At 37.3% G+C, this 128,672-nt stretch overlaps 17 protein-coding genes and 1 non-coding gene across 26 annotated transcripts; 3 read left to right on the top strand and 15 right to left on the bottom strand.

Moving 5' to 3' along the window:
* Positions 1–26,408: 26,408 nt before the first annotated feature.
* Positions 26,409–28,529, bottom strand: Phb1 (prohibitin 1). Its single transcript, XM_033343853.2, has 4 exons — positions 28,450–28,529; positions 27,948–28,046; positions 27,403–27,824; positions 26,409–27,327 (listed from the first exon to the last, which is right to left on the bottom strand). The coding sequence occupies exons 2-4, from the start codon at positions 28,042–28,044 to the stop codon at positions 27,019–27,021; spliced, it is 828 nt and encodes a 275-aa protein (XP_033199744.1). The 5' UTR covers positions 28,045–28,046; positions 28,450–28,529; the 3' UTR covers positions 26,409–27,018.
* A 686-nt stretch (positions 28,530–29,215) lies between these two features.
* Positions 29,216–29,289, bottom strand: TRNAN-GUU (transfer RNA asparagine (anticodon GUU)). The gene has a single exon. It is a non-coding gene; the product is annotated as a tRNA-Asn (tRNA).
* Positions 29,290–29,969: 680 nt separating this feature from the next.
* Positions 29,970–36,036, bottom strand: Vhdl (larval-specific very high density lipoprotein). The gene is made up of 16 exons (XM_033343872.2): positions 35,963–36,036; positions 35,819–35,857; positions 35,389–35,684; positions 35,160–35,300; positions 34,917–35,093; positions 34,689–34,831; positions 34,218–34,595; positions 33,809–34,137; positions 33,085–33,710; positions 32,107–32,999; positions 31,905–32,034; positions 31,588–31,824; positions 31,167–31,520; positions 30,816–31,098; positions 30,446–30,743; positions 29,970–30,319 (listed from the first exon to the last, which is right to left on the bottom strand). Exons 1-16 carry the CDS (start codon positions 36,018–36,020, stop codon positions 30,130–30,132), a joined length of 4,572 nt encoding a protein of 1,523 aa, XP_033199763.2. The 5' UTR covers positions 36,021–36,036; the 3' UTR covers positions 29,970–30,129.
* Positions 36,037–37,720: 1,684 nt separating this feature from the next.
* On the bottom strand, positions 37,721–39,107 carry LOC117162026 (inosine triphosphate pyrophosphatase). Of its 2 annotated transcripts, none has more exons than XM_076622785.1 (2): positions 38,987–39,107; positions 37,721–38,415 (listed from the first exon to the last, which is right to left on the bottom strand). In XM_076622785.1, exons 1-2 carry the CDS (start codon positions 39,022–39,024, stop codon positions 37,842–37,844), a joined length of 612 nt encoding a protein of 203 aa, XP_076478900.1. In that variant the 5' UTR covers positions 39,025–39,107; the 3' UTR covers positions 37,721–37,841. The 2 variants fall into 2 exon arrangements, with proteins under 2 accessions (XP_076478900.1, XP_033199731.1); XM_033343840.2 differs by lacking the exon at positions 38,987–39,107 and adding an exon at positions 38,661–38,722.
* A 62-nt stretch (positions 39,108–39,169) lies between these two features.
* On the top strand, positions 39,170–40,676 carry Rpn8 (regulatory particle non-ATPase 8). Its single transcript, XM_033343838.2, has 4 exons — positions 39,170–39,344; positions 39,577–39,669; positions 39,745–39,923; positions 39,998–40,676. Exons 1-4 carry the CDS (start codon positions 39,170–39,172, stop codon positions 40,511–40,513), a joined length of 963 nt encoding a protein of 320 aa, XP_033199729.1. The 3' UTR covers positions 40,514–40,676.
* A 457-nt stretch (positions 40,677–41,133) lies between these two features.
* On the bottom strand, positions 41,134–50,072 carry atk (artichoke). Of its 4 annotated transcripts, none has more exons than XM_076622781.1 (12): positions 49,943–50,072; positions 48,888–49,798; positions 47,310–47,522; positions 46,072–47,242; positions 45,301–46,007; positions 44,430–44,754; positions 44,070–44,336; positions 43,522–43,675; positions 43,230–43,442; positions 42,438–43,164; positions 42,043–42,368; positions 41,134–41,968 (listed from the first exon to the last, which is right to left on the bottom strand). In XM_076622781.1, the coding sequence occupies exons 3-12, from the start codon at positions 47,471–47,473 to the stop codon at positions 41,472–41,474; spliced, it is 4,551 nt and encodes a 1,516-aa protein (XP_076478896.1). In that variant the 5' UTR covers positions 47,474–47,522; positions 48,888–49,798; positions 49,943–50,072; the 3' UTR covers positions 41,134–41,471. The 4 variants fall into 4 exon arrangements, with proteins under 4 accessions (XP_076478896.1, XP_076478895.1, XP_076478897.1 ...); XM_076622780.1 differs by having other exon boundaries at positions 47,310–47,519; XM_076622782.1 differs by having other exon boundaries at positions 49,727–49,798.
* A 200-nt stretch (positions 50,073–50,272) lies between these two features.
* Tdh (L-threonine dehydrogenase) lies at positions 50,273–52,560 on the top strand. Of its 2 annotated transcripts, none has more exons than XM_033343833.2 (5): positions 50,273–50,429; positions 50,759–51,022; positions 51,317–51,484; positions 51,951–52,217; positions 52,289–52,560. In XM_033343833.2, exons 1-5 carry the CDS (start codon positions 50,273–50,275, stop codon positions 52,447–52,449), a joined length of 1,017 nt encoding a protein of 338 aa, XP_033199724.2. In that variant the 3' UTR covers positions 52,450–52,560. The 2 variants fall into 2 exon arrangements, with proteins under 2 accessions (XP_033199724.2, XP_033199723.2); XM_033343832.2 differs by having other exon boundaries at positions 51,317–51,577.
* LOC117162021 (DNA primase large subunit) lies at positions 52,487–54,970 on the bottom strand. The gene is made up of 8 exons (XM_033343831.2): positions 54,855–54,970; positions 54,553–54,734; positions 54,089–54,426; positions 53,778–54,005; positions 53,567–53,701; positions 53,133–53,511; positions 52,906–53,067; positions 52,487–52,829 (listed from the first exon to the last, which is right to left on the bottom strand). Exons 2-8 carry the CDS (start codon positions 54,704–54,706, stop codon positions 52,558–52,560), a joined length of 1,668 nt encoding a protein of 555 aa, XP_033199722.2. The 5' UTR covers positions 54,707–54,734; positions 54,855–54,970; the 3' UTR covers positions 52,487–52,557.
* Positions 54,971–55,041: 71 nt separating this feature from the next.
* On the bottom strand, positions 55,042–56,959 carry LOC117162023 (acyl-coenzyme A diphosphatase NUDT19). 2 transcript variants are annotated; one of them, XM_033343837.2, is made up of 5 exons: positions 56,727–56,959; positions 56,151–56,487; positions 55,804–56,039; positions 55,553–55,711; positions 55,042–55,474 (listed from the first exon to the last, which is right to left on the bottom strand). In XM_033343837.2, the coding sequence occupies exons 1-5, from the start codon at positions 56,805–56,807 to the stop codon at positions 55,196–55,198; spliced, it is 1,092 nt and encodes a 363-aa protein (XP_033199728.1). In that variant the 5' UTR covers positions 56,808–56,959; the 3' UTR covers positions 55,042–55,195. The 2 variants fall into 2 exon arrangements, with proteins under 2 accessions (XP_033199728.1, XP_033199725.1); XM_033343834.2 differs by having other exon boundaries at positions 55,044–55,474; positions 56,151–56,493.
* A 117-nt stretch (positions 56,960–57,076) lies between these two features.
* Sdhaf3 (Succinate dehydrogenase assembly factor 3) lies at positions 57,077–57,926 on the bottom strand. Its single transcript, XM_033343841.2, has 2 exons — positions 57,744–57,926; positions 57,077–57,567 (listed from the first exon to the last, which is right to left on the bottom strand). The coding sequence occupies exons 1-2, from the start codon at positions 57,918–57,920 to the stop codon at positions 57,388–57,390; spliced, it is 357 nt and encodes a 118-aa protein (XP_033199732.1). The 5' UTR covers positions 57,921–57,926; the 3' UTR covers positions 57,077–57,387.
* A 6,228-nt stretch (positions 57,927–64,154) lies between these two features.
* LOC117162025 (cysteine dioxygenase type 1) lies at positions 64,155–67,351 on the bottom strand. Its single transcript, XM_033343839.2, has 5 exons — positions 66,913–67,351; positions 64,964–65,105; positions 64,789–64,885; positions 64,530–64,699; positions 64,155–64,372 (listed from the first exon to the last, which is right to left on the bottom strand). The coding sequence occupies exons 1-5, from the start codon at positions 67,125–67,127 to the stop codon at positions 64,337–64,339; spliced, it is 660 nt and encodes a 219-aa protein (XP_033199730.1). The 5' UTR covers positions 67,128–67,351; the 3' UTR covers positions 64,155–64,336.
* A 215-nt stretch (positions 67,352–67,566) lies between these two features.
* Positions 67,567–74,126, bottom strand: LOC117162019 (uncharacterized). The gene is made up of 5 exons (XM_033343830.2): positions 72,967–74,126; positions 69,770–72,894; positions 69,103–69,669; positions 68,524–68,751; positions 67,567–68,377 (listed from the first exon to the last, which is right to left on the bottom strand). The coding sequence occupies exons 1-5, from the start codon at positions 73,273–73,275 to the stop codon at positions 68,230–68,232; spliced, it is 4,377 nt and encodes a 1,458-aa protein (XP_033199721.2). The 5' UTR covers positions 73,276–74,126; the 3' UTR covers positions 67,567–68,229.
* A 325-nt stretch (positions 74,127–74,451) lies between these two features.
* LOC143303357 (uncharacterized) lies at positions 74,452–78,558 on the bottom strand. Its single transcript, XM_076622784.1, has 6 exons — positions 77,934–78,558; positions 77,641–77,815; positions 76,640–77,358; positions 75,787–76,231; positions 75,248–75,505; positions 74,452–75,182 (listed from the first exon to the last, which is right to left on the bottom strand). The coding sequence occupies exons 1-6, from the start codon at positions 78,206–78,208 to the stop codon at positions 74,979–74,981; spliced, it is 2,076 nt and encodes a 691-aa protein (XP_076478899.1). The 5' UTR covers positions 78,209–78,558; the 3' UTR covers positions 74,452–74,978.
* Positions 78,559–78,575: 17 nt separating this feature from the next.
* LOC117162050 (DC-STAMP domain-containing protein 2-like) lies at positions 78,576–83,643 on the bottom strand. The gene is made up of 12 exons (XM_076622897.1): positions 82,642–83,643; positions 82,290–82,565; positions 82,051–82,201; positions 81,792–81,951; positions 81,457–81,720; positions 81,167–81,380; positions 80,699–81,014; positions 80,289–80,620; positions 79,836–80,160; positions 79,176–79,776; positions 79,005–79,105; positions 78,576–78,905 (listed from the first exon to the last, which is right to left on the bottom strand). Exons 1-12 carry the CDS (start codon positions 82,791–82,793, stop codon positions 78,582–78,584), a joined length of 3,216 nt encoding a protein of 1,071 aa, XP_076479012.1. The 5' UTR covers positions 82,794–83,643; the 3' UTR covers positions 78,576–78,581.
* A 497-nt stretch (positions 83,644–84,140) lies between these two features.
* didum (dilute class unconventional myosin) lies at positions 84,141–102,009 on the top strand. 3 transcript variants are annotated; one of them, XM_076622779.1, is made up of 22 exons: positions 84,141–84,281; positions 91,804–92,228; positions 92,707–93,007; positions 93,083–93,400; positions 93,736–94,224; positions 94,302–94,508; positions 94,690–94,812; positions 94,898–95,196; positions 95,631–96,249; positions 96,346–96,537; positions 96,603–96,965; positions 97,055–97,354; positions 97,452–97,557; positions 98,031–98,217; positions 98,549–98,747; positions 98,823–98,916; positions 99,045–99,101; positions 99,477–99,647; positions 99,728–100,403; positions 100,469–100,751; positions 100,841–101,008; positions 101,289–102,009. In XM_076622779.1, the coding sequence occupies exons 1-21, from the start codon at positions 84,255–84,257 to the stop codon at positions 100,958–100,960; spliced, it is 5,556 nt and encodes a 1,851-aa protein (XP_076478894.1). In that variant the 5' UTR covers positions 84,141–84,254; the 3' UTR covers positions 100,961–101,008; positions 101,289–102,009. The 3 variants fall into 3 exon arrangements, with proteins under 3 accessions (XP_076478894.1, XP_033199768.1, XP_033199770.1); XM_033343877.2 differs by having other exon boundaries at positions 100,841–102,009; XM_033343879.2 differs by lacking the exon at positions 99,045–99,101 and having other exon boundaries at positions 100,841–102,009.
* A 69-nt stretch (positions 102,010–102,078) lies between these two features.
* On the bottom strand, positions 102,079–105,457 carry CCT5 (chaperonin containing TCP1 subunit 5). Its single transcript, XM_033343882.2, has 7 exons — positions 105,222–105,457; positions 104,321–104,745; positions 104,056–104,248; positions 103,466–103,735; positions 103,057–103,242; positions 102,493–102,811; positions 102,079–102,418 (listed from the first exon to the last, which is right to left on the bottom strand). The coding sequence occupies exons 1-7, from the start codon at positions 105,327–105,329 to the stop codon at positions 102,285–102,287; spliced, it is 1,635 nt and encodes a 544-aa protein (XP_033199773.1). The 5' UTR covers positions 105,330–105,457; the 3' UTR covers positions 102,079–102,284.
* Positions 105,458–105,886: 429 nt separating this feature from the next.
* spab (space blanket) lies at positions 105,887–110,386 on the bottom strand. Its single transcript, XM_033343885.2, has 6 exons — positions 110,246–110,386; positions 109,552–109,749; positions 108,909–109,035; positions 108,681–108,830; positions 108,405–108,493; positions 105,887–108,318 (listed from the first exon to the last, which is right to left on the bottom strand). The coding sequence occupies exons 2-6, from the start codon at positions 109,711–109,713 to the stop codon at positions 108,175–108,177; spliced, it is 672 nt and encodes a 223-aa protein (XP_033199776.1). The 5' UTR covers positions 109,714–109,749; positions 110,246–110,386; the 3' UTR covers positions 105,887–108,174.
* Positions 110,387–111,981: 1,595 nt separating this feature from the next.
* Positions 111,982–128,147, bottom strand: flz (transmembrane serine protease filzig). The gene is made up of 8 exons (XM_033343881.2): positions 127,546–128,147; positions 120,814–120,901; positions 115,301–117,813; positions 114,330–114,783; positions 114,011–114,197; positions 113,390–113,655; positions 113,155–113,309; positions 111,982–112,637 (listed from the first exon to the last, which is right to left on the bottom strand). The coding sequence occupies exons 1-8, from the start codon at positions 127,546–127,548 to the stop codon at positions 112,476–112,478; spliced, it is 3,828 nt and encodes a 1,275-aa protein (XP_033199772.2). The 5' UTR covers positions 127,549–128,147; the 3' UTR covers positions 111,982–112,475.
* Between the last annotated feature and the right edge of the window lie 525 nt (positions 128,148–128,672).

The raw sequence follows: 128,672 nt of genomic DNA, 5'->3' as shown, positions 1-128,672 counted from the left end.
CCCTTCTGTGATTCCAGTTACCGAGGCTCGATTTTGGATGCTCTCACAGGAGCAAACAGCCAGCGATCAGACTTAAGAACGATCAATGTAAGTGGAATACTTTCTTCGAAAATGTTCGATGATGATTTCGACAGCCTCGCAGCACCGTCAGTAACACTGAAGCGTCCTTAAACCGAGAACGATCCACTCGAGCGTCTAAACACTTAAATCGTTTTTTGCCACTCGGAGCGTTCCTAATTTAATCGGAGGCGTGTCCGGAGATCTGATCGTGGTATTTATGTCCACGCACCATTGTCCGCGCGTCATCGCCATTACGGATATCGCCTATAACGTTCACCTCACGTTCATGTCCGTCTGGGTGTCAGAATCCTCGACGAAATTAGATCCGCTCCGTTTCACGTGTTTTCGTCCTCCTTCCCAGCCGCGGTTAATTATGCCACGTTATCGCGCCAAACCTGTTCACCTGATACGTAATCCTGCTTTCGTCTAATATTATCAGTCGCACGCTAGATCCTACAAAGTCGCGATTGAAACTCTTCGCGGAGCTCAAAGTCGCATGGAATAGATTAACGAGCCCAGTAGACTTCGATATGGTCTATCTGTTTGCATATCGTTCGCGAACATGTTCGTGAAATACAGTTTTCCGAGTTCGTTAACAGCAATATAGACATACGCGTAAATTGAGAAATTTTCTGAAAGAAGAATCCGTAAGAGAAAACGATAAAACGAGTGGTTTTTAATTTTAATATAAATACTATCGTTCGAATGGATAATCGAAGACTACAGAAAAAAACGTGATAAGTACGTATCACTTTGCGACTGAAGGAGAAATATTTTGACAGAAACTAGCCAGAAATGAAAAGAAGAAGAAATGGAAAAAATACGATCGACGTTTAATCAACGTTTCGTAGAAACAAACAAAGATACAACAGTGGAGACATAATATTTCCAAAATTACATTTCGCGCTTCCCTTAACTCCTTTGCTTTTCGTTCTCAACTTCCTAATCTTTTTTCTCGATCCCCTTTCCACCTCCTCTACGACCGCGTTTCCATCCCTTGTCTTCTCGACGATGCCGCGCACCGATCGTTTCGTGGCTCGAATTGTGCTGCCTCGCCTCGCAGTCTGACAGCCGGCACGTCATTACACGATGACTCGACGATCGTGAGATACGTCGAGAAACAGAGACCATGCGCGAAGAAAGAGAAAGATCGACCGGGAAAGGAAGGAGGAGAGCGGATGATAGGTATGGCATGCACGAAGTTCGGTTCCTTCGAGACTGCAGAGGAGAAGGAACTCGAAAAACGCACGTCGTAAGCGTGATACCTGAGGAGCGTTCAGGAAGAGCGCCCTTTACAGCGTTCGTGTGTCAATAAGATTATCGCGCAATTAATGCACGATCACGAGACGAAGGGACACAATTAATGTCCCTTGCAGCGAAGTACGCTCTTTTTCTTCGACTTTCTTTCGTGTCGTTCGATGACATCGATGTTTTGACGTCTTATTAACCAGCCCTTTTAAAACGTTCCTGATCATCGCGTAAACGTATTTTACTACTGTAGAACGGTAGGACAGCGAGAGTAGAAAAATCGTCAACTAAGACGTTAGAAACGCAGATCGAATTAAAGGGAAGCCGACCATTTCACCGACCCAACTTGAGATATCCTCTGGTATTCTTAAATTACATAGATTTTACAGCGAAATTGCTAATATTTGGAAACTTCGTATCTTCGTCATCATATAAAATATCAAGTCAAATGATATTTCCATGGGTACTCAAGTTTTTCGAATTTTAATTTTATGTTAATTTATCAAGCGTGTCCCCAGCTTTGTCTTTGTTTTCCAATAAAGGTAATTATTTTACGAACCGATATGAAACACGCGCTAATGCAATTTCTTTACATAAAAATGAAAAAGGATAGTTAGACGTGTAATTCGAAGCGTCCAAAGAATTTTATTTCGTTTACGAGAGGCAGTGTACAAGTGATCTTGCGAAGTCATCGGCTACCTGGCTGAAACTTCGCACGGAGCCAGCCACGAGGTGCGAAGCAGGTAAGCCAATCAAAACATCTTATTAGGAAAACAAAATGAGAAGAGGCAAAGGATAAGAAATATCCACGACGTAACCTCCTGTTATTCGAAAGGATTTTCTATGAATAAATCATCGAATATATTGAAAAAAAAGCTTCAATTGCGAAAGTGCTGTTCGAGTAACAGGCAGAAGGGAAACTTTGTGATTTCGTGTTTTCCCCCAGACATTTTCCAATGATAATTACGAGTCGGAGTAATCAACGATCAACGCTTCTCAAAGTTCTTTCTCCACGTTGAGGAGCAGACGTGGCTGACATGGAAACTTGGCGAATGATAGCGAAAACTGCTGAGACCTGTTAATCGACGAAACTTTGAGGAACTGCAGAAACTGCGACGAAGAGCATCAGAAGATAAGACAGCTGGACATTTTCGTGAATTAATTACATCGCTGATGAGAACCCGATGCCCTCTAGGTATTAATCATTGACGCTTCGTCTTATCGCCTGTTTCTTCAGACGCGTGCGCTTTTAAATAAAAAAGACGAGAGAAGAAAAGAAGAAAAGGCGAATATAGTCGTTGTAAAATCTTCTTTAGAAAGTTTCACCGATATAAGTTCCTGCTTGGGCGTGTCGTAATTTACAGCCAACGTTATCGATACCCGTGACTTGTACGTTAATTCCTGGACGTAGGAACTGGGAAAAATTTCGCGAAAGATACGAGTTAAATCCTTGAAAGTTCGGGAAAGTTTGCCAACTGCCCTCGGGACGATCGAAGCGAGAGGAATCATACGAAAAACCAGCAGCGTGGAATGTTGAAAAATAACGAAAATGGAGTCGCGTGGGAAACGGGACGAGGAACAGAGCTGAAAGATCCTGAAACGATCCGGGAAGAGAACATCTGTGAAAGAAGCTGGAAGAGGAAGAAGGAAGAAGAGTGGTGGCAGAGGCCGTGTTACTCGATGAAACTGGAGGCAGTTTGCTACATCCAGCAGGTTCGTATTTTCTCTCTTCTTGCGAACGTTACTAATTAATTACTGTGATTAATCAGAAAAGTTCGTAATTAGAAAGTTTCTTGGCGAAATTAAAATGGCGGGGAGTGACGGAGCGAATAGTCTCGAGCTGCTTGCTGCTCTGCCCTCCGGGCTGCCGTGGTCCAAGACCAACATCGCGAGAGTTTCCAATAAACTCATTAATTAAGGTGGATCGCCTCGCAGCGTTCGCAAGGAAAAGGGCGAGGATGTGGAACATGATAAAAAGGATCGGGGATCGGTTCGCAATGGATGTCTCGAGCTTGTTCGCGTTCGCCAACGACTCTGTTTATTTTTAACAACTTTGCTCTAGACTCGAGTACTCTACGAACTTTCTTCCATGTTATCATTATTCTTATTAAAAGCATCGAGACTAAGAACGATGTTCCGTTCTGCAAACACCTTTGTAATTACCTATTTTTTCATCGTATATTAATAATAATATAAATAATAGCAACAATACTAATTACACCAGTAACATCCTTTGGTAGAGTTAATTAGATACAAATACCAAGAAAGCAGAATTAAATTACTATATGCATTTAACGCGGAATTAGTATCGAGCCATAGCTCAAAGGACGTATCCTACGACTTTCGTTTGATTTTTTAAGCAAAATGATAAACTGCCAAGAAAATGTAGCAGATGACAGAAGGAATAATTGGAGTAATATTACAATAATTTTGAGGAACGAGCAGTGACGAAATAGGGACGGAAAGGGTAACTAATGATCGATCTAGCTTGGCAGAAAAATTCTTTCGAAGCTTCAGAATTTTGTTAAAAACGACTCGAGCTCGAACATATATCGTCGCAACGACCGCATATTCTTTGTTCGTTTATTTATTTACTCACGTGTGAAAGGATGTCGTGGTTAAACAGAAGCGTTCTCGTGACACGCGAGAGTCTCCACCTCGGTCATTGCTTTTGCACCGGCAGAGAATTCGGTGGTTAAACGTAGTCACGCGATTTTCAGCCCTTGGCGACGTTCGAACCGCTTAGATGAACCGGATGTTAATTCAAAAGTTTCTTCAATAAATTAGAAAGAAAAAGGAAAAATCAATTAACAATTGCAACGAGTGTAAAAGAGATACCGAAGAGCAAAACGGTTAACTCGTCCTAATTAGTCGTTCTATAGCGTTTCGAAATTCACCTTTTATTTTCTCCATGATCCGCGTTAAAATCTCTGCGCTCTGTTCACCATCGACTTTATCAAAAATGTTTGAATAGACGAATTTGAAAGTTAGCGTAGGCGGATACAAAGAGTGGAAATGCAAATGCAGCTTGTCACCGTGCAACAGGCCAGTTGGCTGCCTCTGATAGCTCGTATCGTTCTGACCAGCCAAGTCGGCTCCCATTCTTTTCCTTCTGTCGCGTCATTTTCCCAGGATTTTCAGCCGTTGCACGTTACAACGCGCGTTCCATTAAATAATATCATAAACGACATGGAAACAGGACTCTTTCGATTAAAAAAAATGTACGCGTCTACCATCGATCCAGTAACATCGATATTAGAAAACGATCAACATAGATAGACTTCTAATGTTATTTTCCTGTAGTTTTCAGATTAATAAAATAAAAAATAGAGAAGATAGAAGTAAGTGAGAATTTTAGTGAAACGTAGTTTATCATACGTTATCTTCATCACGAGTCGAAGAAGATCAAGTGGAGCGTGCAAGATTGATCTTTCGATTAGCTTTTGCATTGACAGATCGGTTTCGTGGAGGCTGTTGGATCATTTTTTAAGTTGATCCTGGCGACCATGCGGGAGGGTGCAATGAAATCACGTCGCACCCCTAGAGGGACATACGAACGGAGTTGTCTCTCAATCCACCCTTCATCGCTGCCACCCTTCTGACCGCAGATTGAAATTCTTAGGCTCTCCACCGACCGCGACTAGGGTCCAAACGAACTCGTTTACCCTTCGAGATTTCGTTATTTAGCATCGCGAATCCACCAGCCGTGGCTGGACGCTAATACCATTTGACTTGGTTTGTACTCACCCCGTTACAAGGCTAATTAAATTTTTCGCATGCAATCACGGACAAATAAAGTATATACAGAGTCCTCCACTTCGATTCTCTAATAATAATAGCGAGGGAACCTGTTGTATCGTTCAGCGTGTTGTATGAATTTTCAGATAGATCAATGGACGAAGAGCACAGAGAAAAAAGTCCATTTTTCGCAAGTCCATTTTTCTTAATTTCTTGATTTCGAACAACCAAAGATAAGATTCGCAAATACAAGTTTCTCGAAAGAAGGGTAAATATTATTTTCTTATGGATGCTCGTCTATTTGAAACGACGATAAAGTAACCATAGAAGACTATGCAAGCAACTCGCTATGACAAGTTGCCTAATGAAAACAACTTAATCGGAAACCGGATTTTCAGACACGATGAAACTTACAGGCGGCTGCGTCGGCTAACTTTAGCAGATGAAAGGTGTAGATTAAGAAAGTCGTATTTTTACGACGAAAATACCTTGGCTGATGTTCTTTGACGAAGCAAGGAAGATCGAAAAACGAAAGAAAGAGTGACATTTTCGAAGGCAACAATGTCGCGCGAGCGGAAAAGAGATTCGGTCACTTTCCTTCCATTTTGCTTCTCCCGATTGCATCGTTACTTTTGTTCGCTGTACACGTTGTTGCGCGAATGATTTGCGGGGCCACCGGCGCGTTTTAATTTTGGGATATTGGTAGCATTAAGCCCGTGAATACGCCTGATAGTCGGTCTCTGGTACGCGCTCCTCTCATCCACAGGGTGTGTACGAAATATGCTTTCACGGAAGCCACGCAAGTTCGCGGAAAACCCGAATGAACGTCAGATTAAAACTGTCGCGGAAAGCGTTTGCTGCTCTACACCTTTCTCATCGCGGGAAGCATTTGTAGCCGCTTTGTGTTCACGGGTTTGTGAAACGCGAATGAATTCACATTGCCATTGTGTTTTCCATTAAAGCAGTCTGGCCAAGAAATGGAATCAAGACGACTTCTGCAAATAGAAAGTACAATAAGACGCTTGATATTAATATTCTAGAAAATGAGAAGGAAATTTTACGCACGTTCGTTCGACGGACGTTACAGGTTTTCTAGACACCCCGTGTATAGATTATAGTAGGTCGTAGTTCGGGAACGTATCTGCCCCTTGTGCGACGAGATTTCATTCGGGGCTTGGGCTGAGATCTTTTAATTTGAGGCCAAATTCCTCTCGAGGATGAAATGCGGGGAGCCGCCGAAGTGGTCGTATTGCAAGAAGGGTGGCACGTCTGATGGTTGTTTGCTACCCAACCCCGTGCACCGTTCGAATTCTAAAACACCCCTGTTTATGGGAGCTTTCTTCGTCGATACCGCTGGTTTTGATCTCGTTCAAGCTTTTCCTCTTCCAGGCGACCATTTTCGTCGTTCTCGACCGACAGTGGACGACACAAATCGCTATAACGCAAGTAATATTAGTTTGCACAACTGATACTTTTTTAATCTTTAGGAGAGTGACAAAAGCACATATTTTAAATCAAACGAAGAGGCGATTCTAATGCGAAATTGGCTAAATACGTATTCAATTTTAAAATTATCTTTCTGCAAAAAGCAAATAATGTAGTTTGTCGTGTTTTTTTTACCTATGATCTGCAATTCGGATTCTGAATATTTTTATTTATATTACGTCGATTTTCAGCTCGCTGTATCTGTATATATTTCTGTTACGCCAATTAAAAGCAACGCTTCAACTACAGATTCACGGGTGTTACGTGTTAAAATACAGAAATTACAAATATCGGGGTAGAAACTACCGAGAGACCAGTGCGAGCGTCGGTGTCCTTAAAATAAGTATCGATAAACGTCGCGGTAAAATAGAAAGTAAAATCCTTGCGACCGCATTCCTGGAGGCCTGGTGCGAGCAGAGGAAAGAAAAATATGAGAAGAGGTCCTCATAGGTGGCCCCGTGGCCTCACACTTTGCCAGCATCGCCTACGACTTCGCTTACACTCCTGCAGGTGCGTTAAGACTCGTAATATATTGCGCCAAGCCAGCCGCTTTTTGGCATAATGAAATAACGAACACTTTGTATTCTTCCATTTCGTTTCTCGTCCCGATCTTAACGACGCAAAGTTAATAAGACTCTGACCAACTTTCGACCAACGCAACTTGTACGATGGAATTCGGGAATTCTAATGAAAAGCACAGTTTAAAGACGAAAACTGGTAGTCGAGTGAGAAGATATTACAGCTATAGAAGGGTTAAAATGTGATGCAAAGACAATATAAGCGTGGGCTACTTCTTACAGTATTCAAATAGGGTTACTCGAGTCGGTAGGATATTTGGGTTAAGCAACAAGCAATTTATAATTCGTCAAATTCACTTATGGACAATTGTTGTGCGATCTACCTTTCGAAAATATATTCGAATCGACAATCATAGCTTTTTCTCAGGATACTACTTCTACTCGTCAAAAGCTAAGAAGCTATTTGCATAGACGCTATCACTTTGAAATTATCGTTCACCATCGAAGAGAATCCGCGATTTTTTCTCACAATTTTCTTACGCAACACTGAAAGATACGAAAATGCACATAACGTAGAGAATATGCAAAATATATAAAATATTCAAATAATAATCGCACGCGAAGTTGAAAGTCGAATTTTAAGACGAGCCGACTCAAACAACTTTAGCATACGTTGGTCTGGAAAGAAAAGACACGCGAAATATTGCACGTGTCATTGTCGAATAAAGTTTCGACACCGACTACTGGTTTCAAACAAAGATCCTTCGCTGCGAATTTGTAGACAGAGGCGGCTCGCTAAAAAAAGGTGACTGCTCATTCTCGAACGGTTGAATGCATATTATGTTCGTACGTCGTGCTTTTCGCGCGATTTTCTTCCCATCTATCCGCGAGCTCTACCTTCTCTTTTTATTTCCGCTACTACAAGACCAATTCGTTGAGTAAACTTTTCTTTCGTCGCAGAAGTGAATGTGCTTTCGTGTAATCAACGAGGTGAAATTTATCGAGCAACATCACAAGATAATTCACGCCCCACATTCCAGCCCCGCGGGATAAAAAAGAAGAGGATGGGAGGTCCTCTTAATTATGTTCCTGGTTAAACGACCGGTTGGTTACGCCCCGTTCGAGATATTCGGACTCACATGCCGATTTACCAGAAACATTTAGCAACTTTGACACTGCTCTTAACAAACGTAACCATTTCGATTCTAGTTCTAAGTAAAACCTCGATTATGCGAACAAACCGTAACGCACCGCTTTTGGGGTAATTGAATTTCTCGGATAATCGAATAATTTTACTTTCGTATAAAACGAGATCATTTACCTTGAAATACTTAAAAAACAGTTACCGCAATACGCGAATACTTCTTAAACGTTTCAATATAATTTTCTGACGATTATTCAAGTTCAGCTAATTTTTTGTAAATCTTCCAAACTTTATGAACAACGCGTGTAATAGCGACGTACGAGTGGCCAAAGCGGACAAATTTTGCGGAATTTCATAACTCGAGGTCTCGTGCTCGAATGTTTGCTCCAGATGGGAGGAGGCACTGATGTTTTCAAGATCTAATATAACGCGTATGCATTAATTTTCTCGTCACGTTAAGCAGAGAATGCATAAGTAAAGAGCTTATGGAGCTCGCCCACACGCCGCCCACCGAAACCCATGTAAAAGTCAAGCACTCTACACACGTTATGGGTGTTAAGTGGTTCGTCAATTGATACCGAATAACAGATGCTACTTGTGTTCTTTTCTGAAAATACTGCCAGACAAACCCTTCGAGATATTTAATATTGTAACGATATTACAATGACGCCGGTATATACATAACTCTTTTTTCTTTTTGAAATGCACGATCGTATCGAAAAATATACGTATAAAGAGGAACGAATCGAATCAGAAGCACGGTATCAACACGCAGCACGCTTTATCTCCCTGTCGTTGAAGAACCTATTTGGTGGACAGCCGAAGCAATAACGTAAATCCTAATGGAAATGCAAAGATTAATTAAGAATCCCATTCTGCTGTGTCCCCATGTGGGCGTCCCTAGGGAAGATCATCGGTTCGTCATTTTCTCTGTCTCCCTCTGTTTCCCCCTTGCCCCTGTCAAGCATTTAGGGTGAATTCACCTACTCTTTTTGTCGATGTCGAGCCGCGAATGACTACCAGCCAGCGATAATGAAAACCATTAGCTCTCCCTATAACGAGTCGTTCGAATACGATCTGTATTCTCTTAATTTTTCTCATTGAAAAAAAAAAACAAGCGTTTCTCTTCTGCGATAGCAAGACGAGTGAGCGGGACAAAGATTTCCTTCGTGAGGAATTCACGAAATAAAAAAGCCTTTCTTCGTCGCATTTATCGCGGTCGCGTTAATCATGCCGTTAATTAAGCGGAGGAAACAATGTGTGCGACACGAGTGGCGTATCGTCGTAAATTACGACGTAACCAATTGCATCGTAATAATAAACGTAAGCAACGAGCGTCAAAGTGCAAGGAGCCTTGCAGCCCCGAAAATCTCGACAGAGAAAGGGTGTCGTACCGTCGAGATATCGCGATTCTCCACGTAATGAACGAGGGGGAGCTGAACGTGCGTGTATGCGTACACACGAGAACATCCTGCGACACGCGCTCCGCGTCAAAGGAAGCTGGAGAGCAGCCGGTCACCGACACAATGCGTGTCTCCTGGGACACGCTTATCTGAAATTACAACGTTACATACCTGCCCCTGGCTCCTAGACCCGCTAGAAACCCGCAAGCTTCTAGAACGATTACTCGGGATGCGTGAATCCGTTCAACGAAAAAGCCTTTGTGACGGGGACACGCGCTCTCCTACCGTTTAATCTTCTTCTGAATGTAAAACGCGCTGAAACGAAAATGAAACATATTTATTTAAGAAGATTTTTAAGGGAAGAAGGAACGTGTACCGTAGAAAATCGATCTTTAGACGACAGGAAAATTCTAGGAAATTATAGCGAGGAATTTAAATTACAATAAGAGATAGGTGGCGAACGCGATGATCGAAAATTTTTCTACTAAGAAACATTTGGAAAGGTGATCAAATACATCGTGGAACATCGATCTTTCGATGATACGAAAATTCTAGCGAATTACCGAGATTGTAGCGTCAGAATGCACGAATCTGTCACTTAAGTTTCCTATTAATCGACTAATTTTAATCTTCTCTCAGATGCGAGACAAACGAATTTTTTTAGTAGAAAATCTTGCAAAAGTAACGTCGGGAAGGAATTATAAAATGTGGATTTTCGGAAGTGATGAAAATTCTGATGGATTATCAAAGTTCCAGGAAATTCACGATATGATAATGAATGGCGAACGTGACGAATAAATTTTAGCAAAAATTTAGGTGACGCGCGGTGAGAGTCGGGATAGATTTTTTAGCATAGTTCACCACCGTCTCTGGTGGTGAAATAAAACGATTAAATACGTCGCACAGTGGCTCGGTTCACTTAAATCGCGTTCGTTTCCCGCGCGTGTTTCGCACCGTGAAACTCATTAAACGATCTCTCTGGCCGCCATGTTTGCATATTCAAGCGGTCCCGCTGAATGGTGTCGTCTCGCGTCCTTTTTATGCGCTTTTCCACATAATTTGTCAGCGGATGCGCAACGACTGTGTCCCTACCGTAGCAGTCGCGAATCGTCCGTGGAAAAATGTTAGGAAAATCAAAAGAACCACGCTTTTCAAAGTTTCTTCGTCGTTCGCCGGTGTAATCTCCGCGTTCCTGACCATTTTTCAAGCTCCCCCGGATGTTCCTCGTCTTTTCCAACCAGCTCCCTTGAATACCATCTTTAAGACACTTGCCTTCCTCATTAAATGCTCCGACACTCGTCGGCCGCGAGCAGAACCACGTTTTCACAGTGCGACTGGACCGTTTTGCAACGACGGGAGGATATCCCTTAACCAGAAGTCTAGGTCCTTGAGAGATTTCTTCGCGTTAACGACTCGTTCGCGAAGGAGACGCGGCTGCAAGCAGCTTCAGGCCGGGAAAGAAAAAAAAAATAAAAGCCTGAACTCATCCTCGTGGCGAACGCGTTAATATCGAGCCTTGTTAACGCGATAATTAACCCGTGACCGGTGACGCGGCACCAAGTGTCACCGAGTAATTAAATCGCAGCAATTTACAAGATGTAGCGTGGAATTGCCGTTCCGGCTGCCTTTTTCTCTCTTTCTGTTGCTCGAGCGAAGCGCGATGTAACGAAAAGTGGCTGCGGGAAGGAGACGAAAGTACCGGTAATAAGCGGTGGATCGATAAGAAGCGACGTAACACTCTCGCAGAAACGAGTAGCACAGGCCACTATTCTTCTTCGCGCGTTCTAATTGGGAATTAATCAATTTCCGATTGCAAAGTATGTTTGATAGGCTAATTGAATCGGCTGTCGGTCGCACCCGCTGAGTTATTAACGCCGTTTAACCGTCGACCAAAGTGAAACGCTGGCAGGAAAGAGACAGCTAAGAAATTCTGAGGTAACAACTTTCTAGATACCGACTGACCCTTTTTCTCAGCTCGAAAGGAACCGAATTCTTCGTTCTCTGTCCCTCTGTCGCTGGCGCGCACTCACCAACGAGAAACCATTATGCAAATGAAGAAGCACCTTTTCGAGAAAAGAATGCACGCGAAAGATGGAACGAGAGAAGAGAAACCGAGAGGGTTCGTCGAGGTTTATTTATATTCAGGCTGATTTCCAATTATCGAAGATACGAAGGAACGAGAGCACTGCCGGCAGCGTACGAACGAGAGGGACACGGGGAAGGTGCGTGATCAGGATTCATCTTTGCTGCTCGCATGTCCTGTCGCAGTTTGCTCTCTTGCCTTCTGTTCCTCTTTCGCGCTTGGATCAGTAGCTTCGGCTCGTCTTCTGGCTTTCTTCGTCGTCGCTTTGCCTTCCACTCTTCTCGTGCTAACGTCCGCCGGCTCCCCCACGAATATTTCGTAAAAAGGACGCGGCCGAACACGAGAAAAAACGGAAACGGTCGACGATGAACTCTTTCTCCGTCACGCGCGGATGAAAATTATCCTGCCTTTCAGTGACCGTTGATTTTTACCCGGCCATTAAAACGTTCGATAAGTCGGTCCTTTTTCCTTTTTTTCAACCATCTCCAGCCTTTTTTCCCTGCCGTCCAAGGTTTTACGCCGTATGCCCGATCGAGTCCACTCGAACGAATTCGATCGTGTTTCCACCCCGCGTTTTGACGATCGAAGAATGAAGCGAATCCGAGGTTTCGCTTCGCCAAGGAAAATAATTTTACTCAATTTCGTCTTCTCCGAATATTGGTCCTTCGAATAAGAGGGCAGCGCTCCCTGACAATTCTCCGAAGTAAACTGAAACGTTGGCGCCTCTTAACTTCGTTTTGACCAATTGTTACGGCGAGTAGCAAAGACTTACCCCGTCATCCCTTGGTGGATAAACGAGGCGCGTATCCTCGTAAAAGTAACGCCCCTCCCTGGAATACACACATACACACACGCGCGCGCGCGCGCGCGCGGAAATACCTACAACAACCTGCTGGTCGTTCGAGTGAAAAGACCGCGTCGAGAGCCGCGGCGTTATTATCATACCTTCCCTTTTAATAGGAAACTTCGCGGACGGTTGGAAGGCTCGCTGAAGGGTGAAAGGGGTAAGCGATGCTCCCGGGGAAAGAAGCGAACCGCACAGCCATGCTGGAGAGAGATAAAAAATACAAGACAACCGAACGAGCCCGATTCGAAGAAGCGAGATAGATTTCCGAGTAACGGATGGAGAAAGATAAGGAAAGATGAAGGAAGATAGAGAGGAACGAGGACTCTCTCGCGATTAATGAGCGGTGTTTGTTGTTAATTGCTGCCGCCATTAGGTTGGCATCTCCTCGCGAGTTCCCACCACCCCTAGCCTTCCTCTTCCTCTCTACGTCCCTGTTTCTCCTTTCTTTTTTCTATCTTCCCATCTTCTTCTCCTCGCCCTGTCACCCAGAGATAGTACATGGGAGCACGGTTATATAATAAATAGATATATACATATACACACATATACACGCGCAGATGCGATACTCTCTGTCCGTGCGTGTTCACGAATACCTCTGTACCGTCGTGGATCGGTACATAATGCCATCTACCTATATACATTTTTCCTTCTGTTTATATAGACTGCAAAGAGAGACAGACACATAGAAGCGTGCACACCTAAAACTCGCGGAGCTAAACCTACCACCGAGTCACCCTCCAGCGGCTCCTCGAAAGCGGAGCGCGCATGTTAATGATCGCCCGCCACGGCCTTTATCTTTTCCACCTCATTTGCGCGCCACGAGTGGGACCAGGGAGTTTGCGACTCGCTAGAAATGAGAGAGAGAGAGAGAGAGAGAGAGAGAGAGAAGCAGGGAAAGGGGAAAGAAACGACGACGACTTCATCCCCCAACCACGCCGTTAAAATATTTGCTCGCACGAAGATCCGCGTGGCTGTGCCGAGAAAAGGTGTACGTGTATCGCGCGAGAAGTTCAGCTGGAGATGAGACTCGTCCCCTCCGCCGCCAACCTCCCATTTTTTTTGACTTCATCCCCTTTTTTCCGCCCGGCCACCAACCACCGGCGTTAGACTGAAGAGGGACTTGAACGAGAATCTTCTTACAGGTACGATTCGCGCTCGTGTGGGTGAGTGCGAGAGGGTTGCGCGGTACACGGCTAGCTTTCTTCTGTTTCCTCTCTCTTTCTCGCCTGTCTCTTTCTACGACCTATTCTTCCTTGTCCCGTGCGTTCCCTTCTTTCGTACCTTTCATCGGACGCCACGCGGTTTTCCACTTCTTGCTTGGACGATGGCGCGATTTACGGAGAAATTAAGACGCGAGACCGACTAACGCGTGCTCGGGTTGCTTCCACGACTTTTACACCCGCCTTATTCCAACGCCGTGTTCTCCACAAATTTAGTTATTATTTCACTTTGCAGCCTTATGTTAGAGAAGAAGCGTGACATCTCCCGTAATTTCAAACGATACATTTTATTAGTTACGTAGTTTTTGATCTGAAAGGGGTATCGATGGTATTCCTAAGTAGAAAATTGAGCAGACAAAGAGTGGGTGCAGGATAAAAGCATTATTAAGAACGACGGCGGCAACAGCTCGTAGCAACTTTCTCCTTCAACAACTAATGTGATAATTACTCAAGCGGAAGTAATAAAATTAATCTCGGTACCGCCTCGCCGCGTTTCCACCCTCTCTTTTCCCTCCCGGCAACCCCGCGACTCCTTTTAACCCGCCGTTGAATTTTGGTGGCGCAGGATGGCTCTGCCCTCTTATAAATCAAAGCCAGTTTAGCTTTTAATAATTCGACGGAGGGGATGGCAGACCGGATAATATACGCCCCAACTTCTTCCTTTATTCTCGGCCAAGAAGAGTATCCCGTTAATATCTGCGGTGACAGTAATTCGTTTCGCGTTTTCGCGGGAAAAGCAAGAAAGAATATAGCAAAACAAGGAGCTACTTGTGCCATCGAACTTTCGACATCTTCAACTTTACGCAGAATAACGAAACTTCGTTGTATATTACGAGACACTGGCAGTTTCTTTCATGTAATAACGCAAGAATGACAAAATATCATAATCCCGCAGGGAAACATATCGATAACTAGGAAACAATTCGTATAATTCTACGGTTCGACGCACGTCTACGCTCTTCGACTGCAGTAACGAGGAAGAAAGATGTCTTTATACTTTACAACGTGCCATGATTACAACGTAGTAGTATAGGAATTATAACCACAGGTGTCTAGTTATTTATTATTGTCTTACGGTATTTTCTACTAATCCGTTCTTTGTATTTCCCGAACAGTGAGTTACTCGGGAGTCATACTAATCATCCAGATGAGTTAAAAAGCAGAGAAAAGTGCCGACGTTATACACGCTATTTATTCCATTTTCTAAGTATTTACGCACCTCCTAGAGAATGTTGCGAAAACAAGCGATCCGTCGTGAAAAATTGAACGTTACTCGTTTATCTAGCTAATGGAATTTACTTTGTTCATGTGACGCTGGATTAACGATCCGATCGGTCGAATTCTATCAGATTTTGAACGATAAGAATTTTGATTTGAACGTAGAACGACAGCAACGATTTCGCGACTTCTTGGAAGAGATCGTGAGCTAAGTTTGTCCCCCGCGAGCGAAGAAAAGTCTGCGGGAACACTGGGTAGGTTGCTCTGGTGGGTTCTGGCCATCGAGTAAGTATCAGTAAATAATCGCGGCGGACGTTACATTACTCGGCGGAATTTATGATTCGGGCCCGTCCGGTCACGTTTGCCGGAGGGCTCCTCCTCGAAGACGCTCCGAAGGAGCAAAAAGAAACTCCAACGAGAAAGAAAAAGATGGCCGGTAGAGAGAGGTATCCCGAAACGGGACAAGGAGGAAAAAAGGTTAAGGTGATGATAAAATCCTGGAAGGAGGTGCAACGAGTAAGAGACAGCCCCTGAAACACAGGCCAATTTGCCACGCTGCGTTTGCCAGGCTAAATATTACGCGAGTTTACACAGGTCGTGTATCTGGGACACGAAATCGATTCCTGTTGAGTGAGAGTCGTTGCTATTAGCTTATTTCTATTACATACATGTGTATAATAAAAGTCTGTCTGCGATTTAGCATTCAAAATACTCCGATCTCTTGAAACTTCCTAAAATTGTAGAGCATCTAGATGGAAGAGGAATTAATAACGAAAAGCATATCGAACTTTCGTTTCGTAATCGCAATACGGATTCGATAGAATTCAGCGATGTAAAAATGAAACTAAAAATGAAATTCTGTTTCTAATACAAATTAACGATGTTTCGTAATGTACGACAAACTTGACTATTCTATACGAAAATATCACGAGGAAAGAATGAGATTAGAAAGCGTAAGAAAAATGCATTAACGAGAAACGAAAGAAGAATTTAGAGAGGAAGGGAAAAAGAATTGAACAACTAAAGTCTCATGCACGACCGCCCTTTTAAACACCTCGCAAGCCAATTTGCCACGGCGTGTCCACGAGGTGATAAACGCTAGGCGGATTCGAGTGTAAACTCTAGCTTGTATCACGATTCAGCAGCACGAACGAGTCTTTAACGAGTATCATCCGGTTGAATGAAATTGGAAAAAACGAGATCGCAGAACCGGTTGCCCTAAGATTTCGAAGCTTCTGGAAAAAAAGAATGAACTGGCAGGAAACAGTGACACGCGATTCGGGGAGAGGAACGTTGCAATTCGTAACAATGTATTCTTTCGTTTCTCCGAAAAAATTAGCCAAGACAATCGCATAATGCTACAGCAAACTTCTTTGCCCCGTTTTCTCTTACCCCACGCGAGTTCTCCGTACTGCGATTTAAATACACAGTATATTATTTATTAATAGTATTATTTAGTAATTACTTTATTATTGTTACTTGTTATTAGTAAATTATATAACAATATGTAAACGCAATACTTTTGTTTTAAATAAAGCTTTAACCGCGCTTGGATATTTCAAGACATCATATACTTGATCAAACTCTGCTTCTTGCCAATTTCCTAATTTTCCCAATGACATAAATAGCGATGAACAAGTGATTAAGTTACATCCAAAGAACGGTATTTCCAACCTCATCGTTTTTCCTTATTTTTTAATTTATGGAGTTTACCAGCATGGTTTTCAAACGACTCGTACGGTAATGAAAGATCGAAAAAAAATATCATTATGTGAGAGAATTTTTGTCGAGGCATGTCTCGAATTAGGCGGTAACGCGTGAATAAAAATACACTGACGAGCGGCGATTGGCAAAGCGGTCGCGAACTAACCACCTATGGGGGGATTAATTTAATACCTGAGTAAAATCAATCAACGAGAATTGATGTTGGTTGGAAGAGTGGGTGCCGAACGACCTGCAGTCGGCTGACCAAACTGTACGAGCTGAGGGGGAGAGAAGAACGGAAAGAAGGCAGTATTTGCTTTGCGACGTAGCGGGGCCCGTAATCAGTGTAAATCAGGGGACACGTAAATCACACCCTCTGCGGTAAGAGCCTCTCTAACGGGTGGTGTAACGTATGGTAGGAAATAAGTGATCGTACACGAACGGCAATTTGGAGATGCTTCTGTAATACTTGTCCGTGTTATCGTACTTGGACACGAGCCATGTTCATACATTTATTCTTTTCCTTCGTTCTCGAATAATTTTTGCTTACCACTGGATCTACGAATGACGATAGCGATCTACAATTGGCAATTTTAAAACGTCGTTAAATTGAAGGTAAAAGAAACGAGTAACTACTTATATTTGATATACAAGACCGAGACTGTTGTTTCTCTGCGACTATGAAATCAATCGGTTTAAAGCTTCCATGGTAAGGGCGGCGATTAAGAGAAGTATAATAAACAACGACGTATACTCGTATTTTTGGGTACACGGGTACGTGATTCACGTCGGCGGCTTGTGTGGTCGTCGGTACCGCCCCCGATTGCTTCCCAACCCCCATGTAAGAGGAAGAGAAGCGAAACGAGAGGTTCGTACCACCTGTTAATCATAACCGATTAAATTATTAATATTCGGATAATTACACCGCCTACGATGGACCATTAATATATTTTCGTTAGCCGTGCATCGATCGAGATTGTTATAATTCCAGGACGAATATCTAATTTAGAGTCAGAGGGAACGTTTCGAACGAAATTTCGGTGTCGTTCGATCTAAAAGTTCTCGATTCAGGCTTACTGGAATATTGGATGCACTCGCTCAGGTACTCGTATTTTCCCTCACATCGACGCATACGTGCGCATAAAGCACGTGTGCCTTCGTGACTACACGGTCGAGCACGCTCGAGAATCGGTCGGTAGAGAGAGATCCGTCGATTGCAAATCCGTAAATCATTGGCAGGAAGAGGCGTTTACGCGCAAACGAATTAATTGAAAAGGCACCTCGTCGTCCTCTTTCTACCTTTCTCCCTTTCCCTCCCTATTCGGCTCTTTTACCTTCTTCTGCTTTCACCCTTCGCTCCACTCGATCTTCTCCATTTCTATCGTATTCTTCTCCTCCCTCTCTGTTTATCTTCCCTCCGTGTATTTACAGGCCGATACACAGGGATCGAGGAACAGCAGCGTTACTTGCCTTTCGCCGAAACAACGTACAATCGTCCGTTCATTATGATTGTAGCGTAACTACGGTACTTTCCGATCAAATTACCATTTCGATTGTATTTCATCATTTTGACTGTGTCCGTCCAAGTGCATTTAAAATAGCGACAGAGTAAGAGAGAGAAACGAGATGCGCCATAATTGCTCACACGGGATCCCTGGTTGATCCTGCACGATGAAATTCGAATCGGCGAACGATCCTTTCTCCAGTGTTGATCCCTCTTCGCCGGCCTTCTTTACGATACTGCTTCGTCTTTCTCCTTTCCTCGCGAAACCCACAGTATCGGACTATCTATCTTCTTCAGGTTCCAGTCCGGTCAGATACACAATATCTCGATACCTTATCGCCCACATGATTTCTGGTTCGTCTACGTTCAAGAAACACACGCGCGCATCTTCTCTTGTATCTTGACGTATTTGCTTCTTCTTCCTCGCACTTCTACGATGGACCAAATACGACCACTCACCTTCTCTCTTGCTTCTCGCTTACCATCTCAATAACGCGAATGGCCCCGGCGCCTCGAAATCCCGCCGAGATAACCTTTATTGTAATTACAATAAGGCATTATGCGCGCCCAAGATCCAAACGGGTCGGAGGTCACACACTGGCTTGCCTTTTTCGAGGCTCCTCTTACAATCATCTCTGTATCTGTGACACGTTTTCTTTTTCTTTTTTGAACGTCATTTTAGACATACCAGATTCAATCACGCGGGAAATTCTTTTACAAAAATAAAACACAACGATGCGATATTCTTGCGATACCTTTTTTAATTCGAAGATCGACGTATTATTAGAGTTGCATTTTCAGATGTCATGGAAATGCAGGTTAAAATCTAAAAATTAAAAGAAAGGCGAGGTCCATTCTGTCGAGTGCGCCGGATGTGAAACCGACACGAAATCATGCAGCATCGGACGTGCGAATTCCCAATTTCCTTGTCGGCAACCGTGCCGCGACCAAAAGGAAAGGAAAAAATGTGGAGGAGAGAAATTTACATCCCAGGATTTCGTTTCACGTGTGATATGAAACTAAAAGGACCGGCACGCCACTGGAATTATTACGAACAATCATCATTATGTCCGAAGAGAGCGGAGTAATCTTCTGCTCCATCTGTTATAAGCCACGTGTGGTGACAGAAAAGGGGTGAAACGCAGCAAATTCTCAGATAAATCTTTCGCGTGTTCCAGAGAAAGCACCTCCGCCATTTCGATTCAAATTTCTTTATCCAAATCTCAATTCAATTCTGATCACTTTCTCTGGTAGATTCAGATGAGAACGAAAACAAAAATACTCCCGTGAAGCCTGACAGCGAAAAATTAATAATTTAATAGCAAGAAATTTGCACGTTTCGAAGAAGAGAATTACATCGAACGTGTCGAAACCTTCGCGTTCTTCGAATTCAAATTTCTGTGTTTAAACCTACATTTCATTTCCGTCATTTCCATACGAAATTCTAAGAGTAAGAGCAACTTGTAGGAATGATAAAAATTATAGGAGCGAGAACAAGAAAACACATTTGTCGCTCCTAATTTATAGGAATCGATGACTTAACGTCAAAAGACGTTTGAGAGAAATGAATACGTCGAATGTAGCAAAATCGTGGCAGAGCGAATCCTGGTGATATTATCGAGAAGGAGTGGCCGCTCGTATGCGCGTATCGCGTTTCATGGCACGGCCATCTTTATATATGCAGACGGGCCACGCGTGGAAGGTCTGCGGTAGGCGACATGTTCACTGGACATGACTTATTGCCTACAAGCGCCACTGTAAATCTCGGCGTTACAACGTCTGCTTCTGCCACCGAGAGGCGCAAGGGCGGCAATCGCACACCGAGACACATGGAGATCTTTTCAGAGATCTTTGGGGTCGTGTGCTCTTTTTTTCCACCCGCGTTCAACTTGAAATTAAGCTGACTGCACTCGTTTCAATTAGATACCAACTTCTCTAAATTCGCTTCTTTCCTCGATATTTCCGGCTGTTCGAGTCGTTTAATACCAATGAAACGTTTTGAGACGTTTTTAACAGGCGTCCTTTCTTCCTCTTCCGCCGGATAAGAAGTTTGAAGTTGCCATTTAAAGAACAGGACAACGTCTGTGAGAAAAAGGATCGTGTTTTCTCGACTGACTAACGTCACGAATTTGACGAAAGTTCGGTTGAAATTACGTGGAAAATTACAGGTCCAACTTCCGGTGCTAGCGGAAACGATCGAATACATAGCCCCATTCTCAGCGAACGAACTGCAATCAACGACGATTGACAACTGAAATCAATAATTTAGATTAATGAAATACAAGATTACGCTTATTCTTGTTACGAAATTTTACACCGGAAAATTTCAGTTTTTCCGATCTAATTTGAAGCATCTAACACGTCGAACGCTCCAAGAGCTAATGATAAGGTTGGGCTAATCGTCGTCTGACTATGGGTCTCTTCGCAGCAGAATCCTAATTGAATTAGAAGATCCGGGATTTTCGAGGCGGGACCAGAAGCAGGTTATCCCGCCATTTACGAGCAACCCTTCATTTCGAACAGTGAGAGCGTCGGAGAAGACCGAGAAGCACCCTTGGCGAGTCTGTTTGCTTGGCAAACGATAAAATAATGAATCTTTGCTCTACGTTTCCACTATCCGATTCACAAAATCAAAATTTTCGTTGGCTTGAGAATATAATTCGATAAATAAATTAGGTGAGAAAGATCGCGTAAATTCCAGGCAAAATTGCCCGAAAATTAAAGGAAAATACAAGGAAGACGCCTTCGTTTATCGTCGCATTATTCCACTATATATACCGATCTTTTTTCTTGCTAATGAAGATTTATGACATTATTTTCGTTCGTGCTTTTATTTGCTGAGTCGGTTAATCTTACATCGTTAAGCGCCACAAAAACTGCGGCAAAATAGCATCATTATTTTTTATCGGCGAAAAACTTGGTCAAAGTTGTACGTCCCATCCTACGATAGAAACATAGACCTGACGTAATCTTGAAAAGAAACGAAATCAACGCAATGTTATCTATCGATCGTTCGCTCGATACACTTTTGATTACGTATACCTAATCAAAGTAGAAACATTGTAAAAGTGCTGTATGTGGAAAAGTACGAAAACGGAGAACGACAAAGTTAAGGTCGATGCAGCGAAGAAATTCTCGAATCGTTAATTCCGACGTACCTCGGGCGTACATCAAATTGACATTCACCTTCACAGAAACCGTCAATTTCACGACGATTTGCACCCGCGGGAATTCGTCCTCACGTGCAACGAGTGACCGTTCACGAAAAAGCTCGAGTAAAAATGAGGGTCGGTTTCAGGAGAGAGGATAGAGGAAGAAGAAGAAGAAGGAGAAGAAGAAGACAGGTCTCGATGGTCGCTGCACGTCGCGTGACGGAAGATCCCATGATCACAGGCACACGCACGCGCGTATTTGCATCTTATCCGCGTCTACGTATGTTCACGATGAAAACCGACAATTTTCGCAAAGACTAATGTCTTTCGCAACACGACAAACACACGTGAAAAATCTGAATAATCTACGTAATAGAGATCTTTAAGACCAATCTATCTTTATCTGGATAAAGTGAGCTGAATTTCAGGGTATACATTGACAAATTATACATGTTAATGTTACGCGATAAATGATCCAAGCCGAAGACACGCCTGCGTATTCATATATCTTGTAATTAGCATAAAAATAGTGAGCGTGTCTATCATCAAACTAATGTTTGTCTCACGTGGATGGTTGGCTGTGACGATTTTCGTGAATCGAGCCGACAGTGCATATACACAGGTATGGTAACAGCATCTGAGGATGTAGCAATTACGTCTGGACTCCTTGCCACAGATGGACGGGACCGCAACCACGGAACGCCCCTTGCGTTACACACATGTTACAAGTTCCCTTCTGTCCCTCTTCCCTTTCCTCCTTACCTCTCTCCCCTCTTCTTGCTGCTCATTCCTTCCTGACCGAATTAATGTTCGTACGGTCAGCACGAAAGACGCTCCTGTGGGAACCGCGAGACATGTCTTTGTCGACGTCCATCCCGGTCGACGAACGCTATCCTGGTCAACGATTACGAGAGCCAAGGAGATGAAGGAGAGCAAACATCGTACACGAGGATGAGGATTAACTTGAAGAACGTACTAAGGTTAATGAAGACGAGCAAGATATAGCAGAGTATCAGCTGAAGGGTTGAGCGCTTGAAACTTGTTGGTGAACTGCGGATGTGTATGCATTTATGGGAAATTTAACTGCGAATCCTCCAATTTTCTACGGCTCGATCTCTCTCTCTGTTTTCGTCCCAGCATGAAAAAGAATATTAAATGTTCTAAGGAGATGTTTAGCATAAAAGCGAAGAATTCGAATTTGTCAAAAATGATTCAAAAAATGAATAAAAAAAAAGGAGATTAAAAGTACAAGAATGCACAGAATGTAAATACATACACAATAAGCAAAAATATGAAAGATACCAAATTAAATAAAGATTCGCAATGTAAAATTATTAAATAGTATTGCGTGATAATTCGCTATGAATATAACTTGGAAAGTGAAATTTTTTAAATGATGGAAATTTCGAGAAAGTAGATAGTATCGCCGAACGAAGAATAAGAAAGTGAAGCTTCAAGAATACGATGTTTCCTATTTCTTTACAAAATATTCACGTTACGATGTTCACGCAAACATTCATTACTTCAAGTTACGCTTAAGAGGTGACAAATAACATTGTCACCAGCAGCTTTGTATACTACGTAGAGTGACAGCGAGTGAAGAAAGGAAAGAAGCAAATGAAAACAAAGAAAAAAAAAAGAGAAAAAATATCGAATGGTAACCGGAATCACAAAATTGCTTTACGCTAGTGATTGATAAATTTTGTCGATTACAAATTTTCGAAACGAACGCGAGTTATACACGTTCGAACCTTTTGTATGTTGATGCTACTTCGTTACGTTAAAATTGAAGAATTCGTTCCAGTTTCACCGCCAATCGTGTGCGATGTGATCGCTGGATAACGGTGACCCTGAAGACAGCAGGTAACCCCATAGCCATGAACTTTCTTTTCTCGTGTGCCGTTGACAATGGGGAGTCACGACCGTCTCGTGGATTTCTGCACGCGATGACCTGCGTACTTCCTGAGGACACTTGAAGAGGAAGTGTCCTAACGGGAGCATAGACCCGCTTTCTGTTCCAAGACTTCACCCTTTGTTCCATGAACCATCGTCGTCCACGGTAGGCTAGCCGAAATCAGACTAGAAACACGCGACGAAGGAAACTAGCGTAAAAATAAACCGTGCAATCGTAGAAACGATCGGTCAAATCACCGGTTATCAAAGATAGTTGGCCAACTAATCCACACGGTATTAACCGTAAGTTGGTTGCCTCTCGTCAGGGCATTCGAGCTCTAATACACCCTAGGGGTCGTGAAAGGGATGAGGCGGCAGTCACGTGTATTCTGCCCGGCATGGCCGCGAGATTACAGGCCGGCTCGAGGCTGCCTGCGATGTAAATCAATCTGCCGCACAACTTCCCCGAGGGTCTGGTCTAAACTGTTCTCTCTACGGCGAAAAGTGAATGGCAATCGTACGAGGTGTCGGATGTTCGAAACTATGTTTTCTTATTGCTCTCGCGCGTCAGCCAAGTACGTTTTCGAACCTAGAGAAGAAACAGCAAGAAGAAAACAGGTCAAAGATGAATGGCGGGACTACCGTTCGCCGTGCATCAACTAGAAGAGGATCAGCGACAAAATCGTGCCGGCTGCATTTATTGAAAATTACTCCTCGCGTGCCAGCTCTTCACGAAGATGAGAAAGAGGAGGGTAAAGAGATGCAATCGACTAGCCGCCCCAAAGTCACGATTATGCTAACCGAAAGGCGCTTGGTTTAATAAGTTTAGGAACGCTTTAAAGTGCAATATCATCATATCCCGACTGTTCGGTTCTGAACCTTAACTCCAGACGATAAACGAGTCTCTTAGTATTCGCTAGATCGTTAAATACGTGAAACTACATTTTCATGTAAGTGGATAACAGTAGAATCGTTAGTCCTCCGTGCAGAAAATAATAACAGTACCCTGTGCTAGTAAATTTGCCATCCACAAAAGCAAATGGTGGAGAAGAACGAAAACAATCGAAGCTCGGTTATTTAACGTTGCGAGCTATTCAATTTCCTGGACTTTAATTCGGACGATGGTCAATGCGTTTCGTTATATGCCCTCAAGTCCCGTACTCTTCAAGGAAGAAAGGGGAATGCAATCATAAACCACCGAGGGTGGTTTTCGTTTCCATGTTTCCTTAATTAACATTTATACAGTGGTAGCAGCGTTTGTTACGTTAGTCTCTTCAAAGGGATGACTTTGCTCTGGCGTGAGCGAGCATTACACGAATTTTCATTATATTCCTAATTACTATGCCCGCAGTTGCTTCTCCTAATTCTAGGAAAGAGTACCAAACAATTGATGATAGTTGTGATTAATAAGAAGAAGAAACTAGGCATTTACGATGCAGCCGGGAACGTGTTAAATATAAGAAATTATAGAAACTATCGCTTTAACTTCTGGATATTTACGAAATTCTGCAAGCTACGAGTTCGCAAAAGGAGATTATCGCTTTAGGCGATCGTGTCTCCGAGGAAGGCCATCGGCATATGCGGCTCGCGTGCATCGATGCAACCGTAGGTTCGCAGTAACAGGTGCAGATGCAGAGGAAGCAATCGTTAGCTCGACAGCCCGCGGTGCATGTGCGCCTATTATGATTTCTTTCGTAATTAGTTTCCCTTCTCTCGTTCTCCGTGTTTCTCGTTCGAGTATTCATATGCGCCTATTTATTCATTTCGTTGCACATATGCATTGCTCGGAAAACATGTGCCATCCTTTATCGTTCACATTTGGAATATCGATGATAATAACGATGGCCTTGATCTTGCATTGCAAGTTCCATCACAATTCCTTGTGGCGTAATGTTGCGGGATACAGTTTAAAAATGCAAATTACTTCGTACATCGTAATCATGCACATAGAACGAAAATTTGGACATTCCTCCCCGTTTCTGTTTATTTATGACTATGAAATAATTTACAGGTTCGTACCAGTACCATCGATAGGCCAATTGCTTACGTTTACAATCATTATTATCGCTTCAATCGCGCGAGAATTTATCAAAAGTCCGGATAAATTTAAAAGTTCGTTGAAATATGTTTCGTAATGGAAATACCCCAGCTGAATTATCGTATTGTATTTATTTATTGGAAAATACCTGACCAATTTCTGGATCCATAAATGTTCATTGAAACAGGTTAACATTTAAGTTATGGGATGGATTCAAGACTCCAACGTACATATCCGAGAAAGCGTCTTGCCGAGGGATTTCACCGAGGGTTGGCTGTTTGCGCCTCTCGACAAATAAGGGGAAGTCGTTATCCTCTGGATGGGAGGAGTAATTAACTGCTTCTACCTCCTTTCTGTCCGCCCCACCTCTCAGTATCCTTCCTTTCCGGCTTCGGCTTCTACTCGAAGGAGCAGACTTAAGGAGACTCGCTTAGGCTTTCACGCGGTCGTGTCTTCATTATTCACGCTAATCTGCTTTTGCTTCGTACTCCTACCGCCACGATCTTGCCTTGTACCTTTTCAAGACTGAGACCTCTCGGTTAGTTTACAATTTATTGAAAATTATAGATACAATCAAATTTTATAATGCATAAATCATTTTCATTCATTATGCCTACTTCGAAACTTTCTACAAATTACATCTGATTATAATACATAAAATATAACATGAAATAAAGGAAGAAATTATGCATTTCAATATTTACATTTACGAAACTGCTGTTTAATTTTACGAAGAAGAAATTGAAATTGTTAACGTGTATTTCCAATTTTCTTCGCAACCCGTGATAGAAACCCCACGGTGATCGCCAAATTGTGATGAATTGTTTTCTTTCTTAACTGGCAATGCCGACAAACGTTGGGCCAGAGGACCCCGACTGCGATAATCTTTCACCAATCTTCAGTCTTGATTGATCGTCATAATTCATTGGTGATCCGGACGAATAAATGACTGCGATGAAATTTCGAAGTCTTTTCCCTAGCTAGCATTTTTCGCGATAAAAAAGTACGATTTTAAAATATCGGTACTTAAAATTCTTAAAAAATTAAAGTTTTGAAAAAGTTGCACATTGAATAAAGTACGAATAAAGTGACTGTCTGAAAATATATACTCTGAAAAATAAAATTTAAATTGGTATAGATCTTTTACAGAATATTTACTAATTTACAACTATGTATTAACAAATACACCATGTATATAAGCATTGCGCGATAGATGTGTTCAATTCTCCCAGATCATAGCATACAGTTCACTAAAAGTTATACATTTCCTGTAAAAATTGTTTTTATTACTTGACACTGAAATAAATACAACTCTATCATTGCTTACTAATTACTGTGAATGCACAGTTTGAGGTACAGAGCCTATTATTGGTAAGCCAATAACCCTGAAATAAAATAATCTTGTGGATGCAAAAAAATTTAAATTCAAAAGCATTACACACATTTTAAATTTTATATTAGGGTATTGAAAATCCACAAGGAAAATGATCTCCTCTTCTGAAAAGCAAACTGACCCATAGCTAACAACAACAGATGCTTTCAGTTTGTCAAGTAATTATTACATAACTGAAAGGGAAACATGTATAGAATTACAAACTTAAGAATGTAGACTAAAATTTTACAAAAATTGCTTCATTTATGTCTAGGAACATGTATGCACATTAAAAGTTCCCTGTTACTAGTACGCCATTAATGCATCAGACTCGTACATTATAATATAAATGCACAACTTATGTATATAACTTTTATTTGAGTTCATATCTTTACTGTGGTAAGTTTAATAAAACATTTTGACCTGGTGGCAAATAAGCTACTTGACGAGATCTAGACAGATTATGGGCTATATCTTCTGCAGCTTCGATTCTTCTAAGTTCAACTAAACCATCGCCTGCTTCACCAAGGGATTTTGCAATTAAGCTGGCAGCTTGAGCATCACCCTCTGCACTAATGATAGCAGCTTTCTTGTGTTGTTCCGCTTTTTCTACTAAGAAACGGGCCTTCTCTGCGTCTTGCTGTGCTACTTGTTTCATTTCTACAGCCTGAGTAAATTCTTTTCCAAACGTTAAGTGTGTCTGAAATAAAGTAGGTTATGAGATTAAACAGAGTATACACATATTGAAAAACATAAATGATCATAACATGCTTACAATAGAAATATCGTCTAAAATTAATCCAAACTGAGAAGCTCTTTCTGTTAAATCTTCCCTAACTTTTTGAGAGACGCTCTCCCTCTGCGTGATTAATTCTCCTGCATCAAATTGAGCAACTACTGCTTTTAAGACTTCATTGGTAATAGAGGGCAATACTCTTTCAGCATAATCTATACCAAGAACAGTATAGATTTTTGGCAAGGAGTCTGGTACAGGTCTGTAGAGAATACGAAGTGTGATGTTTACATTTTGTAGATCTTTACTTCCAGTAATTACAGGAATATTTCTTGGCATTGATCGAATATCAAATATGATAGGTCTCTGAACCCAAGGAATAATGAAATGAGTTCCTTCCCCTACAACCTGTTTCTTTATTCCAGTAAATCTATCAAAAATAACAGCCCTGTGACCACCATCGACTGAAACAAACAATACACAAGTATTATAAAACTTGTAACTTTGTAAAACTAAAAAAAAAATTGTAAAATTTATTGAACTTATATTCGATAAACACATTGTTGCATAATAAAAGGAAAACCAACCATTGTACAAGGCATTATTAACAACAAGCCCAGTCGCAGTTAAACCTAACCCAAGCTGTCCTATACGATTCCAAAACATAGCCATTTTTGATAACATCTCTGAAACAAGAATAAGAATTCAATTGCAGAAAACAAATGGAGTGTTCTGATGCAACACTGATCGATATAGATACAGTTGTGGTTAAACAACTTTAACTACTTAACCTATAACGTAACAAGATCAAAATACGAATTCGCTCTAACAACATAACCAGGGACAATAATTTTCACAAAATTGTAAAGTTTAAACATATCAAAGAGTCACAAACGTATAACGTGAATAAAATATTTAAGAGTATCGTACAAGACCAACCACATGCGGTTTCAATCGATTCTATAAATAAGTAATAATGTGTGCAACTAACAATAGACAATGGTGTTATATTAACAAATAACTAATGTTTTTCATATTAACATAATTAATTATTATGTAATAAATGTTATCTTTCAAAAACGAACTTACATTTTTCCTCGCGTTGCGTATAGGTTGTCGGCGAAAGGAAGATGGAGTCCAACCACAATTTCAAATCGACAGTAGCGCCAGTAGGATTTCGGAGGTAAATTTAAATTATGTACTCCTATTAATGGTACATGATACAGTCGTAATATATAATAACAGATAATCGCTTTATTTAAATAAATATATAGTGTATCAAATCATATATTGTATCATTCAAATCTAATTTCCCATTTGCTTTCTATTATATTGCAGTATATTGGAATAATTTATACGTTTCTAAAACTTAAAGCTAACATCTAAATCTTGCTCATTTATTATAAAAATACGAAACAAATTATAGATATATTCAATATTTGTATATTTCTATTACTTCTGTATTGTGTTATAGTAAAAGCCGTACAATTCACATTAACACTATATGCCTACAAGCACAGACGAGCTACAGAAGTCATCTGTGCAATAAGATATGACATGTTTTACATTTCTACTTTTAACAGAAAACTTACTGCTAACGTTATTATTAATAATGAATATGTTCTATTTCATTCCAAAATTTACGATACATGGTACGATCTTTATCTCGGAACCTCTCCAAAACCAGTGTTTCACTTTTGTGATCCATAACTTTAATAACTAAATACTAGATAATGTTGTTTCTACAGTACACTTGTGATACAAATGTATAAATTTTTTTTGCCAGTGAACACGTGCCGGAAAATATAAAAATCGTGTATTATTTCTATTTTTGTAAAATTTGCAAAAAATAAATCGCCCCCGGGTGGGCTCGAACCACCAACCTTTCGGTTAACAGCCGAACGCGCTAGCCGATTGCGCCACGGAGGCCACGTGACAACTACTTTCTTAATACTGCAGATGCTGATGTGAAGAGGATGTTGGTATGTGAGGTTTAATGATAAGATTGTTCGTTGTTGAAACTGTCGAATATATTTAGAATAATAAATTAATGTACAGCCGTATACGTAAGTCGTTAGTACAAAGTATAAATCGCAGAATAATTACTCGTTAATGCTCGTCGCGTAACTTGGTAGATACTCGTTAGATACTCGGAGATACTTTGTAGATACTGTACAATACTCTGTCGCTCGCGATCGCGCCCATTTATTTATACTGGTCGGGGAAGAGTCGGAAAATTCAAATTCGTCTTCATTGATCAGTTACATTGTTTTGCCCGGAGTTTGTTTATCATTACATTTCTGCGTCAAGGTTGAGCCAATGTCCTGAGGCAAAGCAACAATGCTATTTTTCTTGCTATTTCTAGACAACTGTAAATATAAAATATGAAAGAAATAAAACTTTATTTATTCAATTTCAAATTGTACAATTTTATAAAAAATTACTAAAAAAGTGACACTTCTGCAATATTTATAAAATGAATTTAGACATAATAATGAATTTTTTTTTCTTTTACTAACATAATATATTTCATTGTAATTACATCACGACGATAAAGTTGAATGATTTGACGATTACCACTGTAAAGGTAAAGAATAACTAACCGAAGATTGCCCGGGATAAATCTTTATTCGTCTACTTTTTGTATCTACATGATCATTTTATATTAAGTTCTCTTGTCGGACAATGTACACCTACTGCTTTAGATAATTTCCGCTGAATACGTTTCATAAAATGGGAAATATGATTAAATGATTTCATTTGATCTCTTTAAAGATGCGAGACACTGTATATCTGTGGAATTTTCGTTTCGTGCGTGCTATCCATATGACCGCACATCCCAGTTACTTGACCTTGAAGTGAGGTGCCCACAAAAATTGTCACGCTGTCTGGTAGATAGTAAATTTGGAACGGTAGTAATTGAGATTCGATCGTCACAATTTCATAACCTTTGGTCAACCTGTCCGAAAAAGCACGAATATTATAATTATACTCCAGTACCGTGTTATTCTGCAGAAATCATCCTGTGAGATTAAAATTTAAGTAAATGAGAATTTGTTGGAAAATTAATACTGAGGGAATTCACCTAATAACGTAGGAGTCAGAGTTCTTAGGTATCATAACACCTTTTTCTATATTCGTTTTGTCTATAACTTCATTATCTATGGTGACTGTCATGCCTCCATTGACAGGCATGATTTCCAATTCATGTTCACCTACATAAACCTTCAGAGCCAATACATTGTCTTGCACTGATTTCACGAAGATACTGTACATTTGGTCTATATGATCACCAGACAGCAGAGTCCATTTGTCTCGTACGATGTACGGAATGATACCATTATCTAGAGTGACAAGAACTCGAGGACGAACTGTGCAGAACTCTATGAATAGTATAAAGATATTGATGACTATCGTATTAATGATTACTTGTTATAGGTAGCAAAATAACTTACTGAGTCCGCCTTTAACGTAATTATTTAACATTAAGAAAGAGAATTGTGCGTTATCCATCCATGGATTCCAAAGTGGATCACCAAATGGTAAATGGACCAATTCGTAACTGTACGTCGGTCCAGCGACGGCTGTGTTAAGGAGAGATGTCGAATATGGGAATTCTAAGACAATCTTCGCGTTTCCGGGTTCCACATGATTCCAAGTATATTTCATATGCGAGAAGTAAGCAGCACGTAAAATATCTTGTGCCATATTTACGATCGATGTCAAATATAGAGGTACCTGTAATACGAATAAAGGTCAAGTATATAATTAAACTACTACAATAGTACTAAATTGTAAATATTTACCTTCCTTAGCGTCATATTTACGGTGTACTTTCTCAGGGTTGAATGACGCAACGCTTCTTCAATACATTCTCTAGTCTTAGGAACAATCGACCCCTTGGAGTAAAACAAAGAATTTTGACTTTGTTTAGAGCACACACTATGCATGCTGTCGTGGACGATATGATCTTTTTGGTCTTCTGACATTTCACCTTTCACGACTATTGTGACGTCCATGTCATCGCGTACACACTTATCATCTTTCGTTTGCCCCATGGTGATCGTCACTTTTGAATTAATTTCCTTTTCTTCATTAACTTTCCACGCACCTACTTTCCAGCCAATCATCGGATAATCTTTTTGTGCCTCGATACATATCTAAGAAAACACGTCAAATGTCTTTTTAACGAAAACGTTTCACGTATAGATCTTAAACCTTACAAACCTTCAGGTTTTTCTCTTCTGGCGTAATACGAGTGATCATAACTTTCATACTGTTGTTGAAGTGCCCCTGAGAAAATATAATGTTAACATTCATATCCCACTGTCTTACAGATTCATCAGTGGAGGCTGCTTTGACGTTCATATTTCCCCGAATATCGATTCTCTTGCTACTAATCAAAACCATTTTTTCATGATTGTGATCCAAATCTTGAAAACTAACTTTTCCGGTTAAGTCGATCTAAATAAACAGTAAAAAAATTAGAATTAAGAGAAGGAAGATTCACGTATTGCATAAGTAAAGTCACTTTTTTAACTTACCATCGAAGTAGGATAAGCGATACTTGGTTCACTTTTATACACAATTACGCAACTTCCTTCTTGCTTCGCAATTATATTGTTCATTATGTTATGATGAACTGCCATAACAGGTTTCATCCATGAACAGCCACTACGCAAAGAAAATAAGTTTTGATGTTACTCCTTCTCCTTGTCCGCTGTCATCCCTTAACTTTATACTTACATGGTGTTTTTATATTTGTCTGAGTACACTTCAAGCCAGTGATTAACAGGCGAGACAGGAACAGTATCGTTGTCACAATGAAGTATCATCGAAAATCGAGTACCAGTGTCCTTCGAGTCAAAGTTGCTCTCGTAAGTTTTCAAACTAGCACCAGTGGTGATAACTTCGTGATGACGGCAAGTGGAACACAATTTCTTCAACAGATCGTGCTGATCTCCTGTAAGGGTGACATAGTTCTTTCCGTGAAAGGATATTCCAACGACCGAGAATTCCGAAACAGGCAATCTTGCCAATGAAACTTTAAAACTCTTCGTGTCCTGATTGTAACCGATGGCTATATCACAAGGCAAAGTAACGTCTACAGACGACGTTTTACGAATAGAGTGCCAGGAATCAACGACAGGATTGTAAATCGACATCACGTATTCACCGTGCATCCATTGTTGATATTTGACTTTTGATTTCAAGATTAAATGATTTTTATTCTCGGAATATTCAACGCTTCCTCTGAGAGAGCTCAGAGATGGTACTTTGGAAGCCAAAACGGCTGGTACACCAAGATCGGTGACCATGTGCATTTCGGAATGACTATGGTACAGCACAGTCTGCCAGTTAATAACATTTAGGTACTCGGTAATGAGCTTGTTCCATTCCTTCAATTTATCAAGAAGTTTCAACGAATTACTCTCATCAGAGTGGAGTATGAAAACAACATTGTCGTTCATTGTTAGAATCACGTTAACGTTTATATCTTTAATTGCCGGTATATCTTTGACTGCTCGATTCAATATATTCTTCACATTGTCATTTTTAATTGCCTCTACGACTTTGTGGAGCACATTATGATTGATATGCTTTAAGATTTTGCTCATGCCATCTATGTTCCAGTGAACCTAAGACATAGAAAAAAAGTTGAATGATACTAAAGAGAACTTAAATAATATTTTTCATATATACGATAACATCGAATGGACTCACTCCCAATGTGGTAACAGGTTTATGAGCAACAGTTTCGACGTGTTCCACTGAACCAACGTACGGTAAACCAGTTAAATTGTCGAGAACTAAGGAAGCCATCACGCTCTCGCCGAATCCGTACTTTTCATCTACGTAGTCAACGTGGATTTTGCTTGAAAGTGGTTGATTCAGGTTCCTTATGCGAATAAACTTCAATATTTTCTTAGCCATTTCTCGAATTTTCATCAGGCAAGGGTCTACCGAGTTGGCAAGTCCTTTAACGGTATCCACATAATAATTATACAGATGTTCGTCTTTTTCGTAAACCATTAACCAGTATATGTTCATAACACGCCCTAAGTTAGGCTCTTGATTAACTTGGTGCATCAGTACATTAAAAGCAGCGATTCTCACTGCCGAGGGAAGGCTAACGTCACTAAGGACTGGCCAGAGTACGTCGTGAATATAATTTCTATGCACGTTTATGTTTTTTAGGGTCCAAATAGCTTGCACTCGAATGTTGTGTGGCTTTTCGGAAACAACCTCTTCGCCTTTGATGATAGGCTCCAGATGTTTCAAAACATGTTTCGATCGAACGTTCTTCATAGCCATCATGTATACCATCTTCATGTGAAACATCGGCTCATCTGCAACATTTGTTATCAATCATATTGAAGAATGCGAGGGCTTAAGAACTAAGAAATTAATTAAAAAATAGGAAGAAAAAGTGATAGAAATTCCATACTTCTAACATGATCCATGAAATGCTTCAAGTATCTCTCCATAAGAGGATCAACAACTTCGGTCTGTTCTTTCTTGAAGGTCTTATGAATCAGTGTGGCAAAGCAGAATATGCCAGCTTCCCTTACGCTCGGAGAAACGAATTCGCCTAAGTTAAGGAGTTCTTCCATCTGTAAAAGCAGTTCCTTCGATGGAACTTTTACGTGCATCGGAAGATTGGCAAGCATCGTGACGGCAACCCAATTCGGTACACTCTTTGTACGGACTACATTTCGCGTGAAAAGGCACGCAGCAGGAGTTCCTACGTGTGGTACTATTGTAAGGAAAATATTTCTGAAAAGGCATGAAAAAATTGGTGTGAAGATATATTACATAGTTATTTTTCAATCACCGATAAATATCGGTTTACTCACCTCACTGCTTCCACTTTGGCATCTTTGATATCCTCAATTTCGCTAAACACTTTGTTCAAGGATGCAACGTTCATGTACTTCATAACGTGTAAAATTCTGTTGATCGTTTGGTCGTGCTTCCAATCTATTTGTTTCTTATCGACGTGAGTTTCCTTCAGGTAACCAGCAACCTCGTCCAACATTTTCTTCACTTTAACCACAAGTTCATCGAGTTTAACAACATGCCGGTGACCAGTTACGTCTATATCAGCTTCAGGAACGTATGGAGTTTTAGGTTCATCGTAGATGACCTTCTCGATAGGCGAAACAATTAAGTGTTTGGAGCCCATTAATTGAATGTCAGATACGGGAACGACCTTTTCGAGGAACAAAGTTTGGCTGCAAAAACAGATATCGTTCTTAAATAAAATTTTTGGCGAAGTGTTTATACGTATTTGGAATTATAATAATATGTTATCACTCTCAAATTACTTGGTCAAAAGATAATGAGCTTCTGATGCAGCCAGCCATGGGAAGTAGTTAATCACTGCATGTCCAATCAATTTTTTAATAAGGATTTCATTATCCTGATTATCTATTACGAAAACGCGTCTGCTGGAAGTGCTCATGTCGTTCTATGTAACAATATAGAAATGAAAATTATGAAATTAAAATTTTAGTACAGAAAAAATGATAGAAAAGATCTACTGTTCTCAATACCCTTTCATGTACTTGACATTTGTGGCATTGAACATGATTAAACTCGTGGTATTTGAAGTGAGAACAGTTCATGGATTCGTAGAACTTTGTAACTACGAACTCTTTGCCAGATGTTGCTTGCATTTCGTCCATTGGCTGTACGTTATATGCCACTTCGCAATTGCCATGAATGGTAACCTAGTGGTAACAACCAAAGAGAACATTAACCAAAACCCAAGGATGTTCCCATCAGTCGTTACCTACCTCCTGAGATATAAAACTATGTGCTTTTATTGGGCTTTGAACATGCATCTGATCCAAGTCCAATTGAAGCATAGAGACGATACCCTTCTTCACGTTCTTCGACCATCCTGGCTCATCTTCTACGAATTTCACGCCTTCAAGCTATGATAATACAAATATGTTTCATTTCCTTCGTTATTGGAATGCTTGTCGCATTTCTAAATTACTTCTTTATCTTCTCGTAACTTACGTGCCCATTTTCCTCATAGATAACGAGGAAAGGATTCAACAGCGCTTTAGCGGCGTCGATCGGTAACAGCTGGCTTACAGACTCGTAACGTTTCATCGGTCCATTGTACAACCCATGTTTCATATCACTCAAAGTAACGTAAAAGGTATTCTTTGAGTTTGGATTGGTGACATCGTGGTGCACCTGAAGGAGGCATTCGATATTAAAGTCGGATGCGAATGGAGCCGGGTCGATGATTCCAGCTTTCACGTCAGCACGGTATTTGTAAGTCACAATTTTTCCATGGGGGAAAGGTGCTGCAATAGTGTTTGATAAGATTATATTTATAACTGTGTCTTGAAATTGTCATGCGATTCGTAATTTCAAGTCCAAAACTTCTCTGCATGAAGAGTTCGGCCGACTTGGTTCACTTTATTTCCATTTAACGTACCTTGAACGGCAAACGCCGTAGCTAAGATCGCCAATAATGCTGCAAAATAAGAAATTTGTGTAATATTTCAAGTTATTCATAACGTTCGAAGATATATGAGAACAAAACATGTAAACCCCTCTTTGCTCTTTCCTTATTACTTACCGATTAGAGTATCCATTATAGTATGACCCATGCAACAAGACTGGTATTGCCGCTGCATCGCTTTCTCCTTTTATAAGGCGAAAAATCTGCAAATCCCGGTGGAATAAGAAAATGCGAATACAATGATAACCCCTCCCGAAAGGGTGTTATGAACTGGCTGTGCCGGTGTAATCAATGCACAAGATAACCCGTTCGGACATCGTCATCAGTTACTTTTGCTACGTGAATAATTTTTTAAAATATCACCTAAATTAGCTAGAACCTGGTCCGTAGTTTTTACGTTAATTGAGCATTTCATAGAAATTTGTCTTTTTAATCTCCTTCTATCCTTTCACGAAACAAATACATATAAACAATATCAAATAAAACCTTATCAGCTATTTTGTCGGAAAGTATCGCGGATATGGATTGAAAACTTGTTCTTAATTAAATGGGACTGAAAGATTAATTAATATTTTTGGGTTAGTATCAGGGGATAAACGAGTCCCTTTATTCTCTCTTCTTCTTTTTCCCTAGTATCGAAATAAGATTTAAGTGAGAAATTCTTTTTATTTTACATAATTAGAGAATTGCGGTGAAGAATATTTTTCTCAAAAAAAGAAACATCGACAAAGCATCAGAATAAATGTATTCTGGATTAAGAGATATTTTCCATGGCATTGCTAGAGTTCCAAATATTTATTAAGTCATTGAACAGTTGATAAAATTAATGCAACAAGCGATGCGCAGGCGGCACGCATTCTTACATACGCTCTGAACTTTTTTTATTCCTTGAAGTTTCTCTTGGAAGAGGCATTCTCTGTTATGATTCTTTAATTGTACAAAATAAAAAAGAATATTATTACATCGATAACAACTATTCCATTGAAAGAAAAAATAAGGGGAGCAGCCTTTGTTCTAGAAGCCTTAAAAAATCTGTGATATATTAGATAATTAGTTCCCCTGACCCATTTAATTAAAAGAAAAGAATTGCTTTTATATTCGTAGAAAACTTTGATTAATCGTTGGCTATTTATTTATAGTTTCACAATATAATCAGTGATAAATAACATAATTTGATGTGCTAATTTTAATACGATGACAGACAATTTCCTTGATAGAAAATTTTCCTTAAGATTGTTTTTGTTCTTTTAAGTCACAGTATTGCAAATATTTTCGATTAATGAATATAATTGGCTTTATCAATAACGTTCAGAAGAGCAACAAATAAAATCCGATTGCGTGTTTACCGTCGTGCGTGACAATCAATAACAATATAAAAGTATATAAAGATTACATTATTCCATATATAGCAATAACGAAAAAAGAAGTAATGTTACTGCGAAATAAATACGTCCACTTTTTTGTATGTATTATATATTCACAAAATTTTAAAAATTCAAAAATTTAAATTTTCATTGATAAATAAACGTGGTACAATGTTAAAAAATATTGCATCATTTTACAACACATCGATAAATGTATGGTCAATATTTACGTTACGTGAAATATCGTTTGCTAAAATCAATTTTTAAATTCTTTTCCTACTTTTTATTGTTCGTATAAACAATTCTTCGGTAACAACTTATGACGAAGTCCATCAGCTATCGCCACACCAGTCAAACTGTATTTTAAACGCTAAATCTGCTTTGATAAAATAAGAATAATTTACGTAGTAAATTAACATTGGATTAAAATGACGAATGCATACTTTGATGATATACAATCATTCATGCGAGAAAATACATATTTATATAGGAAATAGTAAACAATACGCCATGAAAAACAATTAAAATATATTTCTCAATGCTAATAGCTTGCAAATACATATTTTTAATACCTATAGGAAACATAAAATTAAATGAATATTATACTTTCAGGAACAATAATTTTTTTCGATTTAATGTTGAGCCTCTTTCATAAAATGTTCCTTTAGTTTCTTTAGCGCTTCGCTACGGTGTGAAATTTGATTCTTCACTTCTTTTGGTAATTCTGCATAGGTTTTATCACTGCCCAAAGGCTGGAAACATGCATCCCAACCAAAATCTCGTGGTCCTCGAGGACTCACGATGGTTCCATCGGTTCTACCCTGAAACAATAAAACCGGATCTTCCGGTTCTCCGGCGCAATAGGCAAAAGTGCAAAGCGCTTCCGCAGTTTTGTCTTCCCAACCATGGAGCATTTGGTACAATCCTTCTGGTCCTAATTTATCTAAGAACCATTTGATATAAGGTCCAGGCAATCCTTTCATTGCTTTGAAGCATAAACATGTGTCTTCAATAATAACAGGACCTTTTATTATATCTGCTGCTGTTCGACATTTGGAAACGCAAATCTCTTCTATCTCTCCTTGATATTCCGGAAGGTCCACCTTCATATTTTTAACTTCTCGTGGAAAATTCTTTCCCAGAATAGTCACAAATTCCTCCAGTTTCTTTTCATTTCCGGTTACGAAGGTTATTGGTTTCGACATTCTGTAAAAGAATATGAAATCTAAAATTTCCCGCCTATTCTGATTTCTACAGTTGGTAAACATGTCGGCAAGAATACACATTATGAAAGCAAAAACGTAAGACGCATTGGCCTTCCTTCTCGAATAAATAAGATTAAATCATTATTAAAAGATATACATATATTATATGTAGATGCATATTTCATGACTCAACATTACGTTTGTCACATTTCTTTAGGTAATTACTACATATCTGATAAGAACTACCTTGCAGTACTTCAGAATCGAACAAAACACGTGTGGAAGAGTATGTTTTCGCAACAGTGCTGCTAACTATAATTTCTTATTGTACTTACAATAAATGCAAAAGCATTTTTATAATTATTTAGAAAATAAATTTCATGAAAATTTCATTCGCTTTGTCTCACCTCGTGAGGGATATAAATTGGAAAAAAATGTATAAAAGTTACATATATACAAAATCTTTAAATTGACCTTAAGCTGATTTTAAATTAGGATATAATTGGTTATTGTAATATAATTATTATTAATTATTATTTAATATATTATTATTTTTTGCTTGTTGGAAATACCTAGGATATAGTATCTTATAGAGATATAGTTGATACATTTTCCTGAAAGTGGCGCTTATATTGTCAGATATTGTTTACTTTCACGTACTTAGAAGGGTCTTTTGTGAATGGTCAGTGAATGACTTGGATGTTGTTTCTGTTGTGGCTACGTTCATTGGTTAAAGTCAAAGGAATTGCTCAAAAATGCCGAGTCAAGAGGTTGTAACTACAAAAGTAGTCGTGCACCCTTTAGTTTTATTAAGTGTGGTGGATCATTTTAATCGTATGGGAAAAATTGGCAATCAGAAGAGAGTTGTTGGTGTTCTTTTGGGATGTTGGAGGGCTAAAGGCGTTCTAGACGTGTCAAACAGTTTTGCAGGTTAGGTTGATGCTACTATCATTCACTATTTGCTTTTGAGAGTTTTACCAACTTTTTAAATAAAATGACATATTTTTTACTAATTTATCGTTCTTTTGATACCTTTATAGATAAGATGAAGTTATTTTTATCATAAAAATTTCTAATTTTAATAGCCTATATAGACATGCACACATTTCAAATTTTAGTTAAATGAATTAAGAATATCAAATATTATTATCTTTGTTTACAGTTCCTTTTGATGAAGATGATAAGGACAAAAGTGTGTGGTTCCTTGATCATGATTATCTTGAAAACATGTATGGAATGTTTAAAAAGGTCAACGGTATGTATCTATTGGAAACATAAGCACATGAGCTGATAAACAATCAGAATTTTATATTTCATTAATCCATTTTAGCCCGTGAAAAGGTAGTAGGATGGTATCATACTGGGCCCAAATTACATCAAAATGATGTTGCGATTAACGAATTAATCAGAAGATATTGCCCTAATTCTGTTTTGGTCATTATAGACGCTAAACCCAAAGATCTTGGTCTTCCAACAGAGGCGTATCAAGCTGTTGAAGAAGTTCACGATGTATGTTTCATAACATAATTGCTATGTAAATGTTAATTTATATTGTAATTAATATAACTGTAAATTGGTTACAGGATGGTTCCCCGACATCTAAGACCTTTGAACACATTCCTAGTGAAATCGGTGCAGAGGAAGCAGAAGAAGTAGGTGTAGAACATTTACTAAGAGATATTAAGGACACCACAGTTGGTACCCTTAGTCAAAGAATTACAAATCAACTACTAGGTTTAAAAGGTCTTCATGAACAAATTAGAGAAATTAGAGATTATTTGCTACAAGTTGGTAATGGAAAATTACCTATTAATCATCAGATTGTTTATCAACTACAAGATATTTTTAATTTACTGCCCGATATGACACAAAGTAGCTTCGTTGATTCATTATACGTGAAAACAAATGATCAAATGTTGGTTGTGTATCTTGCTGCTCTCGTTAGATCCATAGTGGCTTTACACAATTTGATCAATAATAAACTAACCAATCGCGATGCTGAGAAAAAAGAAACAGATAAGAAAGAAGCGAAAAAGGATGAGAAGAAAGAAGAAGAAAAAAAGGACGAAAAAGATAAAGCAAAAAATAAAAGTCAGTGAATGAAGTGAAACTAAGACTAATTTGTGTGATTGAGACTGTTAACATTGCAGAAGTTCACAAACGTTGCAGAGTTTGTTTATACATGTACAAATGTATTTTGTGCTTACAAACGATTGGTATTTCAAATTAACACCAAAATAAATCGAATGTTCGAATGTTAAAGTGGTCTATCATAGTATGATATATACATTAAATAAAAGATACGATAGTAGAACTGCAGTTACACATTTCCACCATTTATAGTAAATACGAATTATAGCAAGTATGTTGTACAATTAATAAGAATTCTGTATGAAACTACGTTTACAAGACATAATGCAATGAATGTTTTCACTGATAATTCTTTTCTTTCATACTAGGAATGAGCAACTGCTTCAAACTACTTATAACTTTTATATAATGTATCAATATCGGTAAAAAAAATTTCGTAATTTTTTCATAAACCAATACCATTCAATTGTCGTTCACGGCACGTTTGAATGTATCAACGTTTTCTATATCATCTGAAGGTAGCAGATAAGATTCTTATAACACACGATTCGTAGATATTATAAACATATTTTCTAGAGAAGTTAAGCTTTCTTAACTATCATACTGCGTTATTAATAAAAATCAATCATTCGGATTTATAATTTTATTTGTGTTTCATTACTACACAAAAACTCTGTGAACGCCATTACGATATGCACAATAAATCAATTGTGCATTTCTTTATATTATAAAATTTCATATCTGACCATAGGCATGAAGCACAAAATTGTGAACCTTTTATGGACATGTTATCTGTTTTTCATAATTAAAACACTTTAACATTGTCCCGTAACACTTGGATTCTTTTTATCTTGTTTTTACCGTTCAGGCCGACCGATATTTTACACGTAATTAAGAGCACTTCAAATATTAATTATTTAATAAATTAATTGTGCTGGAGATATCTATATTTAATCTTCCATGTTTTTATATGAAAATGTACAAAATAAGAGAGAGATATATTTGACCCAATAAAGTCGATCGAGTCACACTAGTCTTTTCACCTCCACTGTATACTACACCAACAAAAGGTTCTAAATTAGTGTCGTTATAATGTTGAAAGTACCAGTTAAAGGAATTGTCTTCAAGAATCTCAGCATTTTCATTGGAAGATCCATCTATGCCAAACAATTTCTCCTCGGCATTCTCCAAATTTCGTTGAACAGCTTCTGCCACGGATTTTTGTTTCTCTGGTTCACCAGAGAGGCCAATACGCGGTGATGGAACTTTCGTTATCGTTGGCCTGCCTAGTGGACGCAGATTTGGAACCAACGAAGGTACTTGACCTCCTGGTATCAGGAACGCTGAAAGAGCCGATGCCTCTGTTTCTCGAGAAACTTGAGACGTGGAAGAAAAATTTTTCCGATTTTCCGAAAGGGTTGAACGGGAACTTGATCGTTCTGTTACGATAGTACTCGAGTCATCTGTAATTAATATTAAAGAAATATTTACTTGAAATTACGTGTAAAAAAAATTACGATACAAGTTATAATTTTACCACTCGGCTCGTTTGAAATGTTTGTTACAGGACTGGACGTTTTTTGAAATCCGTTTACTTCAGTATCCCAGTAGGAATCTTTTTCTCCTTGTAATATCTCTGTTGATATTTCCTTTGTCGTTTCCAAGGCAGCTCTCGGAGTAGTCCAGACAATTCTACTCGCTACTTCTATTTGTGGCCTTTCTTCGCTTTTACTTGCTTTTTTAATCATCTCTAGAGTTTCTCCACTATAAATTTCGGTAGATGTAGAAGTTTCATTTGTTTCTTGCAATGACTCGTCTGCCGCGGGGCTCAAATCAGACGTCTTCGTTGAATTTGTAACAGCACTGAAAAAATGAACAATAAGATACGTATAACAATTCTCGTCTTATTTAACAACTTATTGACTCGTTTACCTGATGTTTTTCGTGTCAGTTACTTGCCAACGAGAATCTTGTTCATTAGCTGACACCGTGGACAACTCTTCCCTTTCTTTGGACCCTGCTTTAGGCTTGCTCGTTTTTGGATAAGCCCTTTCGACTTTCACCACCGTTCCATTTCCACTTTTCCATCGTTTTCGCCCTTCTTGAGTAATGTTTGAGTTTTGAACCCTTGAAGTTTCATTTTTAATCTGTTTTTCATAAGTTAGCCTGGGATCAACGATAGGTACAAATCCACCTTGTCCACGTGGTAACGGTACGAAACCACCTCTATGGATTTCCGGTTCTGTAGGTGGGAACATCCTGTAACGACCTCTTCCAGGTCTTCCCGAAGAATTCTTTCTTTCGAACTTCTTCCTCGAATTACCCCAAAGATTGAAATTGAGACTAGGCAAAGGAACCCCGAAAAAGGTAAAACCAGAGCTACTGGGAGAGGGAGGCATCGAAGTACCCTTTTTTATGGGAATCGTATTGTTCGTCGAAGGTTGAATCATCTCCGTTGTTTGAGTGGCTTTCACAGCTTCTGGTGCTATTGTAGTCAGAAACTGAGTCGACGTGAAAGTTACATTTGTCGTATTACTTTTGCCGTCTTGGTAATCCGGATAGTCGTAGAAGTAATCAGTATCCTGAGTATTGGGAGGATTTTGTGTTGACGAGTCTTTCAGATTCATACGAAGTGGTACCATCTCCGTTGCTCCAAATACTGATAAAGTATTTATTAAGCATCTGATTGATAAACGAAAGTGATAATTTGCGAATATTACTCACTAGAAGAGGAGACAGGATACGGTGCAACGTCGATCATTTCCGCCTCGCAGCCGGGGTGGATCGGATCAATCTGTCTTTCGCGTTGACAATCCTGACGTGATAATCTAATTTCCTTGAATAAAGATCCGTCCGCGCATCTTGGACCTTCGGAGGAAGCTTGCTGCAGCCATCCCCTTAACCATAACATTCCACAGGAACACGAGAGTGGATTTCCTTTAATACGAGTAAAATTATTTTTACGAAACACTAGTATAGAATACCAAGTAGTAAAGAAAAGAAGAAATTTGATTACCATCGATATCTAAGACAGCGATGTTTGATCGCAATCTTTTGAACGCTGCTTCCGAAACGGAAGCCATTCGATTGCTTCTTAAACTGAGAACTCGAAGTCTCGGCATTTCATCGAAAGGCGAACCTTGGATGGTACAAATACGATTGTTGTCCATCTGCAATTAACATGGACAACATATGTAAAACGATCCGCTATCTTCTTAAATAACGATACAGCTACATTTGCAGAATAATTGCTCTACTAGCATAACGAGTGGCCTCGCACCACGCTTCGTGGCGAAGTTTCACTCTCGACGAGAAAGTATTCCCCGTTATTACTAAAGACTATCCCCACCACAGGCATATTTTTTCGTACTCGGTTTGCGTTTAATACGATCATTACGAAAATCGACTTTTATCACAACCATTCCATTCATTTTCACTCTCGAATACTTCATTTGAAAGAAAGAGATATTTCGTTCACAAGTCATTAATTCTTTTTAATTAGCACATTTATTAGCAAATAATCTACGAAGCAATTATTTTCATCCTCAATTTTGTTTTACTTACTTTCAGCTCGACCAACCACTCCATCGATGCTAAACTGTTGCTCGATACCCTAGACAATCGATTATTGCTCAAATCTAAAACTTCCAGGGAACGCAAGCTCTCTAAACCAACGTAGTCCAACGAAGGTAAATGATTGTTGCTTAGATTAAGGAAGAGAAGGTGAGGCACGTTAATGAATGCGTTACTTGCAATTTCCTGGATCCGATTTTCCTGAAGTTCCGCGCTTTGCAGCAGTGGCAACTCGGTGAAAGCTCCGCTTGGAATTATCTACGTACGTATGTCCAGATAATTATAGAGACAGTAACCAATAGTTATAGTTTCTCGATTAAAATCAAAGAAACAACAAATATTTTCTGCTACCTGTAATCGATTTTTCCCAAGTCGTATCGCCTGCAATTCGGGCAGAGCTCTGATAGCGTTCCGTTCGATAATTCTCAGATCATTATTTTCCAGATCGATTAACGTTAACCGTGGCAAACCATCAAAGGCGCCTTCACGCAACTCGCGGATACGATTCCTGACAAGTTTGAGCTCGAGCAAGGCCGATAGACTGCTCAATGTTTCCGGCGACAGGATGTTCAGCTTGTTGAAGCTCAAGTCGAGTACCTGAAGAGCTGTTAAGCCGTGTAACGATCCGGGTAACTCGGTCAAAGTATTGTGCGACGCGTATAGTTCACGAAGGTCTCTGCAATTAACGTCGTTTCCTCCCTTTGATATGGAGTCATTAACAGGAACAGTCGTTTCCGACTTTGACAAATCGGTCTGCCTAAACGTATCTCGGCAGACTTAAGATCAGTTTGCAATAAAATGTTGAAATGAAAAATAGTAATTTTGATTGAAAAAAGGATAGAGGAAAACGTTTAGCGTTCAGAAACTAATACGCCAATAAGTTAAATGACTAAATTTCTAAAAAAAATTACCGTTTAAGGGACCGATCTTTTCGTTCGCATTTAAGCGATTAGAGCTCACTTGTTAAAGCAACAGAAACTGGTAGAAAATAAACGACACGCCAGGATGGTGCCATCTCGCAAATAGAAGGGGACATTCAACACGGGCATGAAGAACTTTCTAGGTACCAATTTGCTAGTGACGCAACCATATAACTACGAGTGAAACTGCTTTTCTACTCGCTTGTTGACGTGCAAAAAATGGCGCATCTTTACGTAGTTTTGTACGCATTATGGTACGAGTGTACTATATGATTATACACAAGAATATTTCATTTTGTTACCTGGTACTTGAAAAAGTTGCATGAGGTATTTGCGCAAGGTTGTTCCTGCTGAGATCCAATCTCTGTAATCGAATATTTTCCTGGAAGATATCTGGCCTTAGAACTTCCAAACGACTGCCCCGTAAATTTAAATCCATCAGCGATCTCAATGGTCTAAAACTTCGTCCATGTAGAGTGACTAATCGATTATATTTTAAGTCCAATTGCTCCAATCTCGACAATCCTTCGAATGCACCGTCTTCTAAGATTCGAAGAGAATTGTAGCCGAAATTTAACTTTCTCAAGTTCGGCAGGTCGGTCAAAGTTCCTGGTGGTATTCTTTCGATTCCGTTTGCGCTGAGATCCAAGGACCTGAGAACTGGCAGATCGAGGTCTTGAGAAGACACAGCTGGTAGAACGATGATCCGATTCATAGGCATGTGAAGGTGTTCTATGTTTCTCGGTAAACCCGGAACTATCTCGAGCATTCGATTCCAACCGATGTCCAGTTCGTAAAGATTAGCTAAATGATGAAACGTGAGGGGATGAAGAACCGAGAGCGCGTTTCCAGAAATGTTGATGTGCTCTAAAGCCGGTGTACCCATGAACGAGTCAGGCTCTATAAGGCCTACAGCGTTTCCGCTCATATCCAAACGTCTCAAACTTGGCAAATTTGCTAATAAACGAGGCTCTATATGACGAAAGTAGTTTTCTGAAAGATCTAGACCCTGAAATTGTAATAGAGCACGATTAAGCTAGAACATAGAGAACGTTTCATCGTCGACCACTTACTTTCAATGATGGCAAGTTCCAGAACGGCGCTTCCAATAAGTTTGACAAAGAATTATTTTTCAATCTAAGTTCCCTAAGAGCGGGCATCGCGGTGAAGGTTTCTCTCTGCAGAAAGGCCACTCTATTGTGATCAAGGTGAAGTCTTTCCAGTGTGAGATGCCCCCTGAGTGCCCCAAATGGTATCTCCTCGATTTGATTGTGACTAACATCGAGAAACTTCAATCTAGGCAAAGCCTCCATTATCGATCTCAGTTCAGTCACGTGACTTAGATCGTTGTTGATCATCCACATCTCCTCCAAGATGTTTCCGGGCCTGCGCGGGAAGAACTCGGGATGTATGCGATGTATTAGATTGTGATTGAGATCTACGGTCTTCAATGCTGGCATTCTTTGAAATGCTCCAGCGAACACCTCGGTAATATAATTCCTTGATAAGTACAAGCGAGAGAGAACAGATAAGTCTGTGAAGGCTCCTTCGCCAAGACGATTTATGCGATTTCTGTCCAGTCGTATCACCGAAAGCGAAGGTAGATCCATACAGGCACGGCCGATCATGCCAGCGTCCACGATCGAGTTTCCAACCAACGAGACCTCTTTCAATTCTGGTAAATCTATCAATGCTCGAGGATGAACCCAATGAACTCCACAGTCTGTGATGTTTATCAACTCGAGACGCGATAGGCTACGAAACAGGCCAGCTTCTAAACGTATCAGACGTGGACTACCAAAAACGTGGAACTGTTCCAAATTGGTCAAGTCTCGAAAATTTCTTGGAGCCAATTCTAGTAAAGCCGGAGAGTTGATCTGGAGATATCTGAGCTTTGGCAGTCCAGAGAATTTAGGCAGCTTTTTCATCGCTTTACTCTGCAAGGTTACTGCCTCGAGACCCTGCAGATTTTCCAAGCTATCTACTGGCAAGGAACGCAAATCTGGTTCCACGACAAATAGCTCTAAGAGAGAGTCGTGAAGTCCCTCTAGCCACCCTGACGACACTCTTTCAAGGCGATTATTTCGGAGCATTAAACGAAGAACACGTAGAGTAGCAAAAACTTTGCCTGGTAGACTAGGCAGATTGTTGTTCTCCAGGATCAATTCGTCTACCGGTCGATCTAAATAATGACTCACTGCCTTTAGACCCTCGAGAACTTTTGGTAGCTCACTATGGCTGCACCTATTGACATATAAGGAATAAATTTCATCCGACTGGTCTTTTCCCATATTTGAAGTACGACACTTGCCATATTTGAATCTCCATGTCACGAGTAGAACATCTGCAAGGTAGAATCCTCTCCTGAGTAGGACATCCGTACTCTGAACCTAACTGAGCACTGACACTGATACAGAACAGTGTCAGGAACCAGCCAGTTATAAAGAGGTTTCCACCCCACGGTAGTTTAACCATAGCGCATTTGGATCTTGGTCTACGACCTTAAATACCAGTCCCACATCTTCTGAAAAAATGATTTAATCTCTAACGCGCAACCAACAATTTTTCCTTCTTTTTAAATTGTAAAAGCGTAACACGCGTTCGTTTCTTTGTAAAACTGGTCGTGATCATCGAGTGTTAAACCGCCCTTGGATGTCACGGTATTTTCTATGCGTAAACCAAAGGACGCACGGTAGATATATGTGTATACGTACTGTCTACACGTCACGGTCGTAGACGACAAAATTAATGCTTCGTACCGTAAGCAAAGCTAAAGACCGCTAGGACAATCTTTCCCCGCAATAATTACCATCGCCACAAAATTACACGACATAGCTATATTATATCTCTCGCGAGCAAATTAAAATGTTTGTCGTAAATGCAACAAACAGCATAGTGTTTCAAAATGCGAAGCATATGTCACGAACGACGCTAAAATATACTTCGACGTCCTATCGTGTCGTCGAACGACTTAAAGAATGGAGCATTGAAGTAAAGCACTGACTTAAGGGAATCGATACGGAAGAGGAAAGTCTTTTTACTCTATCTGATAGAATGAAAACAAAGGTGTTCTTCGAGGATAGTGTCACGGGTGACCACGTGTGTTTCATAATGCGCCTTCCGTAAGTAGGAACAATCGGACGACCTGGAAAAGCAGTCAGACATAAAGAATGTCGATATCACGGTGATCATTAATAAAGAAAGGTTTAATTAAAGATCCATGTGTCAGTTGAAAAGGCCGATTTATACCGCGTACTTCGTTGCAAATTTAAGGGAGCAAATCAGAATTGAGGTATACAGGTCGTTACACTCGCGTGATTGCATTTGCATTGCTCCAAACTAGACTACCTGATTGTTAGGAAATCGCTTTTCATCGTTCAGTGAACTTTCAAATTAAACTATTGAATTCGACTTGATACTAAACAAGCGAGTCTTTTCTATGGACATTCCCTGACAAAACGAGTCTTCGCGTGACTCGAGCTGATTCCGCAAACAGTTGACATAATCCTTCGTTGTGTGGTCTACTAGTGGTAAATTACAACGTGTACAATCGATACAGGTGCAGCACCTCTTCTATTGCAATCGTTATCGTCTATAACTACGATCGAATCATAGCGATCGTATGTGATACTAGTGAAAGTGATATAGCTACGCTTCTTTCGTTTCCATCCTTGGCTCTGTTTCTCTTTAAACCGCACCAAGTGTAACTACATGGAATTATGCGACTTTAAAATTGGTTGCAAGCGAATTGAGACAACGTTGAATAATAGGAACAGTGTTGTTCCATATATATATGTATTCGTTACTATCCACGACGAAATTATTCTTTGACGTGACGATCTGAAAAAATGAAACTATCCAACCCTTCTGTCTGTTCGATCATTCCTACCTTTTGACTCCGTTTAACTCGCCAAAAGTCTCGACTTATTTCTGGGAATGGGAACGTTCTCTTCCTCTTGGGATTTCGATGGTTTCCATAAAACTGTACTATCTTGAGCAAGAGATTAAACAGCACTGTTTGTTCACAAATAAAAAAATAGCACGTCGCGTATTTTGGCGTTGTTTCGAAAAGCTAGAGCGTCGGTGCGCTCGTTACGAACAGATACGGGCTAACTACACGAAGAAGTTTTGTGCAAAGCGTGCTGATGCACAAAGTCGAGGGGAGAAGATGACTGTGGCGTGGGTGATGGCGAGCGAGACGAAAAGAGAATTGCGAAGTGCCGTGTCCAACCACCGTGAAGGCACGCTTCCAGGAAATTCTTCCCTTTCCACCAAATCTTTACCATACGTGCCAAATTTGACAAATTTCAGATTTAGGATCAACCGTTTTTAAATGTTTTCGCACTTCGAGCATGTCAAAAGATTTTCAAGACGCTACGATTAATTTACAATTATAGAGGATATTTCATAAGCATTGCAAAGATCGAGTAAAATTGAAGCTCGAAAGAAATTAATATTTTCGTACTACTTGATTTTATTCTCTTACTGTAAATAAATTCTATTTATCATGATGTTAGACAATTCTACGACTTAAATCGACAAGAATCACGATTTTCATGATTTTCCTAGGAACGTGCAGCTAAATATGTTCCAGTCCAGATGACACGAGTTCCGTCTTCTCTTATTCACTTTTTTTTTTAAATGCAGGAAACATGCATTAGTTAGATTCGAAATATGTAATATTGCAGAAAATTTCCATTCGTCTCTAGCTAATCGGTATAAGATTACCATTTATCCAGGACTGGTATCTGAATAGTTGAACACGTAAAAAAGTGGATTGCTTTTGGTATGTACGTCTGCCTGAAAGATACAATTTTCAAGTATTGGAAACATATAGTTAAAGAATACATAGTAATACTTAATTTCTATTAATAATCGATAAATTTCTGTAAAATTAATGGCAGATTACAGAGACGAACAGGCGTCTTATTCGGATAGATTTACCATTGATCAGAGAGTTCTGTACTTATTGATGCACCAACACAAGTTAAAGAACTAATCCGTGTTACAACTGGTTTCTCTATAATATTGCGTGATTATGCGTGCCTGTGGCACTTGTTTATCGTGATCGAGTCGAGAAAGGTCCCCAATTTTCCATGGTTCTTTGAAAATCACGTCTTTTTGTGCGGATAAAAATTTTTTCCTCAAGCTATTTTCCTTTTTGAGTTCATATGACTGTGCTGTAATCGACGAAACATATAGAAGTAATTTTCTTTCGATAAAAAGAACCATCGCTTCTTCCATCAGTAAAATTTTTCTTTCGAATCTCGAGATATGTGGTGCAAGAATTTCTCAAAAACTTCTCAGTGGTTCGCAAGAAATACTTTGAAACATTATCACATTACAAACAATTGTTCGTCGCGAGAAATTAGAAAAACTGGGATCAATAGATCGTATACTACCGAAAGATCACCAAGGATACTTATTACTGGTGAGTACGTTTTACGAAACCAGTTAGGGCTTTTAGAACCAGTTGGCCTTGTTATACATCACACAATTTTCACGCCAATGCTCCAAGCAAAAGGTACACATATGTATACACGTAACTTAACTTATCTGAAAATCTGAGGAATAAAAGCAAGCAAATTATTTAATTGTTGAAAAATAGGTAGTCACGACTTTACATTTACACAAAAATAGAATATTCGCTTTTTACTTATTCTGAATTAAAAAGAACAAAAAAAAACGTGTTTTCGTGTACATTAATCGTTATCAATAAAAATCTACTTGACATTTACGATATATTTATATCTTTATAAGGTGGTCTCGGGCAACTGGGTACTGAGTGTGCGAAACTACTTCGTAAAAATTACGGAAGCGAAAACGTGATATTATCTGACATAATCAAACCGACAGAAGAAAATTTATCCAACGGACCGTTCATTTTTGCTGATATTCTCGATTTTAAAGGGCTTCAAAAAATTGTGGTCAATTACAGAATCGATTGGCTAATTCATTTTAGCGCTCTTCTCAGCGCTGTAGGCGAGCAGAATGTTCCTCTAGCAGTGAGAGTCAATATAGAAGGTAACATAATGTTTCAAGTTTTACGATAAGATAGACAATATTTCGATGAAATGGAATGTCGCACCAAGTGAATCTGTCATTGTGATAATAATTATATTGTTAACGTAGTCATAAAAGAAAGTAAACGAGAGAAAGTAGCTTTCTTAGATATCTTTGAAAAAAATCTTCGTGCAATGAGACAAGTAGAATTGTTATTCGAAACGTAAAAACTTAAACCGAAAAAAGTGTAAAAATCTCTAAACTATACTTATAGATTAAGGGAAAGTTCTATAGAAAATTAATGTTTCATCTTAGGAATGCACAATGTGATTGAACTGGCAAAGCAGTACAAATTAAGAATATTCATTCCATCAACAATCGGAGCCTTTGGACCAGATTCACCACGGAATCCTACTCCAAATGTAACTATTCAGCGTCCACGAACAATTTATGGTGTTAGCAAAGTCCATGCTGAGTTATTAGGTGAATATTATCATCACAGATTCGGGCTTGACTTCCGCTGTCTTCGATTTCCGGGAGTCATTAGCAGTGACCCACCAGGTGGTGGTACCACAGGTGTACTTTTTATCATATTTTATTCATTTTTTACTCTTTATTCTCTCTCCTGCATTGTTTATTATTTTTTATTTATAAAGAATAAAATTGTATCATAAAAACATTTTCCTGTATCAAGAAATGGAGCATCATGATTAGAATAACAACATAATAGCGCAATTCATTGGTTTTTAAGGACAATGGTATTAGTAAATTGTTGAGCGTCTCTTGATCATGAACCGTGAGATCGCTTCTTGCGTTTCCCTTGTCTCCTGAAGCGTAAATCTTAAAACAGTAAAATCACATGATAAATAAAACCATAATTTGTAATAAAAAATAATATTCTGTAGGTAATTAATAATTGTACGATATTGTATATACATTTTTTTTGCAGACTACGCAGTTGCAGTTTTCCATGAAGGATTATTTGCTAAAAAATACGAATGCTATTTAGAACCTTATACCAGATTACCAATGATTTATATTGAGGATTGCTTATCAGCACTTTTTCAGTTTTTAAACGCTCCAAACGAACAATTACAAAGAAGAGTATACAATGTTACTGCCATGAGTTTCACACCTGAAGAATTATTTAATGAACTTAAAAAGCACGTACCTGATTTACAGATTTCGTATAAACCGGACGCAAGACAATATATTGGTTGGTCTATAACACACAATACATATATTAGTATCGATATGTATAAAGATAATATACTGTTCAAATTTTAGCTGAAAGCTGGCCTCAAGTTTTTGATGACAGTGAAGCGCGTCGGGACTGGGGTTGGCGACATAAATACAACTTGGAAAAACTCGTAGAATCAATGATTCGCGATGTGAAAAAAAATATGTCAAACAAAAGATCATTAAAGGAGGTCAACAGTTATGTATAATATAAAATCATTTAGGAAATAATTTATATAAATTAGCCAAGGTATAAAAATATTATTTATTTTACAACAAAAACACGATACAAAGTTTAGCAAATATATTTTTATACTTCACATGTCTTCACTCATTAATTGAGCGATATCATCATCATTAAGATGATTTTCGATCCTTTTTGGGGTTGGTCTAGCAGCTCTAGTCGGGGTCGAGTTCATTCTTGCCATTCTTCTTGACGGTGTGGAACCTTTATCTATACTTCTCGAAGGTGTCATTGCACTTCTTAAAGGTGTACTAACATTTCTGTCCATGTTTCGGGGAGTACCAATTCCAGGACTACCAATATTGTGCCTCCCACTTTGTGAGAGTCTTTCTTTGTTTTCAGGTTCTGCATACAAAATAAAAATAAGTTTATTTGTTAACATAATTCCTATATATCTCCCTAATATGAAATACTATTGCACCTGCTGCATTATCCTTAGACAATATGGCACGACTTTCCATGAAATATACATTTGGATGATTAATAGGTTTATCTGGTAAACGATCATGTATAAATTCAAAATATGCTGTACAAGCACCAAAGTAATTTTGTTCTTTAGCAAGGTCTGTTATTTCATTAATACCTGAAGTATACAAGATTGTAGGTATCATTCCTTAGAATTTATAAGTAAAAGAACAATATTCTTACTTGCTGCAGTTACACCATAATTAAATAATTTTTGTCTCAACGATCCTTGATCCATGTGTTTAAATGGACAACCATGATATTCTCCAGCACTTACAGCAGAAGATATAATTTTTGTACACCCAAGAGGAGTGTAATTTGTTTGTTTACCCTCTTTACCATAAGTATGCCTTATAGTATAGGCATATTCTTTATCAAATTTTCCTGGGTCAATTTTCTTTGTGAATTCGGTTTTCCAGAAGGATAAAGCATCTTCCAATGTTACTCCTATACCTTTTATAAATAAACCATACTGAATACGCCCACTGTTTTTTAGATGGTGGTGAGTTCTAAGTGCTTCGTGTAATACTCTCATGCACAAAGGATACGAAGTTTTTGATAACTGAAAATTATGTAATATTATACAAATGTAAGATTATGAGAAATAAATTAATTACCTCATCCAACTTATCTATAGGTGTAGCAGCACTAGTCCAAAGAACAGTTGTCCTTTCAGAAACATTATGTACAGATTTGAGACACGAGGCTATTCTTTCATCACCATACATACGTCCAACAGACATTCTTGCATCCTAATGTTGAAAACAGAATCAAATTAGTCACACATTAAACAGAATTTGGTTAATTAATATAATAAAGGAAACTTACTGGCATACCATCAACTAAATTTTTCCTAAAACAAGAAACAAACAAAGATACTAAGTCAGTTTGTGGTATAAATGCTATTCCTTGATTCAGATAAACCCTGCGTGATCTAATTAAATCAGTGACTTTTTGAAAGGGCACTTTATAAAACTCTGTCATATCAACATTTTTTACTTTTGCGGTGGATGAACCAAGTTCTTCCCTAAGTTCATCTTTTTCTTCTGATGTAATCTTAGAAAAATAACATTAAAGATAACAATCATAAAACTTGGAATAATCAACTTATATTTTATTTTACTAATTTTATTTCTTACTTGCTGGCAATCAATTTTATGCATACTAAGTAACTTTTCTACTCCTTCTTTATCTAATGAGTTGAATCTTAATTTAAAAAACTCTACTTCTTGATTAATAAACCATGTTTGGTTATCTGGCTCAAAACAATGTGATAGTCTCAATATAAAATGTGATATATGATCCTTTCTTCTATACTGTAAATCTGTTTCTGTCGGTGTTTTGCATCCCTTTGCATACAAAAGATGTGCATAATATTTAAGTCCATCTTTAGTTAAAGCTGTGTTTAGATTTTGTTTACGCTCTTCTAATGTCTTAAAATCTGTTCTATTTGCATTGTTTTCAATGTGTAATAAAACTATAAATAATTATATGTAGTTACGTACAATCGGAACTATTTTGATACACAACTCTTAAATTTTATAAATATACAAAGAAACAATTATTAAATAGTAAATTAATCATGACATTCCATAATACTTACGTCTTAATCTTTCTTTAGCCAATTGTTCAAATTCTGTAAGTAGTACTTCACCTCTTGGAGGAAAATCATACATTTGTAGATCATGAGGATAGATATCCTCAAGATCATTACTTTTCACTTTAATTGCATATCGTCTTCTTTTAGTATATTCCATTTTTTAAAAATAAATATATCCACTCTACCTGTCACATCAAATACATTTATAAATTTATTGCTTTAAACAGATTATTTAAATAATTTGTATAGTAGAAATTTTATATAATAATTACAATTAATAAAATTACTGATAGGTAAACACGTACCTATTTGACGATACTTTATTCGTTGCATACGATCAATTTAACGTTAAGGCACTTAAGCAGCCATTACTATAGCACTATCTTTCCCGCGCTTTTTTCCCGCTATTTTTCGATCGAAACTGTTCAATAGGGAAGGTAATGCAAAAAAAAGTATATTGTGTTTATTAAAAAATTTTAATATGTGTTTAGACGTAGAAAATTATGATAAATATCAATATATATTTATTAAAAATTAATATACAATCGTCAATATTTTGATATAGAAAAATGTAATTCTTAGTTACAGTCTAGTATCCAGTAAGAATGTATATTAAAAGAGGATTGTAAATCGTTAAATACATATATTATAATTTAGAATTCTTACGTGCCACTGCAATAGAAACATTTTTTAATTGAAGGGGAGCTAAATGGCCATCGGCGCTATCAAAATTTTGAACATAAAGCTCTTTCACTTGCAGATTGAAAAATTCCATTCTATTCTTTATGGGAGATATGTCTCGAAATTCAGAGATGGTGATATCGGTTCTATCGATGATTTGTTTGTCAAGTAAATTGACTTTATTTGGATACATCGAGTCACCTGGTAAAACGTGTACTTTTCCATCTTGTAATTCTACCTGTATCTAATAATATACATATGTATTATTTTAAAATCATTTCTTAAGTATTAGAATGAGATTTTTTCAAGTTCTTTTACATACTGGTAAATTTAAGAGCACCCCCATTTTACCACGATCGACTGCGAAATCTAGTAAATTATGTATGCTTTCGAACTTTGCTATTCTTGCAATTTCGTACTGTTGAGGAGGGGGAAATGCAGCATTAGGAGATGAAAATAAAAAATTCCCGGGCATGTCCCACTAAATTTCAAAAGCAATATTATATATATATATATGTCATACTATATTATATTATACTGATATATGATATTTGATTATTACAACAATCTTACTTTCAAATCTTCCATTTCTGTAATCTCATAAATGGTTTGAGGCATAGTTGCAATACAAGCCAAATAAAAAGCAGTGTCATAACGTCGTCCAATAAAACAAGTTGGTGTTAACCAATTACTCCATTCATAAAGAGACCATAGATCTGGATAACAGTTAAAATCTTTGCACAATGTATAAAATTCTCTGGCATCGTTGTGCACCCTTGTTTGCCAATTATATAATTCACTTTCAGAAACTAAAAAGAGACGAGAAATAAAAAAGGAGAAAAGAGAAAATTGTCATTTATTTATTTATTTTAACGAAACAGATTTTATTTTTGTGATAGAAACATTATCAAACAAATTACTTTTTATGTGTTGCGTCCAACCAAGATCAGTCATCTCTTCTCGTGATTGCTTGCAAAGAAGTATACCAGATTCTTCGAAAGTCTCACGAATTGCAGTAATTCGTAATGAAACTTCTCTTGGTAATTCATTCGGTTTAAATTTGAAAATTTGAGGACGATTTGGAGCATTAGGACTCAAAGATTTAAAACTATTGGCATCAAAACCGAAAGCGGAATAAATATTGTGCCATTTTAAATCAGCATCGGATGGATCTATTACTCCTCCAGGAAATACATATGTACTTGGCATGAACTTCGAATTCCGATGACGTTTTAGACATAGTAGATTGTAATTATACTGAAACTAGATATTATTATCAAAACTTTGAATGTAGTATTTAATAGCTACTTTTCTGGCAAAAAATATAAATCAAAGAACGATTTCGGTGTATAAAATACGATTCGATTATCGATATTATATTCATAACCTTAAGCTTGGTTATGTTTTATTATTTTCTTTTTTTTTTTTTTTTTGCTACAATAATAAGAATAATGATCAAAGCAACATTTAATTATAAATACTTTAATCAAATTTACCTTTGTAGAAGACGGGCGAATATATCTTTGTGTTTGACGTGCAGCTAATATTAAGCTAGCAGAATCTTTCCACGCTTTCATTTTTTTATTAATTAACGTACTTTGATTTTATGTTAATAATTGTAATTTATGAAATTTTTTAATAAAAAAAAAAAATTTACAAGGTTATGTGATCCCACAAGATGTATTTATAACTTATAACCTAATTGACTATATCTGTATATATATACGATCTAAAGAAGATAATCTTCAATAACAAAATAAATGAATCATCAAATGAATAACATCATCTTTTTTAATATATATTGTATTTTTCTATATATTGTAAAGCTTTGTAATGTAATTAGACTGTTAAACATTGTTTTCTTTTTTCTGCACTCTGTAATTTCTTTATTGTAATATTTTATATTTTTTACAACATTAAATATGCTATAGTACACTAATATTTAATATACTTTATGTACAAGTTTATTAAACACTAGTGTTAATGAGTATTATTATAAGGCATCTTGTTCAAGCCTAAATTTTTATGGATTACTTATGTACATAAATAATAATATGAGTAAATTATAACTACATTGATAATACACTATGATATGTAATATTACATATCTCAAAAACTATAAAATATGAAGTGCTTTGACATTGTAGCGATAATAAACTATTTGTCTTTTCCATCATTATTAGTTTTACCAGTAGCTGCGATCATTAGCTCATACAACTGGTACATTTGTTCATTCCTAAATTTGTCTAAATCTTCTTCTTTTAAATTTTTACCTAGAGGCTTAGCTGTATGAGGCCCTTTTAGTCCAAGTTGTTTAGTAAGCATTATAGCATACTCCTGCGAAATAAAGTAATTTCATTATTCATGTTAGTCAACATAATTTTTAGCTATTAAAGACAAAATATCAATTTAATTCATATTTATTGTACTTTTATCACTGCAATAGAGGGTAAAAGATAACCTATATAATTATTTTAGAGAAGTATTGGACTAAAATTTTTAATATTACTCACTGTCCATTCCTTCAAAAATATAGCTGCTGTAGCTTCATCACAATTTTTATGTCTTCTGAACTCATCTTGTACATAACTAGTTCCTACAGCTTGAATTTCAACTGGTAAACCACGATGTAACCTTAAAATTGCTTTGTACAGTACTCTAACACGTTGTACGTGAGATAAATTGGACATAATTTATTTATTGTAAGAATGTCATTTATACATGCTAATTGAATGTTTGCATAAATTTTTTTCAATATCAACTTTATTGAAAGACAAATTTTATTAAATAAGAGATATTAAAATCTCGCGCCAAATAACATACAACTCTTTGTAAGTAATGAAGGAAAGAAAGATTGTATATGTGTGCACCTATTTATAGTATTATGTAAACTATATATACATTATCAAATTATTGGATCTATTGTAATGAAAAATGATTACAAATAAAAATTAATGACATATTTTGATATAATGTTCTGATAATTACTGTTTAGCTGAATTTTGCAGTGCACTTTATTCAAGACATAAATTAAAATACTTTGGCAGGTACTTAGAAATATTTGAAATATCAGTAGATTTGATACAATCGAAATTTAAAACAATGATTGCCTATCATAAGGGGATCTATATAATGTAACAAAATTAAAATATTATAGTTTAAAAAAATAGTACGACACATATCGTATGATGTGCATAGAATAACGTTTTCAATTATTGGATACTAATAAGAACTCAAATTCTTAAAATATAGATATTATGCTCTTTAAGACTTGAAATTTTAGCGAGAAAATTGCAATGTTTCTTAAAACGATAAAAAGTTCCGGAACATTATTAAAGTTTAATCCGTATAATTTAAACTCTTCTTACAACGTTTGATACAATTTTTATTAAGTCTTTGTTAATGTCTATTTTTAAATTGAAATAATTAAAACAAAAATTAAATTGAGATAACTGAAATAATTACTTTCTGCGCCTATGTTTTTAGGCAGGACCCCCGCGAATATTTCGACCAATAGCGATGATTAAACTTTGGTACCAATCACCTGTCTTCTAACATTTTTCAATTTAGAACGTTATATGTTTTTATTACTTTTTTAGTTCATTATAAAGAACAATGAAGTGAGAACGGATACTCTGAGTGAATTACTAAAGGTAATGGTTTTGATTAAATTATGTACAAAAATAATCGGTTTAGAATTTTTATGACTTATGTTAGAATATGTAGTTTTACTGCATATTTCGAGGAATATTGTGCAATGGTGTTCCCCCCTGCCGCGCTTTGTTGACCAATCAGGTGGATCTATTGTATCCTTCTGGCTACTTCTTTATTACTGTCATTGCACCCTCGTCCTGTTAGGACACTTAAATAATTAATCCGATTTAACGTATTAATTTTACAATTCTATTTTTCATTACGTGGTCTTAGCGGTTATAAAAAGAAGAAAAGAGATATTAAGAAACCTAGGTAAGCAATTTTATTCATAAAATTCAGTTTTTATTTTTAGTTTACTACAGTAAAAAAAATTGGCGATGCATTCTCCAATCTTCTTATCGTGTAAAGACATAACTTCACTATTTTTCATAATTTCTTGAAAATAATGCATATTTCTGTTAATTTTCATTCATTTTAATATAAAACGAGTTTTTGGAGCAGTTAGAAGCTGTAATTTTATGTTGAAAATTAATTTTTTATTTACCGATATCTACGGGGTTCAACGATCTTTTTGCATGGAAAAGTCGTTTTGGCCATTGTTAGTTTTAACATTAGAACATTTTATACTTTGGCGTCCATTTTGAAAAGTTCTTTTTTTCCGTAATGAATACGAATATTCTTTCCAAATATATTTTATGATAAATGTTATTTGTTTACTTAAATAGTGGAAGAAAATGTATAAGATTAGCATTTTGATGCATTTTTAGTCAAAATTTATTATTGGATTATGAAAGACGTCAGTTGAAATTTCATTTTTTAATATTTTTTGTTGTAATACTACTACAATTTTTTTGTGCTTGCCTATTACATTGTTTGAATCAAGAGATTGAGATAAAATAGATAATTGTTTTTCGTAAAACAATTTTGAAGGATTTAATATAACGACATTTCGTTTTTTCTTATTAGATTAAAAATTTTCTATTTTTTCGTCAGAAAAATTAAAATGTAAAAAGAATTATAAATCGTGTCAAATATCAATTGTATGTAAACATCATTATTATTATTCTTTTTTATAGAATTTTTAATGAAGATCGAATACCTGCCTGTTGGGCAAAGTAGTATGAAATTGGCGAGATATCTACTACTATTTCTTTGAAATTGGTTCAGATGTGTGAGTAAAAGATTTAGTTATAAAATATTTCATTTAATTTGCGAAAAGATCTTTTATATATAGTACAAATAATGAATGCAATATTGCATCCAGAATTTTATTTATTATACATCATTGGATAGTGTATATAATTTTTTATTAATTTTATCCATTATACTTTTTTAATAAATTAGAAAGATTATTGATTTTTATTAAATAAATTAATATAATATACAAAATAAAGTTTTTCTAAGGTATATAAAATGTTATAAATAATAATTATTTATTGATTGTTAATAATTTGTTGTAATGATGATTTTCTATATTTTCATATCAATGTTTTATCATACACATATACATGTATGTATAACAAAAACAGAAATATTTGATAAAAAATGTGTCTTCTATGGATGTTTCCCTTGTTCTTCCTTTAATACTTATTTCTTTCAGGAAATTTTGTCTTTTGATCGTAATGCGGTCGTAGAATCAGTGTTTGTACGCGAAATAAATACTTTCTTTTTCTGAGCACCGTGGCTCGTAATTTTTACTTGAATAATAGCGTAATAGTAGATTCAGTGTTTGTTCGCCGTTTAATATTTTATTCGTGTCGTAAATTTATAAAAAAAGTATATCCCTTGGTCGCGTCGCGAAATTAGTCAAGTCTGGCTGAGGAGAGGATCTCCTTCGGGTTTTACTCCGATGAAGAAGCTTGTAAGTATCTAAAAACAATATTACTTTCCCAATTATTTAATTAGTTTGCAGTTCACTAATATTTTCTTTTTTGTAATTTGTTTCAGGAAATAATTGAAAATGTTAATCAAGTACTGGCCGATGTCCATGAATGTATGGAACATGTAATTGTAAGTTTATTTCCATTGTTGTAAATAAATAACATTATCTATTACTTTTCCATTCGATCCAATCCTATAAAAAATTAATTTTTTTATTACAGAAGAATTAACAGTGTTTAAAATGGCACAAATTAGGAGTATTCTGCACTATCAAGCGTTGCAGCTTACAACTTAATTTAATGTATGAAAGATTGTATGCTACAAGCTCGGGTGACGGAGGCGTCCCGGGACGTATCTCCCTAGTGTAGGCATCTGCACCTGGGTGTTATGTGTGAGAATCGTGGAGTGAGTGTGTTGGTGTGTCTGTTTTGCCATTTTTTAAATATAGGTAGGTAGCATACTCTTCTGGTGTGAATGTGTGATGTAGATTATAAGTAGGTAGATCCAGGAAAAGCAGATAAAATAGTATTTCGTATTTGAGGGTATTAGATTGCGTGATGTATCTGCACCTGGGACTTAAGTGGAATCGATTAATGTTTCATTAATTGATTCCAATATATTATTATGGTTCGTACCTAGATTTTAAGTACGTCCGCGGTTCTAGACCCGGACGAAAAATGAAGTATAACTAGTGAAATTGGTTCTATTTAGAGATTCATATTAAGTCTTCCATATTGTACACCGAACAGCACATTCTTTTAATGGTTGGTCGTGGTATAATATGCGCTACTTAATAACGCGTTTTTTTTTATATTTTTTAAAAATCGGAATTAAGAATACTTAAATAGAACCCAGTGGGGTTAACGCAAGAAACTCGAAGAAAGAAGAGGCTGAAAGCCGAAGATTTTAAGGAATGGTTTTCCATCATTTGATGCAAAGTCATTCTTGAGTTTATTACTTGAACTTTAATTTATGATTGTTCTTTGGTTATTATCACTATGCTCGTGGTATCGAGATGATAACATACTTTTTTTAAATCATGATTTTGAAATTGAAGAAAATCATCATTGCAATATCTTGAAAAATGAATTTATGGTTATCCATGTTAATTATCTTTAAGTTACAATATTTTCATTAAGTATTATAAAGATATATACAAATATATATTATATTTTGCAATTTAATATTAAATAATTGTACTATTATATAAAAAAATTTTAATGACTTTCAAAACAGTATGAATATAAACAATTCTTTCTTAGAATTTAACTTATTTGTACTATATTCAGCATTCTAGTTGTACTGTGTAATATATAACAAGTATTTATCTAATATAACAAGGTATAAAGTGATTGACAAATATTATTTTAGTTTTTGTTAAAGATTTGTGTTCTTTATAATTTCTTTATCAAATTTTTCTATAATTGGTTGGGAAAAACCCCAATACCCTAGTTGTTTCGACCGTTCGCGGAGAGACGCGATCGCGAGATAGCACGTTAACGAGAGTTGTAAGTTCCCGTTACGATTAAGGTTAATCGACGCCGCGAAGTAGTCGTTCCCCTGTTTCGGTTAAGATAACAGAGGTGGTTAAATGAATATGACACAGTAGAGTAAGTTATATTTCACCGTTTATTCCGACAACTTATAACGAAGACAGTTACGCTGGTGCGTATGTACGAGATGAGTGAATGACTGATCTACGGGTGTGTATACCCGGTTAAAGGATGTTGACCGTTCGAGGGATGTAAAATCAATACAGTCTTGAGAGACGATGCTGTGTCGGAGGAAAGCTAAGGATGGATGTGTCTAGCGCACGGGACCATCGGATTTGTTGGTGACGATTTTAGTTAGGAGAGTGAGGGAATAGGCTTCGTTGTTAATTGGTTCAACGAAGGGTCTTAACCGCCCTCGAGAGAAAGTGGTTCGTGGGAGGAAAGTTGCATTATACGTGAGAAAAACCAACTTTCTCTTGTCAAGCCGTGGTAGACAATGGTCTTTGGAAATGCTTCGGAAACAGACGTTTGTTCGGTTTGAAGGACCTCGACTAGGAAATTCCTGAGATTTATGGAAGGTACTTGAGGCTTTTGAGGGTACGCAGTGAGTATCCGAAGACATCTGGTTGCCATCTTGCCCGGCTCCCAGATCACCAATTCGGCTTCCGAAAACAACATTCAACAGTAGAGCAAATCCACCGCATAACTCATACTATCAGCCAAACACTCGAAAAGAAAAAATATTGCTCAGCGGTTTTCCTAGACATCCAACAGGCATTCGACAAAGTATGGCATGAAGGGTTACTATACAAGCTTAAAAAGATCTTACCTCACCCCTACTACTCCATCCTAAAATCCTACCTAACCAATAGACAATTCATGGTTAAATGCCTGGACGCCACTTCCGCAACATTCCCAATAGAATCCGGCATACCCCAAGGTAGTGTCCTCGGACCCCTACTGTACTCCATCTACACTGCCGACCTACCTATGTCAAACGATATAACAATAGCGACATTTGCAGACGACACAGCGCTATTAGCTACCCACGTAGACCCGGTAATAGCCTCATCCACTCTCCAGCGAAGTCTCGACTCCATGGAAAAGTGGTTTCACAAATGGGGCTTCAAAATCAACGAAAAGAAATCCTCACATGTAACCTTCACGCTCCGAAAACAAACCTGCCCCCAGGTCACCATCAACAATGCAACAGTTCCTAGCAGGGACTCAGTCCGATATCTGGGCATGACCCTGGACAGGAGACTAACGTGGAAGAAACACATTTCAGATAAAACGAAGCAACTAAAGGACAAACTAAAAAAACTCTATTGGCTCACGGACCGACGCTCCAAACTAAACATACAGATAAAATTATCCTCTACAAGACCGTAATAAAACCTGTCTGGACCTACGGAATCCAACTATGGGGAACAGCAAGTAACTCCAACATCGAAATACTACAACGCTTCCAATCGAAAACGCTAAGATCCTTAATGGATGCACCTTGGTATGTTACCAACGAAACCATCCATCGCGACCTCAAGATACCCACAGTCAAAGAGGAAATATGTGCATATTATGTGGGTTAATTTATATTTTTCTATTTCAGGATATATCTTTATGGTATTACTTTTAGTTTCGTGTTCGGTTAAAATAGAAAAAAATTCATTTATATCACGTCTGTAAAATGGACTTAGTAAGTATGTACGTCATGCAGATGTAGATTGAATGAAAATAATAAGATTGAATGAAATTTGAATAAAAGGAAGGGAGGATGGGTGCCGTGGATCGGGTGGGTCTCCAAACGCAGCAATCTCCACGTGGTGAGATCTGGGCAATCAGTATTATTTAAGGGATAGTTATTATGTCTCAAATAATGTAAATCTAATTGGCTGCTTTCGTGTTATCAAAATTTATCATATCTTGCACCTTTTTTTTTATTCTTTTAATTAAAATATCAGGAACATTCTGATCATTTGGTATAGTATTTAAAAATGCATATACTATCTCTTTATTTTGTTTAAGTTAGAATAATTATTCAAATGATTATCGCTGGTATGAACTTCACTTATGATATATTAATTATCTTCAGGGCACCTAGCATCTTGGATTTCCTGCAAATTTAGAGAATTAAAATCAAGTTTGAATCAGAAAGAACTCAAATCAGTTGCAACTTAATTCTGACTTGGTATTGATAATATTGACAGAAAGAAGGATGATTAAAAATGAAGAACTGATTAAAGAAAGAAGAAAAATAGGTGACAATCTTACACGGTTTCGCTTATCTCCGTATTCCGACCAAAATGTAACTTTACACGAGCTTTTTTGTCCAGTTTGTTTATTGAAAACGGAACAGGAAGAGAACGGTGGTGAATACAAGTGTAAAGAAATAGCAGGATTCACGGTACTCGAATTTTCAACTCGATGAAGTCCTAAAGAATCTGTAACAAATTGTATATACATAAAATCAAAATAAAATCTCAACAATATTATATAACGATAGATAATTTAGTATATTTAGAAATTATACCATTGATATAACATATCTGATTAAGACCGAGAGTATTTTTTTCCAATTCTTGTAATTCTTCTGGTTTCTCACGCTGTGTAGGCCACGCGTACCGTGTCTATAAAATCATAAACATAATAAAAAATTGTTTGCTATATATATATATATGAAAAAAATAGAATATTTCATTCCATACCTCAAAGAGTTCACCGTGGAGAATTTTCATTACGCAATGTGCATTCGCATGATCATGTATTGCTGAACCATGACCTTCTCCCCAACATAGAATCATTAGATTGAACCTTCCATTTCCTTCATCGACTAAATTTCTTGTATACCTAAGCAAAATGATTCATCTGGATTTTCCTTTAAGGACTTATATGATTAAACTAGATAAGCACCGGTGAATCACGTTAAATTAGAGGACAATAAATTAATCTGATTGGAAATGCACTCGGTATAGGCATTGTTTCTAAGTATATGAGAATGTTTTGTCGTTCGTTACTTTCGATCCGATAAGTGTCGCGTGTCAAAGAACCGATGTTCTGAATCAAGTGTAATGTTTAAGAGAAGGGGGCATACGTGGAAAGTGTGTGTAACCAGCCGTTCACCGTACTATACTACGAACACTACTGATTTATGTGCAATACACATGAACATTGAAGTGTTCCGCATACTTACGTTTCGGTTGTAATGATGTCAAATCTTTTTGGTCATATTTCTTTGTGTATTATATTTTTAAATAACATGGTAGAAGATAATGTTTCCATATCTATTTACGAAACGCAAATAGGACATGTACTAGGTCGGCATAAAGTGAATCGAACGAAGTACTAGAAGTCAACAAAATGTTTCGATGAATATTTTCGATGTAATTTTTATGCGATTAGTAATCGTCTTTTTTCCGTTCAATATAGTACGTTCTACTCTGTAAAGAGGTTGTGCCTGAACTATAGTTTCCATACTTTCGCGTGTTATGTGGAAACCTGCTATGGTAGCAATTCCGTGTAATAATTCCATTTATACATATATATATCTTGTAACGTGATCATTATTATTATCTTTATAATTGGTTAAGTAATATTTATTGAAAATTTATGTTATCTTGTAGGCGGACAGAATAGAAAGTTCAGACTAATTCATTTGTTTTCTCAATCTAAACATAGATTTGTGTTTTTAATTTTGAAAAAAATTATACAAATCATACTTTCAAACTGCTTTAATCATGATCTAAACACTTGGTTGTAGTTTCTCTCGATTATGTACTAATTAATGCAAAATATAATTAGCATGCGAATAGAAGATCAGGTTGTACTTACTAATTGATGTGTCATTCTTCGTGAATGCAAAGGATAGCTTTAAGAGATTTTGATAGATGTTATTTATAATTTTTTAATTACGTAAACAAAATTATCGGCTCGTATGAAAACACTATTTGTAATAATATCATCGTCCAGCTATCTGGAATAATTCTGGCATGTACTCTTTTTTTGTTTTAATATTGATAGCTTTCTAATGCACACATTATGCCACTTATTGCATTTATTGTAGCATTGTAGTGCGAAGTGCGATCGTTGTAAAGTCTCGTAATATATGTTTTTGCAGATAAGAATAATGACGTTTTCAGTAAACTTTTAAATTTGTCTTGCTTCTATCAGAAATCCGACCATGTTCCCTTCTTATTTTTCTTAAGGTCAGTTACTTCATGCTCGTGTGTCAACTTGTACAGATAATACTCAAAGTACAAGGTTATTAAATTCATTACTTAAGATTGAATGAAACAAAATATTTAAGAGACGACCAGGGTCGGAGAAACAGTAACAGACGATAACCTATCGTAAATTTCATGTTAATTTTATTTTATGTTCGAGATGTAGTTGTGCCGTGTTCTGTCGACTGACAAAATATTTACTGGGGAATTCGATCTTTCGCGAACGTAAGACGCGTAGAAACGAAATAGAATGAGAATCAGGTGACCACCCTCGTTATAGTCATTGATATTTTAATCCAATTAATATGCTGTAACTTCATACCGTACTGCATCTTTGAAGCATTGAAATATGTAAATCTTTATATTAAAATTCCTTATTTTTCCTTTAGATTATTTTAATAGCTTTTAGTATAATTTTCAAGCTGTCAGTTTACCTGTATCTGTCAAATTTTGCATATTTTTTCCATTCTGCGGGGTTGCTTCTGTACGAGGCCATTAGATATTGAACCCTGTCTATATTCACGTAGTCAGTTTCGAAAGCTTCGTGTAAACGATCTATGAGTTCCCGAAGAGTTAAAAAATTCTTCTCGTTTAGTAGTTTATCACGAGAAACACAGGGTGATCCAGGATCTTCACTGTACACTTGCATTTTCTTTCCAATTTGTCACCTTTCTTCTTTTTTACCGGTGCTCGACAAGAATTGACAAAAAAATATAATAGAAATAAATGACGCGAAATGAAGAAACAATGAGCGTTAGGATACTCGAATTTGACTCTTGAAGCAAAAGAGAGCTATTTGAAAGCGAAAGCAAACGAGGAACACGATTAAGGAAGAACACGTTGCCCGTCTACGGCTCGTACTGATCTAGTAAAACGGAGGAGACAGCGTCTTGTATGAAGCCTAAGATACCCCCTACTCCCGACAACTCTAGCAGTCTGAAATATTTTGTACACAGTTGTGAGGTAAATAACACTTCCGAAGTCTTGTTTGTTTTTGTTTCTTCAATTAAAGCGGAGAAACAAAACAATGTACTGTTGTGAACATTTTTAGCTGTATTATATTTTACGATTAACATTGTATACAATTTTTTTTTTGTAGAAAGATGCAAGATTAGAAAGGAAGCTTAATCGATTCAAATTTATTTTATATTTAAATTACATCACGAATATTTAATACGTTCATTCATTTTTGCCTTAACGCGTCTGTGACATACACAAATATTTATTAATATTTAATATCTTTGATTTTAATTTTTATTTTACATATGTTACATAAAAAGGCAACTATGTTGTTATATCGTTATATCCGTTAAAATTTACAAAATGAAATATTCGTTCCGTTAATATGTGAACTATTGCTGCGTAATTAGAGCGTTTTGCAATATGTCAAATGTTCTTTCGTAACTAAAACAGAGTTACCTTGCTTTTTTTTATGATTATGGATATATATATATATATATATATATATATATATATATATATACACATAAGAGGGAATGATTTAGTAAAATGCAATGCGAATGCAGCAGAATCGTTTGAACCGTTGTTCGTAGAACGCTCTTAATAATGTAATTCAAATAAATTTTGTTATGTATAAAGATATTATCGAAGATTATGAAGAAGGGGTTCATTTTCGAAAATTTCGAAAAATGTAAATCGTTTGTTGGCTTTTGTTTAAAAATCCTGAGTGGTAGTTTGCTCCAATTGACTTTGTATTCCAAATTGTAAGTCAAGTAACGACAGGTGTCACATTAGTGCACGCAAATTGTCTTTTCGTCATTGTTCTTCGGTTTCGTAGATGTTTTTCCATACGATGTGCTTTCCTTCTCTTTCGTACGGCAAGGTGAATCAGTGCACCTGCATGGCCTCGACTTGTTGCGCTCTCTGGCCGCAATGCAGCTGTAGTAAAGAATGTAATAAAAAATCAACAACTGGAAGTACCAGATCTACGTTCGGGGCAATTAGCGAAAGAAGTTGTTTCCATTAACGTGAAATTTCCACACTTCTTCCGTTTTCCTCTTTTCTTTCTTTCTATCGATACTTACATGCACGGTGAATTTTTACAATAATAACATTTCGCTTTCAGCTTTTTCTGACTGGATTTAGATCTCTTGCATCTACAGGGTGTTGCTTTGCAAACACAACAAAGGGCTACTAATACTTTTTTCTGTTTGTCGCTCTTTGCGTGATTAGACTCATATTTGCAATTATTCAATGATTTATTTTTCGCTTTTTCCATACATACGGCGATAATCTTCCGTCGTGTTTTAGGGCTGCAACGAATAGTTTCTTAATATGATATTTTCGGAATGTCTTTCTTATTTTAACCCTTTGTCAGGGTAATAAAATGAGGAAGAATTGGAAATGTACGATTTAGGAAATAATTGTATTTTCTTCTCAAGATCTCAGAATCAAGTAGAAAAATAGTTTTGACGCGGCGGTCATTGACGATATATTAAATTTTAAAATTGTCCTTTTGTCCGTGTGATTTTCATTTATAATGTACTTATAGTACGCATTATTAAAATAATATTGTAAATTATGAGTCATCTAATGATTGCCTGACCGAATTTCTTGTGATTTACACTATTAATGGGTTAATCAAAGTAGTAAAAACATCCTACCTGATACAATACTTTATCTTCCTATCTTCTCTTCTCTCATCCCTCTCTATATTAACATTACAACAGCAAGGAACTTTTTGACATCGTGCACAACACGTAGATTCGATTATTTTTTGCTGCAATTCATCCATCACGTCAGAAAAAACGCTCAATCGTTGATAAGGAAGGTCATCGGAGTTATGCTGCTTAAGTTTCTCGCAGCAACAGCATTCATTGATGGAATCGGTTTTAAGATCGGTTAAATTCCTAGAAAAGTAACGTCGTACTTCTTCTCTAGGCTTCCACGCAGTGACGTACATAGTGCGATCGTTATTAGACTCGGTCAGGACCGGTCTTCCATCGCAAATTGTTTTCTGCTCCTTACACGTGCACATATCTATGGGCAGTTCACAGTACGAACATTTTCGTGCTATCGCCATACAGGTGCATTTGTCGCGAGGTTTATCGCAATAAAGACAAAACATCGATTTCATGTACCCACTACTGCTCTTCCGTTCGTAAATTAATTTACAGTTGCATTTATTTTGAGGTTTGTAACAGTTTACGCAGTTTACCATCAATCTACAACTGTTTAATTGTAATTAAGTTTAATTGTCGATGAGATACTGACCGAGGTGAATAGATTCCGGATGTTCTTGCAAATTCATATTTTTGTTAATATATTTACCTGCATTCGTTCCGTGATCTACAAAAATTGTTGCAAGGAATTATTCTTCTACAACTACACTCCTCCCAGGGTTTTTTATCGCGGTATGGAATCGCACGATTACTTTCTTGAGAAATAGTATGATAACACGATCTTTCCTTTTTTAAGCAACTTTTAGGATAATTCATAGGTTCGTTATTGTATGGACGCATCGGTAAATAATAACAATTGCATGTGTTTTTTTCGGTTGCAATATAATCGGTAACACCCGTATGCTTTGTATAACTTGGGTTTGTGTTTGTACATATCATACGAGAGTCGAATTTGTCAGGTTGCGTAGATACCGCGATAGATTCTTTTTCAGAATGCACAATAACATTCATTTTTTCACCTGACTTGTCTTCTTGAGTTTTAGTAATCTGCGGTTCAAGTCCTTTTTCTTCTTCAACGTCGATTCCCTTCTCAAGCTGTGGCTTCGTCAACGATTCATGAATTTCGCGATTTTTAGGCACATCTTGAGTTTCAGATATTTTTTTATCGTTTTTAGGATTTCCTTGGTTTCCTAATTCAATACCGACATTTTGAATTGGCGAAACAGGCGGATTTTTGCTATTAGTAACAATTAATAAATTTGATTTATTTGGACTTTTTTTGCTGACATTAGAATTTATTTTATGTTCTGCATTATTTTTTATTTCTCCTTTGGTGGATTGCGAAGGATTAGAAACAGGATTGCTTTTATTGTTCTTTTTATTTTCTTCGTATACAGGCGGTTTCCTTGAATTAGCTATATTCGGATTTTTATTGTTATTTCTATTTTCCTCGTTTACAGATTGCTTTTTTGAATTATCTGTACTCGATTCAGGTTTATCATTTTTCTTCGATATAAGTATTTTCTTCAGCATAGGTATTTTCATCGGTATAGGTATTTTTGTCGGTATAGGTATTTTTGTCGGTATAGGTATTTTTTTCGGTATATATGTGAACAATTTAGAGGGAATAGATTTTTCCTCCCCTTTTGTATCGTCTTTAGATTTCTCTGGAAATTCGCTAGTTTCTATTTCAGGAATTTTAACAGTTTTATCGATAATAACATCAGGCGATGCAGGTTCCACAAATTCTTCAGGCTTTGGTTCTGGATGTTCTGTTCTACCTGTAATCATTTTTAAGCCTTTGAAAAGAAGCGATGGTCCCAATATTTGTTGGATGATTTTCGTGTCTTTACTTTCGCTGTCGCCTTCTTTCTCTAACTCTCTCTCCTCTGCTCTTTTCGTATCTTTAATTTTGCTGTCGTCTTCTTTCTTTAACTTTCTCTCCTCTGCTTTTTTCTTATCTTTAATTTTGCTGTCGTCTTCTTTCTTTAACTCTCTCTCCTCTGCTTTTTTCTTATCTTTAATTTTGCTGTCGTCTTCTTTCTTTAACTCTCTTTCTTCTGTTCTTTTCGTATCTTTAATTTTGCTGTCGTCTTCTTTCTTTAACTCTCTCTCCTCTGCTTTTTTCGTATCTTCAATTTTTCTATCGTCTTCTTTCTTTAATTCCCTCCCCTCTGCTTTTTTCATATCTTTAATTTTTCTGTCATCTTCTTTCTTTAATCCTCTCTCCTCTGCTTTTTTCGTATCTATAATTTTGCTATCGTCTTCTTTCTTTAACTCCCTCTCTTCCGATGTCTTCGTATCTTTAATTTTGCTGTCGTCTTTTTCTTCTAATGTTCTCTTTTCAGCTTTTCTCATATCTTTAGCTTTGCCGTTGCCTTTCTCTTCTAACGTTTCGTCTTCCAACTTTTTTTCCGCTGATTCCTCTTTCAATATTTCTTCATCTTTTTTCTGAAACAACTTTCGTTTCTCTTCAATTGCTGGTTGCTTTGGTTCAATTTTGCTATATTCCTTACGCAACTTGTATTTTTTAGAAATAGTCGGCGGTACATGGGTTTCTGGTTTTGAATCTACCGTACCTTTCGTCGATTGTTCCAAAATATCTGTTTTCATAATAGGAATTGGCAAAATATCAATAATTCCTACAGGTTTCGGTTGTATAGGTTGTTTCAACAACTGTTTAAGTACAATTACTTCAGGTCTTATCGTTCTTGATGGGACAAACTTTGGCATGTCGGGTGGAGTTTCTTCCGATTCCTTGCTTTTTTCTGGTTCAGTAGGTAACTTTTCTTCCTCGGGCAACTCTTTCGTATCCTTTTCTTTTTCCATGACCTCCACATCTTCAGCAGGCTCTTCCTTTAATTTGTCTATACGTTCCTGTAAATCCACAGAATATTTTGGGCATGGTATAAACGTCGTCGTTTCTTTTAAATCTTCCGAAGGTTTATGACAAATAGTTGTTGTTTCTTTCTCTTTTACAGTCGGCTCTTCAAACTTTTCGATAGTTTTCACATCGACGCATACGTCTTCTTCTTCCTCTCTTATACAATTACAAGTCATCCATGATTCTTTGTTTACTGTCTTAGAGTAAGGTCTTCTGCTCTTACAACTGCATCGCAGATTAGACCTATCAATTAGTCCTTGATCTCTTTTACGATATTTACACATACTTTCACGAGTTTTTATAGGCAATGTACAATGTTCGCTATCGTTAATACGATAATTTAAATTAGGCTTTACTGACCAAGCGTCGGATGAAACACATACATCTGTATTTCGACTGCTGCAAATCGATTTCGATGACCATCCGTCGCTCTCCGAGTCTGTCAAAGTCTTCGTTGTATAAATCGTGGAGCAAGGTTTCTCTATTTTGTCGCATATAACAAATTTCGATTTTTCAAACGACAAGTCTGACTTATCAATTGTCATGAGAGTATCGCTATTGTCGATGTCCTTGCATCCACATTCGGTCAAAATAGAGTCAGTGCTTACACGGACATCTTTGTCAAGGTTGTCATAGACGTCGATAAAATTACAGCTTTCTACTTTTAGCGTGTTTTTGGAGTCTCCGTATGGACCTGAACTATAGGTAGTGCTGTCATCGTTACTTTCTTCACTTTTTACAAGAAGATCGATCGAATCCTGTTCTTGAAATTTTCTGCGCTTGTTCCGAATTGAAGTGACAAGTTTGCTCGACGAAACTTTTGACTGTTCCGTCGTCGTTTCTGAACATGATTCCGTGCATGATTGAGATTTGTCTTGTTTATTAGTTGCCTAACAAATAAAATAGTAAGTGGACAATTTTTTTTAAATGAAATGCTATAGACGAATAAAAAGTAGAATTACTTGGATATTTTCGCTGGCTTCCGAACAGATATAAATGTTCACGTTTCCAGTCATCCTACGATTATCAGTTTTTACATTGTTTAATGATCTTGAGTGCTTCTTTTTCTTTACTTCTTCGAACGCGTTATCTTTTTTACTCTGACGTTTTCCTTTTTCCTCGTGTAATTTTCTAATATTCGTGCGTGCACTATTATATTTTTCTCGAAGACGATTCGATTTTAAACGATTATCGAACTGCTCGTTATTTTTACGTAATCGTTCTATCGTTGAACTATTCCGAGTGGTACGTGGTCGATGCTCGTGCTTCATTTTTACTAAAATTCCTTCCTTATCTACGTAGCAAACTTTATCAAAGTTAGCTTCTTCTTTTGGCTTCTTATCGGCATCTTTTTCTTCTTTCTGCTTTTTAAAACGCAAAACACATAATACATTAAAATAATTATTTCCTTCATTTTGTTTGCGCGTACACTGACAATAAAAATGTGGTAGAAAATTGAAGTATCCTGGATACTTGCATCTTAAATACCATTTTACATTGCTTCACGATATTCTGCATCGCTTCTTTGATCGAGCTATTGATTATTTCTGTTAATTTCGTAGGAGAGATCTTGTCTTCTCTATCATGCTTCGTGCGTGTTTCTGAAAAATTGTCACAAGTTTCAGAACAAATGCAATCTCTGTTCGAATCCAAATCTACTTCTCTATATTTGTCTACTTTCTGAAATTTTTCTTTCGTGCAAGTCATCGAGTCGCAAATTCCATTTGCACCCAAATCTACATTTTCAGATTTTTCTTTCGTGCAAGTTATCAGATCGCAAAATTCGTTTTCATCCAAAAGTACCTTTTCATCACTTTTTATTTCATCTTTGACTTCATCCTCGATTTCGCCTTTGATTTCATTCTTCGCTTCATTCTTGATTTTATCCTTCCAAATGTTTTTATTCTTTCTGTCCTCTTCAGTTGTTCGTAAGATATTTCTGTCTTTGGTATGGGATACCTTCTGGCGTTCAAGGTGTGTTGCAGGTAAAGTTCTAGGTACTGACACATTTGGCGAAAATGGAGGGGAAACGCTTGCTTTTACACCGTGAGGTGGATCAATTACATTTCGATCGCCACTTTTTGGAAGTTTTTCTGAATTTTGTTCCGGGAGAGACATATCGTCCTCTATTTCCAAAATACCTGGCTTTGAATCCGTTTGTCTGCGATTGAATTTGTTAATTATATCTTTTTTCTACTTCTTTCTTTTACGTTTGTCTTTGTCAAATCTTACGTCGTCTTCCAGATATATTCTTCTTCGATTTTGAAGAAACTTATACGTTTTCTTCGACATAGCCGAAATTCGTTTATATGTTGGAAAACAATAATTTTATTTCATCTCTCGGATAGATAATTGTTAATTCTTTTTTTACTCGACAGTTCTATTAAAGGTTATACATTTTAATAGGATAGAAAATTTGAAACAATCGAAAGTATTTTTGCGTCCATCGGAGCTATGATTATGAAGTGTGTCGTATGTAAATACGATTAAAGTATCGTCATTTTCAAATGATAGAGAGATGAGCGAATATTTATATATCTTGAAATACTGATAGCGAATGACGATCAATTCGGAGAATTGATATTACTTGGAAAGAATTTGTACAGAGCGTGCGAAATCTTTAATAATACGGTGTGATTAAGAAATAATGGTTTAATGCACTTAGGGTTTCTAAACTATATATTTTCTCTTTCTAATTCAAAAGGGGAACGCTATTAGTTTGATTACTGACAAAACTTTGGATAATTCCTATATGCTTACATATTATATGCATTCTGTACATTTTCAGGCATTTAAATAATTTCGCAGCATAAAAATCCGCAATCCAACCTTTAACATACTTAACAAACTATTTATTTCTCCTATGATAAATTTCGTATAAGATCCGATAACTAACGGTGTCTCGAGATTATACTATCAGGAATCAGATTCCAAAACTTTGTAACACACGTTTGAAGATATTATTTTTACCCTTTTATTGGATTGACTCGTTATTATCACTTGTTTCATCGGCGGATGTTAAAGTACCAGATTTATGCGTCTTTTTAACGCAACTACAAGTAGAAGATGCCTCGCTTAAAACTTGTGCGTCACATAAGCAATCATACATAATTTCCATTTCTTCAAACTTTACGTCTCCTCTGTGCGTTTTGCATTTGTGTTTCTTATATTTAGGCGGCTAAAATGATGATTAAGAGACATATATGCCAGTTGTTGCAATTATTAATTCACATTTCAAGTTACCTTGAATGGTGCTACCATTTTATGAGCGAATTTCTTCATCACATTCGGCTTTTGTCGGGCCTGTCTTTCACGTGGATACAGTTGCTCCACTTCTTTGCTTTTGTCTGCCTTTTCAGACAAGCATATTAACGGTATCCTATTTCTAGGTTTCTTACGAACTTCTTGACGTCCAGCCCTTGTTTGAAATTCGCGTAAGACATTTTTATAAGCTTGCGACTCTTGATAAGCAAGTCTGCCATCCTTTTCTTTCGGTTTAAACTTAAAGCGAAATAATTATCTTTTTAACTAAAGCGATACTCTGTCTCATATAGTATATGTACTTCAAAAATGTAACGACATGAATCATTTTTGTGTTGTTAGAGTATCAAAACCGTCGGCAAGGGATTTTATGCGATAAGAATGGAAAATAAAAAAAGTAATATTTGATCATAGTTCCCTAGAATTTGTCCCTTTTGACAACATTATATATCTTGAGTAAATAATTTTGTTGTCCACTTTCAAAGAGTATTACACTTCTCCTGGGAAACTTGTTTACTTACCGATGAATCAGGTGCAGGAGAACGATCGACCTTTCGATCTTCCGCATCTGAAGATCGATGAGAACTTCCACTTCTCCGTCTTCTAATTTCTCTCTCTTGAATTAATCTCATTCGATCATGCCTTTTCAATTCTTCGATCAGTCCTGGACTCTGATACATAGGCAAGTATCTTTTTACCATAGGCATTTCAAATTTTCGTTTCGCCATCTCTGGATGATCGGAAGCACAGTTCTTACAAATATCTGGTCCATAACTTCGCGATCGAGATTCACCAGCAAAGTATTCATTTTCGTGTGGTTTCAATTCTTCCGCTTCGCTTCCTTTTTCAGCAGTTTCGGGAACAAATCGACGTGATTTTTTTGATCGTGATTTAAGCTCAGGATAAATCTCTTCGTCATCGGTTAACGTTGATTTTTCTGAACCACTGCCTTTTCTTCGTTTTGACCTGCCATGTTCAAAAATGCTTCCCTTAGTTGAATACTAAAGAGTATTAAAGAGAAAAATTTCTTTTCGTCAATGAGACGTTGTTGAAGCTCATTGTTATTTATCGCGGTCTTTGCCAAACTTATTTGTCAGATATAAGCAAGAAATTTTTTTAAATACTCTAGAGCCTAATAAAAAGTCTATAAAAGCTATTATTCTTATCATTCGTGTTATTCTTAATACCTAAGATATTATCATTATAGGTGGAGGTAAATCATTTTTCAAGAAAACTGAAGACATAAAGGCTTGAAAAGTCGCGAAGTTACAAATGATAAAATGTTTAATTTCCTTTAAATCTTTGTTTACTTTCGTCATAAATTCGCCAAACAACCTAATATGTACTTACCTTGCTATCTATTTTGGTATTTACCTTCGACGATGCTCTTCTTTCTGTCTTCTACTCTCCTTATTTAATTCTCTAGAAAGTTCACCAAACTTTCTTGCGTCTGCGATATTTGTATCTTTCTCAATATGATTATCTCTTCTATCATGTTTGTGCAATTTTGTTTGAATGGATTTGTTTTTATCTGATAGATCGGTGGTTTTATCGAACTTTGTCTTTCTTATTAGCTTGTCGAAAAATGTGTTTTTATTTCCAGTATCAATTTCCAGAAGTTTTCCTTCTGAGATTGTTGGCTTCACTTCCGAATATTGCATTTTAGATCCTGCAGCTTCTTCCATAGTCGCTTGTCGGTTCCTCGATTTATGACCAACACCGTATAATTTTAAATCTGCTGTTGGATCATATAATGAAGTATTATCTGTATCTGAGTAAATTGTCGCAATTTCTTCCGATGGTTCTATTCTGTCCTTTATTTTCTTCGTAGTTATGCTTTTTATCTTTCTGTTTTCTTCTAATTCCGTGTTTTCTTGCTCTAAATCTTTCGAGTCTTTGTACTCAGAAAAATCATCCTTCGTATACTTTTGTTTGATCCACGGTTCTGTCACCTTTGTGTAATCTGTCTTACCTTTAGATACAGTCTGACTAACTCTATTTGTCTGTTCCGATATAGTGCTCATACCCAATGAATAAATATCTTTATCTGCAGTTGTCTCAAACGTGATCTCTGATGTGCAAGAGCAAAGATCCTAGAAGAAGCAAAAGAATCGTCTTTTTTTCATCGTCTCTGGTATTTTGTAATGTTAACTAGACTGCGGATTTATGTTCTTATATGAATAGTTAGAAGAGTAGAAAGCTTGGTAGAGATTTGTTTCACCTATTAAATATTACGACGAGTACCTGTACTTTGAATATTCTATACAATTTTATTCTATGAAATTCTTTCACCAAATTTCGAATAAATACACAAAGATCCAGAGTCTAGTTATAAAGTTATATACACATTTTTTAAAGTATAAATATGATAATACTAATTCGTCGTTTTCTGTGGTGCTCCACGTGTCTCTATATTTAAGTCCTGTAGGCACTTTTATGTCTGACGGTTTATTGATATCCTCTACTTGGCGAACACATTTTCGTATTCGTGAGTCTTTAGTCTCATCTACCTCGAAATAAGACGTGTTTTTCACAGCAGATTCCAGATGCCTGTTTTATCGTACGTTTGTTAAAAATAATTATGTACAATAAGAAATACTTGCTATTATTGAATAATTAGATACAAATTAAAAATAATTATAGTCTTTCATTTTTTATACAACATTACCTTGGTAATGGCTTCGTCTGGAAATTCTTTTCATACGACAGCCTCCTAGTTAGAGTTTCATCAGAAGTATCTTCCGTTGTTGTCTTTCTACTTCTCCTTCTAGCCAAGTGTGACGGACTATCAGTGTCTCCGTCTTGCACTTTTAGCAGACTCTCGTTTTCCTCGTCAGACGAGGAGGAAGAAGAGGGCGAGGAATCCTTCGTCCTTCTAACTTTTTTATACGATCGGATTGGCATTGATTGCTTTCTGTGAAGCATACTGACAATCTTATTCATAAGGGATGGACGTTTCCTCTGCAATCCTTTGCGTGTCTTCTCGTCATTCTGTCGAAGCGATAAATTTCTTTCTTTGATCAAATTTTCCACTAAATTCCATTTTAAATGGTTCTTTTTGCAACAAAATGGATACTCTAAATTCTATATTCATTTCTGTATCTTCCAGTGTTTTTAAAAAAAGAGTGAGCTGCATAAATTTTTAATTTCGCTCTATATCGTTCGATAGTACTTTTTAGAAAACGATGGATCAAAAATTTGAGGTGCCTTAAAACGAAGTTTAAGCAAACTTTCTGTCCTTTCAATAAAACGTTAAATCCTTCCCCAAGGAATAATGATCCAGAAATATGAACATATTCGGAGGGCTTAGAATGTTTCATACCTCTCCTTTACCGAGCCAAGGAATTCTCGCAACTGCATCGACGATTCTATTTATACGACCTAGTTTCCTTCTATCCTTCGGAAGTAATTCTTCCGAATCGCCGTCTATTTCTATGTGTATTACTTCTTCTTCGTCGACATCTTCACTCGGCCAGGATTCCGTGTCGGCAATCGAACTTGATGAATCCGAATCTCTCACCTCGGTAAACGGCCGCTTTTTTAATTTGGCATGAACTTTTCTACGTGCCCTCACAACGAAGCCAGAAGTTGGTGATTCACTGCCCGAGATCGATTCTTTTACGAACGGTTGGTTGAATATCTAAATACGAAACGATATTGAAACAGTAGCAAGAAGATAAACCATTTAATGAAGTTGATATTGGTCGAAAAGACTTTGCCGTATCACGTTGAAACGCACTTGGATTGTTACGTCGTCTCGAATTTTCTGTGCTTCCACGTCTTTGAATCGTTTCCTCGTTTTCTCGATTTCGACTTCCTCAGGAGATTCATCTTGATACGCTGGGACAATTAACACGGTTAATGTAGAACACTTTAATGAGGTTGTCACAACTACACGTTAAATTCTTACTGTAACTGTATTCGGTACTTTGATCCAGATCTTCCAAGGATTTATCATCCTTCTGTTCACCGACGTCTCTTTCCATTTCCTCTGCCCGCTCGGCTCTCAGTTTGTTTTCTTCTTTCTCGTTCTTTACTTTTACCTGTTCTTTGTCTTCTATCTTTCCTTCTTTTTTTGCTATCATTTTCATTGCTCTTTCTTCTTCTTCTTCTTCTTCTTCTTCTTCTTCTCCTCCTATTACCCTTCCATTTTCGTATTTTTCTCCTAATATCTCTTCACCTTCATAATCTGTATCTAATATCTTTCCATCTCCATATTCTTCACCTAACATTTCTTCATCCTCAGTTTCATATTCTTCACCCATCGTCTCTTCATCTTCCACTTCATATTCTTCACCTGACATCTCTTCATCTTCAGCTCCATATTCTTTATCTAACATCTCTTCCTCTTCAGTTTCATATTCTTCGCCTAACATTGCTTCGTATTCTTCTCCCATCATTTTACCTTCCTCATCCTTTATTTTATCTTCTTCTTCTTCCAATTTCAATTCAGGTTTTAGCAACGCTCTTCTTGGTATTTCAAATTGATCTTCCGAAGAGTCTCTAATATTTTAAGGGCGTTAGTGATCACCGGTTAGCCGATTCAGGATTTTTATCATTAATTAATTTACTTCTCCTCACTCATGTCGGATAAGTCACCATAGTCCATCGGTGACCGACAAATGGTGCACAAATTCTGCAAATCCGCGAAACATTGCTTACAATATAGGCCAATACAACCAGGAGTTGGACATTTAACATGCGGATCCTCGTCACGTTCCACTGTGCCACACAGAAGACACGCTTTTTGTTTCGATGGGAAAAATATGTTCAATAAGGGAAACGTGGCCCACAATTTCTCTTTCAAAGTCACTTTCTCGATTTTTTCCCCTTCGGTCAGGCCAAATTTTCGGCGCAATTGGCGTCTAGCAAACTTCAAAAAATTGCCCCTTGACCTAGTTCGAAGTAAAAATTAGGAGAAAATAAGTATTTCGCATTTCGAAAGTTTCGGATTCGAAGTTGGCGAATCTAAAAAACAGATTTCGACCCGTCTGTCATTAAAATAAGTTCACCAGATAGATACCTTGGATATGGAGAAATTGGATACCTGATGATGTAATTGTACAACCAAGCTGCCCTCTGCTTTGCTCTCTCGGGATAATACTGACACATGACTACCTGTCTCATTCGTAAACCGTAAGGTTCGAAAAATGCCATCAGCCAACAGAGAAAGATCAAAATGAGGATCTGAGTGTATTTATCGAAATCCGGTGTTACAGGATCCGGAAGACAAAGCATCGTATCGATTTCTGTTCCCTGCCCGTGTGGCGTGAATGCTTTTACGATACTTTTATAAAGGTCAGCTAAATACCCATCGCCCGATACGTGAATAGTTACCATGTTTGGTCGTTCGACCTAAAAGAATGCCGTATTACTGTATGAAGTAATTGCAATAATTATCAGCAGTCTAATAATAATAGTTCGTCATTTTACTTTGCTTTGAAATCGTCCGTAAAGTTGTATGGTGTTCAGTACCCAATAAAGACAATAATCTATCAACATGTACGTGATAAGTTTGACCGTAGCTAGGCTTAAGAATATGATAGACTTGGATAATTTTGTTCTTTCGGACTTTATTAATATGACGGAAGAGAGTGGTACGTATTTATTTCGTTCACGTCGATTCAGTGGCAAAACTGTCTCCTTGTCTTGACGTGTTCTTATCAAATCGATGGTACGTAGATCGTCGGTTATGTATCGATTGTCGAAACGCTCGCTGGTTAACCATTTGTAACGATAGCGTAACACTCTGAAAATATTAGATCGTATAGTCAATTTATATCGAATATTCCATTTTTGGCATTGTTTTAGAGAAATTCGCGAACGTACTGAAATTACACGATTGAATAAATTCATAATTATCCAACTATTCTTATCGATGTAACAGTTACATTACTTTACCTGAGTATGATAAAGAACATGAAAAAGGACGTGATGAAATTCATGAAATCGAAGAAACCAAAGAGTTTGTCTGTTCTGGAGCGTATTTCTGTAGTAATACTCGTGGACACGTCTTGTATCGTCCTGCTTTGGTTCGTTTCGAAATGAAACGAATGGGAGAACTTAACTTTAACGTAGAACATCGCTTTCATGTGCATCGTGAACTTCTTAATTTCTACGAATTGCGACTGTAAAAACGTCTTCGGGGGAAAGAAACACGGAAAATTCAAATTTATTTCAAGATAACTTACTGCTCCTTACGACACCAACTACGCTGTCAGCGATATAGGAAACAAGCATGCAAATGAAGTCCAGTGGCTTCACTATGTAACACAGACTACTGACTACGTAAGTTACGTTGCAAACCAATCCAAAAATTGGACCCAATTTTGCTTTGCAATCCGCCACTGCTCCTTCAAAAACGCTTTGGCACCTGTCGAAAGGTGTGCCCAACTTTTTGTTACATATACTTATGATACTTCCCAGCCATTCGAATACCGCAGTGATAACTCTAACTATGATGAGATACGAAGTAAAGGATGCAGGTTGTAAAACGTTTAATAGATTGTACACAAATTCTACTTACGTATGCTAAGAACGACTCTTTTAATCGCAATTAGAGTCTGTTTAATCTTCTTTACGACCACTTTGATCGTCTTTATGACTTTCGATATTGCTTCTCGCAAAGCGTAAAACGGTTGTTTTGCTAAATCTATGACGGTCTTTACCGCTTCCTTTAACTGTTCCTGGAGAGTAAACGATATTTTCTAGTTGACCGTGAATGCGATCGATATTCGAGAACGGGGAATTTAATGACGTAAAATGATATAGAGCGATATACGTACTTGCGCACAGGCTAGTGACTCTGAAAGTACACCGGTGTTGTGCATAGTATTCTTCACTGGTCCTGTTAAAGCTAAAATAAACGCGTACGCCATTAAAGCTTGCCTTCCGCGTTTCGAGAAAAATTGCGGCAAGAGAAGAAACACAACGCATCTGAAATATTTTTCTATTTATTTAAACTACCAAGAATATATCGTACATGTTATATGTATAATAAATATATATGCGTATCATAGCGTACCGGACTTGGAAAGAAAATGCAAGACCAAGAGTGAGAATTATTCCTATTATTGTACAGAGGAACGTCGCAGACGACAGCTTAAAATGCAATTGAAAAACGAAAAATATGAAAAATATGTACGTCAAGAATATTCCACCAACGAATCCTGCAAAGCTTTTTGCTATGTAATTTTCCAATGTTCCATCGGTACGAATTACAACAATCTTTTTATGTATCCAAGAATCTCTTAAAATAGCAAAGATTTTGTCTAAGAGATGCGTAACCTTCTTCTTAAACCTGTCTCGATTTTCCAAACATAGTTAATATAAAAACGAAGTCAAAATTTCTCGATTATTTAAAGCTCCAGTCTAACCATATTTTTCTTCGACGAATTTGCTGCTTCAAAGTATACACAGGTTTGACGATACCCTTGGAAATCTCAATCGATGCCAGTTTTTCATCCTCGTAACTTTGCCTCAGTTTTTCCAATTTGTTGGCTTTCAGAACCAATTGGAAAAATGCCATGATAGAACTCTATCCGTTTGGCGTTAATAAATCACGCTGATAACTGAAATTATTCTTTGTACGATAGTTCCTTATGTAATTAATGGTTAAGTATACAGTTAACTTTTAGTGTCTATACAGATGCGATTTCATTTTTCTTTTCTTTTTTATCGAACTATATAAAATATAGGAAGTATGTATACATTACGTTATATCGCTAGCTATAAGTTTTTAAGTATACAATAAAATTACGAATTATATTGGAAATAATTCGAGTTGGTTGGCTGCGATCGCGATTAAGTTTTTCTATAGTTAGGAAATTTATATAATTAGTAGTAGTCGTTTCATAATTACATTCCACTGTAATTCCAACCGCTACTAATGTCGCGTTCTTATTTTATACTGAATCGATAACGTCGCATGTGACACCAAAATGATAAGGAACTCATCCGATCCCCCGAAATCGTGCGACTTGAAAAAGTATTACCGTCAATGTAATTGCACGTCTATTCGCGTCTAAGCTGTCCATCGTTAATACACATTCGTATTTCGCTATCTACGAATGCTGATAACGTATCGTACGAGCGAACAATTAATAACGTGTTCGCAATTGATGTTTGCCACGACTGTTAGGTAATATGTCGTTACAATTTCGTTAATAAAAAGATCATTCTAAGATTTATTTCACAACGATGAAACTTCGTAATAGAGAAGATTGCTGAAACAATTCTAATTTACTGTCGTAAGATGTGAGAAAATCCACTCGTCTGATTTTTCGATTCGCCTGTAAGATGGCGTAAAACTCGTAGTTCGATCTTCGAAGAGAGACGTCGATAGCCAGAACGAATACGGAAAAGAAGGAAAGAAAAGGTTGCTTCGGCTGGAAAGCCGAAGAGTAGTCGTGCAAGGAGTCGAAGAGGGGCGCCGAATCTAAACCCGATAACGAACCAGCTGGTGGCAGTGCCGTCGGACGACGTTTACGTGGAAGTACGGCCTTCGCGAAAATTCATTTCTCTATCCAATCACTGTCGAATGATTCTAACGAAGAAATTTGAAAAACGATAGAGACAGTGTCACAAAATCAGAAATTGTTAAAACGATTACCTGTGATTCTTGTTATCGGTAATTGGTGATCCATCGATTTTTGGTGATTCCTGATCGAAACAAGGCAAAGCAAAGGGAACAGAGAAGAAGAAGAAGAAGAAGAAGAAGAAGAAGAAGAGGAAGAAGAAGAAGAAGAGAAAAAACAAAAACAGAAACATGCCTTGACCGCACCTCAGGTGACACCAGGATGTATTGTATAGTCGAAAGAATATCACTGTGCTTGTAGCGCGTATAACTTTTGATTGGACGACAAATGTCGTAGGTATTCTTATCTGTGCTGAGGTGTGTGCGTGTGTGAGTGAAATCGTGTGTGGCTGTGGGTGCTGCTCTCCTCGATTGTATCTGACCTGACCCAGGTGAGCACCTGGACCAACAAAGATGACTACGAGGGAGTTATACGTGAAGGTACGAACCAGTTCAGATGCTCAGGCCATCGCAGGTACACGAATCCAGTTCTACGATGGCAACTGGTTTAGTAGCATTGTGACAAGCTTGTCTGTTGACATTTACAATTACCTTTTCATGAAATCTCTCTTAAAGCCTGGCGAGAATATCTCTTCCATTATAGAACAGTACAAGAGGTAGAATTTTAACTTGAGTTTGTGAATCGAATAAATAAGTTCCAATAATGACAAATAAAAATGTATATTATCGTGTAAATGATCGTGAGTCTAGTAATTCTTTGAAAACAACAGAGAGATGTTTGGATCATTGTCGAATTACAAAACGAATTTTCGTCTCCGACGTCCCCTGAATATTTCCATAGTTATTGCTGGCGTATCTAGTTTTATAATATTGTGCAAACTGCATTTGCGTATTCTCTTTAAAATTCCGAATGGAAGAGTCCGTTCCGCAGAGAAGCAGAGGAGGTCTTTCGGTAAATATGTTGGAGTAGATCTCATGTAAACGTATGCGAAATTTTCCCTGGGAGTTATTCAGTGTTTTAAAACACTCGGATGCTTCTATTCCTTCTTCCGATTTCCTGATAAAAATTTTAAAATATAGCTGCTCGATTTCGGATGAATATCTGGCTCAAAAAAAGATTGATCGATCTTATCTGTCTGCCTGATGTTACTCTCGTTTCATTTTATACGAATTTAAGTGCATGGAAATGCGTTATCGATTACGTTTTTGAAGTTCGGAAAAGTTCGAAGCGCGTCGTTAAAACCTGAAACGAAGCAAGGAAGATTGAATATTATTTTGTAAAATCGAACGAAACTTTCTTCTTTTCTATCGCCGATGCATATCGTGCATGGTTAATTGTTTGAGAAAATTGTGGTATAGACAATATATTGTTGCAATTAGTTGGGAAGTATCCATTATCGATTCGATCGACGATGTCTTTCTCAAACTTAACTACTACTTTCACAAAAGGTGTCTATTCCTTTCAATTTTTATAGCAGTAATTTGCACTCTTTCGAACTATGCATGACCTTCTCAATATGACATTTCAAATTATAGTTACACGTATCTCATCGATCTCGCTTGTACAAAAAAGTGATTCGATACTCTCTATGATTTAAACGATACGACAATGACAGGTACGTGAATTATAATTCTGGTTTATAACAGAAAGTAGTGGAGAACGAGGGACGAACAAGTCTAAAATCCAGAAGTTCTTTTTAAAACAAAAATCAATAATTGTCGTATGGACGCTCGGAGGCTCAAGACCTAAATTTCGCTTTAAAACCAGTGATTACGACTAGGTTGTCGACCACGATAACATTTGTTGTATACAAACGAAGCGTTTCTTGACAAGATATTATTGCGTCGAAGCATTAGCTATGTCCCTGACTAAGTATCGCTCGTAGATAGACTAAGTATCGTCTCTCGTTGTATTATAATCGTTAATAATAATCGTTATAATAATTAGGCAAATTGTCTATACAAAAATCAGGTAAACTAAAATATTAAAAAGTAAGATTCTGCTCGCATTTAATTATAACTTACCCACGAGGAAATATCTGTTAACCATGCAGAAATGAAAACTGGGATACGGTGTTCTGAATTAGCTGATAATTACTTGGGTCTTACTATGCGTGAGAATGTTACGTACAAATTGCACAGTGAACGTAAGGGAACGATACTGTGAGAATACTTAGTCGACGAGAACAGAGAGTTTAGTCCAGCCCGAACCTGCCCCTTTAAGGTCGTGCCGTGGCTCTCCATCTTGGCTGATTTATTGCCTTGGTCAAGTGAACTGCGGGGGTTGTCCGAGGTCGTATCGCAATTTTCGTCCAAGTTGCCTGCAATGATATTTGCTTTTTAATAGCGCTAACTACAAATAGTAAGAGAAACGTGGCTAAAATATACCCGCAACCGTTAATGGACATTACATCTGTAGATACTGGTAAAGTCAGGGACACCTATTGCTCAGTACAGAACGCGCGTATTGATTTAGTCATCTTATGGATGGTCTTTGAGTTTTACGATTTATAAACGCGAACAGAGAATAATATATCGCGTACGAACACAGCTTAACTCTTAAAGGCCACGAATTTATTAATACGAATTTTTGTTTTCTTATTGTCAGCCTATAATGATATCGCACATGTGTTTCAAAAATTGCAAAATTCGAACTAGTTTCTCAGGGAAAAGCTCTTTGGGAACTTACGAAACAATTATTTATTAACACGTAATGCTGGCAAAGAAAGAAACAGACTCCAGGAAACAATGTCCAAATATTATTTTTATATTTTTTCATTCTCAGTTTGAAATGCTTCTTCGACGGTTTTCATGTTCTTTTAACATAGGATTAAGTTATTTCCTGACGTGATCGTAATATTAATTTGTAATTACCGCGTACGATGATCGTTCCACGCTTCTTCTAGTGTCAAATAATAACGAAACATCTAATTCCACTGGTTCGATTTTGTTAATTTCTTGATTTAGAGAAGATGCTTCCAGGTAAATTTTCTTACGATGACCTTTAAGGGTTAAAATGTTTCCTGGCTCGAAACTCTTGTAACAATTAATTACGCAATAGCAAGTGCTTAACGTTTTGCGAACTAGTTTCGACACGTTTGAACGTAACAGGCGAACTCATAATGAAATAGAATGTCGTCTAGGTACGATGCTAGCCGGTTTGAGACACAAGGAAATAATGAAATTATATTATGCAATAAATTGAAACACGAACCGTAGTCTCGATCGCACCTTTACATTTAAAGGTAAGCTAACCCCATTCGAGACTGTTGCTCGCACGATCAGTTCGAGGAACGTGATCGCTAAGACTTCTCTTACGAACGGGCAGTTCCCTTTCTCTCGGAACAGAAAAGCAAAGCGTCTTGGAATAGGTCGTTCTCCTTGCTTCTTCGTGGCCCGTCACAAGGAGGCGCACAAGGAGTCACTATCGTGGACATTATGCTTCGCGTGATTTTATCCGAAAGGTCAAGGAAGATTTCTTTGAGACTCGTCATCCCACGATGACCAATGTGTTAATCCGGGTATAACGGTTTCGTAGAAATATTTTCGTCATTCTGCCCTTCTAATTCTTCCACGCTCGTAAATTGATCTCCGGTGCCTTGAAAAATACGTGTACAATACGAAGAACGCATTTTTGTAGACTTTCATTGTCTCGTGACGACAGCACCGTGATACAGCAATTTAGTCGAGAACAAAACTGTCGCTTGGTTAAATACGGTGTTTCGATCGCCCTTTTGTGCAACCTCCGTGAAAAACGGAGGATTCCTTATAGCAGTCTCTCACGAAGGCATCCCGCTTCGCGATCTTACTCAACACTGAAAGTATGAACTCACATTCTCACGCTCGTAAACTTCGCTCGATGAACATTGTGCATTTAGATTTGCATTTGCAGTTACAGTTTATATGCTGTCCTTTAAATTATAGCGGCTCGAGAAAGCGTTTGAATACTTGTAGAAACTCCCTCTCTCTTTCTCTTATCATTCTATTACATATACAGCTATAATATAGGACATTTTTAAAGCTTTGTTAGCACTCTCTTCTTTATTATCGAAGTTAGTAATACCAAATATGAATTGGTTCCAAGTTTTACAAATGACATCACGGTAGCTGTATCTCTTTCTAGCGTTATCGAAATTTGAAACGTTTTATACAACGCATAATAGATTCAGAAATGTTTCTATAGTTCCTACAAATGCTCAAATACTTTCGCGACTCGACTTATATCTATCTTCTGCATAGTTGAGATCGATAACGCATCGAACATGATCAAACGATATGATAGAGGCCGCAATCAAGAAATACGTACTCGGTATGAAAGGCACGTTTATCTTTAGCCGATTGAAAGGGAAACTGTTGGGTGTACAGGGTGCATGTGACACGGTAACTCGCCACCGGTGTTAACGGTGCCAATTTCGACGCACGTGGTAAAAATCATACGTGGGCGGGAAACTTGACCTGGTTATTCTCGATAACGGAGAACCTTTCTCAGGAACAACGATGCCGAGCTACGGCGATCGATCTCTCGACGACAAACACGACGTCAAGCGGTTTCTAGGTGTAGCATGATGCTCTCTAAATGTACTTCGGATTTGCTGCTGAAAGCGTAACAACGTTAAGCCTTGGCAACACAGTCGCGAATAACATTTTGCGATAAATGTTAAAGTTCACATCTGCGTAAATCGTCAACAATAACAGAAGCAGGAGAAAAGATAGCAGACACCGAGGAACGTTAACAATGATCGCAATTGTTATTTGTTACGTATTGAACAAACGAACAAGTGCGAAGATAAATTATTTCCCACGTCGGACGTACATAAAAGAATATGACAGGCAATTTCAAACGTATCTACATTACCGGAGTATATTTACGCCACTTGTGTTACGTTATTACGTTAGGGTCTTAATTTTCAAGAGAAAGGTTTCCGCAATCCTTAGCTTTCATTTTGATCAATAAGCGAGCAGAACAATCGGAGATACGCGTGCAGGGGATCCCCACGCATTTTAAAGCTCGCCAAGTTGTATTCTCTTGTTAGGCGAATACATACGAGTCGTGAAATCTGGTATTTTGTGGGAGGAATCAGTGTCAAAATGATTCATTCTGGAGTGGTTTCACGGTTGTAGATAAGATTATAACATGTATCTTCCCCTTCCTATGTTTACGTGAATATTAAAAATAAAATTAGATGTTCGTGGAATAACGTCATCGTGATGACGTCATAAAATTGTTATCGCGAGGTCGTTATTGTCAAGAAATGAATTTTCTAATTGTATCTTATGCCGACGAAAAAGTTGATAAATTCCCTGGTACGCGTTACATACTATATAAAGATACGTTGTTACGTTCCATTCGTTTTTCATAATAATAATGATGATAATAATCGATAATATTGAAGTTATCGAACGTAGTAAAAAATTACGTAGTTTGAACATTGAAACGAGTCGTGAGTAGAACGCGACAGAAGCCGTAGATCGGTGGTCTGTTGGCGAAGCTCAAACACAACATGCGAGTGGACTGCGTTCATGTAGATACCAGAACTTCCCCTATATTTCTGCGTTACTATGTTGCACTGCGTCAGAAATATCTTCGAAATTATCTCTTCAGCTGGTCGAGGAGCACAACGATATTATTGAAAATTTTTTCTTCGGGAATTTCGCATTCGATGAAAGTTATGGTTAGGATAGACCCGAAATATTCATGAATGGGAAGCAGAGATTTACGTACCTAATTACTAGTTACGCAACTTACGAAAGCCGTGAGAGAAGTGGAGGTTGAGAGAACAGCAATTAATTTGAAAGGAAGAGGGGAAAGTCGGATATTCTCATCTTCGAACTTAGCGATTGTCGCGCTTAGATTGAATCGCGCGCGGTTCGCTCTCATTCTGACCACCTTTTCAATTAACAAGCCGCGTGGGAACCCGGTAGGATTTTACTTTTTATATAGCTTTCCGTGAGTAAGACTTAACAGAGTAATCGTTATTTGGTACGTAACGTAGAAAGCATGAGAACTACGTATAATACTTCTTTGGTATACTTTGACGAACGAAGTGAACCATCAAACGTTCATCGTAAGAGAAAGGGTAGGATTTGCTGGAATTAGAACAATAGAATATTCTACGAGTCATCGACCACTTACTTTCCGAAAAGTAAGCACGATCGAATAAGTACGAATCGAATGTACGGAGAAACGTTGAAATCGCGAAGAGAATTTGTCTGCTACTTTGCTGTTCGTTATCGTCGAAATATTTCGTAATACTTTTCTTTCGATGATTTCGATGGGATTCGAATTTAGGAAATACATATTTCGTTGAATTTTTTTCCATTCAAATTTATCGATGTGTCACAAATTACGTTTGCTGGAAAGGTGGAATTCGTAATTGCACAATCTGAAATTGCAAAGTCAGCAATCAACTAACCTCGAAACGCGAAGATACAATAACTACACTTAGAGTAACGTGGCGTTAGTAATCATTGCTGAATTATAGTGCATAGTTTACAACTGAACGTCTAAACACGGTGATGTTCAAAATTTCGAGGTTAATCGTTCCGTTAATAATCCCGCGAAGGGAGAAGTATTCCATATTGCGAGAAAGTTGTAATTATTGGTTTAATAATTTTAGTGATAGTATACCGAGGTATGAAGTTACTTTTAATTAAAATATCGACGCTGTTGAAAATGAAATTTGTCTATGTACCATGGATATCTACATATATTCTTCTTGATTCTTTCTCGGTATCTTTCGAACGATGTCTTGCATAATAGTTGAGTTATGAGAGTTCATGGTTAATTTTCATTTCTTCCTAGCCATAGCTGTCTCATATACGCGTGTCACTATTCTGTTTAAAGGCAGAGCACGCATAAACACTTTACTGTTTTCAATCGTTTTAACCGGTTTTCGAATATCAAAACGCGACAGCGTAAATACAACGACGTTTAGAGAAGACAGCAAACTATACCGTTGCACGATATTTCTTCAGCTCACGTAATTCGTCTTTTGTCTGTACACCGTGCTCGATAACAGTACATTTTGGTATTTCGTGTCTCATTTGTATGATAGCGAGACAAGCTGAAGAACCATTTCCTTGATACCGTTACGAATCTTTTTATCTTCCAAGGAGAATTACGTTCAACAGTGTTGGTTTTTATCTTTGAAGTGCCTTTTCCTTTGTTGAAAAAGTCCCTTTAGAATTGATAATTTTGTAATTAGAAAATATTACGTTCAAAGGTGTTTGTTACATCTTTGAAATATCTTCTCCCTTTTTGGAAAAGTTGCTTCAGGGTCGATGATTTTGTAATTAGGAAAAATGATACTCAACAGTGTTCGTTTCGTTCTGGAAGAAGGAAATATCTTTCCCCTTTTTGGGGGGAACGTTTCTCCAGAAATCGATAATTTTATAGTCACTGTATTTTCAAACACGTTACGGAAAAACGTGTCGCGGTAAAAGAGTAATAACGGTTCTAATGCGATAACCAATCTCGATTTGGCGCAGTTGGCGTCGTAATCGATATGCTGTATTGCCGACCTCATTTTCATACGTACTTCTCGCAAAAAGGAAAAGCAGGTCATCTTTTTAAAAGAAGGAAAATTAGACGCCGAGTAATTAACTCGTACGAGCTCGTTCGCGTAGTTGAAAAACTTCTTGCTTGGGCTCGTATCTCAAGGCGATATTTCACCGTTGAATCGCGAAGCTTAACTTTTAAAACAATAATGATAGCGCGAAGTACTTTTCAACGTTATATCGCTAACATAAATTCACCATCATAACAAACTGTAAAGTACTTATTATATTGACGCAAAGGTGCTTAATAGAAATAGTGATATTGAAAAGGAATCCGTGTTTCGTTGGAGTTAAAGTTATGGTAGAATTAGGTTCGTTCTATTATTGCTGTACAACGTTGCATCCGTAGATTTGCCATCGTAACGAACTGTATTGTACCATGTCGATTCACAGATGCTTGATAAAAATAAAAATAGACGTATTGAAGAGGAATATGTGTTTTCAGGGTGGTAAGGTATGGGTGCCGCACCCAGAAAAGGTTTGGGAAGGCGCGGTGCTTCTGGAAGATTACAAATTAAAACAGGGAACCTTGAAGGTTAATACGGACGATTCCAATCAGACGAAGGTCTTGGAGATCAAATCAGATTCCGATTTACCACCGTTAAGAAATCCTGATATACTTATAGGGGAGAATAACTTGACATCGTTGTCGTTTCTTCACGAGCCAGCTGTTCTGTATAATCTACAGATTCGTTTTCAACGACACTGTATTTACACTTATTGCGGCATCGTTTTGGTTGCGTTTAACCCATACAATGAACTTCCAATTTATGGCAACGACACGATATGGGCGTACAGGGGTCAGGCGATGGGCGATTTGGAACCTCATATATTCGCCGTCGCTGAAGAAGCGTACACCAAGCTGGAAAGGTTGAAAGCTTCTTTACTCTGTCACAAATTACTTAACCCTTTGAGTGTTCGCTAAAGGTACCAATAACTTAAAAGCCTAATACCGAGCGAGAAGCGTGCAAAGAATACAAAATACACTCACATCTTTGGACTTTTAATTTAATGTAAGAAGATGGCAGAGGATAAACAATGAAATGATAAGCCTATTTAGATTTTTCTGATTTTAATGCCAATAGGTGAAAAATATGTAAATGCCTCGAATCGAGAAAAGTAAAATATTTAAAAATAACTGACAAATGACAGGAGATCTTTTAAAAAGCAAGAATATTTCTAATGTTAAGACGGTCGATGATTTTGAAATGTTCAGGAGGATAGAATCTTAAATTACCTGTATGGTGTTGAGAAGAAGCGTTGTCTGTACGGATTAAACACTCAGAGGGTTAAAGGTTATACAGGCAGGTGATGGTTAGAGTTTTTAAATGTTGCATAATAAACGTAGGGAAGGTCACGACCAATCTATTATCGTTTCTGGAGAATCCGGTGCTGGAAAAACTGTCTCTGCAAAATATACGATGCGATATTTCGCTACCGTCGGTGGTTCAACGACCGAGACGCAGGTCGAGAAGAAAGTCCTTGCCTCTCTACCGATCATGGAAGCTATCGGTAATGCAAAGACAACGAGAAACGATAATTCCTCGAGATTCGGGAAGTTTATCGAGATTCAATTTAACAAACACTACCACATCACCGGGGCCAGTATGAGAACTTATCTTCTGGAAAAGTCAAGAGTCGTGTTTCAGGTATTATTAATTAGTACACCTCTCGCGTTCGTTTCTTTACAAATGAGCCGGTTAGTTAAACGAATGATTTTCTAGACATACGAGGAAAGGAATTATCATATATTTTATCAAATGTGCGCAGCCGCAGCGCGTCTACCTCATTTGCATTTGAGCCACCAGAGTAAGTTTCACTATCTAAATCAAGGAAATGATCCCTTGATAGATGGCGTGGATGACTTGATGTGTTTCGATGAGACGATAAGCGCGCTCACCATGCTTGGATTCTCGTCCAAGCAGCAGGACGACATGCTTCGTATTTTAGCAGCTATTATGCATTTGGGAAACGTGAATATAGGGAATGCCGATAACCAAAATTCGAGCAATGAAAACGACACCGAAACCAGTTACATTCATGTAAATATCATGATTTTACCTTAACGGAGATCCACTCTGCTTACATTTGGTTAAAATGTTCTATCTGGCACTTTCTCGTTTTTCAAGACACGGCGAAATATTCGAAATTTATCCCGTGTATTCTAGCTTCCAAGCATAGTTACGTTGTACAGGCTGTTACGAGATAACGATTAAACATTTTCTGCGAAGCGAAGAAAAACAAAGACGGCACAATGAAAATGATAATTTTTCGTTGATAGAAAAGATTCCGTTTTCTTCGGTTTCGAAATAGATAGGACATTTCAATCAAAGAGAACTTTACTGACATTCGATGTACCTTGTTGCAACCTTTTTAGTCGTCAGACAAACATCTATTGATGATGTGCGAGCTGTTGGGCACCGACGTAAACGCGATGAGAAAATGGCTGTGCCATAGAAAAATCGTGTCGATGAGGGAAGTATTCTTGAAACCAATGAACGTGGAACAAGCGATTGGCGCTAGAGACGCACTGGCCAAACATATTTACGCGGAATTGTTCAACTGGATCGTAGCTGGCATCAATAACTCCTTGCATTCTCAAAACAAACCCCAGTGTTTCATCGGTGTCCTGGATATCTACGGTTTCGAGACGTTCGAGGTCAATTCTTTCGAACAGTTTTGCATAAATTACGCGAACGAGAAGCTTCAACAACAATTCAATCAGCACGTTTTCAAGTTAGAGCAGGAGGAGTATTTTAAGGAGGAGATCGAATGGACTTTCATAGACTTCTATGACAATCAACCTTGTATCGATCTCATCGAAACGAAACTGGGTATTCTCGATTTGTTGGACGAGGAATGTAGGGTTGGTGATACTTTTCGTTCTTCTTCCAAAAACTCATCCGCTGAAACGTACAATACTCAAATGACCATTTCATGCAGATGCCGAAAGGTTCGGATAGTTCATGGGCGGATAAACTTTACTCGAAATGTGGAAAATCGAAACACTTCGAAAAACCACGATTCGGAACTTCTGCCTTCTTGATTCACCACTTTGCCGACCGGGTGCAATACGAAACGACTGGATTTTTAGAAAAAAACAGAGACACCGTTATCGAGGAACAGGTTGACGTACTGCGAAACGGAGACGTATGTAAAATTCACGTAACTCGGTGCTTTGGATTATGGTTCCAGTAGATGCATGTTCTAACTAACCAAATGTTGGAAAGTACACTTATAAAAATATAAATATTACAAATGCATCCACTGTGGCCATAGCCTTATGCGTAGATCGCTATGCAGAAAATTTTCATACTGTTTATTGTTTCAGAATAAGTTATTGAAGAAATTATTCAGCGAAGAGGATCCGAAACTTATGGTACCATCGAACGTGAGACTGAAAGTATCGGCTCAAAAGCCAGCATTAAATTCGCCTAAGCAAAATAAGAAAACGGTAATTTGATGCTGCAGAGTTTTTGCTGTAATTCTCTGTTGGTGATTTTGGTCGATAAATGTTTGTTGTTGTACAAAATCTGTAGGTAGGTTCGCAATTTCGCGACTCCTTGAATATGTTGATGTCTACATTAAACGCAACTACACCGCATTACGTGCGCTGTATCAAACCAAACGATACCAAGGAAGCATTTGAATACAACCCAATTCGTGCGATGCAGCAATTACGGGCTTGCGGTGTCCTAGAGACGATTAGAATATCCGCCGCTGGATTTCCCAGTCAAAGAACATACAACGAATTCTTTCTCAGGTACAGGAGCCTCTGTAAATTCAAGGATATTCGACGCGACGACCTCAAAGAAACCTGTCGACGAATATTGGGCAGGTCAGTTACGTTCACTTTCCATTATCGTCCCACTTTCTTTCTCCTTCTATAATAAATTTATAATATAAAATAAATCTCCTATTAGGATATTCAGAAAACGTGTAACATTTTTGATCAGTCGATTAATTCTACCAATAGAGTATTTTATATGTATATTTATTATGTCCTTTTACCGACAACTTAACAAATACTAATTGGACACCAAATGTAGCAGTTAAAAAAATTAATCTGTCATTGGAAATGTATATTTCTATGATGACATAATGCATTCAAATTTTTGCTAACTTTCGCTGTGAACTTTCCAAACTACTAAAATACAATAAGCTCATCTTTTCTAACACAATCGAGAGTTACCGAAAGTAATGGTATATCTATTGCTCAATAATGCGTTAATTCCACAAAAATAGAATATAAAACAACTTGAATTTCCTCAGGTATATCAAAGACGAAGATAAATTTAAATTCGGCAAGACGAAGGTTCTTTTTCGTGCTGGTCAAGTAGCTTATCTAGAAAAGCTACGAGCGGAACGACAGCGAGATGCTTGTGTTATGATCCAAAAAACGGTGCGCGGTCTGATATGCCGTAGTAGGTATAAGAAGATTCGATGTGCTGTGCTTGGTCTTCAAAGATACGGAAGAGGATACATCGCTAGGCAGAAAGCTCAGGCTGTGAGGGAAGAAAGGGCCGCGACGAAAATTCAAGCTCGTGTCAAAGGTTGGCTGAAGAGGCGTCGATATCTCCAGATAAAACGCACAATTCTCGGTATTCAGACGTACGGCAGGGGAAAACTGGCGCGGCAGAAATACGAACGAATGAAGGACAATGCGGCAGCGATTGTAATTCAGAGATTCGCCAGGGGTTACCTTGTTCGAATGGCGTGCAAGAAAAAATTAAGAGATATTATAACCGTTCAGTCTTGCATCAGAAGGCATATGGCGAGGAAAGAGTTTAAGAGATTGAAAGCTGAAGCGAGAAGCGTGGAACACGTAAAATCTCTGAACAAGGGATTAGAGAAGAAGATAATGACCCTGCAGCAAAAGATCACCGAGCTTGTATGTTTTAACAACATTATTATTTACAAGTTTAGGCATATATGAATAATATTGGTGTTAAAGGTGTTGAATGTTGGAACACTGTTTGGTTTCTAGATGAAAGAGAATCAGGTATTGAAGAACGTTCAGAACGAGGTGATAGACTTGAAACACAAATTAGAAGGACTGAAATCCGTAGACGCGGAGAATAAGAAATTAAATGCTATACTAATAGAGAAAGCGAAAGAATTAGAAAAGATTCAGGATATCGTGAAAGCTGAAAGAGATGAAAAAATGGATATTTTACAGGTAAATTGTTGAAAATGTTCGGTTAAATTGTGTATAGGGGATTGAATATCGTATATTTTATTTAGGACAAGGAAAGAAATACACAAGAGAAAGAACAAGAAAATATGGAGCTTCTGGGTGAAATCGAAAAGTTGCGAAAGGAACTTTCGGTAGCTAATGAAAAGTTGAAGAACAACCAACGCGGTGCTGAAGAGAACTTGAAGTACCGTTTAGAACAGGAAAAAGATCTTCTCCTGCTGGACCAGGACCAGGATCGTGGCGCCTATCAGAAATTATTGAAAGAGTATCACGAGTTAGAGCAACGTACAGAGATGTTAGAACAGAAACTCGCTATGCATGCTCCTGCACACTCGCGTTCTCTTAGCAATGCTTCCAGCAGTAGCGGGCAAATCGTGTCTACGGAACTTCCACAAGATGACCAGAATATCGTAAAATCATCTTTTATATATTTTTATCTAGATTTAATTCATTTCTGTGATATATAGTTTAATATTTCGTTTAATTCCGTTTAAATAAGGATTTGGGTTACGGTTCGGTAAGATCGACTGCTTCTTCCTCGACTCCTTACTCACGGCTGGAAACGATTGACTGGAATCAGCAAAGGTCAGATAGTCCACCCGATGGGGAGGTCCAATCAAATAAATCACCTGCCGAAACGAATGGTCCGACACACGCGCCAGTAGATATTGGATTAGTGTTGAAGCTTCAACAGAAATTAAAGGATGTTGAGAAAGAGAAGGGAAGATTAATCAGAATGGTGGAAGATTTAGAACGTGATAGTCCCGAAGAAACTTCGAGGATGCAAGATACATTTAGGGTAATTTTACGTGCTTAGAAGTTCGATCTATCGAAGCGATAAGTTAGTAATACGCAATGATGATATTAGAAATAATACCTATTTCTGGATTTTATAGCTTCAAGAATTGGAAATGGAAAATGCTCAATTAAAGAAAGATTTAGGTACTTTAAGAAAAAGCGTTTCCTCGACAGGCCTAACTGGTGCCCAGCAGAATCTCATGGGTAATTTGTTAATTTACATGGCTAAGGAATTTTTCCATTGTTTGCTTTATCGTGTACTATAATCGAATGTCGCTTTCTTCATATGTCTCTGTTTAGTCTAGTTTTAATATATTATACCTTTATGTTTTATTTTTTTGCTGTGCCATTAACCAAAGCTTAGTATATAAGATATGCAAATATTGCACCCTCATAGATCTTTATTTTGCTTCTTGCAATCCTTTATCTGCTTGATGTATGCACGTTAACGTTAATAAAACACATTCTCCCGCCTCTAATACCCAATAACCATAGTTCATATCATGCCGTTCCCTGATGTGACTATTTATAACGTTGAAAGCAATAAACGATTAAAAAGAAAATTTGTTTTTCTTTCGCACTTTCTCTTTGTTTTTACATCATATAATCTGCTTGTGAAATAAAAGGGATGATATAAATGGATAAATGAGGAGTGCGATAAATAATTTCCATTTTAGGACAATTTGATGCGCTTCAAGAAGAGCTTGAGAGAAGACGAGAAGAATGCATTCAACTGCATAGCGTGTTGGCAGATAATACACGAAGAATGAAGAGCTTAGGCTCGAATTATGGCCGTGATGTGGACATTATAAACGAAGACGGCGAATTAGTACTCGCCTTCGAAACACAGAAAAAGATCAACAGGTATTTTGAGATTTCTCGAATTTTGTAATCTTGTTTTTGACGAAAGAGAAATGTTAAACCGTATCTAATCGTGTTTTGTCGTTTGTGCATGCATTTCAATTTTCAGTAGACTTAAGACAAAGCGAAAGGCCTCAAGAGAGTGAGTTGAGCAGATAATTTGCCGCGATTAATCAGCGATCTTTATCAGAAATCAACGAAACTTATCGAATGTCATTCATTATCAAATATCTCATACATCTACCTATCTAGCGCTAGTTCCTTCAGTTTTTTTCGATTGAACAATTTTATTGAAAGTAATAGGTGAATCGACATTTTGTGTTTTCATTTAAAGGCAATTAGAAGACGAGCTTCAAATGAAGGAGAAAGGGTGGCGGGCACAGAGGGATGAATGGCGAGCGGAAATCGATAGGTTACAGGAGGAAATTGAGAAGCAGCAGAAGTTACTATCCGTGAATTTGAGCAAATCGCCGCAGACCCAGACTGAGGCATATATGCAACACGAAATTGCCAGGCTAACGTCTGAAAATTTGGTAAAGTTAATTTTAGTTGTCGCATCAAATAAAGTTTTAACATAACATTTATTAATAACGATAATTTGGATGTAGGAATTGCAAGAAAAATACGATAAAATAGCAGAAGAATGCAGGAAGTTTAAGAGGCAATGCAAGATACTTGCGAAACGTCTGAGGGATGCAGGCTGTGAGTACACATTACTAAGCAAACTGTGTAAATTTTCTTGTTTTTAAACGATATAAAAGGAATGGTCGCGTAGTAAAAATGATTGGAAAGTAGTATTAAAATTGTGTAATATTTAAATGCTTTCTAAGATGAGGGAGACGATACTAAGGAACATAAGGACCGCCCTCATATGTCAAGGGGCGCCGGTGAGTGCGTGGTCCAATGTTCATTTCCATTGCACTTCACATATACCATAATTCACCATAATTCGTATAAATTAGTATCTATGGTAACATTACATCATCTGCCATGTGAATTTTAAAACCTCGCATATTACTATGGGAGACTCAAAATTGTCATAATTTTATTATTACAATAATTATATACAATTATTGTTATAATCTATTATCGTATTTTCAAACTTATTTCATTTCATGCCATTCTTCATTCTATTTACTTTTTCGGCTTTTTTTGTTTACATCTTCGATTTATCTATTTGTTTTTTCAGTTTTATTAATTTATTTCCATCCGACTTCGTAAAACTAAAAATTATAAAATGAAATTAAAATTCTTTTTTATAGTGCCAGATACTGCAGAATCTGTAAGCGATTCTGCGATAATGTCTTCCAATAGTCAGTCGGGAGATAATGGAAGTAATTTGCCAGTTATCCGGAAGAAAGAAAGAGATTATGAGGGCATGTTCGAGTTTAGAAAAGAAGATATCAACATAATAATACGTCATCTCGTTTTCGGTAAATTTAGATAACTTCATTTATGTTACATAATTTGGATGATGCCAGTATCTTTTGAACTGTTATAATTCTTTTTCTAGAGTTAAAACCTAGAATCGCGGTGACATTACTTCCTGGTCTGCCAGCTTATATTCTTTTTATGTGTATAAGGCATACAGACTGTGTAAACGACGATGAAAAAGTGAGATTGTTATTAACGGCATATCTCAATGCTGTGAAACGTGTAGTCAAGAAACGCGAGGACTTTGATTGTAGCGTACTCTGGTTCAGCAACACCTTGAGATTGTTGCATAATATGAAACAGTATTCGGGAGACAAACCTTTTCAAATCGAAAACACACCAAGACAAAATGAGCAATGTCTTAGAAATTTCGATTTAAGCGAGTATCGCCTTGTATTGAGCAACGTGGCGCTTTGGATTTTCAATAATATCGTAACGAATCTTAAAGAAAGGATTCAAGCTCTGACTGTCCCCGCTCTTCTCGAACACGAAGCTATATCAGGCTTGAATTCTAACAAACTCGGTCGACCACGATCATCCTCTATGGGAGAGGAGCCAGAATCGACTCAACAAAAGCTTAATAAACTTCTCGATGAACTTACTTTAGTGTATAAAACTCTTCAATATCATGGTGTTGATCCTGAGATTGTCGTGCAACTTTTCAAACAACTGTTTTACTTCATGTGCGCTAGTGCTCTGAATAACTTGCTTCTCAGGAATGAGCTTTGTCACTGGACGAAGGGCATGCAAATAAGGTTCGTGAAGGTTTGCTAGGATTATTTAATGTGATTACTTAATCTTAACATTATGCTGTCTTTAGATATAATTTAAGCCATTTGGAACAATGGGGACGAGATCGAAGATTAGAAGCAGCATCCGAAGTGCTTCAGCCAATTGTACAAGCAGCACAGCTTTTGCAAGCTCGTAAAACAGATGAAGACGTAAATTCTGTGTGCGAAATGTGCAACAAATTAACCGCGAATCAAATAGTGAAAATTCTAAATTTGTATACACCAGCTGACGACTTTGAAACGCGCGTGCCAGTTTCGTTCATCAAGAAGGTACAGGAAAAATTGAGTGAACGTGGTGAGAACAACGAACAGGTAAGTCTAAATTTTGCTACACCTATCTATTATTGGGTCGGCTATGTTAATAAAGAAGTAATTAATGGATAATCAATCTTCTTTTTCAGCTGTTAATGGATCTTATGTATTCATACACAGTAAGATTACCATTCAATCCATCGGATATTCGACTAGAGGATATCGAAATACCAGAAGTACTTCATTTACCCATGCTCAAAAAGGTGTAATCATAGGAAAGGAAAAACTTAGAGGCCCTGCTGTGCATATAATTTTTAGTTGAGTAACAGTCTAATGAATAATCGAATTCGTATAGTCTATTTATTAAAAAAAAAAAAAAAAAAAACAGAAAAGAAGGAAACAAAAGAAAGAAAGGAAGAATTAGATTACTTTCATAAAATTAGATAACGCATCGAGGGGGGTCATCGACATTACATTTTATATATTTTTTTTTACTCGTGTAATTTGTATTTTATAAAACATCATTCCTATTCTTCCGCGTAAAAGTGTCAATTTAACAAATTCGTTCTGACAAAAATTTTCGTTATTAATGTATAGCGATTGTACGTCAAGACTTAAGGAGGATGGTGTTGATATAAGGCTCTGCTGGAACTTGCGATTTAAACATCTGAATTGAGTGAAGACATTGGACGTACGTTAAATAAGAATAAGTGAGATATAAGAATGCAATTATATACGATGAAACGAAGTGCCGAATTCTGTATCGTATGGTACAGAAATGTTGTTATGGAGATTAAAGATGTTTAAGAAGTGCGTTGTTTCTTGGTGTTGTTAGTCTATCAAAAGTTGTTATGGCAAAATATTGCAACTCCAAGCATGAACTTTATGTATGTAATAAATCTATTGGAGATGCACTTATTGTGTAAAAACAGAAAGAAAAGAGATATGTGTTATGCTGGGATAGATTGTATATTTTGTGATAAGAGAAAGACTATCTGTCTATCCCCATAGACCGAAGGCTGAAGATATCGGAGAAAAAGAAAGAAGATAGAGGTATACAATGTTGTTATAATATAATTTATAAATGTACAAGCGATCGTATTTTGTGCCATTTTATTAGTAGAATGTTACCAAATTGTTTCTTACGTTGATCGATCTGCATTTACGTTTATGCTTTATGAAATAATTTTGGAAACAAAATTCCCACAACCCGGATTATACAGGAAAAAATATCTGTCTACACGATTATACCTTGACTCGATGTGACAAATTTATTTGTTCCTACGAAGAAAATAAAAAAGAATCGTTGATGGAATCATATACCCCACTTATTCAATACACTGCACATATTAGTAGCAAAAATACATATTTAAACAAAAAAATTAAATTCTGGTGAAAGTAAAATCATTTATTTATTCTGTATCACAATGCTGTCGCATAAATTATCATTATTACTCGATGACAGGAAGTAAACTAAGTTAAATACAATTATTATTCATTAAAATGTGAATGAAGCTGGAAGAAGCAAAAATAAGGTGAAACGTTAAAAAATTCCAATAATGCAAGTATCGAAGTAAAAAATACGCAACTTCCTTAGGCAACATCGCCGGCATCGTTTGGTGAACGTATGTCATCAATTTTAAGTATCATTTTGACCAACTGTGTAGCCAATACAATTTGTTGGGTTTTGCTCGTCAATGTTTCGATGACGTTTTGGACTTTCATATCTGAAAGAAAATGAATAATTATTTATTCTTAACTATTACAACGAAAGATGAAAGTGCAATTATTCGATACGTACCGAAAGTACCACGGTTTAGGCAATCTACACCAAACGTAGGGTTATTTTCAGCCAATTGTGCTGCTTTAATGTTAGCTAAAGCATTTACAGGCGAAAGGCCAGAATTTTCGGCAAGTGCCATAGGTACGGCTTCCAGCGCTTCGGCAAATGCACGGAAAGCATATTGCTCCAAGGTGCTGATCTTGTTGGCTTTTTCAGCACAAGCAAGGGCACAAGAAATTTCAGGGGCACCTCCCCCATACAAGATTTTTTCATTCTTGATTACATTACGAACTGTACATAGCGCATCATGGATAGCTCGTTTCGCTTCTTCAATGATCTAAAAATTGGAATAATTCATAAATTTGCATGTTCTTGCACAGAATAAATAAAAAAAGAAATATGTAAAATTGTAGCATCAGAAGAAAAATTCAAATTAAACTGATTTAAATTGAATTAAATTAGATAAAATATATCTTTTAATGCTTTATTCTTGCAAGGTGTCTGGTCAGTTAGATATATTTGAATACCGCTGAAATTCTCCTTGCTTTTATTTCTCTTATAAAAACTTTAAATATTGCTTACCATCTTGTTCCCTCCACGGATGAAAATAGTAACTGCTCGAGAATTCTTGCATTCTTCGATAACAAGCATTCGATCTTTGGTAGTACCAAATGTTAATTCTCTTACAACACCAGCGTGGCCGAGTTTTTCCGGTGTCAATTCTTCGAAACGAGGAACAATACGACCACCTGTAGCAATAGCTATTAGCTGAAACAAATTTGATACTGTTTTTTACTAATGCTTTTTTACAGTTTTTTATAAAGTTAACAAGAAGGAAAAGAATCAGACCTTCAGATCTCATGATCTATTGGTCATTAGAGCTACAGCAAAAGAAAGTCAACTTATTAATTTAACTTTCACACTCTTCCATTGCGATTTGTCGTCATTAGGCAAGTAAATTGATCATACAGTAATTAGAAGCAAAACTTACTTCAATTTCTGGGCCACCAACCCATCTGACCGCGGGTAATTCACTTTGAAGAAGGAGATGATTAGCTTCATCATCAAATCCCCATTGACAAATAGCAAGCGTGGCACCAGCATTTTTAACCCTCTTCACCATCTCGGTGAATTTTTCTTGTTCGTATTCACGCAACGCTCTATAATCATCGACTGAAGTGACATCCAACTTATGTTTAGTTTTTGGCTTAGGTGGCTCAAACGGACATGTCAAAATAGCTAATTTAACATCTTCTAATCTCTGTAACGTGATAAATGTATCTCTATTAACAATTTCATTGATTGATAAAATAATTTATTAAAAGAAACAATCCCTTCAGCTCTCATAATCTTTTGATCATTGAAGCCACTGCAAAGATCAGGTTATTAAATAGCTACTTAAACAGAAACTTTTACTTTTTCAGAAGTTAACAAAAGAGTAACCAAAGAAATAGTTTCAAGTCTCGACAATAAGTAAGCTAAAGAAATATCCTGAATCTTCACCCTTCTCTGTTTCAGTTTGTCATCATTAGGCAAAATAAAATATATCAAAAAGGAATCTAGTACACTAACTGACTTTACCTTAGGCATTTGAGGATGACTAAAGTCTTTGTCAATAACAACACCGCGAACTAGGACAGTATCTTCCAATCTGCCTCCAACTTTCCCTTCTAGTTTTATCAATTCAAAGTTCACATCACGTGCAACAGGATCTAAAACTGCAAATACAGCATTTACAGCTATTTCTGCCATTTGTCTGTGACACTTGTTGATGCTAAAAAAGAATAAAGGTATTGCTTTGTCTTGCCCATATTAAATACAAATAATCAAAAAATGTCCTTCTTACATCTTTGAACCAAGACTGGTCATGGCAATCTTTATATAAGGTTCTAGGTTGTCGGGAGTACCCTCAAAATCATGAACAATTTTCTTTAAATGATCTGTTGCACATTTTGCTGCCATTTCAAAGCCATCTGCTATTCGAATTGGATGAATTCCTTTGTCTAACAGTTGCTCAGCTTGTTCCAAGAGAGCACCTGCTAAAACAACCACTCCAGTAGTACCATCTCCAATTTCATCATCTTGAGATTGAGACAACTGAACCATTAGCTTTGCAATTTCATGATCAACATCCATGTTTTTCAAGATTGTTGCCCCATCATTTGTTACTGTGACATCACCATCAGAGCTGACCATTAGTTTGTCAAGCCCCCTAGGTCCTAACGAGGTTCTCAAAATATTGGCTACATCACGGGCTGCCAAAATATGTGACTGTAATTAAACAATTACTTATTAAACATGTTATGTATATATTTTATGTAATATTTGTCAAGATAGTATTACAGCAATAAATTTTCTGGATTTCATTGGACTTATACAATAGTACTACTGATCTCCTTATATGGTCAAAGATCAATATCATTGTGTTTCATTCAACTTTCTAAATTGCATGAATATTACTTTAATGAAAAAAGAATGAAGAGATATAAATAATGTACAGACTACAATTTAAGATACAAGTATGTATATAATATTAGTTCAGATTATATCGTTTTAGTAGCAATGTTAGGATTAGCTGCCAAGCCCAAAACGTCGCCATTACCGTTTCACGTGGTCGATCCTTTAACACAAGCTTTTAATTTATAAATCCAATGAAATCATGAAAACATATAAGAGAAAAATTATCACTATTTTACTAATTCTATAGAAGGATAGGAAAATTATTCAAAAAATGTAAGTTTACGTACCTTGATGGCATCAGTGCCGGTTAGACGTTTTTGCCTTTCCTGGTTACGAAGAATAATAAAAGGTCTACCATATTCATCAAAGGCCACAGTACCAGGTATTGCGGTCATTTTAATCGTCCAAGAACCTCGGACACTATGCTTAAAATAGTTTCAATGAGAAGAGCGTCGTCTGTTCTTACAAACTTACGTTCCTTCGTCGTCACTACACGACCATTTTGTTGCCCATAGCGGATATTGGTGAGTGCGTAGTGCCATCTATTCTCGAATATTCCGAGCTTGCTTTAGGTTAAGAATGGGAAAGGAGGGAATTTGAAAATGAAAACCACGGCTGCACAGAAGAAGAACTACAAATTTTCCTCTTAAACATTCATTAACAAATCGTATAAAAGAACTGTCTAGAAAAATCATTACTGCAACGCTTTACTCTAGGAAATGTACAAATTGCAGAAATTTTCCATCATTTGCTTAAATTATATATATATATTTATTATAATATATATCATATATATATATATTATATATATAAATGAAACTTTTTGAAAATATTTTTAATATAGTCTTTTAGATATAGCCGTTTTTAGTAGAAAGAGTCTTAAAAAATTGTAAAAAAAAGGAGAGATAGAGGTTTTTTATGGGGAATGACGAAATAATAAACGAGAAACAGGTTTAACTGTTTTGTATGCACCACAGTTTATTTCACATTAAACTATTATAACTCTGTATTATAATCTTGAACGTTACATATACATAGTTATACACATATAATTATTCTGGAAATAGTTCATCTGACAGAGGTACTTTGACTCCAGGCCGTAATGGCCATAGTCCCTCAATGAGTCGTACGTTCAAAGAAGTTTTCTATCCAAAATTTCCATGCTGGAAAGAACTTACTATCCTATGATATGTATCAGTTTTATTTATTAGTTTACTTTTACTTCTTTGGTTCCACGAATAGTATTAATCGAAAGACTAAACAAACTGTATAAACAGGAGGGAACGAAGTTGACAGTCATAAAGGATTAAAACATATTGTAAAAGGTATCTTCTTAGCCGCTTGTTATAGTTTCCAATCAAACTAAGAGTTGCAAATTATTCACCTCGAGCAAAGTAATCAATTAACCCTTTTGAGATGTCGTACGCACGACGCATCGGAGGGTAGTTACATTATGTTATAGATATACGCTTGCGGAAAATATATGAATACTATATAAATATATAGCGTTTTGGTATACATATCGATCAAAGATAAAAATATAATTTCAGTAAGATATATCTCATAATAACATTCACATTTAAAACTTTCTTAATGGATTAGGCATTCACATAATATGTGTTAGAGTTCCCTTATACGATAAAAGATCAACGATGGAAGTATAATACCATATAACTAGAAATATGTTCTCTTTGTGTGTTTGGACTCTCGATGACTAGCACAGTAGCATAGAAACGAGGGGTCGTCCAGATTTCGCAACAGGTACTTTACGCATCAGAAAGTGTTTCACGACACTGTTTTAAAATAACACTGCGTCTCTCGTGATTACAATTGTAAAACATTTGCTTCATTCATATTTTTCATCTTCGTAACTATGTCGATAATTAACACGTCTCTTTTCTTATATATCTTTTAAAATCTCGACTCTGATTAATATCTAACATAACGATTTTCATATACATACATATATATATTGTTTTAATTATATTATATTTAATGTTAGAAGTTTAATAACACTTAACGAAGCGACCTCCGAGGTTTCAGTGTTCAATAGAGCGATTCCCGCGATCGATGCTTAATAGTTCGATTCTCACGATAAATATTTGATCGAGTGGCTACCACATTTAAATCAACATTTCTTTTAATTGTCTACATACATACGTATATCTCTAATAATTTGGAATATACGCTAGGTAAAGCAAAACTTCACTGCCTCAATTTTTTTCTGGATCCGTGTCAATTTGAACGCTTTACTTTCAAATTTTACTGTATGACTTAACGGTAACGCATAAGTTACATTTGTTAAATACCGACGAAGATGTTCGAAAATTTCCAGAGTGAATGCTCCATACAATCGAGTAAATTCCTATCCATAAATGATTCATAATTAGACTTGGAACATTTATCTGATATCTTAATACTATTTCAATGCTCGATTCTTTCTCATGAAAAATAGTCCTTTATCGCTGATATATCAAGAACGTTTGATCTATGAGAACTTGAAAACCAGAAGAGTGAAAATATATTTTATTCTGTGCGCGTTTGAGAAATTCCAGTATATACCTTAACAGTAAATTTAGGAAATTTGATTCGGGGATCTCTTGAGATCTCACCGAAAGTAGTTTTTGTCGTGTACAGGGCAAAACAAGTTGAAAGTACTCTACTTTTCAAGAATTTCTAACAAATTTTTTAATCTAACAAAATTTTGTCAAAGTTAGATATTATATTTAGTGTACGCACTGTTCAAAGCTTTCCTAGCAGTTTCCCATTGCTATCGTCATTAAGATGTCAACTTAGTCTAATTCGAATATGTTTAATCAAAAACAAAAATGAGTAAAAATAAGACTAACAACGTAGTAGAAGAAAAGAAAATTTTCTCTTCCATCACACAGCCTGTACTCATCGTTCATCAGAAACTATCAACCTTTAAAGACACGCTGCCTAACTTTTCTCATGAATATATATATATATATATATAGTATATTTTATAATCCTATAAGACGGACTATTCTGATATGTATCGTATTTGTCAGTCGTAATATTTGGAGGAAAATAATCAAAAAGCGCGTTTAATGATTTTTCTACTTCTTTGACCTAACAGGCAAAAGTATAAATAAAAACAATTTAGGGAATTTCGAAGTAATAGAGTTATCCTAAGTTCCTCAAAGTAATGAAAAGGGGTATTTGATTCATGTAGACATTTCTTCCATTCTCACCAATTTATGAGGAACGACGAAGCTCTTAGGCGAAGGGAACCCGTTTAAAAATTCGATTTCCCTGTCCAGTGATCCGCTTTTCACCAGAAGTGTACTGGACGATAGATTTTATCTGGTCCATCGCAACTGGTCCGATGCACACTAGAGGATCTTTGAAATACGAACAAACCTAATGGAAAAGATAACTTTCGTAATGACTTCTATTATTCGGAATTATTCCGATTTGATGTTATTTTTACCCGGAAATGCAAGTACCTTTCTTGGTGTTTGTCGATGACGTCTCTGAAGCTGACAACACAAACCGCGGCTGATATCGCATTCCCCAGACATATTACATTCTTCATCTGCGAGAATTAAGAATAGGATATTCTAAATTTAGAAGTTAAATATGATATAGTTCTTACGTAAGAGAGCCTGTTCCTTTGACGTAATCGTTTGTGAATTGACCTTTATCGATTATCTCTACATTCTTGTCACGTAAAAGACATTTACTGGTATTGACAGCAAACGCCCACATATGTTTATACGTACTATACAATTTATTTGAAGTTACTGGTGGCTGACACGAACGAGTTTCGCTGCCAGCAACCTCGGCACACAATAAACCAGTTTCACAGTCGTTATCGTTCCTGCAAAGTTCTCCCTGCTTCTGCCCCAATTCGAAAACGCAGTGGCCAATATCTAAAATTTACAGGCAACTTTGTACCTTCGACTATTGTCCTAAAGCTGTGTAATGAAAACACAAGAAATGAGAATTACCCCCATCGACGTTTACACAGATGAAAGACGGACAGCACTGGTCGTTAGCCGTGCACCTTCTTTCATAACATGGTACAACTTCTTCCAAAGAGTCATAAGAGTATCCGTAGCTGGTAGATAACGGACGCTTGAAATAAAACGTGGGACATTAATGTGTATTATTCGATATCATCGTCGAGAATAGAGCAGCTCATGTTTTTAACTAACGCGAATTAAATAAAATACGGAGAATTAGTAATTATATTTTTCGATCGCTGTTAAATTTGTTAAATCATTTAAATTTGTGGAAAAAGAATGAAACAACTATTGATATGTGTGATTTTTGCTATTATACAGTAAGGAGTAATTATAAAAACATTTGGATAACTTTTCTAACTTTGGGACAATTTCTTTAATTTTCTTTGTCGAAGATTCGCAATGAAATCTCTTTGATCTAGTTGATAGTTGCTAATGTTACTGTCCTTGTTTTAGAGAATTATATTGAAATATAAAATCCCTTGCACATGAATCGTATAATGTTCTATGGAAATAATATATCGATCGTATGCCGGTTGTACTGCGGCAAAGTTGCAACAATTGTCTACTGTATAAAGACGTCTCAATATTGAAGAAACTTACTTGTTCGAACTTATTTCTTTCATACCTGATACAATCCTGTTTTGGGCATGTGGTCACCGTGACTACCATAGCCAAGATTCGATAACATTTCTGGGCTGAAACGATTAAAGAGACCGCCCCATGCCTCCACTTCAAGGTGCATCGTGCTCGTCAGAGCAACCATCATCAATGCGACACACGTGTACATTTTTGGTCTCGTGCAAGGACACTGCTGTTTGCACCCCTGAAATTTAAGTTGCTTTATATATTTATACTAGTTACTACTAGCAACTTTTTAAATCAAATTTAATACGTATCACGGAATAAAATAAAATTCAGTGAAATATAAGCGAACAAAGAAATATTTGTCCTTTCTATTACGAAATTAAACGAACTGTATTCCCTGTATTTATACAGTAGCTGTTGCGATATACGTTGTGATTAAATTAATATCGAAAGAAATGTCAAAAGTGGTAAAAATTTACAAACAAAGAACAATTCTGTTCTTTATTGAGTTTTTTAACGAGTATCGAACATTTTTTTGAGGATGATAAAGAATCCTTTGTAATAAAATTTTTAACATGTACCGACATTTTATTGGATAAGATAGAGAGAATTCTTTACAAAAAATTTTTTTTTAAAAGAAGACGAAATAACGTTCTTGAACAGGGTGAAAGAAAAAATGTTCCTCGATGGTCTTACAAATGGCGATTCAAAAATAAATTTCAACTTGAACTTACAATTTTTTTACTGTAGCTAACTTGCTGATGTTTCTACTTAGATGGGTCAACCTGGAAGGATCAGCTGCTTCTTCTTGGGATCAACAAGTCCTCAATGGAGCTTGCTGGAGGACTGAGTCGGAGCCGTGCTTGCATCGACAATCTATACTCCTACTCCCTTGTTCCGGTTTCCCTTGTACAAGCTCGTGCAAACATTCGCGCAAGCGCGACACCTGACTTTTTACGCACACGATCCAGGTACCGTTTTATTCATTCAGATTTTTACTTCGTATTTCCGTTATTGTTGATTTAGTTTCTTCCTCGAGAATAAGAAAGAACGAATGTTTTATAAATCTTTGCAAGTTACTTTGATCTTTGTTTAGATCATTGGTGGATGAGATGCTGAATAGACGATCAGGCAATTCTGATCGTTTGCTTTAAATTCGCCTATTTGCTTCGTAAATGCAATTCACATTGAATTAACAATTTCGTTTTACAAAGTATTTCGTTTTACAAGTATTACGTTTACAAATATCCTGGAGGGATCATAGATGCGATGCAAAAGTGATTTCAAATTATTCTCGAGTTAAAGAATTTGCGTAGAACGTTTCAACGTACGAGTATAATATTTTTATTTAACATGTTCAACAGTTGCATATATGTAGAATAGAACAAAAATTGCATCTCTTCTCACAGGATACAGCAGCGCCATTCGTTGGGTGAACTTTCGTGTAGGTGTTTAGCTCTTTCCTCGTCGTTCCAGTCAAACGTTATTGTTTCCATCTTCGTTGGTCGTATTGATCCGAGATGTCCTGATGTTCCACAGGGCGGTCGATCCTGCTCCATTTATTCGTTCCCTAGGTGGCCCATGAATAATGCCTGTATATGCAGTAGCAAAGAGAGTGTTTTTCGCTAAAGTAAAAGGTGTTATTTTATTTCTCAAAGTGACATTATTTTTATTTCGTCATTGTTCTTTCGTTTTACAATTGAAGCAATTGCAGCTCGAAAGTAAAACACAACACAGCTCGAATATGCATTTCTCTCCCTCGAGAAAATTCAAATTTTATGTGATTCACGTTCATGTTTCTAGATCATGGTTCAACTACTTTTGACACGCACATGTTCCGGAAGACTTCCCGTAAATATACCCTTAAGTACACAACCACCTGTCTGTGGAAATGCCAAAGTACATGTATATGTAATTTACGTTGCATGTGTAAGGGCTATTTATAACATGCAACGACGAGATTTATATGTTCTGCATTTTTCCCTTTATAGAGAGTATAAAATCAAGATTGAAAAAGGTTGGATAAACGAGATTTAACTACGTAGACGAATATGTTGTAGCCGCCCTTGATTAAGTAATCAGTTTTATTTTCGACTTTTTATCAGATTAAGGCGGTTTGATTATTTGCTCGTATTCGCATAAATTAAAGTATAAGGTTCGTTAAAATATTTTCGCCGGATGGAAATGTTGTTCGCTGCTTAAGTGTCGCGTGCTATTAGACGTGATAGGTTCTGAACTTCCAAGAAACTTTATCCACGATGGTTAAAGTTTGTATCACGCACGGCTTTCTAATTACTATAAGTTCGTCCCAAGTTCTTTACAAATGAATTAGAATTTCCAGACGGTCCGCGATTTTTATTTTTTAATTCTGCAACGTCTTTCTTCATCTTTTCATCTCTTTCTTTCCCTCCAAGTCAAATGTATATTTTTCAATGGCGCGCGGTGAGGATGGAAAGAAAACACTGTTACCTCGTATAAAAATGAGTTTAATAAATAACAGCTAACAACGAAATAAATAAGGCTCGCAGTTCGTAACTGTATACATATAGTACGTGTAATACGTACTCACGTATATATACATGGTACACACACGTTTAACGTTTGATGTACATAAATACGCGGTGATTTTTCGGATACTGATCAAAATTTCACGAAATAGTTGCCACTAAATATCGATCCTGATACTATTTCAAAATTTAAATAATCGAAAATCAACGAAATAACTTATCGATTCTACTAAGTACTTGTTAAGGAAATTGGGATATTTGAGCGATAGAAATTATTTAAAGTTGGAAATAGTATACGAAACGCGTCCGTGTCCGTTTCATCCTTTTAGTCCCTTAATCGATATTCTTCAATCTATTCCGAAGGAAATAAATTAATCTTCCTTTGTACATTTATACAAGTGGCACGAAATCATCAGTGCCTGTCACCTTGTCCAAAAAATAAACTATTTGCTGGCTTTCAGACGCCGGTGATACTGTGTAGCCAGGGTTTAAAGTAAGTTGTTCTCATGTAGACACCTGGAAGATATGGTGCAGCACATGTTATTCCATGGGATACCGTCCCTACCAAAAACCATCTTCCGTCTGGTCGTTGCATCACCAGTGGACCACCACTGTCACCCTGTGAAATAATCAAATGGAGATAATATTAAAATATCGTTTTCTTTCTTTTGTTCATAAAGGAACAAACAAAGACTAAAACAGGGCGAATTCATTTTATGATACAGTGAAAAGGAAACTACGGTTATGCAAAATAGGGGAAGGGATGCAAAATACTTTTACAAACACAACCGGAAACGTATAATGCGTATCTGGACAATTTAGTAAATTTATAACAACGGTATATGAATGTTACTAAAATGTATAAATTAATTAAACCAACAGCAAGAGCAATATTCCTCATCTTCTTGCAGAATCGACGCAGAATAAAGTTAAATTACTCGTTTACAAGATGATAATCGAATAGTATTGCTATATTCCTATATTTCGCAGGAATATTTTATACGAATTCTATGCATCTTTGCACATTTGAATTTCCCATAAATGCATAAACATCCGTAGTATAGTAAGAAATTAGTAACAAGCTACTTATATAGTTTAATGGGTTCTAATGAGAAGTTACGTCGTTTTGAAGATACCTCGCAAGAGTCTTTTTGTCCGTTAGCATATCCGGCGCAGAGGAAGCTGTCGAGAATCAGCTTGGAGTGTCCACCTGTCTGGAACATTTCTTGACAGACAGAATTCTTGATTATGGGCACTTGGACCTCTTGTAGAACAGATGGTACACCGCCATCTGTAAAGTCAGATTATTTATAAGTATGCTATTCATAAATACGTTAAGTAAAATATAGCACAAGTAGAAACGATACTAACTGTACTTCAATCGCCCCCAGCCAGTGACAGTGGCCATTCTACTCGTGAAATCTATACCATCTTCGGGCATACAAATTGGGACGATGTGAACATCAAATTGTATCGGTGTTTCCAATTCCAGGAGGGCTAGGTCACTCTCGAACGTCGTTGGATTATAGCCTCTATTGACGATTACTCGTCGAACGTTCCTTGTTACGCTCCGTTTTGCTTCCAATTCGCCGGATAGATCGAATTCTCCAAAAACGGCTACCAATGTCGCTAAGAATCTGTAAAACGTTTGTCAATACAAATTTGATACATCTTTGCATATTACGTGCTTTAACCAATTTTAACCAATTCACGCCGTTTACTATAAGTAGAAAGTACCAGGACATTTCATATTACGTTAAAAAAGAATTAGTATTTTATGTTTTTATTGTAAGGCTGAAATAATAGATTTAATGAAATATTGAATAAAAATTTAATAAAATAATTAATAAATAGATCTAAATAAAAATCAGCAAGCGTTTTAATAATATGAAATATGGCCACTAGTGTATGGACAATATGGAAAGAATATACCAGATAATATTCTAATCAAATATAAATGAAAAAATATGCTATGGAAAATATTGCACATACCCTGGTTGACAATGAGCTGCAGTGATGACGTATTTGTCCGTGATCAGTACACCACCGCACTTATTCTTCGTGAAGAGACCCAACCAAGTGGCTTCTCGGACTAAAACTTGCCATGGCCATTCGCCAAAAGTCGCTGCTTTACCACCGACGATTCTTCCAGATTTAACCAAAGGTCTTATACCACATTCTGTAGAAAAATAACAACATTTAGTGAAAGGTAGCAATAAAATTTATACGGTAAAATTTTTGCTCGATTGCGCCGATACATCATGAAATTTGAAATATAGCTTATTATAACAATTAAGTAAACAGCACTCACGAGAACGAAAATCATTCGAGGACGTAATCTGCGGACTCGCAGTGATTTCGTCTGCACTAGAAGTACTAGTTTCCTCTTCTTCCGCTACTATCAGCTCCGTGCTTGTAGCCAGCGTTGTAGTAGGTTTTCTAGTTGGTCTAGTACGTTTCGTTGTAACCTGGGGTTTCTTCGTGGTTGCAGCAGACCCACTAGTTGGTTTCGGTCTCGTCGTTGCCGGTTTCGAAGGACGAACTGGTTTCTCCGATACCGATGGTTTTACAGTTGTCGGACGATTGATCGGTCTCTTCGTGGTCGTTGGTTTCTTCGTCGTAACGTACGAAGGTTTCGTCGTTGTTGAGGGTTTTCGCGCGGGTTTTCGCGTCGTGGTAGTTGGTCTCTTTGTTACAGTGGATGGTTGATTGGATGTTGCAACCGATGTCCCGTTAACGCGGTTGTATACGATATCTTTGAGATCCTGAATAAGATTATACGAGATTAGTCTTAGCCGTTAGATTAACCCTCGTCTCACGAAGGCTGAATTGTTGTCGCGAGCACTGAGTATTCCATGTTATAGCAATGAGTTGAGTCAACGAGCTTTTTATCCCTATTAAAGTAGAATTATTCATATAGTTTAACTTGTTAGCCGAGGAGGCCGACTTAGCTTGTCACTTAGATTCCTAATCTCTCGATATAATTTTTTTTTTTTTATAGATGTATTATTATCCAAAAATAATCTCCTTCGATATAAATAGACGTATATAAATAGCATCAAAGGTATCATTTTCATCAAAAATAAGTTTCATATTTACATTTGGAAAAACTAAAATTCATTCAACTGGAATTAATTTGTACGATTTCTATAACTAGAGAAGTTGTTGATTAATAATACATAAATATAGAAAATAATAGACGAGATATTTGTACGAATCAGAATTGGACCAATCTTTGTAAAAGCAATAAATAGACCATAAAAGTAAATGTAAAAGTAATACCTGAAAGTTGCCTTGTAGAGACTGTACAATCTTGTTCACGAATGTGTCGACTTTATTCGTAAGAATATCATCTTCGATGAAGGTGGGTGTTGGAATATCATTCTCACTTATCATCTCGATATCTGGATAACCGGTGTTATTAAAAGTTTCAACGATGGTTGGCTTTTCTTGTTGCGAAATTGGTGTTGATATATTAAGATTCGGATTTCTGACAGGTGGGAAATTGATCAGGTCATCCGGAGCAGCCGTTTCTTCGTCGCAGTGTGGTAGAGCAGTCGTTGCTTTGAAGTCCATCATCGTTGAAGTGGTAGGATCTTTGAAGACTACAGTGTTGACAGGTGTTAAATCGTCGTCTGGGAAAACCAACGGAGGACTAGATGGTCTCAAATGGAAACTCGGCTTGCTCGACCATGAAGAAAGGGTAGTCCAAATTGTAGGTCTCTTTGTTGGCAACTTCTCGGAATTTGACTCTAATTCAGTCTCAGTGACGACAGATTCTGTGCTATAGCTACTGTTCACCATTGGCTTAGACGTAGTCCCGTCTTTCACGTTGACGCTGAAGAAACTCGTCGAAACCACGTTATTGGTAGCAACATTGGAAATCACTGTACTGATATTGTGAGTAATGGTTGTCGAGACGCTTGGTTTCCTCGTGGTAAGCGGACTTGGTCTCGTCGATCCGATTGTAGGCTTAAAAACTGTCGTACTAGGACCAACAGTTTCGCTCACTGGTCTCCTTGTAACCGCTTTCTGGGTAGTATCAGTAGTGAATTCTGTACCAAGGGGCCCTAGGACAATCACAGTCGGCGCAGGGGGATTCGTCGTTGTCGCTTTCGTGGAATAATCCGAAGTACCGATATTAGCAAGAGTCGATTGACTCGATGGTCTCGACGAATGCGAATTGGAAGTCGAATACAAAGCGAAGGTCGTGTCTGTAGGAACTGTCTCGTAGCTGTAATAATTCGATGTCTGTACTGGTTTATAAAAGGTGTACGGGAAAGTTTGAGCGGTAGTTGGAACGGTAGGAGCTTTCGTGGAGATTCGAACCAACGATGGTTTCGAAGTTTCGTCGATACTGACCCATTTATTAATGGATGAGTTGGGGGTTTGAATCGTGGTTCCCGAACCTGGTTTCGTTTCGTTCAGAATGGAAATTATATGATTAATCGCTAGCTCTTCCTTATCTACTATGTCGTCCTTTTTGTTGCCGGACGGTGCGTCATAGGTAATTGTTGGCACTTTTACTAGTTCATCCTTTTTGTCGCTTAAAGTAGTCATCGGCGTGGTCGTTCTCCTGTTCGTAAACTCGGTAGCCTCCACGTTCTTCGTCGACACTCTTTCTTCTATCGTGCTGATTTCTCCAAAGTTATCGATCGCAGTTGCTTGAGGGAGAGAAGTCGTCGTGAGTCTCTGTGTGCTGGCGTACATTTGGGTAACCACCGGCAATCTCGTTATCGACGGTGTGCTGAGTTTTTGATCTGCCGAGGTAGAAGACATCGCGTCATGCATCGAAGACGCTGATTGATCCGAAAATTTCATCCACTGTGTCGTCGAAGTACTTTGGTAAGTGGTGTCGTGCAGAGGCCTCTTAATTTCCGTAGTCGACACACTTTCAGTCACTTTCGGCTTCTGAGTGCTGTTCAAAGTTTCAGTCACTTTCTTCTTCTCGGCACTGGATTCCACATTAGGCTTGAACAAATCATCGGGATTATTTGTCTCGTTCAGCATGGTTCCGTTTTCGTTTAACAGTATCGTATCGGGCGAAGTGTGATTATTCTGACCCAGTCCTTGCGAAAACAAAGCTGGAAGTTGGTCAACCGGATCCGCTATCTGAAGTATTTGATCCGGACTCAGCAAAGTGGTAACCGGATTAATGGCGGAGTTGTCCTGGTGATTCTGAACGTTGTTGTTCGAGTCGGAGTGACTCAACAATCCTGGCAGACTCAGATCGTCTAAAACGTTCTGTTGACCCAACAGAGCTGGAAAATCTTCCTCTAAGTGACTTATGTCTGGTTGAGCAGGTACTTGCGGTTTTTCCGCATTTTCAACGCTGTCGTGCATCTGCGAACTTTCAGACGATGGTTTCGTGGTCGTCGAAGGCGCTTCGAACGTTGAAATTTTAGTGTACGTTGTTCCTCCGTTGTTCGCTTGATTGGACGCGTTAGGTGGATCAGTTTTGACGGTATTATCCTGGGACATAGTCATTCCAAGCGGCGTACCGTCTGAATTTAACAAGATCGGAATATCCGGAACGTGATCGATCTCGTGTACGTTGAATATTTCATCGGGGCTCGGAACGTTTTCGACGTTGCTGCCAAGCGAATTTTTCGGTGGCAGTTGACAACATGCACCAAAAAGGAACCCGTCCACACACGCGCCGACCACTTGCCCATTTCGACGCGAGCATTCGTAATTGAACATGCATATCGCGGGTTCATTCGACTTTACTCGGGATGGTATCGTTGGCTGGCACGCTTTTGGTACTATTCTATATCCGCCGAACAGTCTTCTGCCTGTAAAAGTAAATCGTCGTGCAAAATATCTTTTCGAGTATTGACGTTCTACGAATTCTTGAACGCCCGTTTGATCCAGTTACGATAGCGGTTCGCGAAACAAGGCGAACTTTTATTATTCCAATCAGGGCGTACTACTGTAATTAGCGACGAGTCTGCAACGGTTCACGATAAACGAGTTGAAAACGAAACTAACTGGACTGGTTTGGTATTCGGCGCTGTTAAGATGGTGCGAACAAATATGCAGAAACATTCGTCCTAAATTCTGTCTTTGATTTTTCAGAGAAAGCGGTCATTTATCCGCGGCCTACGACTTGGTAAATTTATTACGTCGATTTTTGAATTTGGGCCAATGTGTCTGATAGTATAGTATACTAATAATTCGTGGAAATTCGTTGATACGAAAATGCCAATTCCAAAGACAGAGAGTACAGCGTTAAACGTTTCGTTATGTCTTTATACTCATAAAAATCGGCATTTAGCGTGATCGGTTATGCTCAGGTGACCAAGCCATACACGAGCAAGCATGTAGGCTTTGCACGTGCCTTCTTACGTGTCTGCATACTACCAATATAATGACCTACTAACGTGAATCGTCCGTAGACGAGGATCACCAGGATCCTTCCGGCGTTCCAGATTTTTGTTGAATTTTTCACGGACTTTCGTTTTGTGTCCAACTATGTCACGAACAACGTGAATTCGGGTACGTTACAAATTCATATTCCAACAATCAGTTTGATTTATAAAGAATTACAGGCTATTAAAAATTATTTACTCGAGAAGTTTTTGCACACAATTCCTAATTAAAGAACAAAGTGCTAGGCAACAAAACCCGTTATTTTCAACGCACAAAAAGACGAAACGCTCTTTCTTTGGAATACGATAAATTCGACCTTTGGAATTTTTATCAGATACATCGTGCTCTAATAACATTTTGTTCCACTTACTTTCGACGAACGTAATTACAAATTTTACTAATTAAATGAACGCGTTGCCACCCTTCTAGAGTATATAGATACGTTGCCGTATCGATTGTGCAATACGTTGGTTAATCTATTATTACGCAGCGCAAACAGGGTAATAAGACTGTTGCGTGATATTTAATTAGCGATTGGTTTAGGAAAATGGAACTGCGAAAATGGTAAAGATCGTATTTAGGGCGAGTGTCCTTGTTGATTAATAAACCCTGAAACTATTCTTCGTCAGGGAAATCGATCAAAATTGTTTCCGCTTCGTAGAACCTGTCTTCGCTTAACTATTTCGTATTCAATTGGTTTGTCAAAGTAGTTGGGGCGTTATGGATTTAATATGAAACGACGTATCTGTGACCATCGGAAGATTGCTTTAATTATTCAATATAAATGCTTCGTATGCGTGTGACACTTTGTAGGGATATTCGAAATTTCTGTCGTCTATTGAGAACGCGCGAACATGCATTTAGAATGAGATACGCGCACGTATAAATACGCGACTCGTGGAATTCGCGACTTTCGAAAGGAAGTGAGATGTAAGTGGAATTTGGTGTCAATGTTGGTACGTGTGCGATTGTTTGAAAAGTAACGCGCCTATGTGCATAAGGGTATATGTATAAATAGACAGCGGGTATTGAAACTCGAAACTTCAGCGATTCGTATGTAATTGATAATGACTGCAATTGAAAAACTGTGAAATTATTCTCGGTGAAATGTACGCGTGGGAAGATACGTTTGTTTCACCATGCAGACGCAATCAACGCAGAGATAATTACAACGTGGTAGACAGTCCACGTGTGAGACATGACGTTATCGGTTAAAATACTTCAACGAATGCGCGCGAGTATGCAACGAACCGAGATTGACACTGAATTATAGGATTCCGCGCGAGTGGAACTTTTCATCGACCTCTGACATTTTCATCGGTTTACAATGAAGAGAAGCGTACCATGGAAAAATATTCTGTCTATATGTATTATCCCATAATCGAGGAGCATTCTGGTAAAAGAACCCGTAAGATAAAACGGTGGATCGAGTAAATTGCATTGGAATTGCATTCTAGTTCCAGTTTTTTAATATTAATAGACCGCAGGCTTCTACGCATTTGTGGGAAATATGCATAGAATGCACATAATACGCAAATATATATAAAATATTCAAAATATAATACTCGTTAAAATATTTAGCAGATTATATTCATAGAATTATGAAACTTTGCATAAATATCTGCAGCCTAGATATTTTAGCTACGTTTGAATTAATAATTATTAGACCGCGGATTTTCATGCATTTATGGGAAATTTCAAGGTGTTAAAGTGCATATAATATGTAAAAGTATATGAAATAATACTTAATAGAATAGACAGTTTCCTATGTAAGTTGTATCTTTTTAATTATATTCGTAGAATTATCAATTTTTGCATAAATATCTGCTGTCCGGATATTAGCTACGTTTGAATTAATAATTATTGCAACACGGATTTTCATGTGATATTTATAGGCAATTTCAAGGTGCTAAAATGTATAGAACGTAAGTAATATGCAAAAATAATATGGAATTTAGTACGGAAAATGTATTCTTAGTTTCCACTCCTTTAATAGTAAATATTAAGATGTTTCATAAATGCATAGATATACCTACACAGTCTAATAATTACAGAGGTTCTGAAAAATTTATTTTCTTCTTTGTATATTTACGAAATAAAGAAAACTTTTATAATTCAACTATTTGACTAGAAAATAGGCTCGGTGTATGTACATCAACGCTTATCATAGGTCTACGATGTATAGTCCCTTTTTCAGAAAACTCCCTAATTTTCATTCTGGATAATCCACTGCACAATTTCTGACGAATAATTAAGGTCGAAGATTCTAATGCAACAATTACACTTTTCAACGTGAAAGGCAACTCACGTTTACGGGAAGCTTTCCATAGTTAAAAATAAAATCGCAATCATCGTATTCACTTATCGCAATCCATTAATTCTTGATCTATGTTTAGTCGCTCGTTATATAATTTAATTGTTACCTGTGGCTTGGGGCACGTAAGAACGTGAAATAACGGACATCGAAGAAAGGATGACGAGTAATAAATGGATATTCTTCCCGACAGCCATCTGTAACGAAAATTTAGATCGTTTTGTTAGAAAAAGTTATTCGTACGAGTAATCTCAAAATTATTTAAACAACGATTACACTTTACAGAAACGAGATGTACATATACAGTGGAGCTTCCTTTATCTTATCCGAACTAATAGGCAGAAAAAACTATTTGGATAACAGAATTTACGGATAATAGAGCAATCACTTTTCTAATATGAAAGCTCGCTTATTGAAACACAGATTAAAATCAATTGATTCTTCAAATATTTATTCTCCAAATATTTGGAGATCCTATATCTTGCTAGCTACTAAATTATGATTTTTTCAACACAAGTAATGTTTTGTACTTCAAACAAATATTATCGCTTTTGTTTGCTGTTTCTATTTGTATAAAGTCGTCAATATTATCGTCTTTATCGCAATGAAATTATCTGATAACACCAGTATGTTTAAGGTTTTTCTAGTATTACCAGTAGTTGAGGGATCTACATGCTTCAGATCAGATACTTTCATCATGTACATTCATCATTGTACATATATCATGAACATCATGTATTTTTGCCAATTCTGTTACACTTACACTATTTTCGTATTTCCCGTTATGTCGTATTTTGTTTTTTATAGTTAAAACTATTAGTTTCACACTAAATTTTTATGATGAGAATTCACTGGATCGAATACAGGAAAGAATACATTGTATACGAACACTAGCAAAGTATGTACATATATGAAACGGAAAGAGTCATCCGTTACTGGGAAATGTCATGTTGGGATAATAGAACGTTCGGATGTTAAGAGTATTCGGATATGGGAGGTTCTACTCTATATTAATCGTCATTTCAAATCTACTTACACACATTGTAGATATGTATACTGCCTTTTGTAACGGTACAAGAAATTAGTATCGTGAGTCGCAACAGCTACAAAATATAAACTAGTTTGTACTCCATCTTAATTTGCAAGTTATTCCTTTACAACTTGTTCTCGTGAAATATACTCCAAATATTCAAAGAGAATCTACTATGCATAAAATATTTCATCACTCTACCGTATATATACTCTCTTCGTGCATCTATTCAAAGGGAATTTAAAGATGCAAAACTGGAATGTAAATAATACATATAAAATAAAAAATAGAATGCGTATTACATGGAGGAATACATTGAATATCTCAAGTAGAGTAATTTCTCATAACTTTAGTGGATGAGACGAATCTTTATTTAGATTCTACTTCTTTGTCTTCATTCATAAAGATACAAATTGGCATGAAAATTTAAGATTATTCGCCGCGAAAGTGCTTGAAATCTTCTACAGAGAAACATAATATCTTTACTTACTGTTTAGAGAGGTAAATAAATTTACCAGGTAGTTGTATATCTTAAATTCTTACTAAAAAGAGAAACAAGATCATCTTTTTTAACGAGTCAATTAAAAGAGCAGATCCTAGGACAGCGATAAAAGGTAACGAAGAGGTTCGCAGAAATGATGAGAATCCACGGTGCTTCATCGCAGCGTCTTGCTTTTTCTCATCTGACGATACTTTCCGATATTTACACGCTCACGTGCGTGTCTCGAAGGTGAACACACACGGTATCCCTTCGTGTCCCGAAATCCCGTTACACAGTCGGTTCAGAGGCATTCTACGTATCACGGCTGCGTAATGCTAAACAGAGAAGCGAGAACGACGACGACGAAGAAGAGCAAAGAAAATACAAGGGGCAGCAGACCATTGCTCGTGATCTTGCGTTGATGCGCGGTGAGGAAAGGGGCCGTGAGAAAGACGAAGAGAGCGAAGAAGCTGATTGCTCGAACGTTGCTTCACCAAGCCACCGGTAACCTAGTTACCAATTCCCCCTCACTGTCCTATTCTTCGCCGTTCCTCTGACCTTCTTAACAACCATAAATTCGATCTTGTGCGTCGTAATAGCGAATTAATTTTTCATTGACAAGACGGTGCTGCGACGATAGCTTCTTCAAAGATAAACAGATTTCTCGTTTCACTGTAGGAAACTGCGTGACGTTCATGGACGTATTTCAAACGGTTTCATAAATGGTCGAGGTAGTTAAATGCTTAACAGTCGACTTTTTTTTCGCGTGTTCCATGCTAATGTGAAATCTGTTGTTAAAAATAGCAGAAACGGTGGAGTGGAAGAATGGAGGAAGATACCGGTATTACAAATTATTGATTCTTTGTGGTATCCACTGACTTTTCTTTCTTTTGTCGCTGAGTGTCATTACTTGCACGCGATGCTAGGCTGTGCGCGGGAGCCGCGTCGATTCATTGGAAATTCGTTTTCTATTGGTCGATTGACGATTCACGAATGTCACGCAGAATGCGTCAGAAATGTATTCTCTTATATTCTCTGTTGACGTTTGGTGTTGTAAATGTGGATCTGCTAAACCTATGCGAATGCTATTAAATGCAACGTTCCGATTCCACGATCACAGAGAAAGTATTATGTTGACCCGGCGAAATCGATTACATCGTCTTCGTTAGCTATTGCGGATGATTATACGTTACACGGCGTTCTCGTGGCGAGAACATTTCACGCTGATAACGTGACAATAGTTCCCTTTCGTTCGTCGTTTATTCACGTGCTATGCAAGCATGCTATACGCGCGTAAATACGCGGAAGTCACTTTCCTTCGAACCGTCCCGTTTCTCGGTCTTCAATTTCAAGTAGTTTCGATCGCGACAAAAACAGGCCGGTAGCAAAGGACGATAATTATCCTTAATTATCTTTTCATTCCTGTAGAATAGTTAACAGTTACTACACAGACAGAATCACTGCTAAAGATGCGGCGATAGCTTTTTAACGAGACTGCTACTTGCTTCTGTTCGCAAACAGTTGCACGGTGATCTCTAATTGATCGGTTGTTCCATTGACGGTTATTCCATTCGTTGTTAATGGATTGCAAAGTGTAATAAAGCGAAAGACTGTACCAATAAATTAAAATTGAATTTCGATTAATGGAAAAACCTACAAGTACAAACATTGTGTTTTCTCCGGAAAAGATACGAACAACTCACAGTTTATTATACAAAGCGAAGGAAAAATCCTGTTCGTCCAACGTACAATGCCGAGGATAATATCTTACGTTGACTTGTTCTTGAAAGAACGTCAACCATCTTGCCTGGACGCATACGAAGAGAGGGCACACTGTATGCAGTATGCGCATGAAGATCCGGACACAGTCACGATCTTGAGCTCCTCGTAGCTTGCGCAGGATAAGAGTCAAAGAGTAGACTCGAGTGCCTCGAAAATTCTTCGGCGTTCATTGGCCGTTCATCGGTATATGGGTAAAGGCTTGTACAAGTGCATGAACACGGGTATGCATGGGATTCTGCGCACACCTGTACACGTAAACCCGAGAGAAAGCTCAGTTCGATTCTACTTCATTATTGGATCTGGGTGACCCGATTGGCTTGCCTTCGTCGATCAACCGAGAGATGCTTCCTCGTCATCGTCATCGTCATCGTCATCGTCATCGTCATCGTCATCGTCATCGTCATCGTCATCGTCATCGTCATCGTCATCGTCACCGTCCATTCTTTCTTCACTTGCAATCGGATCGTGTAGATCTGGTCGCGATAGTTCACCCATTTCGGTAGATCACATTGACATAGCCACGTAATGTCCTTGTGTCTATCGTATCTAGTTCTGCTATCGTTTATGGAACTGTGCTGACGTTTTCGTCAATTAAACGCGCAGGTGGTGCTCCTAGAAATTGTTTCCACACTGTGACGATGCAATTACGGTAGAGACTGATCGATCAGCTTAGCCCATTAATCCATTAAGGACCAACGTTACGTTAATGGCGTATTAAATTTGCAATTCTATTTTCAGTCACCTTACGTTATCAAATTCTGCTTTTTTACTTCTTTGTGACTATCCAAGGAAATTTCAAGAATTCGCTTAATATTTTCTTTATCACCATTTCTCCCACGTAGATTTTGCAGTTTTATGAGATCTAAAGAAACCGACGTATTTATAACATTGTGTCAAGGGAACGCTGGAGAAAGCAATACGATGGATAATCGAAACAAATAAACAACAGGAAGCTCATCAAAAATACAAGAGATGCGTAATGATATTTAGAAACGTACTCTGCTTTCACTTAAGCACCTCGAATACTTCGTACTTGATCATTCGTGCAAAACCGATCATCGCCTCCGCTCGGTTCAAGTCGAATAACTCGAACGATGGTCCGAAGCATATCATCTCTCTCCCTAAGAATTGTAGAAAGTGATAGTTTACCCGTATCCCATATCGAAATAGCGTGTAGTCGAAGAAACGTTCGTCGGTGAAGGAACGATAAAGAGTCAGTGGCGATAGCGTAGTAAATTGGAACAGAAGGAAATGTTCGATGAGAGCACTTTCTATAGTTGCTATGTACGTGCCGAAATAATGATGTTACTTTGAATAACTCGAAAGGGACAGTGCGTCGTCTGCATTTTAAGAGACTCGAAAAGTGGTCCCGGTATGTAGGGCGACAAAAGCAACGCGAACAGCCACTTAACCCAGCTAATCTACGCTAGTCACGCTGACAGAAAACGATTATTACGAAGATGTGACGATAATTACAGGGAAAATAATATAAGCGCGCGTCATATTATATTACACGTAACTTGTCACGAGCCTATGTTTTTGCTCTACTATTTTGCATTGTCTTTGCAATTTAGATTTCTAGATCGCGCGTAACGTACGTGTAACATCTCGAAAACGTATTGTTATTTAAGAGGCTGCTTCTTATCGATGGGAAACATCTTTATTGTCCCTAATAGTAATCCGCTAGATTCGTCGATCTGTTGAAATGGAGCGATAGGAAGAGTCGCGAATAAGCGTTAAACGCACAAATCAACGAATAGGATTGGAAAGAGTGACACGAGTCGTCTGCGTGCTGACAACCGTTACCAACTTACCACTACCTGCTGCTGTGGCATACCTAACTTACAAGTTAGGTGCACACACGAACCGGCGCGCGTGTACTACTCGTAGCAGGTCGTAGCAGCTCGTAGCAATGTGTCAGACGCCACTCGGGGTCAATGCGAGAAATTTTATTCTCTCCGATCGAATCTCTTCGGTCGTGAACTGTCCAAGAATACAGAGTTTCGAAAACGCTGGGATCGAACTTCATCGACAGGAAACTTGCAAGATAAAAAGAACCGGAACCAGTTTGTTCGATTGAGTTAAGAAAGAGGTGAATGAACGTCTAGCTTTATCTCGCATGTTAATGATCGAACACCGTTCATCTGTAGCCGAAATCTATTAACAGATCAACTATCTGTAAAATAGCTGGAACATTGACTTTCGATAGGAACGGGGTTAATGTCGTTTCCTGCGTGATCAATTTGGATGAAGAGCTTCATGGAATTTAAAGTAGTTAGACAAATTTGGCAATAGATACGTAATAGACGAAATTATCGACGACGTTTTTACAACCTTCTCATTCTTCTTACAAATAAATTATGTTACATTTACTTTATTTAATGCAATAATTTATATTACATTACATTAACTAGGCTCATTTGCAAGGACTAAAATCAAAATTTATCTGTGATTGATTTGTCTCTATTAATTCTTAATTATATTATTATTATATATATATGACCCTGTATGGAGGAATGGCCCTGTTAACGAGTTAAGTATAATCGCAGCAGGATTTGCGTTTGATGCTTACACGAAAACGTAATTATAAAAAGCAGACTACAATGTAATTACGTGTGACTCGGTTGTTACGTTTAATCTCGAAAAATGGGACTTTAAGAAGGTGCAACGTGTAGGTAACGACGCGTGGACGAAATCACCGAGAATGGAGCATCAGGATGAAGAAGGCAAAGAGAGAAAAAGGGAATAAGGATGCGGTGAAGCAGCGGAGCATGCCAAATGATCTTCTATGTATATCGCCTCCTTTACTACGGGCCAAAGTCGGAAACCCAGCTTTCTCCTGCCTCCACGGTCAAGTTACCTTCTGTACGATCGTACTGATTCCTGATCACGTCCTGGTTCCGATAAACGATTCTACGATTCGAACTGGCCGATAATTTTTCATCCTCGCCACTATCAAACTTTCTACATTAATATTTATTGCATTGTTTCCATGCTATCAGCATGTGGAGCCACGTCGAACGAAACGAAGTGTTACCGTACCCTGTCCACGTGAACCAAGATCAAGATAGCTCGATATATCTAAAGTAGACCTCGCACGTGTAATGATCGCTTAAACAAAATTAGCTACGTATTTTTCATTTACTTTTATAGCTTAGACTATAGTTAGAGTGGATGAGTTTTCAGACGAACACGTGAAAACAAGCAAGTACGCACCATTCAGATCAACTGCAGAGTCACATTGGTCAACTCTAAACATTGAAAAACACAGATAAGCTTATTGTCGTTATTATCGTTGCTGTCGTCTTGCGAAGAATGAACAATGGAAGTCATTTGTTTCTCAAGCATTGAATATTAATCATGTACTTATGTAATGAAACGAAGAAATTAGCTTCTGAGAGATTCATATGCGTTATAGATGTTTCATGAGATTCATTCGTGAGAAGAACAGTTTGTGAGAACACGCATCCATTGTAACTATAGTCATGTTGTACAATTCGGTGTTGTATATAAAATACTGACAATTCTGATTTATAAGGAATACTTGCCATGTAACGTATAAACCGTGATACGTTCGTGGACTCGTTAAACCCGTCTCATAACGTAGCCTTAAATCCTCGTGAAACGTTTAGTCGGTCGTTCTCCGGAGGAAAACACGACCTTTCTCACGTCACACGAACGTCTTTCGTCAAGTTCACACGTTGTCACCCCAGTTCCTTTACGCGTCGCACTTGTTCACTGAACTTCCTCCACTTCCCTTTTCCTTGTCCGCGTATCTCGCCTTACAAATCATATACTAACTCAACTGTAGTCTCAACTTCAACAGCGTTAGTAGGCAAATGTCCGCACGATTGATAACGAGGAGGATAACATGCACTGATCTAACGAGATACAGGTAAATTTGGTGGGCTATACACCGTCGACACCGATCGCGATATCGATGATAAAATCCTGCCGGCTGTCATCCGATATTCTAATCTGAAAAGCTCGGGCAGCGTTAGAACCGGGTCGACGGTCGATAGTCTGGGACACTGGGAGCTACAACCGGCGAACCTGTTCGATTGAACTTTTCACGCGATTCTAATGCCAATCTCTTCCACGCACCGTTCGTCCATCCGGTTAGTCAACTGGATGGTACCTGTCTGGTTGTTGTACCTCGTGCCACAGCATGTGCTGGAATCGCATGGCTAAGTCATAAGCGGCGCCTTCGAACAGGAATCGTGGTGGTGGTCGAAGAACGAACAGTGGTGGAGGTCGTTTATGGTGGAGGTAGCGTAGTCAGGAAGACGGATCGACGATCGGAAAAGTGGGGACCCTGTCTTCGAAGGCACAAACGACCAAGCATCATCGGGGAGAGAAAAAAGACAGACACCAGCTGGAGAGAGAGAACAAACCAGGAGAAACCAAAGTGGGCCAGTGACCAGGTCACGTGGAGAAGAACGAGGCCCAACGCGCACGACAGCGACACACTGTCCTACTCATCAGGATCGCCGTTGCTCTTGCTTCTATCTGTCCATTCAGGAAACGTATCGCGATGCATTCAACCTCCACTCACTTATCTGCTTGCTCATACGGAGACCAGACCGATCTAAAAGACTAGATACAGGGTTACACAGCGATTCATAAAGTATTTACAGATTGTCTATAATTCGATCGAAATTCCATTATGATCGAA

This window comes from Bombus vancouverensis, chromosome 11 (genome assembly GCF_051014615.1).
Source record: "Bombus vancouverensis nearcticus chromosome 11, iyBomVanc1_principal, whole genome shotgun sequence".
NCBI classification, from domain to species: Eukaryota; Metazoa; Arthropoda; class Insecta; order Hymenoptera; family Apidae; genus Bombus; species Bombus vancouverensis.
Note: the sequence above shows the minus strand (reverse complement) of the source record. Positions and strands in the feature narration are given on the sequence as shown.

Excerpts from the sequence above, each read along its gene's own strand:
- Rpn8 (XM_033343838.2), top strand. The coding sequence starts at position 39,170 with ATGCCGAGTCAAGAGGTTGTAACTACAAAAGTAGTCGTGCACCCTTTA. Across the intron at positions 39,670-39,744 it reads AATGTTTAAAAAGGTCAACG|CCCGTGAAAAGGTAGTAGGA; the intron begins GTATGTATCTAT and ends AATCCATTTTAG. Across the intron at positions 39,924-39,997 it reads CTGTTGAAGAAGTTCACGAT|GATGGTTCCCCGACATCTAA; the intron begins GTATGTTTCATA and ends AATTGGTTACAG.
- LOC117162025 (XM_033343839.2), bottom strand. The coding sequence starts at position 67,127 with ATGCAAGTGTACAGTGAAGATCCTGGATCACCCTGTGTTTCTCGTGAT. Across the intron at positions 65,106-66,912 it reads GCAAAATTTGACAGATACAG|GTATACAAGAAATTTAGTCG; the intron begins GTAAACTGACAG and ends CATTTTGCTTAG. Across the intron at positions 64,700-64,788 it reads TCAGATATGTTATATCAATG|ATTCTTTAGGACTTCATCGA; the intron begins GTATAATTTCTA and ends AATTTGTTACAG.
- Sdhaf3 (XM_033343841.2), bottom strand. The coding sequence starts at position 57,920 with ATGTCCAATTTATCTCACGTACAACGTGTTAGAGTACTGTACAAAGCA. Across the intron at positions 57,568-57,743 it reads TATTTTTGAAGGAATGGACA|GAGTATGCTATAATGCTTAC; the intron begins GTGAGTAATATT and ends TTTATTTCGCAG.
- Vhdl (XM_033343872.2), bottom strand. The coding sequence starts at position 36,020 with ATGCAGCGGCAATACCAGTCTTGTTGCATGGGTCATACTATAATGGAT. Across the intron at positions 35,858-35,962 it reads TATAATGGATACTCTAATCG|CATTATTGGCGATCTTAGCT; the intron begins GTAAGTAATAAG and ends CTTATTTTGCAG. Across the intron at positions 34,596-34,688 it reads GCTCATTATCTTTTGACCAA|CCAAACTTTGTTCCTCGAAA; the intron begins GTAATTTGAGAG and ends CTGTTTTTGCAG.
- LOC117162050 (XM_076622897.1), bottom strand. The coding sequence starts at position 82,793 with ATGGCATTTTTCCAATTGGTTCTGAAAGCCAACAAATTGGAAAAACTG. Across the intron at positions 80,621-80,698 it reads ACGGACGATTTCAAAGCAAA|GTCGAACGACCAAACATGGT; the intron begins GTAAAATGACGA and ends GCATTCTTTTAG. Across the intron at positions 79,777-79,835 it reads CCGACATGAGTGAGGAGAAG|AATATTAGAGACTCTTCGGA; the intron begins TAAATTAATTAA and ends TAACGCCCTTAA.
- LOC117162021 (XM_033343831.2), bottom strand. The coding sequence starts at position 54,706 with ATGGAATATACTAAAAGAAGACGATATGCAATTAAAGTGAAAAGTAAT. Across the intron at positions 54,427-54,552 it reads GGCTAAAGAAAGATTAAGAC|TTTTATTACACATTGAAAAC; the intron begins GTAAGTATTATG and ends AATTATTTATAG. Across the intron at positions 53,068-53,132 it reads TTATGGTGTAACTGCAGCAA|GTATTAATGAAATAACAGAC; the intron begins GTAAGAATATTG and ends TGTATACTTCAG.
- didum (XM_076622779.1), top strand. The coding sequence starts at position 84,255 with ATGACTACGAGGGAGTTATACGTGAAG. Across the intron at positions 93,401-93,735 it reads CCGAAACCAGTTACATTCAT|TCGTCAGACAAACATCTATT; the intron begins GTAAATATCATG and ends CAACCTTTTTAG. Across the intron at positions 98,917-99,044 it reads ACGTCTGAGGGATGCAGGCT|ATGAGGGAGACGATACTAAG; the intron begins GTGAGTACACAT and ends ATGCTTTCTAAG.
- LOC117162023 (XM_033343834.2), bottom strand. The coding sequence starts at position 56,807 with ATGAAAGCGTGGAAAGATTCTGCTAGCTTAATATTAGCTGCACGTCAA. Across the intron at positions 56,494-56,726 it reads TTCGCCCGTCTTCTACAAAG|TTTCAGTATAATTACAATCT; the intron begins GTAAATTTGATT and ends AATAATATCTAG. Across the intron at positions 55,475-55,552 it reads GGGTGCTCTTAAATTTACCA|ATACAGGTAGAATTACAAGA; the intron begins GTATGTAAAAGA and ends GTATATTATTAG.
- spab (XM_033343885.2), bottom strand. The coding sequence starts at position 109,713 with ATGTACACGTGTGTCGCATTGATGATGGTTGCTCTGACGAGCACGATG. Across the intron at positions 109,036-109,551 it reads CCAAAACAGGATTGTATCAG|CGTCCGTTATCTACCAGCTA; the intron begins GTATGAAAGAAA and ends TTTTATTTCAAG. Across the intron at positions 108,494-108,680 it reads AACTTCAAATAAATTGTATA|ATGAAGAATGTAATATGTCT; the intron begins GTACGTATAAAC and ends TAATTCTCGCAG.
- LOC117162019 (XM_033343830.2), bottom strand. The coding sequence starts at position 73,275 with ATGAAGCACGAGCATCGACCACGTACCACTCGGAATAGTTCAACGATA. Across the intron at positions 69,670-69,769 it reads AGATCACGGAACGAATGCAG|TTGTAGATTGATGGTAAACT; the intron begins GTAAATATATTA and ends ACAATTAAACAG. Across the intron at positions 68,752-69,102 it reads AAGATAAAGTATTGTATCAG|CCCTAAAACACGACGGAAGA; the intron begins GTAGGATGTTTT and ends TATTCGTTGCAG.
- flz (XM_033343881.2), bottom strand. Across the intron at positions 117,814-120,813 it reads TTACGTGCCCCAAGCCACAG|GCAGAAGACTGTTCGGCGGA; the intron begins GTAACAATTAAA and ends TTACTTTTACAG. Across the intron at positions 114,784-115,300 it reads CTCTACAAGGCAACTTTCAG|GATCTCAAAGATATCGTATA; the intron begins GTATTACTTTTA and ends AATCTTATTCAG.
- Phb1 (XM_033343853.2), bottom strand. The coding sequence starts at position 28,044 with ATGTTATCAAAAATGGCTATGTTTTGGAATCGTATAGGACAGCTTGGG. Across the intron at positions 27,825-27,947 it reads TAATAATGCCTTGTACAATG|TCGATGGTGGTCACAGGGCT; the intron begins GTTGGTTTTCCT and ends TGTTTGTTTCAG. Across the intron at positions 27,328-27,402 it reads TTTTAGACGATATTTCTATT|ACACACTTAACGTTTGGAAA; the intron begins GTAAGCATGTTA and ends ACTTTATTTCAG.
- Tdh (XM_033343832.2), top strand. The coding sequence starts at position 50,273 with ATGTGGTGCAAGAATTTCTCAAAAACTTCTCAGTGGTTCGCAAGAAAT. Across the intron at positions 50,430-50,758 it reads ACCAAGGATACTTATTACTG|GTGGTCTCGGGCAACTGGGT; the intron begins GTGAGTACGTTT and ends TATCTTTATAAG. Across the intron at positions 52,218-52,288 it reads GGACGCAAGACAATATATTG|CTGAAAGCTGGCCTCAAGTT; the intron begins GTTGGTCTATAA and ends TTCAAATTTTAG.
- CCT5 (XM_033343882.2), bottom strand. The coding sequence starts at position 105,329 with ATGACCGCAATACCTGGTACTGTGGCCTTTGATGAATATGGTAGACCT. Across the intron at positions 104,746-105,221 it reads CCGGCACTGATGCCATCAAG|TCACATATTTTGGCAGCCCG; the intron begins GTACGTAAACTT and ends GTTTAATTACAG. Across the intron at positions 103,243-103,465 it reads TTGGTGGCCCAGAAATTGAA|CTAATAGCTATTGCTACAGG; the intron begins GTAAGTTTTGCT and ends AATTTGTTTCAG.
- LOC117162026 (XM_076622785.1), bottom strand. The coding sequence starts at position 39,024 with ATGTATCAACTATATCTCTATAAGATACTATATCCTAG. Across the intron at positions 38,416-38,986 it reads TATAAGATACTATATCCTAG|AATGTCGAAACCAATAACCT; the intron begins GTATTTCCAACA and ends ATTCTTTTACAG.
- atk (XM_076622781.1), bottom strand. The coding sequence starts at position 47,473 with ATGGTTAAACTACCGTGGGGTGGAAACCTCTTTATAACTGGCTGGTTC. Across the intron at positions 47,243-47,309 it reads GACATGGAGATTCAAATATG|GTGCAGCCATAGTGAGCTAC; the intron begins GCAAGTGTCGTA and ends ATATGTCAATAG. Across the intron at positions 44,337-44,429 it reads TTGGGAAAAATCGATTACAG|ATAATTCCAAGCGGAGCTTT; the intron begins GTAGCAGAAAAT and ends ATACGTACGTAG.
- LOC143303357 (XM_076622784.1), bottom strand. The coding sequence starts at position 78,208 with ATGAATAAGATTGTCAGTATGCTTCACAGAAAGCAATCAATGCCAATC. Across the intron at positions 76,232-76,639 it reads AAAGAAGAGCATCGTCGAAG|GTCAAAACGAAGAAAAGGCA; the intron begins GTAAATACCAAA and ends TGAACATGGCAG. Across the intron at positions 75,506-75,786 it reads CTCCTGCACCTGATTCATCG|TTTAAACCGAAAGAAAAGGA; the intron begins GTAAGTAAACAA and ends TTTCGCTTTAAG.